Here is a 144,179-nt window from a genome sequence, read left to right on the forward strand (position 1 = left end):
TTCCCCTTTCTCTTAGCCATGGCTTCACTGGGAGCGTTCCACTGTGTAAATGGAAGAAAAAGGTTTTTGCGGATGACCGTATCGGCATCCGCTTCACTCGCTTGAGCACGTTTCTTCCTCTGGATTCAACGCGGTACATCGAACGATAGACAGGCACAGGCAATGATACATCAAGTAAATCTTTGTACCGTCTTTTGCGTTTAACAGATGCAAGGTAATTCAATGAAAAGCGCGTATGTAGGAAGTCAAAGGCTAGTACGACTTCTCTTAGGAAGCCTCTGAGCCTAGGTCCTGTGCTGTAATCGGAGGACACAACGAATTGAGGCAACGCGTTGCTCAAACGTCTTTGAAGGACTGTGCACAAGAATGTATCTTTCTGATCACGTAGGAACAAAAATCTCGACACGACTTGTCTTAAAAAGAGATGAACCAACCCTAGGCCTCCACTTTTCACTGTTCTGAACAAATTAGTGCGACTAGAGCGCTCCCAAACAGAACCCCAAATGAAGATGGCAAACTGCCGGTGTATTCTTTGTATGCTGACTCTTGATGCGCACAATGCTTGTAAGACATACCAAATTTTGGCCACTAAAAACACATTACACACTGTTGCTTTTGTGAATATTGATAGTTCTCTCCCACCCATCCTTGCCGTTTTCGCCTTAATTTCTGCGACCTCTCCTTGCCAATAATCTTTGGTGTCCTGGTGGTGTTGCAGAGGTACCCCAAGGTACTTAGTAGGCATATTCGTCCACTGCATTTTTTCAAAAAGTGAAGGCGTGTCTTCCCATTGTCCATACCATGTCCCAATCGACTTGCCCCAATTAATCGCACTCCCTGTCATTTTACAATACTTTGTCACAACATTAACGGTATTGCTTACACTTTGCTTGTCATCACAAAAAACAGCGACGTCATCCGCGTATGCTAACAATTTTACCTCACTGTAACCGACCCTAACCACTGCACCACGGCAGATTGGTTGACTGGGTAGGAAATTAAGACAGGTTAAGCCACGGAACGCAGGTGCGGCAATGTAAAAGCGACTCGGCATTTTGTGTATGCTGCGCGGGGAGAGTGTGACCCTGAGTGTACTTGAAACCATAAGCGAGTGCGAAAAGAAATCTGCCCGAGTATTTTTAGGGTGCTTTAAACTGAGGCACTACACGATGTAAACGTGTAGCGAGCTCAAACGGGGCACCTAAGACGACAGAGATACACAATTGCTCTGTCGCTTAGTGTGTCCCGTTTGAGCTGCACATCGCTTCAGTTAAGTTCGTAATCTCCTTGGAACGGAAGGAACTTAGGTACTATTGACCAGCGAAATCTGGCAGTCTATCAATGACTTGTGCGTTTAATGTGTATCGCTCACTTATGGGGTGCGCACGAAGGGCATGGCTCTTCACATTCCAACTTTAAATTTCACGCAATTTTCTCACGAAGAGCCAAAGTGCTGCTTTGCATGTAGTTCAATGGACAGTGCATGAACTTCGAACTATTCTCGATTTATAGACAATACAGTTTTTGCCGCATCACTGCACGACACGGACGAAAATAGCGGAGCGCATGGGGAGTAACTGTTGCCGTTCGTCCTCCCGTTGCTCTCTTTCCGACCAGGGACTAAACACTTACTCTCCAAAATTTGCACACGGCACGCACATCCATGCAGTTACTCCCTTGAGGGACGAAAGCGCCCTTTTTGGGACTAACTGCGCAGTTACTCCCGTTTTCCCCGGAATTCTTCTTAGAGTGTAATGGCTGCCTTTGAATCACTATATATTGCCTCTCTGCGACCATCGAGCACAGCCAGCGCGATTGCAACCTGTTCGGCTACCACGGGCCTCGAAGTGCGTACCGTAGCGCAGCAAGTGAGCCTTGAATTGGAGTCTACGATGGAGACGGCGAATGCCTCTTGTTGGACATATGCCGCGGCATCCACGAAGCTTGCTTCAATGTGGTTATTGCGGACATGCTCGAGTAGAGCTGTACCCCTGGCCCGACGTCTGCCGACGTTGTTTGCGGGGTGCATATTGCGGGGAAGGGGCGCGATGTGCAGGTGAGACCTGATGTCGCTGGGAATCCGCACGGCGTCGGGGCACTGGTCGACAGGATTGAGGCCCATTTCGCCGAGTAACGTGCGGCCCGTCGGGGTGCCGGATAGCCTGAGCAGCTGTGAGTGCTCTTGTGCCTCGATAATTTCTTCGAGCGTGTTGTGGACTCCGAGCTTCAACAGGTTTTCGGTTTGGGTGCTTGCAGGTAAGCCGAGGGCGAGCTTAAAGACCTTTCTGATCAGTGAATTGAGCTTGTTCCTCTCTGCAACATGCCAATTAGGCATCGCCGCCGAGTATGAAAGGTGGCAGAGAACAAAAGCATGTATAATGCGGATGAGGTTGTGTTCCTTGATTCCCCGATGCCTGTTGGCGATCCTCCGAATGAGGCCGAGAGCACTCTCCGTCTTGGCGGTGATCTTTCTGAGTGCGGTATAAAGTCGATGTCCCTCACCAAAACACTGCAACATACTCGCACTCTTTCCTGCCCAAAACCAGCCTCGACTGGAACAATCTTCCCGCCTCATTAGTTAACATTACCAACTGTGACCATTTTCGGGAAGCTCTTTCCAGCGGAATCTAACGCATTCCAACATTTCTTTTTCTCTTCTCTATATTGGTTGGAAACTTCATCTTTTAGTGTCTCAATCGGTTGCAATGGTATTTTCTTGCCGTAATCATTGTACAAGCCTTGCATGACAGTGTGAATTTTCGTTGTTATTAGAAATTACATTCGTTCTCATTTTTGAAAATTCTTTAATTGTGTATGTGCAAATAACTGTATTTATGTTGAATGATTGACCCCTCCCCTCCATAATGCTTGTATGCCTTGAGGGTACAATAAATAAATAAATAAATAAAACTTTCCCTACATTGCCAAGATTGTAACTGCACGCCATAGATGAATGCGCGATATTGTACAGGTACAAGAATGAAGATACACGTTATATGGCAGATGCATGGCATATCTATAATGGTGGACGTGAGTCAACCTTCGATTACTACCGCGATTACTATAACAGCTATCCCTCACGTAGACCGGCACAAGTACCCGACTGACACATGGTGATACCATTCCAGAGCTTGCGCAGATGAGTTCTGTGTTTTCTTTCCTTTTTTTCGCCTAAGTGCTCCCTTCAGTCGATAGTTGGCGTTCGTGTTGTCCACTTCTCTTCTCTTGTGTCCTGTCTGCACGCCCCACCTTTTTTTGCATAATGAATCCTTACCGACTAGCTGAGTTTTCTGTCATTCTAAGCTTCATTTCTAGTACTCTGAGCCCTTTTCCATGTTCCCCAACTTATCTGCACAATCCTGCTTCGTTAGCTTCCTTAATTGCCGATATGTATCTTCTGAGCTAGAACCATGTCGTGGTTGACTCGTAATCGTGTAGTCCCATTGTAAGTTCAAATGATGTGCGGCTTCCTTCAACCATCAACTGGACATGCCAGGAGGATTGGAGCTATTCTTCCCGCTGAATCATGGCCCCAAGTTAGGTTCTACCAGGAGTGTTTAAAGGTCCGCTGCGAGGCCCTGGGAGACGGTAGTCATTGGAACCGCCTTTACGCCGATTGGAACAGATTAGCCGAGCAACACGTGGACTTCCTGTGGAGGATGAAACTTCCTGAGCTTTAACAAAGAGGAAACACCTTTCTAATAATTCGGCGCCAAATAGCGTACTGGTACTTGGAGACTCCATCGTAACTGATACCCATAGAAAAGCCCTTGCTTTAGGCCCTAATCACTGTTTTAAGACTAACAGAAAACCCGTTGACGTCTTAAGCACACCGCGCTGCACAACCAGGTTCCTCCCGGAAGAAGAACGCTCGCGCTGTATTTCCGATGGCACTGCAAGCATTAAACCGTCAAATTCTAATTTGAAGACGTCTGAACCTGTTCGACCGTTAATTACCTTGTGGAGCATAAACTTAGACCAGTAATATGTAACAAGGAAAGTTATTTCGTAATTATGCCAGATGACATGTTTTCAAAAAAGCGATTTCAGCCATAGAAAACAATTTACAGCCAGTAAAACTCAAGCCCTCGGCAGTTAAGCAACGTGCGGTTGACCTCCTGTCAAGACATAATCTTGATAGGGTCGTCTCTACTGTGAAGAAAGCAAAATCCCTCACCTTAGAACTATTTTTCTCGGGTAAGGCTCATACGCAAGAAATTCCTTTTCGTGCTATACTGCCAGACAAAGGGACGTGGCAGGTCTGTGTCGCTAGTTACCTACAGAACTGCTTAGCTTCACTAGTTTTTTCAGACCCCTTTTTCTTGCATAATTCTCAGGCACTGGTTCAGTATTTGAAAGAGCAAATCTTGGTGATTGTACAGCTTTTAGTATGGATATCCAAGACCTATATTACCCCTTGCCGCATTACGAGCTGCTCAATTCCGTAAATGAGTGCATTAAATAACAAGTGCAAGAGTCAGCTTTTATTGACAGATGCGGTGTTTCCACAGGAGATTTTCAAAAAATTATTTCAATGTACTTAAAGTCGATGCTGATTGGGTGGTGAGATGGCGTGTTTCTGCAGAAATCAGGCAGTTGTATTGGTTCAAAAGTTGCCCCTGTTCTTAGCGATATTTAGCTGAGTAAGGTTGACAGCTGCTTAGAGAAAGCCTTAGGTGATTGCGTTATCAAGATATTTCGATACGTTGATGATTACCTGATTTTCTGTTATAGGCAAGAATTCGATTCCGCTGCTACCTCAGTAAGTGAGCAATTTCAACTTTATGGAGGAGGATTAAAGTTTACCACGGAACTTCGTCAGTGACGTGTAATTGAGTTTCTAGACATTTCCATGGTCTTCGAACAAAATCCCGTTTGTTCGTAGTACTCTCCAAGATCTTCGAAGCCGTTGTTAAACTTTCAATCCAAGCATTCCAAAGTAGTAAAAAACGGAATTGCCATGTCGTGCCTTAAGTCTTCTCTGACCAGATCCTGCATGCACAAAATTAGCGCCAGTTTTATTGCACAGGTCCGGCGCCTATTAGAAGCAGGTTATCCTAGCGTATCATTGGCCACTGTGGCTGACGCCTAAAGAAGTAGGTTTCGAGGGGGACGGACGGGATTACAGAAAGCAGTAATAGCAACAAAAAAAGAGTAGTGGCTATTTCGTACATTCATTCAGTATGGCACAGGCTTAAAAAAGTTGCAAGTAGATATGATGTTAATGTTGCTTTCACTGCTCCCAATAAGCTAGGTAAGATATGCGCTGCCGTGCAGAGGAAAAAGGAGCAGGTAAAAGGCAAAAAAAAGAAAAGATATTTGTCCTGTGAAGCACAATAAGAACAACAGTTTTACTGACTGCCGTATGTGTGTGGTTTATAAAGTTCCCTTTAGCTATGGCCAGTTCTACGTAGGGCAAACGGGGCAGTGTATCAACAGAGGCTAATGGAACATAAAAGGTCGTTAACCGGTGGATCACCTTCTAATTTTTGCCTATTTTGCCAAGATTATAGCTGCACGCCAGAGTCAGATGAATGCGCGATATTGCAAAGGTACAAGAATGAAGATGCGCGTCTTATGGTAGAGGCATGGCATATCTATAATGGTGGAACTGCGTGCGTGAGTCAGCCTTCAATTACCTTACATAAGGAAGAGATTAAGTGCCTTCTATCTCTCACGTAGACCGTCACATGCAACCGACTGACACGTGGTGATACCATTCCAGAGCTTGCGCAGTTGAGTTTTTTGTCTTCTTTCTTTCTTCCCCTCCGTGCTCCCTTCAGTTGATAGTCGGCGTTCGTGTTGTCCACTTCTCTTGTGTACTGTCTGCACGCCTCACCTTTTTTGCACAATGATCACTTGATAAGCATGTTACCTCCTATCTGTATTCTTGTAAGGTTGTTTTTTTGTATTTAATGTTCTCACTCTCTTCTGCAAGGCCCTACGGGCCCGGAAGATGTCCAAGTAAACTAACAAATACACACTGAGGGGATATGAGTAGGGGGTCTGGCACGATCAACCCGTTTAAAAGCGCGCGCTCCAAGACTGGCATTAGGGGGAAGCTTTTGTCGCGTGCTAAGGGGGTCGTGGTGGGGGGGAGAGGCGTCTATGCTGGTCGTAGCCGTACGGCGTGAAAGGAGGACCAGGATGCACTTGTGCGTGCGCTCGCTACTCTTGGTCTTTTAGAGCGATAGTGTGGCAGGCATTAGCAGACGCCCCCTTGACATCTATATCTACGATTATCTTTGTGCCTGGGAAAACGCATAATACACCAACATCCACTAATGCGGAATAGGCCATGGGAGGCATGGTTAACGGGCAATGGTCGGGAGAGCAAGTTGACTCTTCTGGGCCATGAACGAGAAGATCATGCCAGTGGGGCCTTATAATAGGGAACCCAACCATAGTGCCTTATTTTATTTATTTTCAGTACAGTTTATACTTTTTTTTTATTGCGATAAGGACTTGCCCTTTAGGTATAATTCTTGGTGCGTATATGGGTATTATATGTGTGTTGTTTTTACTCACTTACGTGCTGCGCCGATGCATTTTGGATCTCTATGAGGTCTCCTGGCCCGATTGAGGGAACATGGCGACGTAAGCAAAATGGGGATGGGGGAGGTTAGCGATTCTGGTAGTTTTTGTCGGCATGAGGAATGGAAGCAGGCAGAGAAAAGCCCCTAGGATACGAGCAAAGAAAGCTTAGCGTTAAAACACATACACTAATTCCTCAAGAGAAGAGTGAATAATGCTATGCTGGTTTCATTTCCGTAGCGCATACGTGGATCATTTAGGTCTTCGCATGGGGGTTGAAACACTCTGTATTGATAGCATTTGTCAGAGAAATTCGTTACTACTTACATGGTAATATAAAAGGGTCACAGCTTAGCGCGGCACCCAGCAGAGTCACAGCGTAAGCTGGAAGAGTGACTCCATAGCAGCTCTATTTTTGGAAGCATGGATCAGAGGGCATTCGTGACGGTCTCTTTGCGTCGTTTTCATGCGAACGATCTGAACTTTCCCGCTGATATGGGCCGCGAGCTACGGAACCGTTCGGCTCTCTGCACAGTGGTCTGCTGGGTCCGACGTTGCCTGGTTGTAGCAGCGTGCGTAGCTCTACAGTTCGCTTCTACAGCAACGGTTCGTACCTTCTGAGGTGGCGCCATGACGTGTACCGACGAGCAAACACAGGCATCGACACTACACGGCTCACATGTCACATCCCTTGACCCATGGCACGATACTACGCGGTTGATGATCATGATGGTTTATTGGCATCCCCTTCGAAACGAGGCGGTGACAAATAGCTTGAATTAACAGAGTCCTGCTACATGAAACATGAAACTACTACATGCAACTGCTACATGTCTGGAGACCTGGTGGAGTACAACACCAATGGAATGCAAAGTTTGCACGTATTGAGGCTAGGCAGCGCGCATGTTACATCGCGTGACAAGTGGCACAACTCGATGCTCATGATGCTGCTGCTGATTTATTGGTAACTCGATTGAAACAAGGCGCTGCCAAAGAGTCAGCTAGCCTGCTTGCTAGCCTGCTGTTTATTATTCTAGCATTATTCTGTAAATATATCTATTCTTCTTTTGTTTCCTCAAGAGAATCTATCCATTTCTTGGCCGATTCCCACTAGTGAATAGGTGCCGTATACATGATTGATAGGAAACAAAAACTACCTTGTACCGTTGCCTATGCAACTGCTGCGACGGACACCGGCGGCGGCGTCGGGCAACAACATCGCCAACTGAAACGGCTATTCGAATGAGCGCTTAATAGCTTACGTTGTAAACTTGTGTATATATGAATATATATATATATATATATATATATATATATATATATATAATTGTGTTAAGCTTGCACCAAAACTATAGCACGAATGAAAGTAGAAAGAACAATGGTGGTTGTTATGGCCGCGCAGGCGTTTTAAATTGAACTTGCACGCACAAGCAGCGTGAGAAGGCTTGCGCATGTTAAGCCAGTTTCTTGGCGCGCGCCTTTTAGTACGTGCTGCGTGGATAGTTGGCGTGCGGTTTGTTGGCGACAGAGCCCTTGTGGTGGCGACGTTTTGGCGAGGGCGAAGCGGCGTCGGATTTACTCTGAGTGTTAGCGACCGCACTGCCGCCAGTCGCCATCGGGGCTCCTGGTGTCCCCATACTTCCGGCTGGGTAGGAGCCGTGCCCTTGGGTTCCTGGCTGGGCCATCATGCCGCCGACTGGGTAGATGCCCTGCCCTTGGGCTCCTGGTGGGGCCATCACGCCACCGGCTGGGTAGAAGCCCTGCCCTAGGGCTCCTGGCTGGGCCATCATGCCGCCGGCTGGGTAGAAGCCCTGCCCTTGGGCTCCTGGTGGGGCTATCATGCCGCCGGCTGGGTAGAAGCCCTGCCCTTGGGCTCCTGGTTGGGCCATCATGCCGCCGGCTGGGTACCCAAGGCCTGCTGGTTGGGCCATCATGCCACCGCCTGGGTAGAAGCCCTGCATCGAAGCTCCTGGCGCCACCAAGCCGCCGGTTGGGCACAAGCCCTGCATTGGAGCTCCCGGTGCCATCATGTTGCCGCTTGGCAAGAAGGCTGGCATCCCCTACGAGCCCGCGCCATGATAAGTACTGATCAGATCCTATCGTACTACAGACACTTTAATGGTTTTCTTTGGCTGAGTATTTCCCCTATTAAACACCACAGTCCAAAAATCATGCATACACGCAAGCTTTCCTTTGCGCCTTTATGATAAGGAACTGTCTTTTTTATTCGTTCAAGACACTGTTGGCTCAGCACAAATTCAGAAATCATGCCCTGTACATGACTAACCAGGTCTCTAATATATGAGTATGGTTTCAAAATATTAAGTTTGCTGCGTTAGTTGCCAATATATAGCCTCTAGCACTACGATGCTACATTTGAGGAGACTTAAACTACTGCTTCTTCACCTGTACCGCTTTTGTTTATTTGTTAATTAAAAAAAATTAAGCAATTAAGCGGTAACTGTGAGAGAAATGCGTACACATCGCGTCAAACCTCAAAGAGTTGCGACGTAATGGTGATCCATGACTTAAACCGTGTTCACCACTTTGCAAAGTCTCATTCAAGATCGCTCTGGTCACACGCCCTGCCTATTGTCGTGACTTCAGTGTAGAGGACCAAAGACTGACTCCTTCCGTAGACGAAGAAGAAATGAAAAACTTTATACAGTATTTATAGATAGTGGATGATAGCGTACAGCTAGCAGTAAGAGCGCATCAGACCGACTGGGCGGCTGGAAGCGACTCTCTCTTTTCACAATGGGCCGGTTCTTCCGTAACTCCCTTCGGCGACCCCTCGTCGGCAGCAACCGCTTTGGGCGAGTTTTCGTCGGCAGGAACCAGGCGGGGCAGGGTGATGACCTTGCCCGCGTCGAATTCTTGATTCGCTGCGGAGATGCCTAGGCGCTTCTTAAATCGGCTCCCGTGTCGAATTCTTGATTCGCCGCGGAGAAGTGGCCGCTCCCGTCACCTCGTGGTAACTCCACGAAAACAAGCGCTCTAACTCCCCTCTGTGCTTTCAACAGCACCATTACGGTTGTTGTACTAAACAAGAAACACGCACCCGATAAAGAGCCCGAGATACACACCTCTATAAATAGGGCGCCCAAAGAAGACACATTCAAAGAAAATTAACAGCTAAGGAATAGATTGCAAAGCAATTCTTAAAGAGTCATACGGGCAGGCAAGACACAGCTGAAGCAATCGAAGAAAATTTACATTTTGCCCTGTCTCGCTCCGAGTAAAATTCTGTCACTTGTCATTGGGTTTACCAACTTGCTGGTATGCGTCGCATGACCAAACAAGTGTTTCAACCTCTTCCCAGCATCCTGGCCAATAGAAATCTTGCGCTAGCCTAGCCTTTGTCTTCTGGATACCGAAGTGACCCGCCCAAACATGCCCATGCACTTACTGTGGTCGGTATTTTCTGGCTCGTGTTGTTGGTTGTATGTTAGACCTTGAAATCCTGATATTTCCGGTACTCGAGACCTGACCTAGTGTAAAACGAGATGTTCTTTCGGGCCACTCCTTCATTTACATTAGCCTTCACTATAGTTAGCCAAGGGTCACTTTTCTGTGCCGCGATAAGCGCCTTTCGTCCAACCCTACTAAGCTGCTCCCTGCAAAAGGATGTGGGACTAAGCAGTAAACCTTTCACTTCAGCCCTAGGCACCCCATTTTCCGCATTCTCAAAAGGCTCCTCACCCACTGTCACTGATCCGGTAATTGATCCTTCACAAGTTTAAGTAATCTGCTTTTCATCAGCCGTATCTATCTCCCGGCCTAGACTGCCGCTGTGAGGACGTTACATTGTCAGTAATTTTCTCGTTTGAACATGAGCTTTCAAGTTTCTTTGAGAAGGCGCGTGACCGCGATAGCGTTAATGCCATGCAAGCGAGACTGGTAGTGAACGACCGGCCCTCCTTTTCTAAAAGCTGCTCCGATTTGTTCGAAAAAAAATATGAGAACTGTTCGGTTAAACTTGGACTCCCGGCTGCCTCCGTTTGCAACCTTCCAAAAGCGCCCTCGAGGGTTAGCCTGGCAACTGGCAAGCACGCGCTCTGCTCTTCTGCGACCTCTCTTATCCAAGCGCATTCCCCTGTATAGTATCCGACAGAAACAAATGACGGATGAGTAACATCCATGGTGGCGGCGGAACCGCGAAGTGCCCGGCACATTTTCCCGTTTACCCCGACCTTTTGGATATATGGCTCGAGCAGACTCAGATTTTCATCTGAATCGTTAGTGCTGGCGAACGCGATTTGCTCCTTGCAATATAAGGAAACTTCGCCTTCCTTGTTGCAACGGAAGCAGGTAATTGGTCTCTGGGCCTCGAACGCACGCTCTACGTCTGCCTTAGCTTTAGCGGCCCCAGCCTACTGGGCTGTCTCTGCTAGCCCTTCCCTCGCCACCTCAGCCTTAGTCGATACTCCCTTGCTGAACTCGTCGCTCGTGGATAATTTCTTATTCGGCGAAATTGGGTTGCGAGGGGAAAACCGCTTTCCGGAATAGTCCTTCTTTCTGGCCTATCTTCCTGAATAGGTTTTCCTGGGAAGTTTCGGCGCGTGTAATAATCCTGCGCGAGCTGCGCTGCCTTCTCGAGGTCTACCTCTGGGAGCCTGTCCTGCAGTCAAAGTCTAACTTCTGAAAGAACTCGGTAAGAATGATCTAGTGCTAGGCATTCAAGCACCTTGTCGTGGTTGCCATACACTACTGCACGTTTGAGCCCCTCTTTTAAGTTAGGCTTTAACTCGTACGTGAACTAAGTGTGCGACTCGCTGCTCCTTTTTGCCTGTCTAAACCGCTGTCGAAATGCCTCGGCAGATAGGCGTTATTTACGAAGGAGCGCGGCTTTTACCTTTCCATAGTTCTCGTAGTCTTCTTTGGACAAGTGTGTGAGAAGTTCCGCGGCCTCTCCTAGGACAACCGAAAGAAGATTTTGAGATCAAAGACTTTCGTCCAGCCCTATCTTTTCACACTTACGTTAGAAATTCACGCGTAAAAGTGCGATATAACTGCCTATCCTGTACGGTAGCATCAGGTCCTGTATTCTCAGTTTAGGCGTATTGTCTCCACCAGGAAAGAGGACTTCAACGCGCCGATCTGATACGAATTGCCAGTTCTCACATTTTAAGAGCATAACTTCGCTCTTCGCGCCTTTCTACTTTTCGCGGCTTCTTCTCTCCTCTGCCTTGTCGCCACTTTTCTGCTGCTCTGCCTCCTCGCGCCTTTCTTGCTCCTCTTCGCGCAATTTTTTTCTCGCTTCTCCTCTCAAGAATTTTTCCCCAACCTCTTCGACTTCCTCCTCAGTTACCTCGTGTGCCCTCATAACGTCCAGAATGGCTTTCTTTCGCCTTGCCGCGGCCACCGTAATGCCCATCTGACAAACATCAAGAAGGTCCTGTACCCTGAGCCTCTCCATCCCGATCTGACGGCTCGTCTCCGGTTTTGCCTCCAAATTAGCTTTGTTTCCAAGCGAGAAATCTATGCAAGGCCTGCAGCGAACTAAGACAAAACCACTACAACCCTTTCAGAAAACTCGAGCAATGGCCCTTAGCATTGACGTGTGCGACAAAGGTCTGGCGATGCGAAAGGCAAACGTCGGGCACCCACCCCTTCCAATGTAGCTGAAGCCGGTGGTCCTCGTGGCTGTCGTTAAGCGGTGTAGCGGGCGTTATCTGGCTTCTAATCCCACAGCTTGCCATCCACTGTTGTAACTTCGGGGTGGAGGACGAAAGACGGACTCGTTCCGTAGACGAAGAAGAAACGAAAAACTTTATACATTATTTACAGATAGTGTATGATAGCGTACAGGTAGCCGTAAGAGCGCATCAGAGAGACTGGGCGGCTGGAAGTAGGTCTCGCTTCTCAGAATAGGCCGGTTCTCCCTTAAATCCCTTCGGCGACTCCTCGTCGGCAGCAGCCGCTTTGGGCGAGTTCTCGTCGGCAGGAACCAGGCGGGGCAGGGTGATGACCTCCCCCACGTCGAATTTTTTATTCGTCGCGGAGATGGCTGGGGGCTTCTTGAATCGGCTCCCGTGTCGAATTCTTGATTCGTCGCGGAGAAGTCGGAGCTCCCGTCACCTCGTGGTAGCCACGTTGTGCATGTAGTATGGCAGCTCCCCTCGCCTCATGGTCACCACGTGGTGCTCGTAGTATGGGACAACACTATTCGAGGATCAAATTGCAACTGTCAGTGGTCCGGAGCAGACCACAGTGAGTTTATATATACACATAAATGCATGCTTCTTATGATAAGAGAATTAAGAAACGGACTCTTCTGTTTCTTCTCTCTCTCTCTCTCTCTCTATATATATATATATATATATATATATATATATATATATATATTGGTGGTGTTTAATAGTCACCGGTGTTTTGGACCAATAATTAGAGCAGGGCGCAGACTCCCAGCATGAGCGGTATTCAGGAGCAAAAGCGCTGAAAAGGGCGACCCACTAGAAGGCGCTGGAGAGGACGACCCAATTTATCGTTCCACAACTTCTCTACAATTTCCCCTGGTTCTCAGCTCGTCACTATGAGTGGGTCGTAGTAGTTTCTTGAGGTGGTCGACGTTGACAATGTTTCGTCCACGACGGCGCACGGCCGAAGACTGTTCAACGGGCTCGGTCACGTAGTTCACCTGAGATGTGCTTTGGACGACGCGGTAGGGGACTTCATCCTTGGGCAGTAGCAGTTTCGACGACAGCCCAGGTGCAGTGGAAGGGACCGAGAGCCACACAAGCGCTCCAGCGAAGAACCTGGACACAGGTGTGGTGTCACCACGAATTCTCTCCTGGCGCTCTTGGTCAGTTGAAGTTCAGGCCCGCGAGAGATTGCGATACTGTTCGGCATGTCTGGCTGTGGCAGAAATAGGAGCGCACTGAGATGCATCCGGCTTGTGCAGAAGGAGTGTGTCGATTGAGTACGTCGAGTGCCGTGTGCACAACAAGAAAGAGGGTGAAAAGCCAGTGGCGGTCCGAGTGGCGGTATTGCAGGCGTAGGTTGCGAAGGGGAGAATGGCATCCGAATATGTGTGGTCGGAGGCTACGTACATTGCGAGCATGTCGCCAAGGGTACGGTTCCTTTTTTATTTACAAATACTGCTGTCTCCATACAAGACATGGCCGGGGGTGGGTGAATACAAAACGTAGAATATACAAGATCACGTTCGCAGAGCATAACAGGTTAAATGGTCACAAAAAAGAGGCAAGAGAGGTTTACAGAATGCAGATCAATGTTAAGAACGCTAAGAAATACTAACACGATATATATTTTATCACTTCTGTAGAAGATTGCTCAGTGCGTAGTCGTCTAACGGATCTATCAAGCTTGTTCCGCAATTCAATTGTTGATGGAAGGAAAGAAAATTTAGAGTAGTTCAGCTGCGACCGAAGCGTCACAGTGTTAATTCACCGAATCAATGCGCCTCGTACGGCGTACTGAGCTGGCGAGGAAAGATATAGGCACGCAAACGTGAACAGAAGAATTGACAATATTGTAAAGCATGATAAGACGATCACATGCGCGTGTCAGAGCCTGCGACTGTAGGGATAGCAGCTGAGCATGCGAGGAAGGTGAGAAATGGCGATAGTACGCCTCGAATATTAATCGTATCGCTATTTTTGTACAGCTTCGAGTTTAGCAAGGTCGCACTGATGGATAGAGGACCAAATTATGGAGGCGTATTCAAGGATGGGTTGAACTAGCGGTTTGTAGGCCGTGAGCTTGCACTATTTATTGGAATTTTTCAGCGTGCGGTTGATGTAACCAAGCCTCTGAAGCGCTTTTGAACTGATGAGGTCAACTTGCTTGTGCCATTTTAAGTTAGTCGTGAAAGTACACACATATATATATATATATATATATATATATATATATATATATACAAGGCACCATGTGGCCAGCTTCCCACATGTCACGCACATAGCCTTTCATTACTTTATCACACCTAATGCTAACGTGCTAGCTAAAAGTAAATTTTGGCCTGCGATTACTGCTGCATGCTTTATTTTTTGCACTATTCACGATTTTAAATGCTACGGGTTCAGCATGCTGAAAGCATGTATAGTTGTATGCAGGTAGCCTTACTCCCCCTTATACAAAGTAATAATATTATTGTATTAACGCGTTTCGAAGTGAGTACGCAGATTCAAGGAAAGAGAACTTTTCATTTCAGGCTTACGAAGAGTCGCTGCTAACCTATAGGAGGGTAACCATCTCTCCAGCAAAAACATCTTGGTAAAAATGCGGTGCCCACAAGCGGCACACGCAATACTTAACGCACATGAGCAACTAGGGTACGCATGTCTCTATTTATTATTTTGTATTGGTAAACTGCCACAAGTGCTCCACGCAAAACTTCAGGCAGTACTGCCGACATAATTATTGTTTGACAGCAAATAAAACCAGGCCTGGTTGCTCAGTGGCGATGGTGTTGGGCTGCTGAGCGGGATCGAATCCCGGCCACGGCGGCCGCATTTCGATGGGAGCGAAATGCGAAAACACCTGTGTACTTAGTTTTAGGTACACGTTAAAGAACCCCAGGTGTTCGAAATTTCCGGAGTCCTCCACTACGGCGTGCCTCATAATCAGAAAGTGGTTTTGGCACGTAAAACCCGTAATTTAATTCAATGACTGCAAATTTCGCTAAAAGTTCGCCCAAATGAGTGAATTATTTAGTAAATAAAATTAGCTGCATTGAGTTTGAATCCAGGAATGCATTTTAGGCTGAACCTAAAGCTTTATAAAGAAAAGCAAAGTCGCAGGCTCCTCTCAGTTTATCTTTGCTGATCAACCATGCGCCATAGAAGCAGCAGCAACTACCGGAAGTTCATTGATAGTAACATGAAAAATACTAACTTGAAACCCGTCGTGCGCGAAAAAAGGAAACAACCTTGGAGCACGCTCCCGCTCGAAACCGTCTATCTCACTCTTTCAAACAACTGCCTTACTGAAAACTTCCTGCCGATGTCACGTGACAGCTTCTGGCTGCTGCAGTGTTCAACTCTCGGGCGTAAGGCTATGTGATCCGACTGAAAAGGCGAGCTTTAAGTAGCTTTGCAATGTGTGAACAGCAACCCGTTTGTCCCCCTTCTGTGTCATCCAGTGATGTTTGCCTTTGGGTACTGGCTTCGCCTGCCTTTCTGTGTTGGCTGCTTCTTTATGCCATTCCAACATAGCATGTGCACCCAGTGCCAGCGTTCAAGGCATTAGACTCCTTTTAGGACGTGCAGTCAGCAAGCGCTTGTCTCTGTGTTAATTGGGACACCAAAGGCAAATTATAAGCCGACGTGGCGTGTTATAATACCGTTCTATAAACCTCGCAGCGCTTGCTTTGCGTCATGAAAAGACTTAGTTCACGAGAACTAAGGGGTCAGCACGAGGGTCAGCACATCTTTAGCTTATTGCAAATCACCCGTCCCAGAGTGGGGAGTGGTGACGCTGCATAAGCCAGCATCGCTCTTTACTGCCGTCGGGGCGGAAATGGTGCTCGGCAGACGGCGCTAACATTTGCGGCGCAATATACAAGCGCGCGGTCACGGACAAACTACGCCACGACAGACCATTGGATTCGCGGCTGTGCCTGATCTAGCTCAAATGGGGTGGACAGTTCGGGAATCCTGCGACTTCGCGTGGACGTAGCATGCTCTGCTAATTACAATTTTTGTGAGTTTCGTAAGCCAGAAAAACCGGCGCAGCACTGCGCGATAACGAGTCTACTGAAACACGAAAGAGCCGGCGGCGCCGAGTGAAGAAAGCGAAACCTCTCGACCGCCCACACTGTTGTCAAGTGTAACTTCGATCAGATCTTTGTGCTAAAAAAAAAGTTCCAATAGAACTGGACAAGCCACACTTTAGTGTTATAATGTAATCCAATGACATTTTTATTTCGAGTGGTTGAGTACTACAGAGAGAATTATAATGAGGAGTGCCTCCGTCATAGGGCTAGTTCTTGAATGTCCCGAGTTAATCTCATTTACAGCGTTTCCTCGACTAGGCCATTACTGAAGCTCTGCTCGCGATAATAGTGATGACTCAGGCATTCTCGAGCACTAATCTATTACATTAGTTTGACCTGTCATTTGCCTTCAGTGTCCCTTTAACTCGTTTTTCATGTCGATAGAAAGAGAGAAGGGAGGAAAGAAAGAATTCGCACGCCGCTAATCATATAGTTGTAACTGTATATAGGGGGAAAAGTGTACGTGCGGATTTTGGGCCTGCTTACATAAACAGTGAATCAGTGCTTCCATGTTTAAAGGCAAAACAAGAGAGAATATATGCATTCGCGTGTCCTGAACAAAGCTTTTGATGTGCGTACTCCGGCGAACAAACACCTCTGAATACCAAATATACCATGCAGCACCCAAATACTAATCTATAAAATTCGTATTGGCTATGCCTTGACCCAGGACGGGCTGACAATGTGATGTCATTGCCAGAAGGGCCGTCGACGTGACGCCTTGGACTACGACAATAGCAAATAACTAGACAAATGCAGCATGTAAGCAGACAATCCCGCCGATGCAACGCAGGACTGTGACGATTCAACCTCTAAAACAAAGGGCGCCTACTCAACGCGCCGCAGAGGCGCTCGACCGACGACCGAACACATCTTGCCGGTCGGAGTGCCTTGGCGGCAAGAACATCAGGCATAAGTGGATCCAGCGACCCGCCAAGGCTTTCAACAACTGTGTACAATGACCGACAATGACGTTAGCGCCAATAGCTTGTCAAGGGAAAACGCCGCGGTTTCACCCGAAGGGCAAGCCATTGACAGCGATAGCGAGGTTTAGCGTTGTACTTCTTGTACTCCGAAAATGCTCGGATATTACGCTGGTGCAACACATAGGCGCGAGCCAACGCGCAAGGCAGCTCCTGCTGGGCTGAAGGAACAGCGGGAGTTAAACAACTCCTGTGAGGAGTGCGTAATCGCGGTTCACTGCCAGCAGCAAGAGTATGCTACAACAGACGAGAAACGAATGCTTATTATGACGTCATTGTTCTAAAGAATCATACAATATGCTTCTAATATGGGCGTACATGTCTTTTTGATGGACTCGTGAATGAATATGTAGGCTGGTTTTATTGCTGCTTCTTCTGAAATTACTGCAGAGGAGCTTATCATTTCAGGGAAGATGTCGATAAGTGCTAAGCGTCTTGACAACTGAGTTTGAGGATGGCCAAAACGAACTCTGTTTTTTTCCTATCTAAAAATGTATGCTTTCTAGTTATTACCAGACAATTAGGTTGAACGCAAACCTGTTATTTACCTGAGTGAATGCCTGCCCACGCAGTTGCTGCATGTCTTCATCATTCAGAAGGCCATTGGAGTTCAGTGTTCCTTGCTGCTTAACGCCTTCGTAGAAGTCGTGTATAACGTACAAGATCACCACCTGCACCGAAAACAAAAAGATGAAAATAGAAAAGTAAAAAAAAAACGAAAGCAGGACAAGGCTTAATGTGACGGTTCTCCTAACAAATTTCAGCCAGCCAAAAAATTGTCATAGAAATTAGCGCAAATCTTCAGCACCTACATACCAACGATCCGACGCAGTTGTCATGGCGAGACTTGCAGTGGTGGTGTATTTTGGATTACGTCGACGTCGTAACACTTGGAGCCGAACATGATGATGATGATGATGGATGCATTTTATTGTCGTATGGAACAGATATGGCCAAATAGCGTCAAAGCGCCAAACATCGCAGGTATGAACTGCTATCGACATATGTTGCAGGAGCAATTCTGAAGCCGACGCTAGAGAGAGAGGGATAGAGGATGAAGCATTTAATCAATTTAAGGAACATCGCAGGGTCCTTCTACGGGCCCAGGGCGTGGGTAGAGCCCTCAGTCCAGGAACCCATGAGCCTCGGCCGCCCGGCACGCTCTCACGACAGGATTGAGCCGGTGCTTGAAATTGACTCTACAGACAATGAGGCTTCCCACTGTTGTGCGGCGGGGTGTGGGATTGTGGGGCTGGCGCTCTTGAGCAGCTACGCCTAAGTGGAGCATTAGCGCGTGGCCGCAGCATTACAATCTTGGCCTTCTTGCGGGAACCGTGTGGGCGCACACTGCATGATGTAGCATGCGGTGCGGAAAAATTGTTTGTCTGGAGCTGCCTCCTCGAAAGTGCTTCGGCTCGCGTGTTGATCTCGATCTCGATCTTGCAGAGGGGCATTTGCTGCGCTGTAGTGTATAGTGTTCAAGTGTGGCGTGAAATCGTTTTTGGAATTGGTTCCGAACGGTCCTCGTCACAGTTGCTTCACCGCGAAGCTCCACGAGTGTGCGCTCGAGCCGATGCGTGGGCCTTCAGGTATATCCTGCGAGAGATTCGCGTCCGGGCGTCCGTAATGTTGTGGCCGTTTCAGGAAATGTAGGGGTATTTGAAACGGTGGTTGCCATTCCCGTAATTCTACCGGCAGTGTAGTGAACATGTTCTTCTGGAGACGTGCTTAAAGTTAGGCTAACCTCTTTCGTAAGCAAGCCTCTGGGGTGTTACGTGCCAAAAAATAAGATCGGCGATTGGCTAGACCTGTGTCCTGGAGCGGCAATATCGGCGTACACCGGTGCAGAGCGCATAGATAGGCGGTGGGGTTCGCGATCCGGAAGGCGGTTGTCGCGAATAAATGTGCTAGAACTCGGGGCACGATCTTGACAGTGGTCACGACGGAAGCTTGGTAGGTAATACGGATGATTGCGGCAGTGGCGTGAAATGTGGACGATGTGAGAGCAAGAAAAACACTTCTGCAAGGTGACTCACGAGGTACCTTCATGCAATTCTTTACAAGAAAAACAGATTGGTCGATCGTCTCGCGTCATCCACTCAGATGGGTTTCTGTAGCGGGGTGTGAATTGGGGAGCGGAAGCGGCGGCAGCAACAATTGGGGCGCTGAAGTGTTCAGCGTGAGGACCGCAAGCGCACATGGGCTGAGGTGTGTGACAGGTTGCTTGTGGAATGCTCATATTCGCAAACTCTTGATGGACGACGGCTTGAATGAGATATATTGTCGCCAAATTGTCGTGAGCAGGTGCTTGATAAGTGGCTGGAGCCTTGACTTCGAGTTCCTGGCGAACAATCCTGGTTAGGTTGTTAGGTGTCGAGAACGGATGGGGCGTCACGGCATCTTCGCATGAGGATGTTGCAGCCGTGTTCGGGAGTTTGGTAAAGCGGTGAGTAATGCACCTGCTTTTTGCTTGTTCAAACCGACGGCATTCTGCTATGATGGATTCAACCGTGCTGCAGTGCTTACACATGGGCATGTTGAAGACATCTTCAGCTATGCCTTTCCCCACGTGGACAACCTTGTGCGCCTCTGGCATGTCTTTGCCGATGATGTGGTACAAGGCTAGCACGTCTTGCATCTATGCGACGGATGATTCCGTCGACGTCTGAGCTCTGGCCACGGGTTCATGCCGGGCTGTCATTTGTCGTACGACCAATCGGCCAAACAATTTGCGCATCTTCTCCTTGCATACATCCCAGCTTGTCAGTTCTTCGTGCGTGTTAAACCTACGCGAGCTGTGCCCTGTGGGTAGAAAAAGATGTTGACGAGCAGTAGCGCGTCATCCAACCTGTGGTGCTTGCTGACACGCTCGTACAGTAGTAGCCAATCGTCGACGTCATTGTTGTCCGTACCGCAAAATGTGCTAGAGTCAAGGGGATGCGAACAGACCACGGATGCCGGAGCCGCGGGAGTGGGCTGCGATGACGGCGCAATGTCTTCGGCCATACAGGCGGGAGAAACGTGGCATCAGCTCCGAAGATCGCTGGCCGGGAGAAATAGAGGCCGCAACTTCTGCCCCCAAGAATGTTACGGGGAGTATTCACTCAACAGTAAACGGCTGCCACTTGGCTAGTCAAGACTGTACAAGGCGAGCAGATTTTAGCAGCTCCGTCAGTACGACAGGAGAGGCTCTGACCCAGCCCCAATACAACGCTTTCTTCTTCGCTACCGTTCGTGACAATATTATTATAAGGAGCGAAGTATCGGGGGACTCTTAATTTATATTTGACCACCAGGTATTCAATAACCTATACCGAAAGCTAAGTACAAGAGCATTTCTGCAGTTCGGCCTCCTTGAAAAGCGGCCTACGCGTCTGGAAGTGTGCGCCTGACCTCGAGCTCAGCAGCAGAACTCCTTAGCCACTGGGCTATTACGAAGGGTGTTAATGCGTTTCTTCACATTCATTGCCAGCGTGCTACTTTCATATCGTTTGATCTATGTCATTTCATTTATTGTGGTACCTCAACGGCCCCGGGGAGGGGGTATTACATGATAGATTGGCTGACCTGAAAGGAACAGCGATTCGATAACAGCCTTGAATTGATGTGGGTCGGAGTGGTGCTCGGCGTTGGAACGCAGCCCACTCGATTCCCTTGCGGTTTTCAAATATAAGAAAGTGAGCGTAGATGGGATGTAGTTTGCGCCGGGGGAAGATACACGGCTTTTCTGCGCATTGCGGCTGCACTGGTGACGAGTTGGTAATATAAGCGAAATTTGAAGTCGTGAATGATACACGTTGTTCCTCTTTAAGGCAACTAGTGCACGAGGGCGTAAATCACAACGGCTACCTTATGACCCGTGACCTATAAGGCAAAGGTAGGTACACAGGCACAACATGCTGGTGGCCAGAAGCTATACAGTCTGGGCAAGCGAAGGGGTCATTTTTTCTGGCCAGGAAAAATGAATTGAAGTTATGGGAACAGTCATAGAATACACTGTCGAAGGAGGATTAAGTATAGCGTACAACTTTGACCGCATTCTTTCAGGTATATCCGTAAAAGTATGTAGTTTAGCTCGGGTGACATTATGAACCAAATAACTTGTAAAGGATTACGTCGTAGCGTGTTTGAAAAGCCTGCGCCAAAGAGATAACCTTGTATCATTTTATGTAGTTAAGAATATTAATTCATCACCTTGTCTCCATTTAGGTAGTTACGAATATTGTATGTAACCTTGTCATCTTTCATAAGTAAAATATAACACCGCGATGGCTCGAGTGGCACTGACTAACACTCCCAGGGATGCACACACATAGATACCCTTGAGTGCTGACGTGCGAACAGCCGCCGCCTTATCGCAACTGGTAGTGCAACGGCACGTAATGAGGAGGTTGAGGGTTGAGCTCCCAAAGACGGTAAGTCCTTTTTTTTTCGTCCAGTGTCATTTTTGACTATTTATTTATGCATTTCAGGTTAATCTATTACTAACTTCCCATATGCTCTTCTAGGCTTCACTTTATTTTGGCTTCATGTATTTAAGAACACTCAAATTTCTTTCTGCATTTAGCATCACCCGGGAGCCTAGACAGCAGCGCGATATGTTGGTCGGTTCGATGACAGGTTCCGTTTGGACGCCGAAGTATATTATTTTGTTGAGGCTTACGCAGTGGTCTGCCAGGAGCATTAAATTAACGGTAATGCTGAATATTAGTTGAGCCATAAAGGGCAAAAATAACAGCAGTACGTATAACTGAGGAATGACGCATAGAGGCTGCCTCGACCTTGGCGTCGATGGATGGACCTAACTGACTGCGTTTGCCTGGGCGTCGCCGTGTCTGATCACGTGGTCACGCGTTAATTGCTTGCCCCAGCCTGCCTCTATTGTCTTTGTTTAGGGCGGCAGCGCACGATGCCTGTGCACCACCGTTTCGGCTGCTCTTTAAAGGACCGCTCAGCCGGCCCCATAGCAAATTTTGATTACATGTTGGAAGTTGTTACGTGTCTCTAGGGAGCGTACTGCCGCAAAAGTTTTTCAAATCGGCTCAATAAAAGCCGATATAGAAATATTTCAGTGCCGTGAACCCAGGATTTTAGCACGCGAGCTCCACTACATAGCGACACTATCTCTGCACTCGCCCTGTCTAGTCTACGCAAGCAAAATTCCTTCCTTGCGTCCTCCCATGCCGGACCCCCAGGACTGCGTGGCACATATGTCACGGTCCCCGCCTTCACTTTTTTTTTCTTCTCGCTTTCTATTTCGGCGATGCGCACGTCCGCTGGCGGCGCTGTGCGCGACCTGTTATCGTTTCGCGCAGCGCACAATTTTGCACAAGGACACATGACTAGCGGTATAATTCAGTTACACGAATACTGAGGCAGAACAAGCCGATCGCAGAGCGTGATCACGCGCCGGAACACAGTGGAAAATGACATAGTTTCGGTACCTGCGTACGTGACCGCACGAACATGGGAACAAGCAGATGAAGCGAAAGTACATCTCTCTTGCTTCAGTGCGAAGTAAAACAAAAAAGCACGCAGACGTTCCGTTTCTGTGATTTACTATTTCTCTAAACTTCAATTCGTCAATTCAAGCTACAGATCACACAGATAACAGATGTTGTATTGAATATCTGTGGAAGTCACATGTCACCACGAGCGACGTAACACTGCGGACGCCAGTACGTAGGCGCAGGTACACGAGTACGTCATCATCTGGCTTGGAGCGCGGTGGAAGCGAGGAGAAGGAAAAACAGTGGTCGGTTTGAAATTTTAGATCTTACGACAGCACGTAGCGATGTAATACTTTGCAGACACGATCGTTATCGCGCAATGTATGCTCTGCGCTTGTCAGCTCAATATGGCCAGACCTGTTGAGGGGCCCTTTAAAAAAGTGAACTGAAATTTTTTGATGCAATGCTGTACGATTCCTTATTCTCTACCTCATCCCTCGCGAGTGCGCGCAGTAGCGGTAGACTCGTTTTCCCTGCATTTCTGGCGCAGTACGATCCCGTTTCGAAGTCTGGCATTAGCATGTAGAGAGGATGCAATACGTTTTACAATCGCTTACATTGTTGTTCGTGGCGATACCTTCCGCTTAGCACATCCTTATTAAGATGACGTAGATCACTTATTCTTCGGCATACAGTCTAAAGGCTGCAACTATTTGTTATGCGTAAATGTGAGTGTCAATTATTTGGAGCGAGGCGAGTGTATGTGAGTGGTGACTTGGAAATAAATACAAGCGCGAGTGAGTGTGTACTAAGCCTGCAGCACTATCTCGTAATCTTATTTTTACTTAAACTTTGCCTTCAATAAAATTTATTCATAAACAATTTTATTACAGCTAAACCTTGAATTGAGTCATATGGTGGTCAGACATTTTTTTTTCCAAGGTTGGGGCATAAGAAAGAAATAAAAGGTTAAGAACACCGGGACATAGGACACACAACACCATGGAAGGTATGCCGTCAAGAAGAGCTAGCCAAGAGGCATTCAGGAGTGTTCACGTGTGGAACATACTTCATTTCTTGCTTCTGCATTGTCATCAGAAAACGCTTAGAACTGACAAGCTTTCAACGTAAAAATCTGCGTAAGAAATCTCACAGCTGGCAGTCCACAAGCCAGAATGCCGCTTTACTGAGGAATGTACGCGTTCAACCAACATCTTGATTAAAATGTGTTCAGCATATTTATATTGTGGACGCCATTCGGATCTGCACTAAAATGCAAAGTAGCTGGGCTGCTATCTAGAAGGTCTTTGTGCAGCGTTATCATTTTTTTACACTGCAATAAAGCCATTATTCTGCACGTTAGCTTCTTGTGAGGGGCTATTGTTATAGAATGCATTCTGGTGATAAACTACCTTTTAGTCATAAGAAATTTGCCGAAATAACAAATATGTTGTGCATTATTCCTGCTAGAGTGGCAATGTGTCAGTGCACTATGGCCTGATGGAGGACACTGCGCCCATGATGTTATGAGATTTATCGTCTCACGGGAACCTGCGGACTATGGGAGACACCTTATACTACAGTGTGGACTCTCCGATTTCATTTAGACGGCATATAGTGGACCTCAATATAAAAATGCAGCGCAAGCTGTATGCACGCAAACGGAGCTTACCTACCCTTAAGTTGTGAAAGAGAGCCGAGTCAGCATGGATTCCGCCCTCGGCTAAATTACTTTGTTATGATAATGCAAATGGTAGGCTATTGGCAAATGAAAGCTCCTTATTTCAAGGTAAAATTTTGACAAGCGTACTTGTTTATCTTTATCGGGTGACCGCTTTTCACCGTCTAACAAATGTTATCGCTCAGCACGGCACGTACAGTCGCGGACAGAATAAAATGGACCACGGGATTTCCGAAAACGTTCAGTTCCCGAGCAGCCTATAGCAGTAACCAGTAAAACTGCCCACGACAACGTTGTTAGCATATCCTAGTCCAGGTCCAAAATGCAAATACCAGGTTGCGTTGTGAGGTTGCGGAGATATTCCGCTTTTTCTTAGATTTCATGGTCCGTAATATTCTGTCCGCGACTGTACATCGGAAGTTTCTCGAATGGTATCGGTGGTTCTATCTGCTGTCTCTTGTCATCAAAGCTTATGTAACCTGTTTGAATGTGCGAATCGAATACTGTACAACATTCAGGTAAGCACACGTTCATCAGCCATAACTCTGGAACCTTCGATGACTCATTTATGAAAGTCGACGCGCTTTCAACAGTCGACGATAACCGACCGTGTTCACCGCTATCGCTGTGCTCTGAGTACAACTTGATTTTGTGGGCACAAGTTCGCCCAACAAAAATTAGTTTCATCATCGACAGATTTGCCGCTGTATTATTCTGCGTCACTACTACGTGACATCTGGTCGAGGTGCTGGTGCGTTCATGTACCGAACGCCCCCGCAAAGCCGTGAGTCAAGCCCTAGCCACTATGCCAACACCAACGTCGCCATGGACCAGCGAGCCAACCGTAGGCTGCGAGGACTGCCCCCAGAGCAAGGACTTTTGCCTAAGAAGACCAGGAAGTGCACGGCCACGACAACAGCTACAATGACAACCCCAATGTTGTCAACACCGATCGCTCTGCAGCAGCCCAGGGAGCCACCGACGTTCCGCAGTTCAACATTCGAGGACCCGGAAAGCTGGCTGGAGACGTATGAGATGGTTTCTACATTTAACAGACGGAATAGCGACGACAAGCTGCGACGTGTCTTTTTCGAAATGGAAAATGCCGCCAGGGCTGGTTAGAGAATCTAGAAGCCAATTTAACGACGTGGTTTTGTTAAGGAGCGGCTTGCAGCAGACATTCACAAGCGTCGCACGCAAAGAGTGAGACCAAGCTATACTAGAAGCCCGAGTGCAGCTGCCCAAGGAGACCATCGCGATCTTCAGGGAGGAGATGGGCCCTCTCTCCCGCCGCGCCGACCAAAAAATGCCAGAGGAGAAAAAAAGTTTGCTTCTTGTTGAGGGGTGTCAGGCAAGTGCTCTTCGCCGGGTTGATACGCAACCCGCCCAAGACTGTTGCTGAATTTTTTTCCGAAGCCACAAGCAATCTCAAGACGCTTGATGCGCTGACAATGAAATATAACCACCGAAACTCTAAAGACTCTCAAGTACTCGGCAGCGACGACATGCGAGAGACAATCAGCTAGAGCTGTCGGTTACATGCAACTGCAAAACCCCTTTCCAAGGTCACAGCCTCAAGTAGCCTCAATGAACGACATCGTTAAAGAAGAGGTTAAGCGATCACTTGGGGTTAGCAAAGTGCAACCGCCATCGGCACAGTCCCAGCCGGAAGCGATGACATACGCCGGAGTGGCCCGCCGCCAGACTGCCCCTCCGCGCCAGCGCCAGGGACCCATGATGCCACGACTCCGTCGGCAGACGCTGCCACCGCCGCCGCCGCCAACCCGCTCAGCTGTTGGCCAGCGAAACGCCCCGAGGAAGTCAGACATTTAGCGGGCCCCTGACCACAGCTCGCTCTGCTACCATAGCGGAGAAACCGACAATGTGTGCTGCCGATGCCCATACCACGACTTGGGTCTGCGAAGCTTCGCCGTCCACAGCTTGTGCAGCGCCTTCGTTACGTCGCCAACTACCACGCCACCACTCAGTGGGCTGTTCGAAGACCGTCCTGTTCGCCGTCACCAGGCCGCTACCTGTCACTGCAGCGCCGACGATACACTGACCCAGCCCGGGGCTGGTGCGCAAGTTCATATCCGGAAAGCTAAATGTAGCTACCGATGGAGTTTGGTTGCTGTACGTCGAAAGGCCGAAGATCCTCCGCCCACGACGACAACAGTTCAGGATCTAGCTCGTTGACGTATTAACGAGACGACGCCATCCCAACGAAGCCTGAAATTCAAGAATACGCTGACGAGGGATGACCTGACGACGCGACGTTCCAGCCACAGGTCAATACGACGCAGCCGTGAAACGACGCCAATACCTAACTGCAACGCAAGACAAAGAACCACTGACCTTGGTGCGCTTCTCGACGGTCATGCAGTCACCGCCTTAGTACACCCATGAGCCGACTACTCCGTAATGAGTGGACCCATCGCCGCTCAGCTGAAGAAAGTTAGGACAGGGTAGGAAGGCCCTCATATTCGGACTGCTGGAGGACACCTAATTTTGCCGACTGGTATATGTAGCGCAAGGATCACCGTTCATGACCGGACTGCGTTATCCTCCAGCAGTTTTCACGAAACCTCATTCTCGGCGTGGACTTCCTGGACCAACACGGCGCAGTCATCGACCTCAAGTCGAAGTCAATAACGCTGTCGGACCATCAAGGCATACTGCCGGAGTGCTCTCATATTCACCACGCCTTGAGTGTGCTCGAAAATTAATTGAGCATCCCACCTCATCCAGCGTTATTAGTTCTGAAGCACCCGCATACGTCATTGAGGGTTATCAACGTCTACTGCTCGATTATGAAGTTTGCCTCGCCAGAGGGATCGCTCTACTGCATGGAAGAAAAGTGAAAATGACGTTGACTAACTTCAGCCAGGGGGTCAAGCACGTCAACATGGGCACAACTATCTCATACATCGAGGAAATTGTGGAAGCCAGCAATGTGTTTGTGCTCTCGCATTCCACCACATCTACCCCGAAGACCATAGTTCCCGAACCAGACTTCGACAGAAATCCAAGTCTCCCCGTGATTGAGCAGCAACCGCTCAAAAGTCTTCTCCCACTATACGAATACTGCTTTTCAGCGTCATCGAGGATTCGACAAACACCAGTTGCAAAAGCATCGCACAATAAGCGAAGAGTGCGCTCGACCACTCTACCAAAGCCCTTACCGAGTTTCGACGCGAGAACGAGAGCCTAAAGGCAACAAGTCGACAAAATGCTGCGCGACGACATCATCCAGCCTACGAAATGCCCGTGGTCATCTGTAAACTAGGTGAAAAAAAGAATGGGACCCTACGTTTAATAATAATCATAATAATTATGGGGTTTTACGTGCCAAAACCACTTTCTGATTATGAGGCACGCAGTGGGGGACTCCGGAAATTTCGACCACGTGGGGTTCTTTAACGTGCACCTAAATCTAAGTACACGGGTGTTTTTCGCATTTCGCCCCCATCGAAATGCGGCCGCCATGGCCGGGATTCGATCCCGCGACCTCGTGCTCAGTAGCCTAACACCATAGCCACTGAGCAACCACGACGGGTACCCTGCGTTTCGGCGTCGGTAATCATCGACCGAACAAGGTAAAGAAGAAGGACGTATATCCCCTCCCATGGAAAGACGATGCATTGGACCGGCTCTGCTGCGCCAAATACTTCTCGTCGATGGATCTCAAGTTTGGCTACGGGCAAATAGAAGTCGACGAGAGAGATCGCGTTATGACCGGCTTCATCACACCAGGCGGCCTCTATGAGTTCAATATCATGCGATTTGGACTATGGTCGGCGCCTGCAGCCTTCCAGCGCGTGATGGACAAGGTGTTAGCAGGATTGAAGTGGCAGATCTCTCTTGTTTACTTGGATGACGTCGTCGTCTGCTCCGGAAGTTGCGACGTTCACCTCTGGCGGCTCGCAACAGTACTAGAGGCCATCAAGACATTAGCGCTCACTCTGAAACCGGAAAAGTGCAGCTTCGCTTTCGATGACCTTATTTTCCTTGGCCACATCATTAGCCAACCTTGAGTCCTCGCCCACCTGTGTGTCAGCGACCCATGTGTCAGTGTCAGCAACTCAAGACACCAGCGACAAGGCCACCGGGACTACTACAGCCGATCGAGCCTCCTTGCCGGCAATTTCAGCAAATTGGCATATATTTGTTGGGACCCTTTCCGACGTCAACATCTGGAAATAAGTGGATTGTCGTGGCAATGGACTACGTCACCTGCTGCGCTGAAACAAACGATCCGCCGAAAGTTAGTGCAGCCGAAGTGGCGAAATTCTTCGTCGAGAACATCCTGCTGCCATATGGTAGCGCAGAAATTATCATCCCCGACAGAAGAACGACCTTTACAGCAGAGCTCACCCAAGCCATCCTGCATTACAGCCAGACAAGCAACCGGGGGACAATTGCCTACCACCCGCAGACGAATGGTCTTACGGAGCGCCTGAAAAAGACCCTCGCCGACATATTAGCGAGGTACGTTAACGTCGAGCACAAGACGTGGGGTGCGGTCTCGCCGTACGTAACCTTCGCTTATAACACCGCACTCCAAGATAACGCAGGCGGTCGTATACCCCCTCCCACGGAAGGATGATGCATTGGATCGGATCTGCAGCGCTAAATACTTCTCCTCGATGGGTCTCACGTCTGGCAACTCATATGACGCCGTTCAGGCTGGTTTACGGAAGGAACCAAACGACGATTTTTGACGCCATGCTGCCGCACGTCCCTGTGCGAGAGAATATCGACGTTGCCACCCATCTCCAGCACGTCGAAGAAGCCCGACAGCTTGCCCACCTGCGCATCAGGAATCAGCAGAGGACCGACAGCCGGCACTACAATCTCCGACGACGATACATGGGACCGTATCTGGGTTTGGATCGCGTCACGCCAGCAAGTACTTAGAAGGTTTTATGCCACTAATTCGGACCCTACAAGTGACCTTTAAGTGACCTTTTTCGCGGTCCTGTTATATTTGTAGCATCCGGAGGATGATTTTGAGAGGGGGACATTGACACGTGCACTTGTTTGCCTATTTCTAATGACCGTTCTTCGCAGTCTAACAAGTGTTATCGCTCAGCGCAGGACGCGCCCCCATATGTGGGAAGTTTCTCGGATGTTACCGATGGTTCCATCTGCTGTCTGTTGTCACCGAAGCTTATGTAATCTGAATGCATGTATGCGCGACGCGAATTGTGTAGAACTTTATGGAAGACACGCGGGCATCAGCGATTATTCTGGAACCTTCGATGACTCATGTATAGTCAACGCGCTTGACCAGAAGATCAGATTTCGACAATCGCCAGCCGTATTCGCTGCTGTCGCTGTGCTTTGAGTACAACTTGCTCTTGTGGGCACAAGTTCACCCAATAAGAGTTAGTTTCGTCATTCACAGATTTGTTACTGTATTATTCAATGCCACTACTGACTTCAACATGGACGCGCAGGCCTGCAACCAATTCTGAATCCTTAAGTCGATACCGACTTCAGGATTACCGATAAAATTAGTCAAGACCTTCAGGATTCATACTAAAACGAGTGGCTCAAAGACAGATCCCTATGGAGAAAACAGACGTTCTAAATGCGCAAACCTGCTTGATGTCCGGGAAGTTAGCGAGTGGCTTGTGCATCAATGCCAACTGTGCTTCAACTCGACCACGTACACTTAACCTCTTGATGCTTAAGTTGTCGCATTGTAAAGCGTTCGTTCATGTGAACCTCAAATTAAGTACAGGAGAGTCTTTGCATCAGCCAGTACGGGAACGTGACGGCCGCGTGCAGGGTATCCAACCGCCTCCCTGAGGCAACGCGGCGGTTCTTAAAGCAGGAAATGGCTGGGCCTACCTTAAGCGCCATCCAGTTTTTGCTGAGCAAACTCTTTGGCGAAAAGGATGGCGCGAAATTTCAGTGCTCACTTCCCTGCTCATAATTACACGTATGGTACGTGACATCTGCGGTTTAGAGTGTTCTCCGCTTCTGCCGCTACGGAAGAAGTGGCGCTCGCCGGCACTCCCAGGGCTTACTTGTTTCCAGGACTTACATTGGGACATGTGTCTGCTTGGAGTCAGGGTTAAAACCTAGAATTGGTGGCAACCAAATCTCGGGCACAGTACAAATGATTCTGTGCAGAGTGATATGGTCTGGGCAAGTTTTGAAGTGAGGGCAGCTCACAGCAAAATTGATTATGAAGAGCGATTGAGGAATGTCAAGGAAGGTAAATAGGCTGCGGGACTGTTCAAGTCTTTATGCAGGAAAAGTAGACTGAGAGTGGAAGAAAAGAACTAGGAAGCTTACCAGCAAATATGCGACCGGCATTTAGGGAACATGGCAACAAAGAGTGCTAAACGAAAAGCCGGAGAGGCGAAAGCACTCTCCTGGTTGGCGGCAATAGAAAGAAAACCTGCTATGAGCAACTACATAACAGGAAAAAAAGAACGATCAGGAAAGAAGAAATTCACGATAGCTCTTTTTGAAGCAAGATCAGGATATCATTGACCGCGTGGTTATAAAGCGAGGTACACCAAGGAAGAAGCATGTTTTTGCTACGGTAAAGATGGAAAAACCATCGAAGACGTTTTATTAGAGTGGGGAGATATCAACCCAGCGGTCCGTTTACGCTCCTGTGGCATTTTTGAGACCTCAGGTTGAGGCATAGCTCGGGGAAAGTATACATGTCCGCAGTAGAGATTAGCAAGAGGCGATTGGAGAATATGTGGCAGAAAGGTGGGGGGACCAGAAACGAGTCGTACCAAAACAAACCTTCTTATACTGGTTGAGAAAGTTTGAAGGTGCGAATTTTTTGTAAATTTAAAGTAGACTACAAAAATCTAACATACGTCGGACAGTAGGCAAAATAAGGCTTGGTGGCGCAACCCAATGCACCGTTTCAATGGGGACGCTCATAGCATCCATACATGCAGGTATAATTTTGTATACATGAATAAATGAGGAGGAGATAAAGATTTTGACGAAAATAAAGGAGGAGAGGTCGGCCGAGAAAGCCTCTCTATGCCAAGGCAAAGCGGTAGGTTCAAGGAAAGAGAGAGGTTGATGGTAGGTGACTATGATATATTACAATGAGGATACAAACACGTTGTCCGATACATATATGTGAGCTATGAAGGCACCACGCGCACTCATTCCGTCGACAGCACATTTCTCACAGCATTCACACAAAACAGATGTTCTACGGCGGGCGTCTAAGCCCGTCTCATACAAAAAGTTCAGGAGTGATGTTGCGGCACGTCATGCTTAGTAAACCCGTCTCCACGTAGCCAAAATTTTCTCTTCCGATGCGGGAGAAACGGTCCATAGTAAACTTAGGTGCCCTTTGGCAGCTCATGTAGGCAAATACCCGACATTTACTGGGCCGCAGGAAAGCTGTCACTGTAGCTTATAGGTAAATCGCCGCATGCGTAATGTAAATGGCTCCATCTCTCTCTAGCGGCAATCTGTCTTTTCGCCCGCTTTCATTTATTTTTTACCCGCCGCGGTTGCTCAGTGGCTATGGTGTTAGGCTGCTGAGCACAAGGTCGCCGGATCGAATCCCGGCCACGGCGGCCACATTTCGATGGGGGCGAAATGCGAAAACACCCGTGTACTTAGATTTAGGTGCATGTTAAAGAACCCCAGGTGGTCGAAATTTCCGGAGTCCTCCACTACGGCGTGCCTCATAATCAGAAAGTGGTTTTGGCACGTAAAACCCCATAATTTAATTTAAAATTTATTTTTTCTGTCGATACTCTTTCTGGAGAATAATGTATAATTTTCCCAAGGCGTAAATTGGCTTCATTGTCTATTGACTTCCTGTGCTTTAGATTTTGATAGTAATAGACAATGGTCCAGGAACCCGTTAAGGATATCTCGCGTTGAATGGACTTCGCAGAACCTGGTCTTTCATCACTGCTGGTGAATGCAGCTGGCACACCGGCCACTAAGCTGCCGCAGTTATTATACTCCTGCTTCCTAATATTTTCTTCCGTGCCTAATTTGAACAAGATATGTGTTTTCGCTCCCTGCTGGTGCTTAGGCGCGTCGCAACGTTACGCGTATACGTACACCCAGCGCGGTTCAGCTAAATGCCGTGACACAGCGTTATCTGCTGTCTGCGTTGCACCTGGCGACGAACAATATCGACCGCGCTGAGGACTCACCTTAATGGAGGTGAGAATAGCAGTGACGAACAGAGAGCCCATTAGAAATATTATCTGCAAGAGAAAAACACCGCGCAACGTTGCTTTGTGAGTACTGATCTTGGTCATTTGATTTTCTTATTCGTGGCAGCAATTTTCTTTCTGGAAGCTTCATACCTCCTACGCGGCCTAGTGCTAATATGATAAAACTCTTGTTTTTCTGAGCTACTTGTGGCGCTGATTGCGAGCAAAATTGCAGAAGTGGTTTTGTATCGTGAACCTGGTGCTCTCCCTTTTTAGCTAACTTTCAAGGCTGAGTAAAGAAGAAGTGCTTTAAAGTGCAAGGTGTTTCGTTGAAGCAATGCACGCCACAAGTCACGAACACCTATGCGCAAAAACACAAACAGATCTTTAATTGTCGCAACAATGTATGACGTCATTACGGTGCGAATGGCCAGTCTTGAGTGTTCCAAACGCGGTTGATAATTACGAGGAAGCTTTTGCTCCGACCCAAATCCGATACCGCCTTTTGAAACACATGAAATATGTATAAATCTTTTTCTGAGATATTCATTGAGTCGATTTTAATTAAACGTACTTGTTGCTGTTGATGGACAATTGTGTAATTGTAGCGGCTTTTTGAAGCGCAATGCAATTTATCCTCCGATTTTTTTAGAAACATTACATTAAAATCGGTAACGCAAAAAATAAAGATAGAAGCGCGGAGGTTACAGATCCCGATCGCTGCGCCAAGAAAAGATAGCGCAGTTCTCTAAACTACATCCGCTAGAACAAGCGAGGCGAACTAATATCCTTTCTTTATTTATTTCTTGCGGGATATTGTTACAATGTTTGAAAAGGTTTCCAAAAGTCTGACTCACAAATAGTGGTGCATTTGAGGGCCATGTGTAATACATCCGTTTCGTCCGCATGAGATATGTGCTATGAGATCCAGTGAAGAAAATTGTGACATTATTTTTGATTGCTGAGTTGCAGAGTGTAAGCTCGACAGTATCATTCTTTAGAGTTTTTTATTTTCTGCAGTTTGTATAATACCTTTGACGGCCTAAATAAAAGAAATGACACAAATGTTGGATGTTTAATATTTCAGGACTTTCTTGTAAAGTAAGAGTTTGAAGCCGTGTTAAGAAGGAACTTGGCACATTGAATTCGTTCATAAAGTGTCGCAACAAACGTCAGTACCGTGTAAGTACAAAAGCAAGCCTAAGCTCTGCAGAGTACATAGCACACCTTGGCTATCGCATTGCTATCAGCGGGGTATAGTTTTGAGATATTCAGTATGTTTAGCCCAGTAAAACTAGGTTCTCTAAACTTACCGCGAATAATGCGATGTCTGTTGAAATCTCTTCCTTAAGATACTGTAAAGGCAAGAGGGTGCGGGAGCTCAGAAAATACATTCGAGCAAAGCGCTGCGTCGAAGCTCTCAGTGACTCTCACTCGTAAATAAAAACCCTATAATGTGCTAAAGACATCGATGAATGATGGAGGAAAAATAATTTCTACAACGGAAATGATGCGGCGGCTTTCCATTCTTCTAGTCAATGTAACGGATATTCTAGACGAGCGTGTTAAGACATGGTTTTACTTTCTCAGGAGCTTTTATGCTCGCAGGCAGAAGCTTAGGCTGTAGCTTAAAGGAGGCGTCGTATAAGCGCTTGCCAATCATAGAGCAAGGCCGCCTCCAAGGTCGCATAATTTACGCGCGGCTGAGAACCATTGTTTGGCGGCCCGTCTCGCCACTGAGAATTTGCCTTTGAGCGAAAGTGTCTGTCAATGCATCCTCCTCACATCCGACGTCTGAGCCTTGCGCGGCGCATCAGTATCAGTTCCCTCCCATTCGGAAAGACTTCTCCGACGAGCGAGACGGGCAGCCGAGAGCGTGGTGTACCTCCCTCGAGACGCGACTAGTGAATTCGCGCTAAGCGCTGAAAGCTTTTTCATTTCTAATTTTCTTTTTTTATCCGCACTGCTTTTAAGTGCTGTTCAGTTCCACCGAAAACATATCGCGTATCTAGCCGCGTCCTTAGCCGCTTGCGTACAGCGGACTCCGAAACCACGATGCTAGAACCATTGACAAATTCTATGCCGTGCCACCTGCCGCGATCATCAAAATACGTATACCGCGGATAATTCAAGCATGTTTTCAGACATTTCAGATATACTAAATGGACTTAAACTGACTCTACGGACATGCCTCGCGCAGACTTTCCAGTGGGATCCTCTGGCCCCCCTCCCCCCCTATCCAAGAAAGCAAATTGCAGCGCTAAAGGAAGAGAAAAAGTGGTGAGAAGGTTTGAAGTAGCACGCAAACAATTAGAAATGAATAACGCAACGTAAACATTTGCAAAGTTGACATACACATTTTCATCAAGTAGAAATAGAAAAAGAAACTAGTTGTTTGTGTCCAGTTATTTCTTCTACACTTGCATGTGTTTTCGCGGGTTTTCGTTTGTACTCCTATAGATCACGGGCATGTATTCGCGACTGTGAATGGCTGTCGGTACGCCTGTAGGATTTGCCTAGTCGAGTTCACGGCTGCCTGCGCATGTGTGATTCCGGAGCTACGAGGCCAGGACCGTTTAGAAATCGTTCTATATTGAGTTACCCATGGTGATCAGGAAAACCCATCTATCGCGGATAAATCAAAGAAGTTTTTGGGCATGTAGTGCCCTCTAGGCGGCACTTGGAGGCGATAAGGTAGCCTCGCCGCCTGTGGGATTATCTGACTGAGCTACGTCTAACGCTCGGTTGCAATAGTCGGAAGTTCCAATCCCTCTATAAGGGTCTTTTTGAGGGTGGTGAGCTTCAAACTCACCTTCTCCAGTGCACAACATCTGCAGGCTTGAAGTGACGCCTGTCACCAGCGAAAGATGCCGAGAGCGAGTGGGGCTACAGTAATCCAAGTACTACCAAATTAGCAAGGCCGAAAAAGCTTCAACAGGACACTCCCTCACCATACCAGAATATTTGACTCGCTGGTGCAGTATTCAGCCACACCCTCCCAAATGACTCATTCAATTACCCAATGGCCCTCAGTCCCCAGCAGCTGCGGAGCACCTGACCAAGGGGGTGGTCAGACCTGCAAAGCAGCATAGGGTGCTAAGAATCTCTGGGTCCGGACAGGCCACCAATGGAAACTGACCCTTGCAACGTTTAACAACCGAACCCTCTCGAGTGAGGCTAGCTTAGCAGGCCTCTTTGAAGAACTCTCAGACATTGTTTTTTGATATCATCGACCTTAGTGAGATTAGAAGAACTGGTGAGGCATATACATTGCTGAATAACGGACTATGTCCTCTGCTATAGAGGCCACCTAGATAAGAAGCAATATGGGGTAGAATTCCTAATCGATGAGGACACAGCGGGCAACATTGAGCAATTCTACAGCATTAATGAGAGGGTAGCTGTAGTCGCTCTCAAACTTAAGAAGAGCTATAGATTCATACACTCCAACATCCAGTCACGATGATGAGGAAGTAGATCAATTTTATGAAAATGTTGAATTAGCGATGAGAAAAGTGCAAACACAGTATAATGTAGTAATGGGCGACTTCAATGCAAAAGTGGGGAAAAAGCAGGCTGGAGAAGAAGCCAATGGCAATTACGGCGTCGATTCTAGGAACGCTAGAGGAGAGATGCTTTTAGATTTCGCGGAAAGGTATAAGCTCGGAATAATGAACACCTTCTTCGGGAAGCGTAGCAACAGAAAATGGACCTGGAAAAGCCCTAATGGTGAAACAATAAATGAAATTGACTTATACTTTCTGCTGATCCCAGCATAGTGCGGGATGTAGAAAGGATAGGTAAGGTAAAGTGCAGTGATCACAGTTTAGTGAGGGCTGGAATTCATCTCAATTTGAAGAGAGAAAGAGCGAAACTAGTCAAGAAGAAACAGGTCAACCTAGAGGCAGTAAGGATAAAACCAGCAAAATTCAGGCTGGTACTTGCCAACAAATATGTAGCCTTAGAACGGAGAGGTGATGATGACATAGAGCTAATGAAGGAAACCGTAACTAGGTTGGCTTCAGAGGTCGCAATTGAAGTGGAAGACAAGGCACCAAGGCAACCAGTAGGCAAGCTCTCCCAAGTAACAAAGGACCTAATAAAGAAACGACAAAGAATGAAAGTGTCTAACTCAGGAGATAAGGTAGAATTCACGGAATTGTCAAAACTGATCAACAAGGCGAAAATAAGGGATATCCGGAACTATAGCCTGAGAAAGACTGAAGAAGCCGTAAAAAAATAGACGCAGCCTTAAATAAGGGAGAAATAAATATGGCATACGACAAACCAAGATGTATGCACTGAAAGAGACGCAGAGTAATATCATCAGCAATCTCGAAGATATAGCAAAAGAAGTGGAAGAATTCTATACTCACCTGTACAATACCCAGAGGAGTCAGGATACCTCCATTAGAAACAGTAATGAACAGGATACAGACACTCCTCCTATAACAAGCGATGAGGTCAGATGGGCCTTGCAAGAGATGATAAGAGGAAGAGTGGCAGGAGGTGAAGGAAAAACAGTGGATTTAATCAAAGATGGAGGAGACATAATGCTTGCAAAACTGGCGGCTGTTTACACGAAGTGTCAATCGACCGCAAGGGTCCCAGAAAACGGAAAGTATGCAAACATTATACTAATCCACAAAAAGGGAGACGTTAAACAACTGCAAAATAAGAGGCCCATTAGCTTACTCCCGGTATTATATAAAATATTTACCAAAACAATCTCCAATACAAAAACGGCAACACTGGACTTTAGTCAACCAAGGGAACAGACTGGTTTCCGGAAGGGATACTCTACAATGGATCACATCCATGATATCAATCAGCTTATCGAGAAATCCGCAGAGTACAATATACTTCTTTATATGACTTTCATAGATTATGAAAAGGCATTTCATTCAGTAGAGATTCCAGCAGTCATAGAGGCATCACATAATCAATGAGTACAGAACGCTTACGTAAATACCTTGAAAAATATCTAGAGAGGTTCTACAGCTACCTTAATTGTACACACCAAAAGCAGGAAGATACCAATAAAGAAAGAGGCCAGACCGGTAGACACAATCTCTCCAATGCTATTCACTGCCTGCTTGGAAGAAGTATTCAAGCTATTAAACTGGGAAGGCCTACGAGTAAATATCGGCGGCAAATATCTCAGCAACCTTCGGTTTGCCAATTAACTCGTTCGATTCAGCAACAATGCACACGAGTTACAACAAATGATTGAGGATCTTAACAGAGAGAGTGTAAGAGTGGGGTTGAAGGTAAATATGGAGAAGACAAAAATAATGATGAATAGCCGGGCAAAGGAAGAAGAGTTCAGGATCGTCAGTCAGCCTCCAGAGTCTGTGAAGGAGTACGTTTACCTTGGTCAGTTTATCACAAGGAACGCTGTGAGAAGGAAATTCATAGAAGAATAACAATGGGTTGGATTGCATACGGCAGACATTGTCAGCTCCTGACTGGAAGCTTACATTTTCATGCAGAGACTTCTTGACTGACAAAGAAGCTTGAGAAGAAGTTAAGGACTGCGCAAAGAGCGTTAGAACGAAGTGTTCTAGACACAACGTTAAGAGACAGAAAGAAAGTGGTTTGGATCAGAGAGCAAATGGCTATGTACGATATTCTAATTGACATCAAGATAAAAAAGTGGAGCCGGGCAGGTCATGTAATGCGCCGGTTAGATAACCACTGGGGCATTAGGGTTACAGAATTGGTACCAAGAGAAGGGAGACGCAATCGAGGACGGCAGAAGATTAGGTGGAGCGATGAAATTAGGAAAGTCTCGAGCGCTAGTTCGAGTCGGTAGGCGCAGGACAGGGGTAATTGGAGATCGCAGGGAGAGGCCTTCGTTCTGCAGTGGACATGAGTAGGGGGATGATGATGATGATGAGCTTTTATGCTGTAAATGCATATGATAAGCTGTCGACCATTGGGAGTAATGAACGAGAGCGAAGCGATGCGCTTGCACCGTTGTTTCGGAAGACGAGTGAGGAAAGACAGCCATGCAAGTTCAGCAAGAAGAACCAGCTGAAGAAACATTGAAGGCAACAACATTGCTCGCAGTTTGCGCCTCAGCGTCTAAAAAAATGCCGGTTCATCAGTGAATTCCCATTTTCACTTCAAAAGAGTAGAAAGGGCCATGTATTTCTTTCGTGTGCGAGTAGACAGCACCATACAGGATTGGCATTGTTCGAACTCAATGAAAATTTAGCAAATATTGTTCAGATTAAGATGCAATTTCCGCATCTGCTCAAAGCCATCGACTCTGTAAAATATTCTATACTATATCTAAAGCACAGCAAGATTGGTTGGTATAAGGGGCGCGTCGTTATAGTTATTTGATAGCGACATCCAAGATATGGTTCACTCATCAATGTTTAATTCTGCCTCTTCAGCTGCTGGCCACGAGATTACAGGTGTGCTTCAATGGTACATTTCAGGGCCTGTACAGATTCTGTTTGATATAAGCGATAGAGTTAACATGCCCATCACTAAGGACATATTTGCAAATGATACTAACGTCTTCTCTACAGGAAATAGCCTTTGAGATATAATTAGAGATTCAGATAGTAAGCTTAGCGAACATGCGACACGACTATAGCCAAACGACTTTGAATAATCCTTCAACTAAATACCTCATTTTTACAGAGCCAATCCAAATTGTGATTTTAGAACTAACTATAATGGTGGTGAGCCCCTTTCCTAAGGAAAAATAAATTAGGTATTAGACATAATCTTCAGAAGCACTCCTTCTCGTTACAGCACGACGATTATAGTCGCGTGAAGGCTGCACGCTCCTTGGCACCAGATTAGGAAACGTCTTACCTGTGGCTGTGAAATTGCCATCTATACTTTTCCCTCGTGCATTCCTTTAAGCATTATAGCTGGGTCGCTTGAAGAATTGCCACCCACAGTCACCTGGCTAAACCACTAATCGCACATAAAGAAAAACCTGTCCGAACGATTAAATATTTATGCCCATATTATGATCCTCCCAAAATTTCCCCTCCAGTTCTAACAAACAACGGTAAAACAACTGTACAAAAAAGGTTGGGTACCAATCAATGCCTTTATTTCAATAAACATACAATTTATGGGGGATTTAAGGAAAAAGTTGCTCGCAGAAAAAGGTGCTCGCAGCAATATGACGGGCCTTAAACCCGGTCTGAGGGCAGAAGGAGCAGGCACAGGCACTGATACAGGGCCGACAAAAACAATACATGAGCAGAAAAAAAATGACACGTTGGCTTATACATTATGCCAGCAAACAGAAATGCAATAAAAAAAAAAATGAATGAACTACGCAATCCACAGTGTACACTAGAGCAACAAAAGCAGTGATATAACCATTAACCAAGTAAGCATTGTAAGGGAAGAATATGACATGATTCAGCCGTTGATAAAGGCTAATATCAAACGGAGATGTGTAACGACAGTCTACCTCCGAAACAGTCGCAGACAACAATTTAAGTCGTGCTCAAAAATCACTGAAATACTCATATAAACGCGCCATAGGACAAGAAGTGACATTTATGTTATAACGTTTAAGCGTGTTTAATAGTCGAGGTAAGCGATGGTGTAACATTTCAAGAGCATAGATAGTGCGAGGATGCGGCACATACCAGTGTTCAGGTGACCGTGTACTGTATTCTGTTGTGTTTCTAATTAATTTCGCTGATGAGATGATGTATGACTGACTTTGTTTTACTTCTTTAGGATAGGCTAGTAACAGCCTGAACTCTAACTGAGAATGAAGTGTGAGTAATTTCAACTGTTTGAATAGAGGTGCAGTGTGAGCGTCTACTGGAGCATTGCAGATGCTACGTATTACTTTTTTTTGAACCAAGAGTAACCGGTTCATGTTTGCAGCAGACATCGTACTCCACACGAGGCAGCAGTAGTTTACGTGACTCAGGAAGAGAGCGTTGTACACAATAAGTTTGACCTTACGTGGCAGTGGTCTGAAACTGAAGAGCGCCCCAGCGACTTGCGCAAGTTTTCCTTCAAGGACGTCGATGCGATCAGTTCATAACATATGGCTGTCAGAAAACACACCTAGCGTCTTCGCAGACCGAACAAGCTCAATTCTTGAAGAACCTATTATAATGTCGGTCTCTAAGTTCACACCTTTATTTTTTGGTTGAAATGAAATAGCATTTGTTCTGTCAGCGTTAATCTTTAAGCCATTATCCTGTGACCATCTCTGTATTTTTGCAAGAACAGAGTTTGCGGTTGAAACCAGGCTTGCGATGTTGTTCGATGAAAAAAGCACCGTAGTATCATCTGCAGAGATTATGTATTTAGGTTCACTATCGACAAGAACAAGGTCATTTACGTATATATTGAAAAGAAGGGGGCCCTATATGCTCCCTTGGGGAACACCAAGTGTTACTTGCTTGAAGTGGGAACCGGTTGTATGCCAAACCGACTCATTTCCTGACGCACCATCTTTCTCGCGCATTCTTCCATGATCGGCAGGTTGCGTGCTTCAGTGCGCGGGAAAAGTGCGTAACATAGTACCCCCACTGGCGAGAGCGTCGTCTCGGCGCTTAAGTAGGATCGTGTCCTGCAAAATAAGGCTTAAGTGGGGAGACGTGCACGATATCAGTGGCGGACGCGGCAGATGACCGACTGTCCTATGAAGTGATATCGTACGTGACGTCAGTGATCTGGCGTAGGACCTTGTAAGGCCCGGAGTAGCGGGAAAGAATCTTGGACGACCAGCCAACCTGGCGGCAAGGCGTCCAGAGGAGGACCAAATAGCCCGGAGAGTAATTAACGACTCTGTCATGGCGATCGTAGCGGGCCTTCTAGGACAGCTGGGAGGCAGAAAGACGATCCCTTGCAATCTGGCGAGCCGTTGTGGCCTGAGATGCTGCATCGCAGGCGTAGTCTGGAACAGGGTGCACAGGTAATGGTAAAAGAGTCTCGAAGGGCAATGTGGGATGGCGGCGAAACAAGAGATAAAAGGGGGAAAGCCAGCGGTCTCATGGCGGGACGAGTTGTAGGCAAATGTCACATAAGGCAAGGTACCGTCACAATCACGGTGGTCTGAAGAAATGTACATGGAGAGCATTGTGGTCAGCGTGCGGTTGAAGCGTTAGGTAAGCCCATTGGTTTGCGGATGGTAGGCAGTGGTTAGCTTGTGACCTATGGAACACGAACGAAGAATGTCGCCGACGACTTCAGACAAATGAGCGACCATGGTCGGTCAGCAGCTGTCGAGGAGCGCCGTGGTGAAGAATAGCGTCGTAAAGGAGAAAGTCCGCAACGTCAGTGGCACAGCTTGTCGGCAGTGCCCGCGTGATAGCGTATCGTGTCGCGTAGTCCGTAGCTATGTTAATCCACTTGTTCCCAGTCAGAGATGTTGGGAATGGCCCGATGAGATCAAGGACGACGCGGTAGAACAGGTCACCGGGAATGTCTACAGGCTACAGAGGACCAACTGGTGACAAGGGTGGATGCTTGTGGCGCTGGCAGGACTCACACGCAGCACGTACCGGCGCACAGAGCGGTGGAGGCCTGGCCACAAGAAACGACGCCGAACGTGATCGTATGTGCGAGTTGCTCCGATATGTCTAGCGGTTCGGGCGTCACGAAGCTGTTCGAGAACAGGGGAGCGTAGTGTTTCAGGAACAACCAGGAGAATCTCTGGGCCATCCGAGCTGGTGTTGCGTCTGTGTAAGACTCCGTCACGAGGCACAAATAATTGCAGGGACGGGGCAGATGGATGCGAGCGGACACGGTGGATGATGGACCGCAAATTGGCATCGCGGAGCTGTTCGCTGCGTATGTCTGTTAAATTGGATATCGCGATGACACAGGCATCCGAACCGTGCGCTTAAAAGTCGAAGGATCCATTGGATGATGAGATAGGCAGTGCGCATCTTGGTGCAGTCTGCCAGACATGTAAGCGAGGTCAAAGCTGCATTCTTGCAGTTTCAGTGCTCAGCGACCAAGTCGTTCCGTCGGATCTTTGAGTGAAAACAACCAGCAAAGCGTATGGTGGTCTGTGATGACCGAAAAGGTGTGGCCGAACAAGTGTCGTCGAAACTTGCCAACAGCCCGAACTAGTGCGAGGCACTCGCGCTCAGTGATCGAAAATTTCCACTCTGAAGAGCAAATAAGGCGACTGGCCGAGGACGCGGTCTCGTCCTTGTTGCTGCTGGGCGAGAACAGCGCCGATGCCATGTCCGCTGGCCTCGGTTCGAAGTTCAGTGGGGGCTCACGGGTCAAAACGGGCCAAAATGGGTGGTGACGTAAGTTGTGAGTGCGTGAAACACAGTGCCCTTTTAAGGTCCCGAAGAAAATGACGTTTCCTTCTTCAAGAGTTGCGTGAGTGGACGGGCAACGTCGGCGAAGTTCTGGACAAAATGTCGGAAATACGAGCACAAGCCGACAAAGCTCCGCACGTCTTTAGTGGAACGTGGCATAGGGAAGTCTTTCAGAACACAAATTTTTTCTGGGTCAGGTTGCACGCGTTCCGCACTCACAAGTTGGCCAAGCACAGTGATTTCGCGGCGGCCAGAATGTCATCTGGGAGAGTTGAGTTGAAGGCCTGCTTCAACTTCAAGAACTGCCGAGAAACGGCTAAGGTGGCTTTCAAATGTCGGTGAGAAGACGATGATGTCGTCAAGGTAACAGAGACATGGTCACCATTTGTATCCACGGGGGAGGGAGTCCATTATCCTTTCTAGTGTAGCTGGGGCATTACACAGTCGAACGGGCATAACCTTAAACTGGTAAAGCCCATCTGGTGCACCAATAAGGCTTTTTCATGGTCTTGATCATCGACGGATATCTGCCAGTATCCTGACCTCAGGTCGATAGAAGAGAAGTAGGCAGAGCCCTGTAGACAATCGAGAGCGTCATCGACCCGTGGCGCAGGGTAGACATCCTTGCGCGTTATCTTGTTTAACTTAAGGTAGTCTATGCAGAAGCGCCAACTGCCATCTTTCTTTTTGACTAAGACGACCGGTGATGCCCATGGACTGCATGAAAGTTTAATGACGTCCTTGGTGAGAATCTTGTCTACTGCACCTTGTATTACTTCTTTCTCGGCATAGGATACGCGATAAGGACGTCGTCTGAGTGTGCTGGCGTCCCCAGTATTGATCTTATGAGTCATGCATGTCCCCAGGGACGGTCAATAAAGTCAAAGATATCGCGGTAGGACTTCAATATGCACCGCACATTGGCTGTCTGAGTAGGAAAGAGGTCACATGCTGTCAACTTGTCATTATCACCGTCGACGAGATTGTGCGAGGAAGGGGAAGGGGTAAAAAACAAAGAGGCGTCGGTGACGAAAGCAGAAACGGCACGCTCATCGATAGAAGAGATGTGGGCTAGTCATGCCGCCTGGGATAAGTTGCGTGCACCTGCTAAACTTCAATATGGGTAGAGACGTTCCATTATCCGTAACTCTAACAAGGGCGTGAGGAAGAGCAACATTTTTGGCGAATAAGACGTCAACGATCGGGATCAATATGTAATCGCCATCGGGAATGGGAGAAAAAGACCGCAAGTTCACATATATAACGGCTTGAGGAGGTAGATGAACGTAATCTACTGATCACAAGAGCGGCTGCTGTGCAGTAGGAGCGTCATGGTAGCACGGTAGGTCTAGCTGACGCAAGCCGGTTCCACAGTCAATAGGGCAGAATGGGCAGACAGGACATTCATACCGAGGTTTCATGGGAGCATTTCTCAAGCACAGCAAGTAGTACGCTTGTGGATCGGTCGGTAACACTTATTCAAGCGGAGCACATCCCTAGCACGGGAAATGTTCCGCCAACGGCGGCACGAATGAACGGTACAGTGGGAGGTAATAGGCCCTTCTTAAGGCGGTGACAAAGCTCCAAATTCATCGCTAATATCTGAGCCCCAGTATCCACTAGAGCAACAACATGTGCGTCATTCAGTTTAACGTCTATCAGGTTCGTTCTTGTCTGCAGTGTGGTCAGAGCATTTGACAGGCGAGTTGTCGATGCAGAATCACCTCTGGGAGGTGTATCGTCTAGTTTTCCCGAGGGAGTCGTTCAGTCGGCGACGTAGGGCGGCGGAATTGGGGCGAGCGAGATGATTTATGACGAGACAACGGCAGACGGGACTGGTGACCACGTGGGGATGGTGAACGACGATACCATATGGAGGGAGCGTCGTCGCCGGTGGTTTGGGGAGGCTCGCGGTAGGGCTGAAATCGGCCGAGATCAATGTCGGGGCGATGTTTGTATCCATGGGGCGCCTGATACCAATACCTTCGGCTGTTACGGTGGTGGTCACGTGTCCAATAGTACGGCATTTGAAGCAAATGGGATGGTCATCAGCACTCCTCCACTTGGCTGGATTGCGAGTACGGAACGGCGCCTTTGAGGAACGGCGGTCGATCGGCTGGTAAGGAGCTGCGGCGCGCACAGTCTAGGCTAGCATTGGAGAGTTCGTGATGAACGACAACTTGGACTGGTAACAACATCTCGGAGCTATGGTCACAGGTACGGCCACAAGTATAAGCAGGGGACCCAGCCTCAAGTTTACGTCGGATGACCTTCTTCACGTGTTCTACGATGGGCGGCGCTGACGGTTCAGGTATGTCTTCGCATGACCACGTTGCTGCCTTTTTCGGAAGTCGAGCGAAATGATGGCCAATGCGTCGACTTTTGGCGGCCTCAAAGCGTTTGCACTCTTGGATGATGGCATCGACGGTGTAGCAGTCTTTGCAGATTAGCAAATTGAAGGCATCATCTGCTATGCCCTTTAACACTTGGCCCGCTTTCTCGGACTCCATTATGCCATCGTCGGCTCTTCGGCAAAGGGCAAGCACGTCCTGTGTATAAGGCAGGCATGACTCTGTCGCTGTCTGCGCACGAGATGCCAGCTGCTTCTTTGCTGCTGCCTTTCTATCTGCAGAAATGCCGAACAGGGAACGCATCTTTTCTTTGCATGCATCCCAGCTCCCAATTTCGTCTTTGTTTTTCTCAAAACACGCTTTCGCTGTTCCTTTGAGGTAAAATATTATGCTTGCCAACGTGACCGTCTAATCCCAGTGATTGCTCTTACTTGCAGGCTCGTACAGGGGTAGCCAGTCCTCGATGTCGACGTTGTCAGCCCCACAGAATGTGCCTGGGTCATTTAGTTCAGCCAGGAGGACTGTTGTCGTTGCAGTCGCCTCGGTGGGCGCCGACCCCTCTTCCGCCATCGTGGAGAAAGCCAAACGTCCGCTGCTGCGGAGCTCCATTGAACCGTGTGGGTATCCCACACCTACCAGCAAAAAGCCACGGGGATGTGAGAGTAACGAAAAGGGATAGGAAATTGTATTTACAAAATAGATACGGAGAGAGACTGCTGCAGGCTAGATGGCAGAACAACAACACGAGCGCTACTCCGATCGTCGTCTGCACCGCCTTTCTGGCGCATTCTGCATGCTCGGCAGGTTGCGTGCTTCAGTGCGCAGGAATAGCGCGTGACAATATATATATATATATATATATTTATAACCATGAAAACGCAGGCGCAAGGTGTTTAGAACGACAGAAAGCTGAGCTAGTTGGTAAGGATGTATTATGCAAAAACAGAGGTGAGGCGTGTAGACAGGACACAAGAGTAGAGAAGTGGACAACACGAACGCCGAGTGTTGTCCACTTGTCTACTCTTGTGTCCTGTCTGCACGCCTCACCTCTCTTTTTTGCATAACAAAAGGTGTTATTGAGATCTGAGCAAGCCGTGCCCACCAAAAGGGAATGGAAAACACACATTGGCAGTGGAGAGACGCTAACAGGTATTAACAGACGAAAGCAAGAACGTAATTACGGTATATATATGTATATTATATACATATATATATATATATATATATATATGTATATGTATATATACCGAAATACCTAAATTTCTGAACTTGGAACCTGAAATACATGATCTTGCTGAATAAAACACGTAGAAGCCGCTGTTTGAGCGAGCCATCGAAGCACTCACAACAACATGAGTACTATATATGTGAATCCGTCTAAGTCATCTAACTGTTTCATTTACTTCTGCAGATTTTATTCTTGCTTGTTCTTGTGCTCATTGCCTCAATAAATGCTCAGTTTTTCTGAATTTTCTCGATGTAGTGTAACCCTGCCTTATGTTAATCCTGCCTTATGTTGTGTACAACTGCAGGTACTTATGTTTTGTTAGATGTACCGTAATTACGCATTTGCTTTAGTCTGTTAATACCTGTTAGCGTCTCTACACGGCCAATGTATGTTTTCCATTCCCTTTTGGTGGGCCATAGTCATACGCCATAGTCAGATCTCAGTAACACCTTTCGTTATGCAAAACATAGAGGGGAGGCGTGCCGACAGGACACAAGAGTTGAGAAGTGGACAACACTCGGCGTTCGTGTTGTCCACTTCTCTACTCTTGTCTCCTGTCGGCACGCCTCACCTCTATTTTTTGCATAATGAATGCTTACCAACTAGCTCGGCTTTCTCTCGTTCTAAACACCTCTAGCCTGCGTTTTCGTGGTTTCTTTCTTATAAATGGACCAAAACAATAAATACCGACGAAGGATATTGAATCAAAGTAAATTGAAGTATTTCACGCCAAGCTACTATGTACGCCTGCTACAACTGTACATTCAAAGCCCACCAGCCTCTCCACCACTGGCGAGAGGGATATTAGTCTGAAGTACTATAAAACACTAACAACACAATTGCTTCCACGTTGCAATAGTGATAGCTTAAATCACTATTATCACCGGATCATTTGGTTTTCCGTCATTGTGAGAGGTAGGTAATACGCATTATCTGTTTAGTATATAACTGTTTTGCCAGTATACGCAGGGTGAGCTACTTAAGTGCTGCTTCCGGCGTAAGACATAACGGTGTGTAATGTGGTTAGCTATTGGTATACAGCATAATGTATCTTGAAAATATGAGAAATGAACCCTGGGCGATGTAGACCTAAAACGTCGCAGTGGTCGCAGGAGTGTCGCTACAGCCAACGTTTCCACAAGTGGGCTTATCTTCGTAAGGGTCCGTAACACGCGACAAAGACAAGCCCGTTTGTTAAAACATTGGCTCCAACGACATCCGTTGTTTTAACACTGGTGAATGTGGCCTATAAGAAAAACCAAAACATAACCTAAAGCATCCCTTACGTCTTGCCATGTCTTCTCTTTCCATATAGGTAGTCTCCTCATGCACTGGAAAAGGTAAAATGTACATGGTTGTTAGCAACGCAATATCAACTAATGTGAGGTATGACAGTTATTGCAATAAAGTGGCACAACCACCAAGCGACAAATAACCATGTTAGCTACTACTAACGTAAAAGGTGTAGGTCACTCCAATGTTCTGCTATTATCAGTATACCTCCAAGCTGCAAAACGCATTACAACACAACCGATCACTCCATGCTGGAAAGTTTCGCTCTGTTGCTTAATTCTCATTCATCCTTCTATAGCGTCATGGTATAGATAACGCTCTCGGTCGAGAAAGTGTACCTCAAAGGGAGTGGTACCGATTGGTGCCGACTCCGGCTGCATACTTGCATGTGAATGTGAGGTTCCGCATTTCTTTTATAAAAATAGTTTAGGCAGGTGCTCCACCGTGCCGTAACCATCAAAGCTTGTTGCATGGAAGGAACACGGCATGGCATATTATTTTCTCAAAATGCCGTATTTGGTTACACAATTAGTGACATCTAATTTGCAAGTCATAGGAGTTTCAGCTTTCATTTTGTTTACGAATACCTGAAAGGTGGAGCCACCATTCACACATTTTTGGATTGAGTTGCTGCTAACCAACGCTATGTCATCAAGAGTAATCTCAGGGTTGTTCAATACTTTGCGTCTGGCCGTGTAACATCGCCGAAAGTTTCATAGAGCGACAGAAGCTGGCACCAGAGACGCTGGCGTAAGTAGAAGGTTTTCGCGCCATGTAGCTTGGCGCAATGGAAAAGAAACCTGCTATGAGTAACTACTTAGGAGGAAAAAGCAAAAACAGGAAAGAAACAATTTATGATAACTCAAGGGGAAGCTGATTATTTTTCGAAACAAGATCACGATGCATCAGAACACGCGTTTATAAAGCGACATGTAAGAAGGAACAAGTAGCATGTGCTTGCTGTGGTAAAGGTGGGGAAACGATGTGCCATGTTTTATTAGAATGTGAATATTCCCAGTGGTGGATTTAGGCACCTCTGGCCTCCTTGAAGGTCTCGGGTTCAGGGAAAGCCGGGGGAAAGTAAACAAGTCCGCAGTAGAGATTAGTAAGGGGCGATAGGAAGATTAGTGGAAGAAAAGTAGGGAAACGACAAGAATGGAGGCGTACAAAAACAAAGTTCACAATAGGCGATCAGAAAGTTTGCGTATAGGAATTGTTCGTGGGTTCTTTTTTTCAATTTCTTTTTTTTTTAAACATACGCAGGTCATTAGGCAATATAATAACTGGAAGTTGTTGGCGCGAACCACCGCCCCGTCCCAAAGGAGAAGCTTATAACGTCCGTCCGTCCGTCCGTCCATCCGTCCATCCAACCCCATCCATCCGTCCGTCCATCCGTCCGTCCATCCAACCGTTCATCCGTCCATCCATCCATCCGTCCATCCAACCGTCCGTCCGTCCATCCAACCCCATCCATCCGTCCGTCCATCCGTCCATCCGTCCGTCCATCAGACCGTTCATCCGTCCATCCATCCATCCATCCATCCATCCATCCATCCATCCATCCATCCATGCATCCATGCATCCATGCATCCATGCATCCATCCATCCATCCATCCATCCATCCATCCATCCATCCATCCATCCATCCATCCATCTTCTGAACAATCTCCCGCGCCAAATGGCCGGGCTGCGCGATCATGCAAATCTCTCACGAGAAAAGCCGCCTCTCCCAAATTTATTTCAAAATGTTTTAGAGGGACCATGCAACTGGAACTTTCGGCTAATTATTTTAATGTGCTATGCGCTTGTGTTTAAAATACACACGACACCGTTTGATGATTCACGTCGTCCTCCTTCCCACTAGTAGCCTTCCTTGCACGAACTGTTTCGTTCGGCTGTGGCTATTCGCACTTTGCCCAGTTAGTTACTTGGAAAAGTCAGGTATATTTGGTTAGCTAGTTCAGTGTGTCAGGTATTAGTTGATTACTAAGTAAAATATCTAAATTTGCTTAGTTGTCATAGGTAGGTTATTAGCGAATAATTTTGTTATTTCCTTTAGACAACTTAGTTAAGCTGCTAGCTTTCTTAGTTTGATTAGTTAATTGGTTTTGTTAGTTACCTTATTTATTTAGTTACCGCATTACGTATATTACTTATTTATTGTGTAATTACTTTATAGTGGAGTTGGTCTTGTTAGTGCAGTTTGTTACGTTACACATAGAGTTTGGTGAGTTAATGTAGTTGTTAGATTACTTACTAAATTATGTTGTTCAGATATTAGTTAGATAATGAGTTAATAATTACCTATCTAGTTAGTTAATCAGTTCGTTAACTGTGTCAGTTTATTTATTACTATTATTGGTTAGTAAATATTCTGGTAATTATTAGTGATGATTTAGTTATCAAATAATTTAGTAATGAGTAATAAATTTAGTAATTTGGTAATTTGTTGAGTGATTATTTGGTAAACTTTTGGCTACGTTTCTTGCTTTAGCAATTACCTATTTGAATGATTTGTTAAATAGTTCGTTATATTTGGAAGTTTGAAACGCAGGTTTCTAACGCGCAATTACATAAAACTGCGACCTGAGCTTGCTCTGTAGTCGATTTCTAACAAGCCGCTGTTGAGAACGCAGATGAACCTGGAAATCAAGCAAGGCTTTGTGGTTGCTTGGAAATGGTTGGCGTTTATGTTCCTCAACGCCATACAGAAGGAGGGCGGCGATTTGCACGTTGTGTCGACAATATTCGGACGCCGATACAGGGAGGAGATTACCCTTGCGAAATAGCGAGCGTACGCACAGAACACTTGTGGCGTCTGTTCGGTGTCCGCTCCAGCCCAACTTCTACTCGCGCCACCGCGCTGCGTCCACTGCGGGCGCTATACGAAGCTCTCGCGCAGCATTGTACGGAAGTTTCGTGACCAGATAGAATGTATTGAAGGACCCTATATAGAAATCGGTAGCCCTCCACTAAGGCGTTCTCCCTAATCTACCGTTACTACCGTTACTAGTTAACTTTGTTGTCTTAAATTTAACAAAGCGAATGCGATTGCGTTGGCCTAGATCTGGAAAGCTGGGAAAAACATTTAATAGCAGCGAGCACGGAACGTATTTCGCAAAGTGCAGCTAAAATTACGTGCTGCCAAGAAAAAAAAGGTTACGTATGTCGAAAATATGACAAGCACTACATACATCACACGCTGTGCTTGACACAAGCATTGCTGATTCCTGTAGATTTTATACCATTAAACGATACCATTCACCTTCGAAAAGCAAAAGTATTGCTTTTATATTTCTGTTTACGTTTATGTTACGCGATAAACCATGTGCGGCACGCGCAGATGCCGCAGTTGTCGTGCCACGCATAATAGAATCGGGGCTAAATATACTGCTTTAATCAGCGTAGAATGAGGCGCGTTTTTCAGCTGGACGTTTGCGGAGCCTAGCCGAATTGGTCGCTCATGACAGAGTGCCTCAGTAGGTAGAATTATAATCCGTGAAACTCAAATCTGTGCTCGTAAGGTGTAATAGGGCCTTCGAATGTGCAAGTTTTAGCTGAAATTTCATGCTTGCTTGGCTACATCGTCCTAGCGTTCGGCACGAAGGGTCCACAAATGGCTTGAAGATGCTCAGGCAGCAAGACAGAGGGATGCAAATTTTGCGCCTGCCAGCTTAATGACCATGGTGCGCCCACTACGAATCGGAAGCGAGCATGATTGCGAGATTACATCATATGACGCCGCACTTGCTGGTTCGTTAGTTAAGCGCGAAAGCTTTCTAATACGTGAATAGTTGTCGTAGGCCTTAAGTTTGGTATGGTTGTGTAGAGGAAAGAAGCGATTTGTAGTAGAGGAAATGCAGTTCAGCGAACAAGGCTTACGTGCGGAGGCCGAAACGTCTAACCACTTCGAGAACAGCGTTTTGGTTGGCGTTCTGCGAACTATGTTTCTAATGAGAACCTGTATTTTCCGACCAGATGGGATGGTGTGCAAATATTGATTTCAATGGAGCCGTTATGCAGTCACGCATGTGTTCCGTGTGTACTGGGCGCTGTTGTCGATCTGCGCAGAGCTAAATTAGTTTTCAAGAAAGACTCTCAAATATCAATGAAGATAAATGGACGGGCAAGGGCACAAATATATGTACAGCGAAAGCGTCGACACAATGGAGGACGATGTCAAGAAAATTTCAGACAAGTAGATGGCGTTTGAAAGTGTAGTTAGTCAACCAGGAGTCATCAAAAAGAAAGTGAAAGTAACAGACACAGTAAATTGTATGCAAACGCCGGAAACGAAGGAGACCATGGAGATTTACAAGAGTAACCAGAAATAAATTAGAAAGGAGAATCTGTACGATAACTCCAACGGCAGTGGCTTGCTAGATAAGTCTCGAGCTGGTTGCCTAAAGACAAAACCATACCCGCGCAACCGAATGACACGCGTATCTGCTACGGCAGATACTCAGACAACTCAGTACATTCTATTGTAATGCAACAGTATTCATTCTGCAAGACCATAGGTGAAACAGCTTCGAGAAGCGCTCGTTTAAAGTGGATAGAAGCCATACCAGGTCAGCAGAAAATTTACAAACAATTACAGTATTTCTGTAAAATAAAAAGAAAATGAACCATTTCATCCTTTGAAGGTGGATGACCGGCGAGGCTGTTGAAAACCACCCCTCCAACTGCTGAGGGTGGTATGCAAGGCTTTATGGGTTCAGAGTAGTGGTAGTAGCGCTATGTTAAAGTAATCGTAGGAATGCGAGTAATCCTAATTCTGACAGCCCGCCGCCACCCATAGTGGTGCTGCAACAACACTGAAATCAGTTGCTTGGCCGGTTATATTATGTGCGAAAGGCTAGTTACGTCATAGCCCATGTAGAAAGCTGGCGTCGTCGCATCATCTTACGCAACACGAATCTTTACCGCGAATCGTTTGCGGGGAGGGCCACATACTTCGAATAGCTATTGCGAGCACCTTTTCATCAATTATGTGGATCGGATGCTTTATTTAGCTTGTTACTTATTGAAACGTGTGCTGTTCTGTATGATGTACGCTTGATTTTCTATGTTTCCGGCCCCTCCTTTCTGAAGAGTAGGCCGGCCTTGTGCCCCTTACGTTGGCAGTTGCAAGCCCACTCCTCGCTTCCCCTTTCCTGTCAAGTATATAAATGTTATCAAAACAAAACAAATAATATGCACTGTTCGCTGCACTGTGCTTAGTGATTGTAGCCTCTGCCTTAGGGGGGTATGAGCCATTGCATTTTTGTTTGCTTACGAGGGTATGAGCCATTGAAGATGACAGTTTTCGACACGTTCTTCTGCATGTTATGTGCGTGATTCCAAAGAATGTAAGCACTGTTCGCTTTCTATTGCTGCGTGCTTGTAGCCTCTGCCTTAGGGGACTATGAGCGATAACAGTTTTTGCATGCTTAAGGAGGTATGAGCCATTGATGATGATAATTTTTCTTCACGGAGAATAAAAATACACAGAATCTTAGCCATTCACCGCTTCGCTGCATAAAACAAATTCAGCAAGAGATTGACAGGACCGGATACGTTGCATGCATAGGCAACGGTACACGGGAATATCGAAGTTTCGAGCAAGAAAAAGAAAGGAAGAAAGAGATGCAGGCAAAATACTCGACTGAAAAGCATATATACCATAGGTAACTATATCAAGGAGTTTAGGTGAGGGTTTGTCGCAGCCTTGCTTCGAAGTGGATGGCAAAAAATCATCATAAAAAGCATGTTGCAGACCTAGGTTTAGCTTCGCTCGCGGCGTTCGAATAAAAACAGGTTAACAGTGTGTTTGTCGACCTGAAGGTCGCATTTGAGAGAGCTTGCTAAGTCACAGTAAGTAAAATTTATTGAAAGCAAACCAATCCACATCAGAGGATACAAAACCGGAAAGTGTGCAATTTGTTGGAAGAAACTTCAAGCCCGCTTGGCTATGGCGCTCCCGCGTTCGACACGTGTTGTTTAGAAAGGATATGAACAGACTCCTGCAGCAAGACAAATTGAGATCCAACACATTTTACCGCGGCGGAAGATGTTCGTATCTATAGGAAGCGCAAGTAACCATTTGTGGAGGGCTGTAGCTGCACTGGGAAGTGTCAGGTGCCACAAGCAGCGGACTCATTTCTGTTCCTGCAGTGCCGGAACAAGCTCGCTAAAAAAGCACGCCCGCTACGGAAAGGCAGTGTACAGGACTGCGAAATGACCGTACGATTGTCACAAGCTGTAAGATAAGCAAGAGAGGTAACATTTTTTTAATGCGCGAATGAATCTAACTAGCGTATGCGGTTACCCGGTTGCTGTACCTGAGTGCCCATGCGCCGTCTTTCTATAGTCTGCCCGATTACACTGCGCCTGGTCATCCTTTCGCCTATACTGAGTATCAGGCCACAGTATACTCTAGCCTAGATGAATTATTCGTGTTGTTACCGCCGGATACGCAGCGGTGGCGTAGAGGTAGAACACCCACCTCGCGTGCAAGAGGTCCGTGGTTCGAATCCCGGTGCCGGCAATTTTCCACCGGATTAAAAAAAAATCCGCGTGTTGATAAAATTTCATAAACAGGCCTGGAGTGTGGCCTGATCCCGGTGACCAGAACCGGTAACGCACTCCCTCACCAGAGCAGCATTAGCCTCCCAGGTGCAGTACTTGGCCACAACCTCCTATATGAACAACACAATCAAACCCCGGCCCTCAGTCCCCAGCAGCTGTGAAGCAACTGACCACGGCGGCGGTCAGACCTGCGACGCAGCACAGGGTGCTAAGAATGACTGGCTCCGGACAGGCCGCCATTGGAATATGAACCTGGCAACGTTTAACGCTAGAACATTACCTAGTGAGGCGAGTCTAGCAGTGCTTTTGGAGGAATTAGAGGGCAGTGAATGGGATATAATAGGACTCAGTGAAGCTAGGAGGCCAAAAGAAGCACATACAGTGCTAAAAAGCGGGCACGTCCTGTGCTACCGGGACTTAGCGGAGAGAAGAGAACTAGGAGTCGGATTCCTCATTAATAAGAACATAGCTGGTAACATACAGTAACTCTATAGCATTAACGAGATGGTGGCATGACTTGTTGTGAAACTTAATAAGAGGTACAAAATGAAGGTTATACAGGAATACGCCCCTACATCCAGTCATGATGACGAGGAAGTCGAAAGCTTCTATGAAGACGTGGAATCGGCGATGGGTAGAGTGAAAACTAAATACACTATACTAATGGGCGACTTTAATGCCAAGGTAGGCAAGAAGCAGGCTGGAGACAAGGCAGTGGGGGAATATGGCATAGGCACTAGGAATATCAGGGAGCAGTTATTAGTAGAGTTTGCAGAACAGAATAATATGAGGATAATGAATACCTTCTTCCGCAAGCGGGATAGCCGAAAGTGGACGTGGAGGAGCCCGAACGGCGAGAGTAGAAATGAAGTAGACCTCATACTCTGCGCTAATCCTGGCATCATACAAGATGTGGACGTGCTCGGCAAGGTGCGCTGCAGTGACCACATGGTGGTAAGAACTCGAATTAGTATAGACCTGAGAAGGGAACGGAAGAAACTGGTACATAAGAAGCCCATCAATGAGTTAGTGGTAAGAGGGAAAATAGAGGAATTCCAGATCAAGCTACAGAACAAGTATTCGGCTTTAACACAGGAAGAGGACCTTAGTGTGGAAGTAATGAACGACAATCTTGTGGGCATCATTAAGGAGTGTGCAATGGAAGTCGGTGGTAACTCCGTTAGGCATGATACCAGTAAACTATCGCAGGAGACGAAAGATCTGATCAAGAAACGCCAATGTATGAAAGTCTCTAACCCTACAGCTAGAATAGAGCTGGCAGTACTTTCGAAGTTAATCAACAAGCGTAAGACAGCTGACATAAGGAACTATAATATGGATAGAATTGAACATGCTCTCAGGAACGGAGGAAGCCTAAAAACAGTGAAGAAGAAACTAGGAATTGGCAAGAATCAGATTAAGAGACAAAGCTGGCAATATCATTACTAATATGGATGAGATAGTACAAGTGGCTGAGGAGCTCTATAGAGACTTATACAGTACCAGTGGCACCCACGACGATAATGGAAGAGAAAATAGTCTAGAGGAATTTGAAATCCCACAGGTAACGCCGGAAGAAATAAAGAAAGCCTTGGGAGATATGGAAAGGGGGAAGGCAGCTGGGGAGGATCAGGTAACAGCAGATTTGTTGAAGGATGGTGGGCAGATTGTTCTAGAGAAACTGGCCACCCTGTATACGCAATGCCTCATAACGTCGAGCGTACCGGAATCTTGGAAAAACGCTAACATAATCCTAATCCATAAGAAAGGGAACGCCAATGACTTGAAAAATTATAGACCGATCAGCTTACTGTCCGTTGCCTACAAACTATTTACTAAGGTAATCGCAAATAGAATCAGGAACACCTTAGACTTCTGTCAAGCAAAGGACCAGGCAGGATTCCGTAAAGGCTACTCAACAATAGATCACATTCACACTATCAATCAGGTGATAGAGAAATGTGCGGAGTATAACCAACCCTTATATATAGCCTTCATTGATTACGAAAAAGCATTTGATTCAGTCGAAACCTCAGCAGTCATGAAGGCACTACGGAATCAGGGTGTAGACGAGCCGTATGTAAAAATACTGAAGGATATCTATAGCGGCTCCACAGCCACCGTAGTCCTCCATAAAGAAAGCAACAAAATCCCAATAAAGAAAGGCGTCAGGCAGGGAGATACGATCTCTCCAATGCTATTCACAGCCTGTTTACAGGAGGTATTCAGAGACCTGGATTGGGAAGAAATGGGGATAAAAGTTAATGGAGAATACCTTAGTAACTTGCGATTCGCTGATTATATTGCCTTGCTTAGTAACTCAGGGGACCAACTGCAATGCATGCTCACTGACCTGGAGAGGCAAAGGAGAAGAGTGGGTCTAAAAATTAATCTGCAGAAAACTAAAGTAATGTTTAACAGTCTCGGAAGAGAACAGCAATTTACAATAGGCAGCGAGGCACTGGAAGTCGTAAAGTAATACATCTACTTAGCGTAGGTAGTGACTGCGGATCCGAATCATGAGACGGAAATAATCAGAAGAATAAGAATGGGCTGGGGTGCGTTTAGCAGGCATTCTCAGATCATGAACAGCAGATTGCCATTATCCCTCAAGAGAAAAGTGTATAATAGTTGTCTCTTACCAGTACTCACCTACGGGGCAGAAACCTGGAGGCTTACGAAAAGGATTCTACTCAAATTGAGGACGACGCAACGAGCTATCGAAAGAAGAATGATAGGTGTAACGTTAAGGGGTAAGAAAAGAGCAGATTGGGTGAGGCAACAAACGCGAGTTAATTACATCTTAGTTGAAATCAAGAAAAAGAAATGGGCATGGGCAGGACATGTGATGAGGAGGGAAGATAACCGATGGTCATTAAGGGTTACGGACGGGATTCCAAGGGAAGGGAAGCGTAGCAGGGGACGGCAGAAAGTTAGGTGGGCGGATGAGATTAAGAAGTTTGCAGGGACGGCATGGCCACAATTAGAACATGACCGGGGTTGTTGGAGAAATATGGGAGAGGCCTTTGCCCTGCAGTGGGCGTAACCAGGCTGATGATGATGACGCTTTTCTCGAAGTATTCCGGTGGCTTCCGTTTCACGAAAACTATAAGTCATTGCTCGACACGGCCTAACAGGATAGAACACATAAAAAGTCATGAGGCATTCCACTATGTGAAGACGGTTGACCAGCGAAGCTGTTTAGCACACGTCACAAAGGTCACACATAATTTAGAACAAAGGTGGGAACTCATTTCTTGTCTTTATGGGTGGTCATCGTAACGAAAGGCACGCACACTCATTTATTGTCTTGATCAGTGGTCATTATTTCACTCGCAAGGGCAATCGCATTCTTTGATAATGTCAAATGGATTGACGTACGCCGCTGGGTGTTCAGTTGGACCGGATCAGTGTGGCGTCACAGGGGATATGTCTGCAACATGGAACGCATAAACCGCTCCTCTTTCGGTACTGACACATCCCCATTCAAATCACCGACAACGACAACAGGGGCAGTGTCATCGCAGCTAACTCACGCAAAGTGAGTAGCCATGAACCTTACGGCATTCTGAGTCATTGAATTCTTTGCTTGCTCACGGGGGTATGAGCCTATGATGATGACAGTTTTAGACGTGCTGTTCTCTACGTCGTATGCGTCATTATAGTCATTAAAAGCACTGTTCGCTACACTTTGCAGAGTGCTCGTAGCCTCTGCCTTACGGGCCTATGAGCCGTTGCATATTTTGCTTGCTAACGGGAGCATGAATGTTAACGGGGGTATGAGCCATTAATGATAATAGTCTTCATTCACGGAGAACTAAAACTGCACGCAACCCCAGCCATATACAGTTTCACTTTAAAACCAGTTGGCGCAGGCGTGGCGTACACACAGTGGAAGAGAGACGTTAACCAACGCTACAGATCAGTTGGTTGCCACTTCTTTTCTATGCGACACTATCCAACGAAAGTACAAACGCTGCCTAAAGAATATTTTCACTGCGACAAATACAAGCTTTCCAGGGAATCATTCCTGTTGACCAACCTGCTGTCGTACGCGTGTCCTCTACACCATCGGAAGCAAGCCGCCATAATCAACTGTTTACTCCATCGACCATCAGTGACAGATCCGTGACGTCACCTACCTATGCCGATATGAGAGGGCATCTTCATAATTTCACCTTCAATTGGCACGGCGGACATGGCGGAAGCATTGTTCTAACAAAGTCGTTCTTTTACCTTGCACAGCTTAGTTTTGATTATTACTCCATTCGTAGTGACTGCCGTTTTTTAGTTGTACTGCTGTGCCCACACATGTTTTTGATGGCAGTACCAGAGCGTTTTCATGCTCTTAAAATACCTTTGTGTGGGAATGTTGAACTTAACACCGGTCCTACATACCCTGATCTGCTGCGAAAAGTTCTTGATGACGAAAAGGCGCGCTAAGGGATCAAATAGCTGAACTTACCGCCAAAACAGATGCAATGATCACTGATTTTTCACGCTCACTTAGAAGTTTGGATGATGCTGTTAAACATTCTAAACTTCCATGCCTTATCAGGCTCGTAAGCTGAATGATTTCAAAAATAAAAGCAGACGCTCGAACCTTATAACTTATGGGCTACCTCAGGAGTCAGGGGAAACAAAGGATGACCTCAGGCATAAGGTAATCACTGAAACACTTGAGGGAAAGATTGAGGTGAAGTGTTCATCTGATGGCCGCCTTAACAGACTTGGAAAGACGGCTTCGAAAAGAGCTGTCATGGTCTTTCTTCAATATTTCAATGAAAACGCAATAGGAGTTCATGTGTGACATAATGCAAAATTAGTTTTAGCATTACTTTTGCGCATGTATATAGTTGTGGCGATTTCGCAAATAAAGATCAGTTGAAGTCCGCGCCTATGTTGTGTTCGTCCTTCAGTCCTCGTCTTTTGCGCTTTGCAAACATGTCGAAAAGGTATTCGTTTTTATGAATGATGGCAAATTTAGAGGAACACATATTTTTGTACAGAATGACTATTCGCGTAATACCTTTAGGAAAAGGAGCCTGCTTTGCGAGAATGCTGAATCGGACAAACGGCAAGGCAAGAAAGTGTCACGGATGCACGGTAAATTCCGGATCAATGGATCAATGGCGACTCGTTTTTCTGGGACGAGACAAAGAATGAGCGTAAGAGTGTTTCGAATGGTCATGCAATATCATGGTCTTCGTCAAATTCTTCTCTTAATAATATCAGGAATATAAATGTGAACGCACGTAGCCTTATTAATAAAACAGACCAGCTTGAGGCGGTCCTTTTCGCTCTCCATCCACACGTCACCCTCGTCGCGGAGACTTGGCTGCACAAGGATATTTGTGATGATGTCTTGATTTCGCCTTCACACAAAATATACCGCCATGACAGACCATCTAGAGGTGGCGGAGTTGCTGCAGTTGGGAAATATAGTATTGGGTGTATTGGAATACACGTAATTGCTGATGCTGAATGCTTACGCCTTAAGTTGAATCTCTCTGGTACTGTTTTTGTCTCTTGTGCTGCGTAGAGACCCTGTGATTCATTGCCTGGTGTATTAATTGCCTGACAAAATTATTTACTTCTACATAATAAACACAGAACTATATTTGTCGGCGACTTTACCTTCCAACAATAAACTGGAACCGCTTGCCTTACAATAAAAAATCTGCATGTAATGCAGATGTTATGTTTGATATTATCATTGATGACAACCTTGCGCAGATTGTCGAAGAATCCACATGAATTGCCAATATGTCATGTTCCGTTCTGTACGTAGATTCATTTGAAACGCAGGGCCAAACGTTTCAGAAACCAGTGGTCTGTTTCACATGCATTGCAAGAAGTTCCAACAACACTCTCAGGCCCTTCAAAGCGCAAAAACACTTTTACTTCACCACTACTTTGCCAAATTTTATTAAGTATAGTCCTGAGAAGTTCTGAAGGTATATTAAGGCGCGCAAGTAACCAGTACATAATATTTCGCATAAAAATGAAACGCAGGAAAATTCGCACATTGTTGCTGATGATTTAAATGTTCAATTTCATAGTGTGTTTTCTGTCGCATCTATAAATAACTCCGCTGGTCTCTCATCAAATCCTTTCGATGTTAATCTTGTGTCTTTCGAAGGCGCCTTGAACATGCTGTTGAAACTAAAGCCAAAGTCGTCACTCGGAGCGGATAGTATACCCAACGCCTTCCTTCCCCTCTACGCTGAACCATTAACGAAATTTCTCGTATTTATATTGAAATCTTCCTTAAAAACCTCTCACGTCCCTCATAATTGGACTTTTCAAACGTCCCTCTCTCACGTCTCTCACGTGTAGTTCCCATTCTAAGGAAAGGAGATCCGTTGTCAGTTTTAATTACCGTCCCATATACATACCGTCTTCTCGCTGTAAGCTTCTCGAGCATATTGTGGCCACTAGCACAACAAAATTTTTAGGCGGCGATAACATATTATCATCACATCAACAAGGTTTTAGAAAAGGCTTTTCAACCTCTACTGAGCTGGCTTCTTTTGTTAATTTTTTTGGCTCACAATATAGGAAGGACGGGTCAAGGTGTAATCTTAGAATACCGCAAGCTATTCGATTGCGTTTCCGGATTTCCTTTTTGCTGGGTTTCCGCCTACTTAAATGATCGCAGGCACTATCTTGAAATCAATGAAAAATCAATTAAGGGCCCTTCCACTCGGTGAAGAAGGATGACAAGCGAAGCACTGTGTGTTAGCCCCTTGATGGCGAACTGCACCTACGCGGCGGGTCGGCCCAGCATTGCACAATCTTCGGGTTCGGCACATGTATGGGGAGTGCTTAACGCCTGCTACACCTCCGCCGTGGGTTGGCCCGGCATTTCACCGTCTTCGGGATCGGCCCACGTAGGGGAGTGTTTAACGCGTGCTTCACTTCTGCCCCGAGTAGGGCCGGCATTGCAGAATCTTCGGGATTGGGCCACCTATGGGCAGTGTTAGACGCCTGCTCCACCTCCGCCGCGGGTCGGGCCGGTATTGCACTATCTCCGGGATCGGCCCACATATGGGGAATTTTTTGTTTACAACGACACAAAAATTTCAATGGATGGTAGAGGTACGCAACTTCGCTGTAAAAAATCAGGCAATCTCCCGGTATTTTAAGGGGTGTCTCAGGGCCATGTCCAGGGGCCACTTTTGTTGTTTATTTACGTGAACTATTTATTCACCGTTGTTATTGAGCCCATAAAGATCTGCTCAGTCACATATGATCGTGTTCTTTATATTGATATTGGTGTCGCCGGTGATCAAGTTGCCCTTAACATGGCCTTCTATAATGTCCTTACCCTGTGTGACGAATGCGGTATTATACTGAATAATAACAAAAGTGTGCTCCTTTGCGTCACAAAGCGACTTAACCCCCTCAAATTATCTTATTTCATAGGTTCTAAACCCTTAACGGAGGTACGTGAGTATAATGACGTAGGTGTCACACTGACAAGCTCCTTAAGCTGGAACAGCCATAAAGCTAAGACACACTCTCCTGATCTTCGCATACTATGCTTTTTACGTCGCAATGTTAAAAATGCACCACCATATATAAAATGTCTGGTGTATAAGCATTTGATTCGGGCTAACCTAGAGTATGCTTGCATTATATCGGATTCGCAGACTAATGTAAGATTACTGCACTTGAAACAAATCCAGCGAAAGGCTGTGCGATTTATTTTCTCTTTATAAGGCCACCAGGATTGCGTCTCGTCAGTTATGGGGTGTGATCAGGTTCCCTCATTACAATCCTGGTGCAAAGATCAGCGTTTAAAGTTTTTGTATTCATTATTTAATCGGAAGCTCGGGCTCTACCCAGCCCCGTACTTATCCCAACTTGCTACCCAGCGTCATATGCACCCACTTTCTCTAACTCCTTATGCCAGAAAAATTGTATTGAAATTCTCATTCTTTCTGCAAACAATGACTGAACTAATCTGTCACCTGGCTGCCTATTAGCTATGTCTAATTAGAATCCCTTGTCTTTGCCAAATTTTCCACTTGATGATGTTACTATTTTGTACCACATTTTCTCAGTATTTCTTAGCTCCTGTGATAAACTGTTAGTTTAAATGTTGCAATTTATTTTGCCACTGGGACACGCGGTCTGCTGTATTTATGTGAATAAAATAAAATTAATTAACGGAATTGATTGATTTGGCTAATTTCAACCATTTTTATTTCTCGGGCTTCCTCAAACACGGCTGATTGCGGGGCACGTTCGGCACCCCACAGAAGCCCTCTGTGCGTCGTTTGTCGAGATGCGCGGTGATGTATATTTCAGCGCTATTTATTTGGAAACACATATCATCGACTACTTTCACTGTTCTTATGGCATTCAGACGGCCGGGCATTCTGAGGTAACACAGTTTATTTTATGAATCAAATAGCCCTAGTTTTTTTTTTTTTTAAATACTCAATTCGCTATGCTCTCTCAACAAGTACGGGCCAACATTTCGTTTTTAAAATTTTCATGAACTTGGCATCTTTGAAACTCTGTGGCAAAGGTAGCAGACGAAAAATGAGGAGCAACTGCTCCCAAGCGCATATGCTATTGGGTCTGGAGGAGAATCCCATCGCTGTCCCCCAGTTATTGGATCTTGCCGTTGAGTGCGGGAGTTGGCCGATGTTGAAGAGGATTTAGAGATGAAACGGAAGGTTTATTTACATTATTTACAGAAAAACATGAACTAATTAACAGTCCTAAAATCATTGATGGCCGGCAGCATGTCAGACGCTGCGGCCCTTGGCCAGAAGCCCGAAAGAGATGAATGAATGAAGGAATCTTAGCCCTGCTCCCTGTCTCTGGCATTTAATCCCTCCAGTTCTCGTGGTCACGTCACTTTCGGCGAATCGTCGAACCCGCTCAGGTGTCGTCATTTTCGGCCAATGGTAGGCGCCCGTGCAAGTGCAGTCACATTCGGCTCAGGGGGTCGCTCCGAGTGCTCCCCTGTTTGAGGGATGACTTGCCACCTTTATTGTCTCCAGGTCTGCAACTGCCATCACAATGGGCAGATGGTGTGGCTCCGAGGGCTTCACGGTGACTTGCACCCGCGTTGTCTTGGTGTTGCATCCCCGTGTGAAAGCGCGCAGCTGGAGGAGACCGGTTGTTTTCCAACGAGCTTTCAGTGCTGCAAAGCAGCTTTGCTCGGGTGCAGGATCAACTACCTGGAACCGTGCAGGCTCCCGTTGCACTTTCGGGAAGAGTCAAGCAGTGTGACAATAACTCCACGTGCGGCGCGTGACGCGGGGGTCGCCAGCTTGTCTGGACATGCGACGCCTCGGGTAGGGGCCTCCCACTTGTCTGACAGGTCCGGGAACGTGTTAGAGGCGCTTCTGTGCACCTTTAATTGGGTGCGACGGCAATTCGATGTGGTCTGGTGAACTCGAAGGATGCCAGGGAAAGGGTGCGTATCGGCCCACATATGGGGAGTTTTTTGTTTACAACGACACAAAAATTTCAATGGATGGTAGTGGTACGCAACTTCGCTGTAAAAAATCAGGCAATCTTCCGGTATTGTAAGGGGTGTCTCAGGGCCATGTCCTGGGGCCACTTTTGTTGTTTATTTACGTGAACTATTTATTCGCGGTTGTTATTGAGTCCATAAAGATCTGCTTAGTCGCAGATGATCGTGTTCTTTATATTGATATTGGTGTCGCCGGCGATCAAGTTGCCCTTAACATGGCCTTCTATAATGTCCTTACCCTGTGTGACGAATGCGGTATTATAACAATGGCTTACTAGTCCTTTGAACTTTGACATATGTCTTTGTTTTTGCAACAAAGCTGTGATAAGTTATGGCTGTACGCCTTATTTAGTGCACGCGGAAACTTTAATTCTTTCTCTTTTTTTTTCTTTCTTTTTTGTTTTCAACTATGACGGTGTGGCTTGGCTTTCATTCGCGCTTTCGGGTTTGAAAGAAAAGTGTCAGTTCTGTAGCAGGACGGCAAGTGGACACGTGTTTTGGCCATCATGAAATCACTACATTCGCGCAAATTCATGTTAGGGCTACCACAGGGGAATCTTGAAGCTGCAATGCTTGAGCCATCACTCGAACTAGGGTAGCAGATATATTGTTTTATGAGGTGGCAAACGATTAACCAAAAAAACGCGTTGAAGTCATTTTGTTGCAGGTTTATTTCCGTAGAAATATAGTCGAAAATATGGAAGAGCACCACTTCAATACATTTAATTTAAGTGGAGGAGAGAAGAACGACACTTTTTGAATACGCCTGCGCCTATATCTACAATATGCTTTCCAAGCAACAATGGCTAATTTGTTATAGCTTTATATCTTGAAAAGGAAAAAAACAACCTATTTCTCTTCAATAATCTCAAACAGTGCATTGGTGGAAGGTAGAGACTAAATTAGGCTTACGCATGTTATACACAAATGCTGGGACATAAAACGCGCTTTATGAACGTTAATGTAAGGCTAGACAGCACAGTGGGAAGCCAGAAGGACGAAGTCAGAAAATGTGTTTAGTTCTCATTATCAATCTTTTTCATGAGCAGCCCTACTGGCGGTACACAGATACTTGCACAAAATGTTTCTGCAGTTCTTCTAGGACGAAGCATTTTGGGAACTTAATTGTCAACATGCCATTTTGCCAGCTTAACAGGTTTATTCCACTGAATGAAATGAGCCAAGCACCAGTCCGTGCTGGCATGAACGAGAACGAAAAATCTACTTACCAGCTTCTGAAATTGGGTAAAGAAGGATATTCGACAAAATCAATATATTATTTAGCCGTATTCTCGAGTGCTAAAAGCAAATTCATGTAATTCATTTCAATGATGGCACAAATGTTTGGCCTTGCGACTCAGGCCGAAGACAACTTAGAGACGGTCAAAAATTCTCTCGAACCATGCTATGTTACAAAGAGCTAGTTGGCAGAAACAGAGCGCGGAGAGGCGCACTGTGTTTTCGTGTATTCAAGGCATGGATAAAGAAATTAATTTTGTTAAACTAAAAAAAATGTGCGTTTGACGAACCTTTTCACGAACAGTTAAACAAGTGAGTATGAGTTAATTAATCGCCACAATTTAAATCCACTGCAGCAATAACGCCAAAAGCCTGTACACTTGTTGGATAGTGACTCCCTCGCGCCGCTACAATATAGAAAGAACGAAAGAAAGAAAGCCTGCAGAGATTTCTCTTTCGCAACACGATTAGGCACGCATGAAGACGCCGAGACAAGCCACGTTAACCTCGCATAGACTATCGCTGCCTAACGGCCGCAGGGTAAACCTTATGGAACCTCAGTTTTATTAGAATATCCTTATAATTTATTCATTCAACAGGAGCTCTAATATTCCCTGATACATATGTGTTACTGTGCTGCTTTTACTGCGCATGCTGCATTTGCGGAGTGGAATAATTATAGCTGAATCTGAAAATTCCTGTTTTATTCTTTGGTTCCCAACACCACTACTGTATTTCAAGGACTGATGTTGGCACATCGGCGCCGAGTGGCCTCAGCGTCTTCTTTCGAAGCACATTGCCGGTGAACTCATTTTACACTGTAATGCCCGATGTATCATATATAGGCATACCATGCTGATTTCGGTACCTCGAGAGTGTGACTTAGGCACGGGAAACCTAACGCATACCCTGTCGTAGCGACTTTAAAGTGATGGAGCAACTTTTAAGTCAGGCATAGTTCCGGAAGCCACTGATGTATCGCCAACTTCATCGTCATCTCCATCGTGCCTTCATCGGCACTGCCATGGTCATCATGACACGTGAGCAGCGGAACACACGGACGCAGGCTGCAATAAAGCAGCGGTGCTTGCGGCGTTATGTCTGACTGATGTCAGTGTTTTTAAGCCTAGTGCGACATATCAGTGGCGACGAGGCCTAGCGTCGCTAGGTGAGAAGACCCGCGTCAGCATGAGTGCTGGACGGCCACCGGAATTTGCCGATGCAGAAGGTACGTGGCCTACGTATCGCGTTCGCCTGGAGGCGTTCTTTGAGGCTCATAGCATCGTGGACCCAACGAAGAAGCGAGCGCTGCTCGTCGCTTCGCTCACCGACAGTGCTGTGCGTGTGGTGCAGGGCCGGTGTCAACCAAAGAAGGTGAATGAACTGAGCTATGAGGAGGTCGTCGGGTATCTGGAAGATCACTATGCTCCGGAGGTCAACGAGATCGCTGCAAGTTATGCTTTCTTCTTGCGTTCGCAACAAGACGGGGTAGCTGCTCAGGACTTCATTGCGGACATTCGACGCCTAGCTGAGAAGTGTAACTTCGGCACGTCATTGGAGCGCATGCTGAGGGATCGAATCGTTTGCGGAGTGCTGGATGAAGACGTTCGGCGCCATTTACTGACGCGACGGAAGCTCACCTTTGAAGAGGCTGAAGACTTTGCTGTCTCGGCACAGAGAGCTGTTGAAAATGCCAGGAGCATGAACTCGGCGCACTCAGAAGTACATTTTGCCCGACAAAAGAGCCAGTCCTCGAAGCGACGTCCCAAGCCGGAACAACGCGACGGGTGTGGAAGGTGTGGAGAATCGCATGCTGAGGACGAGTGCAAACGCCTTCGCGCGGTGTGCCACCGGTGTGGAAAACGAGGACATCTACGTCGGATGGGCCTGTCTAGCACAAATAGTGACCATCGGCAGGGATCTTATCCAGCAAGACAACGGCGCCAGGGTTCGTACGCCATGGCAGCCGGAGAGGACACAAGCTCGGACGACAACGACGCCTTGCACACGATTACAGCGGTTCTCCATCACGCAGCCAGTATCCGCAAGGTTAGGCCTATTTACAAGGACATCGGTTGGGATAACGTTCGGCTCACTATGTTGGTGGACACGGGGTCACCGGCAAGCGTCATTCCCGTAACGGTGTTCCGCAAGTACAAGCAGCTCTGGCCTCCGTTGGAGAGTTCACAGCTCAAGCTCTCTTGTCTCTTGGGAGAACTTCCAGTTCTCGGCCAGCTTAGCATGACCGCTACGTGCGACGGGAAAGATATTCCTGGTACTGTCATAGTGGTCGACAGCTCCGGACCATCTTTGTGCGGCAGAGACACCATCAAGGCATTTAATGAAGTTGGAGTGGCAATGTTGTCGAATGTGGTAGCGAATCTGCAACCGGCTGGAATACAGGCTGTCAGCACAGGTCTGCAACAGCTGCTTGACGAATATGCCGACGTGTTTGCTCCGGGACTCGGCCTGTGCAAAGGACCACCGGTCACATTTGAATTGAAAGAAAACGCGTGTCCACGGTTCTTTAAGGCCCGTACTGTACGCTACGCTCTCAGAGATACGATGTCTGAATCGTTGGATCAGCTGGTCGCGGAAGGCGTTTTGACGCCGGTAAAAACCGCTGAATGGGCAACCCCTGTGGTACCCGTTTTGAAGGGCGATGGGTCCCTCCGACTGTGTGGAGACTTCCGTATGACTGTGAATGCGGCCACTGTGGTAGAACAATACCCGTTGCCTCGAGTGGACGACATTTTTGCTAGGTTAAACGGTGGCGAAGTATTCACGACCTTGGATTTGCGTCAAGCCTACAACCAGTTGCCATTGGATGAGGAAGCAAAGAAGATAACAGTCCTCAACACCCAGAAGGGTCTCTTTTGTTTTAACAGATTACCGTTTGGCGTAAGTTCTGCTCCAGCCATATTCCAAAGGCGAATGGACGGACTGCTGGGGGATATTCCTGGAGTGCAGGTGTACCTGGATGACATTATCATCGCCGAGAAAAAACATGATTCATCTAGGCTCAAAACCGTGCTGCAGCGGCTGCGGGAGTATGGTCTCCGACTGAACAAGGGAAAGTGCAAGTTTCGGCAAGACGAAGTCACATTTGTCGGTCATCGTATCGACGCGAAGGGTCTGCGACCGAAGGACGACAATATCAAAGCCGTTGTCGAAGCCCCAAAGCCCACCTCGGTGAGTGAGCTGAAAGCTTTTCTCGGCCTCATAAATTACTATGGCAAGTTCCTGCCCAATCTGGCCACCATGCTTGCTCCGCTACATGCTCTCTTATCCAAAGGAGTCAAGTGGCAATGGAGCCAGGAACAGGAGAAAGCATTTCAGCAAGTTAAGCAGGCAATCGTGGCTTCCAAGTTTCTGGCTCACTTCGACCCGGATAAGCCACTGCGGCTAGAGTGCGATGCATCATCAGTAGGCATTGGGGCCGTTTTGTCGCACCGCGAGAATGGTGTTGACTACCCCATCGGATTCCGGTCCAGGACACTTACCAAGAGAGAGCGCAATTACTCGCAGTTAGAAAAAGAAGCTTTGGCACTGGTATTCGGCGTCGCCCGGTTTAAAGACTACCTGTACGGACATCAGTTCGTCTTAGTAACAGACCACAAGCCTCTTACTGGTTTATTCAATCCAGGTAAAGCCATACCGCCGATGGCGGCCGCAAGAATACAGCGTTGGGCCTTGTTTCTTGGCAACTAAAACTACACATTGCAGTACCGGAAGGGCAGTGACCATTCCAATGCTGATGCCCTCAGTCGTTTGCCCTTGCCAGTAATGGAGGAGCCGCGGGACTTTGCTGCCGACGAGTACGTTTTGTATGCCCACTCTCTGGAGGAAACAGCGCTTTGCGCCCGCGAGGTTGAACATCTGACTAATCGAGAAACCAGCCTTCTGCAGGTTAAAAAATGGATTTCCCAGGGATGGCCGTCATATCTTCCGCAGGGCCATGAGCATCTCCGGCCGTACTTCAACAGAAGAATAGAGCTTACAGTCAGCCATAATTTGGTGTACTGGGGACATCGCATTGTTCTACCCCTGGCGGCGGCAAGGCGTGTGTTGCGTCTTTTGCACGAGACAGACCCCGGCATGACAGCCATGAAAACCACAGCGAGAACGTTGTTTTGGTATCCGGGACTGGATTCCGACATAGAGCGACTGGTGAACTCATGTTCCACATGTGCGCAGGCTTGAGCGATACCACCAGCACAGATACCTTTGGCCTGGCCAGTCACCGGGGAAAGGTGGAGCCGGCTGCACGCAGATTTCGCAGGCCCGTTGGACGGACAAATGGTCTTAGTCGTCGTCGACTCGGAAACGAAATGGATGGAAGCCATTCCAATGAAAACTGCCACTTCGCAAACCACGGCCAACGCGCTAAGATCAATATTTGCACGGTTCGGCCTTCCAAAAACCTTTGTTTCTGATAACGGACCACAATTTGTGGGCAAAGTTTTTCGTGAGTTTCTGGCACGGAACAATGTGCAACAACTCACAACAGCCCCTTATCATCCACAGTCGAATGGGTTAGCCGAACGAGCTGTGCGTACGCTCAAGGAAGGACTAAAGAAGAACCCCGGAATAGACCTCAAAATACGCATAGCGCGGGTTTATGTCGATATCGCCGAACGCCCGTCAAGGATGGAAAGTCGCCGGCGGAACTCTTATTGGGGTACCAAATGAGAACAAAGCTGGACTGTATCGCTCCCGATGAAAGGTCACCAGAAATCCAACCACGAGTTGGAGGGTCTCCAGTTCAGGCAGGTGACCCAGTCTGGATGCGCGATTTCCGAACAAGTCGTCGCAGGTGGATACCAGGAGTAGTGCGAGATCAACTGGGGTCCAGAATGGTCACTGTTGATTCCGGGAAAGTAATTCAGCGGCGTCACTTGGACCAGGTGAGACGTCGAACTGTCTCACTCTTTCTCGACACAGAGGGTAGCTGTAAACCCTGCAGATAGCACTCCAATCACGTCGCGACATAGTCCGGAAGTGGCCCAGACGGATAGCCCGCCACCGTTACGAAGATCGACCCGACAGCGACGGCCTCCTGAACGCTTGGACCTGTAAGAGGGGAAGAAGTGATGTATCGCCAACTTCATCGTCATCTTCATCGTGCCTTCATCGGCACTGCCATGGTCATCATGACACGTGAGCAGCGGAACACACGGACGCAGGCTGCAATAAAGCTGCGGTGCTTGCGGCGTTATGTCTGACTGATGTCAGTGTTTTTAAGCCTAGTGCGACATATCAGCCACAACTTAATAAATATGTTGCTGTACAAATTAGACTTTAGCGCTCATTAACACATCGTTGTCTTTATACGAATGTGCTCTCCGTTGCCACTTAAAAGGGTGAACAAGTCCTTTTGATTTTCCTTCATGTGGAACTGGCTTTCGCAAGTACACTTTTTGGCCTCTTTTGCCATTTTTCATGGTGCGTGGTCGGCGGCCATAATTCAAGCGTGTTCCCACGCAACGCACTTTCGGGGCGCGTTTGACGCCTAACGTTTGTGCGAGTGCTATGAGACGTCGGTTCAGCTGCCGGGATCAAGCGCTCATGGAGGCATATCAGGCCTTTCTTCGGCATATTTAGTAGACAAAATGGTGTCTGCAATAACTACATATTCGCTTTCATGCTTCCAGAACACGCCTTAGTTCAACCTTGAAGTTCCAGACGCCAACGTGTACTTACTATCCTTTTATTAGTTGGAATTTTTAAGCTATGAGCGCGAAACCCAACACATAGTCCGCGTATAGTCTAGCGCATTTGATACGCATTAGAGATATTTCAGGAGCCCATAGATGCACAAACCATTAACAAGGAATATTTCCTGCACTAACTAGGTTACAGCTATACTAACATTTCGTTTGATGGTTTTGTGAAAATGTACTTTCCATGACCATCATGTACCGCAATTGCACTATTCTAACGCGCACCTTTTTTGATCAAGAGGTGCGTTCAAATTTCCATGCGCGTTACAAACGTAACTAATCCTACTCAAAATAAAAACTAAATCGACAGTGACTAAAAAAAAGCTCAATGCAAGCCACGCTGAAGAAAGCGACGCTGCGAAACATCACAAGGTGGGTCCGTGGAGAGTGAAAGGCACTCCCGCAGACAATGGTTGCCCGCGCCTTCAAAAAGTGTGGCATTTCTAATGCATTAAGCGGAACTGAAGATGACTTTATGTGGTCGGTACACAGCGAAGAGGAGGCGTCGTAGGAATCCGATAGCGACTAGCCGCTTAGATTCAGCTGCGTGCTTGTCTGTCTGCCTTTGTAGGTTCCATAAAATCGTTGAAACGCGGTACGCGTCGACTCAGGTTTCCTTACTTCATGTGTGCGGTAGAATCGACACCAAGTTTTTTTATTTTATATTGGGCTGGTAATGTAACTGCGCGTTACAATCGGTGGCGTAGTAGAATCGTGCAAATAGTAGCTGAGTGTGAAATTCGAATTCTCAATTACGATGAGCCCACTGAAAAAGTTAGTTGAAAAGTTATTTTATAGGATTTTCGTAATTAGTAACTAATTAAGCTCTATCACCCTTCGCGGCGTGGTCACCACCACTGACGGCATATTTCCGAAGCAACTGACATTTTATTTCAATATGGCTATTCTTAAATGTCACTTCATGTCTTCGTAGAAACACTCTCTATATAAGCTGCTTGTGTTGTCTCATGCGCCTTGTAGGTCAATGTTGTTCTGCCTAAGCTGAAATAAATTCGAAGTAGTAGGTCCGGCATAACGCAAGACTATTCCACTATGTTCTTATTCCAAATCCGCCATCAGCCCTGTTTGAGGGGTCAAAATGGCTCGGGTCGTGCCCGTTTCGGCGTGGCGCCCGCCCCTTATGGACTCGACTCGATCTATTCTGACTTATCGCGGAGGGCTAACGGCGATTTTGAAATCAAAATAGACTGGAATAGTTTTACGCTATACTGGTCCAGATATATATTTCTGTCGGTGCGCACATGTCTTTGCCGAGCACTGCCATCAGCCATTCTCGTCTCCAACAGCGCTTCTTCTGACAGGCCGTCATTGAATGGGTCTTTCCAGATATTGTACGCGATATGTCTTTCCCGAAAAGAACGTCCGAAATTGAAATTCATTAGACACTTACGTCTAGGTAGCAATTGTAAAGGTACAGAGGCGCCGTGAAGAAGTCGTAGGTGACGACGAACATCTTGATGCAAAGTCCCCATAGCATATTATTTAGGGATTTCTGTAGGAAGGAGAGCAAACGCATAAACATAAGATTTGGCTCTGAATATACAAGGTTCAACGTAGATACACATGAAATAACAGAAGTTAGCCATAAGGAAATACACATGCGAATGGCTGGCAGCATGGATGTCGGTCTCTATGTGTGTGAGCATCTGTGTGTGCGCGTGTGTGTGTGTGTGCCGGGACCTTGTGCTATTAACCAGTACCATTTGTTGTAGGAGAGGGATTTCTGCGCTCCGCTGCAGAAACACCGCACCGAAAGACAATACCATGGCGACTACGCGTGGGAAAACGATGGCACAGGATGGCGCCGTGAGCATAGCGATATTACAATTCGTTACAGCAAGCAAGGCTGTATAACCTGAGGCTTTAGAATACAGCTGCTGCTGTGCAGCAGTCTGTGCTATAGGAGCAGCAGAAGCTTGATGTGGGCGAGTTGGTTTAGCATACTTGATGAAAAGAGCGCTACGAAGACGAGGACTAAAAGAACAACATGTACGACGGACAAGGTGCTATAGCGCCTTGTCCGTCTATAGCGCCTTGTCCGTCTATAGGTGCTATGGCGCCTATATATAACTGGCCACCCTGCATACGCACTGCTTTATGAGCTCGAGCGTACCGGAATTATGGAAGAACGCCAACATCATCGTAATTCATAAGAATAAGAAGCGGACGCCGAAGACGTGAAAAATTATAGACCGATCAGATTAGCGTCCGTTGCCTACGAAGTATTTACTAAGGTAATCGCTAATAGAATCAGAAACACCTTAGACTTCCGTCAACCAAAGGACCAGGCAGGATTCCGTAAAGGTTACTCCACAATAGACCATATTCACAATATCAATCAGGTGATAGAGAAATGTGCGCAATATAAGCAACCCTTATGTATAGCTTTCATTGACTACGAGAAAGCGTTCGATTCAGTGGAAACCTCCGCAGTCATGCAGGCATTACGGAATCAGAGTGTAAACGAGCCATATGTATAAATACTGAAATACTATATAGCGGCTCCACAGCCACCGTAGTCCTTCATAAAGGCTGCAAAAAAATATCCCAATAAAGAAGGGCGTCAGGCAGGGAGATACGATCTCTCCAATGCTATTGACAGCATGTTTACAGGAGCTACTCAGAGACCTGTATTGGGAAGATTTGGTGATAAGAGTTAATGGAGAATACCTTAGTAACTTGCGATTAGCTGATGATATTGCCTTGCTTAGTAACTCAGGGGATCAATTGCAAAGCATGCTCACTGACCTGGAGAGGCAAAGCAGAAGGTGGGTCTAAGAATTATTCTGCAGAAAACTAAAGTAATGTTTAACAGTCTCAGAAGTGAACAGCAGTTTACGAGAGGTAGCGAGGCACCGGAAATGGTAAGGGCAGGTAGTGACCGCGGATACGGATCATGAGACTGAAATAATCAGAAAAATAAGAATGGGATGGGGTGCGTTTGGCAAGCATTCTAAGATCATGAAGAGCAGTTTGCCACTATCCCTCAAAAGAAAAGTGTATAACAGCTGTGTCTTACCAGTATTCACCTACGGAGCAGAAACCTGGAGGCTTACGAAAAGGATTCTACTTAAATTGAGGACGACGCAACGAGCTATGGAAAGAAGAATGATGGGTGTAACGTGAAGGGCTAAGAAAAGAGCAGATTGGGTGAGGGAACAAACGCGAGTTAATGACATCTTAGGTGAAATCAAGAAATATCAATGGGCATGGGCAGGACACGTAATGAGGAGAGATGATAACCGATAGTCGTTAAAGTTACAGGCTGGATTCCAAGAGAAGGGAAGCGTAGCAGGGGGCGGAATAAAGTGAGGTGGGCGGATGAGATTAAGAAGTTGGCAAGGACAACATGGCCACAATTAGCATGTAAATGGGGTAGTTCGAGAAGTATGAAAGAGGCCTTTGCCCTGCCGTGGGCGTAGCCAGGCTGATGATATATATATGTAAACGGGCAGAGACATAAGGCTAAATGGCACTGTGTTTAGTCTAAAGAAGATAGGGCCGGTACAACCAGTGTGGCCGAACCTAAGGATAGCCTCACTACATTGTCTCTTTTGTCTTGTTAGCGATCGTCGTCTTTGCCGCTCTCATGGCACCGTGACAATATATATGTATATATATATATATATATATATATGTGTGTGTGTGGGGGGGGGGTTTGTGTGTGTGTGTGTTCGAAACATCATGGCGAGCAATGGTCCTGATGGCACATGTCGGCCCACATTTTTAGGCTGCAAAATCTCCGGGATCGTCCCACAGGAAGAAGCTCAATTTTGCCTTTAAAATGTGGTAGTACCACCCGATGGACGAAGCAGTGACGTTGATTGGAAGCTGGGACTCCGCGAGCAGTGTTCCAACTTCACGTGGATGCACGGTGGTTCTTCTCCACTCCTTCTGAGTGGAGAATACAGCGTCCTAGCACCAATAGCCACCTCAAAGTGCTTCTCTGATGCGTAGCGTCGCCGTTGGAGGGGTCGCACCCTTAGGGTGTAGGAGCTGCGACCACTGGGAGATTGTCGGCGTTGGATTAGAGCCCGATGAAGTATTAAGCCTTCTCAGGTGCGTGAAATCAGTATTTATACATATGGCTCGTTTTTGCTACACATTTTCCCAAATGAACTGTGATTTGTGTCGCTTGATTGCAGTGCAGGAAGCGACATACGGGGTGAGTAATGGCTGTGAAAAAAAAAATTAGATCGCCGCTGCCGTGTCACTTTCATTCATGTGTGGCACGGCAGAATTCTCTTTCATCGTGCCATGTAAGCGCGTAATGACATCTGAATGTTCAGATTTCGCTGGCTTTCTTTATGACGCGGTAAAATGTTTTTCATAATTGCGAATTTCAATGCTCCTGAATGGGATAGTTTCCAGAACGCTGTACGATCTCCTCATTGGAAGTTTGCCTGGAAATGTTGCGACCATTTATATTATGGACGGTAGCTTCTTCATTTGCACATAACCATCACCATCGCTTCGTGTCATCTTCGGGTTGCTACCTGGTGATTTTACATTGAAGCTGTTTATGCGGACCCTGTGGCGTCGTTGTAGGACTTCGCTAAAAAGGGGCCACGTGACCTAGCGGGGGAGAAAAACAAGATCTCAACAGGGAGAAAGGGCTTGAAGTGACCCCTTTCTCCTTGTGAGAATGCAAACTTATACACAACTCTTATACAGCTGTGACATGGTGCATTTTCGGCGATTAAGCCAGGTGGACATAGACTTTTTCAACGATTGATTCGACCCTGCTGCGAAAGAAACAAATATTGTGCTGGCGGTTTGCGGTCAACGAACAGCGCCCAGCGATTTGAACGCGATACAAGGAGCGTGTGGCTGCCGGCACTTCTTGCGCTACCAAGAAGTGCCGGTAGCCACGTCAATCGTCAAACTAATCCAACCAATCGTCAAAACGATTGCCGCGACCGCATTTCCAGTGGTGGGCCTCGCGCGCAATATACGTAGCTTTGGATTAGTGGTAGGTACGTAGGTACCACTGAGGGAAGACACCAACTAGTGCGTACTCCCGAGGAAGAAGCTGCCTACCGCCTTGGCGAAAATTAGGCGAAATAATGGTGCAACAAAATATTTAAAGTATAGACTGCTTACGAAGTTTGACTTGCATGGTGTAACACTCGGTGCAACTAACAGACCCTCGATGTTCTACCATCTTCACGGACTGCAAGGGGCTGTAATTTTTTTTAATAAACGTTGCTTCAACCGTACTTTTGCTCAAAAGGGGGATGGGGGGGGGGGTAAGTTGAGCACTGCAGAAATCCGCATCGGGATGCGTGCCTCGTTTGTTAATAACTTGGCTCAGAAATTTATTCTTTGCGACAGTGAATCGGCAGTAATCGTTCTTTAATTGAAGACCACCATTTGATGGCACGGAAGCACATCCTTGAGACACTGCAAATGCTCAGTGAAAATAGAAGAATAGACGATAGTGTCGTCAATAAAATATGGGCAGGTTATCCACTTGAGGCCACGAAGAAGAAGGTAAATTATTTTTTCAAGCGTGGCGGAACCATCATATAAGCCAAAAGGCATTACGTTGAACTCGTGAAGGCCATCCAGAGTAGAAAAGGCGGTCTTTTCTTTGTCAGCTTCGGGCATTGGAATCTGCCGATAGCCACAACGAAGGTTTAGGCTGCAAAAGTATTGAGCCCCTTGCAATATAGGATTCTGAAGGTGAATAATAAGATTTGGATATCTATGCAAATAACGAGAGTGCAGAAATTTCGTAATGTATTTCTTACGAGTGCCTGTCAAGGTGCTTTTCTTGTCGCGTCTTCCTACATTGCCCCTCGAATATCTATTTTTCAAACATTGACTGGCTGAGACGACATTTGTGCAACAGGGTGTTATAATTCCGAAAGCATTATGTGTCCCAGGAGGCAGAAAATCTGACGTTGTCCGCACCAAGTGGTAACAAACATCATCATCATCAGATACGTCATTATAGTCTTGTATGAGGTCAGTAGTAATTCAGAATGAACATTAGAACAAGTTAGAATAAGGTGGAGCAAAGTGAATTAAGGTGAAGTAAGGTGGATGAAGGTGAATTAAAGTGGGTTAAGAGTCGTTCAAACTAGAGCATGGTTGATTGCGACGTATTAAAGTGTATTAAGTTTAGTACGAATTAGAGCAAGGTTGATTCACGTGGATTAACATGAAATATGGTAGGTACAATGTAAAGCAAAGTGGATTAAGGTGAGTTAAAATGAAACACGGTCGGTAAAAATTAAACCAAGGTCGATTAAGATGGCGAATTAAGGTAATGTCGTGAAGGACACGTGAGAATGTATGACGTCGCGTATAATGGCAGTAACCAGTCAATCAGAGAAATCATCATGCGTACGCATGCAAATCATGTATGAATAATTAAGTAACTCGTTTTTTTTTTCGACTGTGTCATGAAAAGAGCAAACTTGATACATTTTCGTGGTTTGGAAAGGCTATGGTGCAACGTGATGAGAGCGGTGTGACTGAACTATGTGAACGTCATGAAACATTCCAATCAACACCCATATACTTCCTGCATGAATCATTTTGCTATGCGAAAAATGTATCAAACCTTCGACAATAAGGTTTATGTCAACTCTTGGTCTCGAACTGTTGGCAAGAAAACTCAAAGGAAAAAAAAAATGAATTAAGAATACAAGAAGTGACAGCTGTTCCGCTCACGCGCCGCCTGCAGACAGGAACTTAATTCGAGGAATTATTATGTTTCCAAAATTGTCATGTTATTCTCATTGCGCCTGATTAATCTCTCAGGCTCTAGCATCGCTAGGTGCTGATGTCCTTTAATGTCCCTCTTTCCTAAAATCACCCTATTTCTACATCATGACTTTCAAATTTGAAGAACAGAAGAAATCCCTGAAAGCGAATGCTAGCGAAGCTAATCAGTTCACATCAAGTCGATTTTGTGCACGCGTACATAGCTCTCTTGAGAGGAGCTCATCTCATGCTTCTCCTGAGGTGACATGAATGGCTGAATGGCTCTCAATAAAACTTAGAGCAAGTCGCATTGTTAACTCGAGAAAGGCGACCTGGCGAATGAAATAGACTGGAAAAAAGTGTAACTTACATTCAATGAGCCGCCAGTGCCCATCGGGTTTATTTGAGGGCCCTGCGCAAAATGAGAATATACATCGAATTACACTGCGCTGCTTGTACACCGTGAACGTGTGCAGCACACCAGCCATCTTATACAATTCAACAAGTGACAGCAGCGCCGTGCCACGGAGCTAACGGCAAAGGTCGTGCCGGTGCAAGAAAGGTCACCCGCTGACAATGGATGTGTTGACTTCGCATATTATATATATATATATATATATATATATATATATATATATATATATATATATATATATACATATATATATATATATTACTCATATCATAAGAAGCCAACAAACTAATAATATGACTAATAAAAAATCGGGACCCTCGGTTAACCCCCTATCTTCACGTTTATATATATATATATATATATATATATATATATATATATATGCATATATATATGTGTGTGTGTGTGTGTGTGTGTGTGTGTGTGTGTGTGTGTGTGTGTGTGTGTGTGTGTGTGTGTAGGTGTTGTGAGCGCGACTCCTGACTGACCCTTCTTCATCTCCACACATCATCATCCCTTGTACAAATTCCTCATCTGTAATTATCATCATCAGCCGCACAGCTTGTTGTTCGTCGTAGTGCGAACTCGGCTGGATTAAGCAGTTCTTCATTAGTGGTGGAAGGTGCTTTTCGTTCCTAGCGACCTTTCGCCCTTCTCACTGCAGCTCCGCTCGGCTCGCCGCTTACCACCTATTGCCATGCTTGCTCAAGACAATCCGAGCACGTCGACTACTTCCACCCCAGACAGCCTTCGCCATCCGTCATGGCCATCCACAACCTTCACCGTGACCCACCAGTCTTCGCTGGCCTGCGGGGAGATGACGTCGAGAAATGACTCTAAACCTCCAACCTGGAAAGCGACTTCAGTTAGTGGGAGAACTCACAGAAATTGCACAATCTCCCCTTCTACCCCACCGATGTCGCGAAAACCTGGTTTTGGAAGCATCAACCTCATCTTTTCGACTGGGAAACGTTCACACAGCAACTTCATCAGATTTTCGGCCTTTCCGTTGTCCGCACTGAACTCGCGAAGAAGAAGCTCGGTGAGCGCGTCCAGTTCCTCGGCGAATCGTACAGATCCTACATTGAGGATGCGCTAGCTTTGTGAAAACGTGTCAATGCGACCATGTCCCAAACCGACCCCATACGGCATATTCTTGACGGCATAAACACCGTCGCCTTTAGCGCACACGTCACACAATATCCTACCACCATCCAAGATCTAATAGCCGCTTGCCAGCACCTAGAGGAACTTCAATCTCTACAGCTATACACGGACAGCACAGACCATCGTTTGCCTTCAGCAGTAAAATTTCGCACGATCATACATGTTATTGTTCGGGAGCAACTTCACGGGTGGTGCTCTTCCTGTGCGCCAGAACCTTGCGTCGCCACTTCTCCGACCGGGTTACGCGAGATAACATGGCAAGAGATCACCTCTGCGGCGCGTCTAACGTGCTCCGACGGCCCCTGCACTCAACAGGTGGCTACATATGCCAATGTCGCGCCACTCCCTCCGGTCACCGCGGCGCCTCTACAAACAGGCCACAATGTCCCTGTGGCTTCATTGTCGCCGCCAGTGCGTGTACAGCCTTACCGCTCCGCTCAGTTTCCTGCTCAATCAATTTGCTATTACTGTGGCTACCACGGGCATATGTCCCGGTTCTGTCAACGGCGTCAACAGGATGAGCAACGTGGTTAAATATCCGAAGAGCGAACACGCGTCCGTCGTGCAACGGGCTACAAGAGAACCTCCTACTGCTCTTCGTTTCGCTGATCAGCCTTTCCTCAGTACCCTACCAACACGCCTCTGAATTCTTGAGAATTTCGCCGCAGGTCGCCTTCTCCACGTCGTGGTTCCGTATCACCTTTCCGACCTGCTCCTGATCTGTCCGACGCTCACTCGGAAAACCCTCCGATGCAGTTTTAGGAGGGGAAGCTGCATCCACCGGATAGCCTACAATTCCTCCAGAGCGACCGTCCAACCTGATGTCAATGGTTGCGGAAGGTGTGCCCGTCGAAGCTCTAATGGACACAGGTGCCGCCATTTCGATAATTCTGGCAGACTTTTGTTTCCGCCTCCGTAAAGTGATGACACCTTACTGCGGCCCGTCTCTTCGTGCAGCGGCCAACGCCGTTCTTTGTCCCACTGCACAATGTGCAGTTCGAATATTCACTGACGGAATACATCATCACATTGTTTTTGCTGTGTTTCCCGATTGTTCCCAGGAAGTTGTTTTAGGATGGGATTTCCTTTCTTTTGCGTCCACTGCGATCTCTTGTTGTGAGCGACTCACTGACCTGAATACCACTGGTTACTTCCTTCCTGATTTCAAGGACGCATGCGCCTCGTCACCTCCTCCGATTATGTTCTTCGGCCTTCATGGAAGGAAATTATGTGTCAATCCCAGTGACATTCGGAATGGCGACGCTTCATTCTTCCCTATGGTCATACGCTATCTAGAGGAATTCTTATTACAACTGGCCTTGTGTTCGCTGCTCTCATCGCTCTGCATTCCTCACCGTGTTAAACCAAACTACATAACCTCGACTGCTACCCCGTGGATCAAGTGTCACTTGCGCTGTGACAGCGTAATGCAGTTGTTGCCCTTTCGACTGTGATACCAGAGTCAGGTTCGTCGCCACTCACTGCCTCTTCTACACCGCTATCGGCAACCATAAGCGCTGACGTGACCCCTGCCCAGAGTGGCGAGCTGCTCGAACTATTATAAAAACACTTGGTTCCTTGGTCGGCATCAATTCACCAGCCCTGGGTATGACGGCTGCTGCGACTCATCGCCTACACACTGACGGATCCCGCATTGTTCACCGGCTGCCATATCGCGTGTCTCATAAGGAGCGCGAAATCATCGACGAAAATGTATTGGACATGCTTCGTCAGTATAGAACACGACCTTCCTCGAGCCCCTGGTCCTCTCCAGTTATAGCGCAGAAGAAAGACGGTTCAGTGCGTTTTTGTGTCGATTACCATGCCCTGGTAGGAAGGTTTCGCATACTGATGAAACGGCGCTGGCATTTGTGCGCACGGAATGACCGGTACGGTTACAAGTCCATACATATATGTTATTTACAAAGTTGCTTGTTCGCTGATTGCGATAAAACAAACTTCTATAGATTTCGAAATCTAAACGTGTTTATCTTTCATATCAGTCAGCTACCTTTCTTTTATATCGAAGCACTCCTAATTGGAAAGCGATAAAAAGACGTTTAACCCGTTATTTATGCATCAATACATGCCTTTGTTTGCCTAACCGGTAGCTATTTAGCTAGTTAGCACTGATAATTGAGCGGACGCGTAAGCTTAATATCAACTGTAACTTATATAGTATTATTGCTCACCAATAGCCAATACTTTGTATAAGTTTGTTTCCTTTTTAAAGCTAAGGTTTCTGTATTTACTGCAACGTGAAAATAAATCTTAAGACGTTTCTGTCAGGTCTTAAGAAAGAACGTACCTGAGACGCGGCAGACGTGAGAAGCAAGAGGTCACCACAAAGGCTCAGTCCGGTAACAGCGATGTCGGCGAACGTGAGGAGACCTGACAGAGCTGCACAGGAAAAAGAAGATGCAACCCAATTTAGAGTGTTTCATATTCGGATCATGAAGATACCGTTAGTGCATCGTTTCTTGCGCCAGAGTGTAATTTCACGAAATTTCAAAAGGAGTGGAGCACATTCCTTCAATCGTTTGAATAGACGTTGCGTTTCGGACTTCTTATATATAGCGCACAGAACACGAGCGCCAAAATAAAAAGAAATAGTGACATACCACGCGCTGACTTTCAACAGTAATTTATTTGACGACAAAGCTTGTGCGTGCGCACGCGCAAACATACATATGCACGCAATCACACACACACACGCACATACATACATACATACATACATACATACATACATACATACATACATACATACATACATACATACATACATACATACATACATACATACATACAGACAGACAGACAGACAGACAGACAGACAGACAGACACACACACAGACACACAGACAGACAGACAGACAGACAGGATAGATAGATAGATAGATAGATAGATAGATAGATAGATAGATAGATAGATAGATAGATAGATAGATAGATAGATAGATAGATAGATAGATAGATAGATAGATAGATAGATAGATAGATAGATAGATAGATAGATAGATAGATAGATTTAGCCGCCTATGATTACCGTATTCAGAGCTTCAAAAAAGCTATCTTTTCTGATTGTGCGATTGATGGATTTGACACACGTCTATAATCTGTCTGATCACCTGGTTACGGTTGCTCTCGACAATGATCCCCCCCATTTAAATATGGTCGGGAGCCACAAACTATGTATTGAAGGTAAAGAAACCCTGAATTTGTCTTGCTGAGGCGTTCATCATGTTCAATAAGCCGATCTTAAACGCATGTAGCTGTTTTGTCCACATAAACCAAACCACATGACAAACGTACGGGATAAATGACCGGCTCTGCTCAACCAATTAATTTGTTCTTGTGAGCTTCTTCACAAATGTGAATAAGGGGAAAAAGAAGACGTAGTGTAGCGGGCATTACCCCTGTAGCTTATTGGGCGCTGAGAACACGATCTTCGATGAAAGCGCACTGCAAGATTTTTACTTTGCCTGACATGAGGTGAATAAGAATATCACGGCGTATTCTTTGGTTTTTCTGTAGCTGTAGGCGGATCATAATTAAGTTTCCCACAATATATCTCCAAAAGAACTTGTGATACGAGATCTGGGACGTGATCATAATAGCTTGCACTAAATAAGAGTGCCATTTTTCTTCGAAAGAAACACGAAGGAGAGGTGAATATAATTTTTGAAAAGCATTCACGAAACTCAACCTAACGACGGCTCCTTTTTTTTTTTTTTGCTTCGATTGGGCTGCCTCGTAATGCAACAATGGCTTATTCGAACCTTGCCAATGGCTTGGAACCTATGTAGCATATATATTCATCTTTTGAAATTAGTATTGCAGTTCCGCAAAAACAAATCGCCATGCACATAAATCAAACTTTGATTCCATTTGCCTGGTCCAAGAACGCAGAAATGTCTGTTTTAGTTTCAGCTAAAATGAACTTGTTGCGGACGGGTGCCAAGATAGCAACAACAGACACTCCTTGTTTTTGAAGGTATGTCCTGCCGTCCTTCCGAATAAAAGTTGTCAACAGCTAAAAACCTTAATAGTTGTAGAATGTTCGCATTTGAAATCCATACTGTTCTAGTAACGCGCAAGCAGACAAATATGCCAAGACCTGCTTCAACATGTCTCGGCAACCCAGAGTAAGTTAACCAGTAGTTAAACTAGGCCACATCAAGCAGAAGCGTATGTAAGTCGCTGTTGTTCTGCGTTCTCAGTAAGTCTAGAACTTCAAAAATCCTTACTTGAAGAATGGATAATGCTAAGTTGGCCCACTTTCTCGCAGATAAAGCGCAGAAAATTTTTGGATGTGTGGTTCACCGATATACTGTCCTTTAGCCGAATATCGACTTTTTGTGTTTTTGCACTGAAGAAAACGTCGAGCCGATCACGACGGATGTTCTCTATGTCACAGACAATTCCATATGGTTTTATAATCCTGCAAAGCTCCTTCCGCAAAAACTATGAATTTCGAATTCTTTAAATTGGTGTTTATCAGTTGATTCTGCGTGGTGTCCTTCCACCGTGGACGAAATCTCAACCACGGATTTGTGTCCAGAACCCCAAGGTTTCTTTATGTGCTGGCAGAATATACATTGAAAAGAGCACATAGGGACCTCGTTTTTGATGCACTACTATATGACGTCAAGAAGTACCAACTTGGCCAAACCACCTGACTTGTGAGGCACTTAAATTAAGTCAACTAATCAGTGTTTACTGACATTTGCTTCAAGGACGCGACTTTTCTTGCCCTAGGCTAACCCGCCCAAAAATGAAAAAAAGTGCCTTTGCATTGTCATCATTCTCGCCACGTAACTTCTTGAAATGTCAGTCAGTCAGAGCCTTATATATAAAGCGAATTCTTAATGCACCAATTTTAAGACCTATACTTCCACTTGGTTTTCGTTGGGAAAGTGTGCGTTGCAGAAGAAGTCGCAGTTTCGCAAGGCGAAACACCGATTGCGATAGAAAATTAGCAGACAATCATACGAAGCACCTTAGTTGGCCGCATGAGCTGGCATAACATTCGCTTGCTAACAGAAAACGTAAACATACAACACTCGGTGACCGCAGACACTCGCTGTTGAAACGCTGGCGTGAGCAAGCACGGCAGCAGCTGCCAGCGAAGCGACCTTCGTGCTGTCTAGCGCTTCAACGCAAGCTGAGCGCGGAGAACACTGAGCACGCACAAAGCTACGAGCCGTCGACGCACCTAAGCTCTGCCCCCGACGCAGATCGCTCTCAACATACCGCAGCGCGCAGTCGCCACATAAGCAGTTGGAGACGGAGTCGAACGGCTCCAACCTAGCTGCCCTCACCTGGTGCCTCGCAAAGTTGGGTGGTTGCGCGAGGCATGTCTAACTGATAGAAGACGGCACTACTGTAGGTTAAATGAGGCATAGCATTCCTGACTTCCTAGAGCATAGGCCAGCAGCGTTCCCGGGAAACTACGGGGCCAGTTCCCCCCTCCCCGATTTCTCCCTTCTCATTAGCTGTAGTATAAACGCTGTACAAAGATGCAGAAAGCCCGAAGTCACCTAGAAATTGTCAAGGTCGTCTGCTTTGCGCGAGGGTTAGAGCCGTATTGTTCTGCGCGGCCCGTCTCGCCGCTCTTAGTATTTACACGGGAGTGCAAGTTTCGGACGGCAAGAGCAAAGCAGACACGACAACAAGCGGACGATACGCGGCTCGGGGTTTCTCGGTAAGCACTGAAAACTTTTTTTCCTTTTTCTCATTTTTTTCACACAAGCTTTAAGCGCTGTCCAAATTCGCCGCAAGTATATCGTGTACCTAGGTGCGTTCAAGGCCGCATGCGTACTTGAGATTCGGGCAACACGATTTTAGGACCACTGAGAATTGACACTGTATCTTGCAATCTATGACGCAGAGGGCGGACACCGCAGAGGGAGGACGAATCGACGGATCTCTTAGGCATGTAGGGCCCTCTGGGTAGTACTTCGCGGCGAGGAAGAGAAAAAACTATGTGAATCATTGCAGTATCACGCAAACAATAATAAATAAATAACGTAACCTCAACAGTTGCAAAGTTCACATACAGGTTTTGATCAAGTAAAAAAAAAAAAAAGAAAGAAACTTGTAGTTCGCGTCGAGTTACTACTTCTACATTTTCAACTTATAAGCGTTTTCGCGGGTTCCCGTTTGTACACCTGTAGATCACGAGCATGTATTCGTAACTGTCAATGGTTGTCGGTACGCCTCTAGGGTTTGCCTAGGCGAGTTCACGGCCGTATGCGCACAAGCCATTCCGGAGCTACGAGGCCAGGACCCTTTAGAAATCCTTCTATATTGAGTTACTCATCGCGATCAGGAAAACACACCTATCGCGGATAAATCAAAGAAGTTTTTGGGCATGTAAGGCCCTCTGGGCTGCACTTGTGGGCGATAAGGTAGCCTCACTGCCTGCGCTATTATCTGACTGAGCTATGTCTAGTGCTCGGTTGCCATAGTCGGAAGTTCCAATCCGTCTATAAGGATTTTGTTTGACGATGCTGAATTTGAAATTCACCTCCTCCAGTTCACAACATCTACAGGCTTGTAGTGACGCCTGTCACCGGGAAAAGATGCCGAGAGCGGGTGGGGCAATACTAATCCAGGTACAACCAAGTTAGCAAGGCCCACAAAGCTTCAACAAGACACTACCTCGCCATGACAGGAATTGGCCTCCCTGGTGCACTATTCGACCGCTCTCTCCCTCCTGATTCCTACAATTAACCCATGGCCCTGAGCTCGCAGCAGCTGCGGAGCAGCTGACCAAGGCGGCGGTCAGACCTGTGACGCAGCAGAGGGTCCTATGAATCTCGGTACTCGAACAGGCCGCCAATGGAAACTTACCCTGGCAAACTTTAACAGCCGAACTCTGTCGAGTGAGGCTAGCTTACGAAGACTCTTTCAGGAACTATCAAATATTGTTTGGGATATTATTGACCTTCGCCACAAATGAAGAACTGGTGAGGCTTATACAGTGCTGACATACGGCCATGTCCTGTGCTATAGGCGTCTCGCAGATAAAAATCAATACAGGGTAGGATTCCTTATCCATGAGGACATAGCAGGCAACATTGACGAATTATACAGCATAAATGAGTGGGTAGCAGTAGTCGTAATCAGACTTAATAAGAAGTATAGACTAAAGGTAGTACAAGCCTGCGCTCCAACATCCAGTCACAATGATAATAACGTACACCAGTTTTATGAAGATCAATTAGCGATGAGAAAAGTGTAAACTCAGTATACTGTAGCAATGGGCCACTTCAAAGCAAAAGTGGGGGAAAAGCAAGCTAGTGAACAAGCAATTGGCAACTACGGCGTCGAATCTAGGAACGCTGGAGGAGAGGTGCCGGTAGAATTCACATAACGGAACAAGCTTCGAATAATGAATACCTTTTCCAGGAAGCGTAGCAACAGCAAGTGGACCTTGAAAATTCCTAATGCTGAAACACGAAATGTAATTGATTTCATACTTTCTGCCAATTCCAGCACACTGCAGGATGCAGAAGGGAGAGGAAGGGTAGAGTGCAGTGATCATAGGTTAGTGAAATCTGGTAGTGAAAACTGGTCCAGAAGAAACAAATCAACCTCGAGGCAGTAAGAATGAAAGCAGTCAAATTCACGCTGGCACTTGCAAGTAAATATACAGCTTTAGAACAGCGCGATGAAGATAACATAGCGGTAATGAATGGAACCGTAACTAGGGTGGCTTCAGAGGCAAGAATTGAAGTTGGAGGCAAGGCAACAAGGCAACCAGTAGGCAAGCTCTCCCAAGTAACAAAGAACCTAATAAAGAAACGACAAAGATTGAAAGTGACCAACTCAAGATAGAATTCGCGGAACTGTCAAAACTGATCAACAAGGCGAAAATAGGTGATATTCAATAAGTGATATTCGAAATTGTAACGTGAGTAATACTGAAAGCCGTAAGAAATGGACGCAGCCTGAAATCATTGAGAAGGAAACTTGGCACAGCACAAACCAAAATGTATACACTGAAAGATAAGCGGGGTAACATCATCAGCGATCTCGAAAGTATAGTAAAAGGAGTGGATGAACTCTATACTGATTTGTACAGTACCCAGAGGATTCAGGATAACTCCATTCGAAACAGTAATAAACAGGATGCACAAACTCTTCCTATAACTAGCGATGAGGTCAGAAGGGCCTTGCAAGACATGAAACGGCGAACAGTGGCAGAAGAAGGTGGAATATCAATCGATTTATTCACAGATCGAGGAGACATAACGCTTGAAAAACTGGTGGCTCTCTATACGAAGTGTCCATCGACAGCAAGGGTACCAGAAAACTGGAAGAATGCAAACATTATACTAATGCAGAAAAAAGGGAGACGTTAAAGAATTGAAACGTTTATAAGCCCATTAGCTTACTCCTAGTATTATATAAAATATTCTCCAAGGTAATCTCCAACAGAATAAGGGCAACAGTGGAGTTTAGCCAACCAAGGGAACAGGGAGGTTTCAGGAAGGAATACTCAACTATGGATCCCATCCATGTCACCACTCAGGTAATCAAGAAATCCACCAGAGTACAATCAGCCTCTCTATATGGCGTTTCATAGATTTCGAAAAAACATTTATTCAGTAGAGATACTAGCAGATATAGAGGCATTACGTAATCAAGGAGTGCTGACCACTTACGTAAATATCTACAGAGATCTACAAAGATTCCACAGCTACCTTAATTCTACACAAGAAAAGTAGGAAGATACCTATAAAGAAAGGGGTCGGACAAGGGGCCCTATAACATAAAACTATTGCAATATGTTTCTATTCCAATCTCTTGACGTCAAATTTGCGTAACCACCGACGCAAGCACCGGGCGGTCACCCGCAGGGTTGTCTGAACAGACCAATCATACGCTCTCCTCGTTCATAGGAGGTCACTTTTGTTTGCTTGAAAAACGAATAACATTGCCTACACTGAGCGGCTTGTCGTATCTAATTGGCTGACAAGAGGCGAGGAGAACGCTCAAGTGGAGAGGGATTCACTGGGGCAGAGCCAGTGCACTGAAAATCGATAACCGGATGAAGAGGGTGGTGCCGGCGTCTGCGATTGGTCGGCTTTCCCTTACTTAGCTTGTGGTGGCCGGTCGAAAATTACGGCGGCATGCAACGGAAGCTTAAGAATGACGCTAAAACTGACCCTCAGCAAAGAAGAGTTGGCAGAATGAGGTGATAAACGTGCCGAAGGGGCTCGAAAACGTTACACGGCCACGCAAGAAGTTTTATTATACGCAAATACACCCATGCTCTCCGGCAGGTGCGAGTAGCCAGCGTCTCAGCGATCGGCGGCAGCCATCTTTTATTCCTTTCGGAACGGGGTAGCCTGCGGTTATTCCGAAGAAAATTCAGTTTTGTTCGACATATTAATGCATCTTTATCGCGTACACGTCACTTTGACGCGGTCAGATTGTGCGGTTTTTTGACGTCGCGTTACAGGCAGGTGAAGTGGGTGAAGCCCGAAAACATTTTACCAATAGCCGAGGGCTAATGCCGAAAAGGGGTCGAATCAGAAATAACTTTTCCTTTTTTCTGTCAAATCATGCATAATCAGTGTGTACACATCATATCAGATTGGGAGGTATCGCAGTTTTCGTGACGTCGCGTGACAGACAGGTGAAGTGGACGTGGTCGAAAAAAAGTTTTCGACCAATCGTGGAGGGCTGATAGCCGAATTGGAATAGAAAAGTTTGGAATAGTTTTACGTTATAGCGCCCTAGGAGACACAATTTCGTCAATGCTATTCGCTGCGTGGTAGGAAGAAGTATTCAAGCTATTAAACTGGGAAGGCTTAGGAGTCTGGATCGACGGCGAATACCTCAGCAACCTTCGGTTTGCCGATGACATTGTTCTATCCAGCAACACTGCAGACGAGTTACAACAAATGATTGAGGACCTTAACCGAGAGAGTGTAAGAGTGGGCTTGAATAATAATATGCAGAAGACGAAGGTTATAATGGATAACCGGGCAACGGTACAAGAGTTCAGGCTCCCCAGTCAGCCTCTAGAGTCTGTGAAGGAGTACGTTTACCTAGGTCAATTAACCACAGGGACCCCTGATGATGAGAAGGAACTTCATAGAATAAAAATGGGTTGGATGACATACGGCCGACATTGTCACCTCCTGACTGGAAGCTTACCATTTTTATTGAAAAGGAAGGTCCACAATCACTGCATTTTACCGGTGCTGACATATGGGGCAGAGACTTGGAGACAACAAAGAAGCTTGTGGAGAAGTTGACGACTGCGCAAAGAGCGATGGAATGAAGAATGCTAGGCATAACTTGAGATACAGAAAGAGAGCGGTTTGGATCAGAGAGCAAACGGGCTTAGCCGATATTCTTATTGACATTAAGAGAAAAAAATGGCGCTGGGCCGGTCATGTAATGCACAGGTTAGATAACCGTTGGAAATTAGGGTTACAGGATGGTTACCAAGAGTAGAGAAGCGCAGTAGAGGATGGCAGATGACTTGATGGTGCAATGAAATTAGGAAATTCGAGAGTCCTAGTTGGAAACGGTTGGCGCAGGGCAGGGGCAATAGTCGGTCACAGGGAGAGGCCTTCGTCGCACAGTGGAGAGAAAATAGGTGGATGATGATGATGATGATGCGCGGGAAGGAAGACGGCGTGCTTCCTTCCCGTTCTCCTCTCTTTCGCGCGAAGGAGACTGAGTGAGCCAGGATCATTGGCTCCCCTCGCACGCTTTCACTCGCCCATACAGCGTAGGGAGCGCGGTGACGGTGTTATTGCTCGGACTTTATACGGAACGGCAGAAATGCAGCTCGAGTGGCCATATAACTGCTGTCTCAATAGAAAGTGGCGAACCTGCAACAAGCACTACGTTCACTTAGTGTCATTCTCTTCCACAGTGCACAATGGCCATCACTGAAGCCAAGCTTCGGGTTTGACGTTATATCACGGATACAAAAGGTAAATTTTATCCGAAATCAGTCTTTCGTAAATATGACTCTAGGCGACGGCTGCTGGCAGGCAACTACATGGTGCCTAAAGCCTTGGAAATTATAAAAACAAACCGCAGTTTCGCCCCAAACGCGAAGCGCTGATAGCGATATTAAATTATTTAGCTATAAAATGTGAGGTTCGTAGTTTTATCGGCCGCAGATATACTTCAGTAAACATTCGTCTACTATATAGGTCTACAAGCACGTTGTGACAGGCACATCGCCGGACATGAACACATCTCCCTCGATGACCATCGACTCTCGCTGTCAAAGTGTTAGCGCGGTAAAGAGCGAACTTCAACGCGAACTCGGCGTCCGATAACACAGTGCAAAAGAAGCCATCAGGCATCTCCGCTTGCCTAGTTTATGAGCCCACCACAGATTACCTTCAAGGGGGCCGCGGCCGGAAAAAAGAGGAGTTGCTTGCTGACCAGCGCTGCATTATTGGAGATATTCCTTGCTTGAAGGTGTTGTACAAAGCCGCACTTACGCCGTCAAAGTCAGGTGACTTCCCGGCATTTAGGTCATCGATCGCCTTCTCTACCTCCCCTATCGAGATTGAGAGTTTTGATCTAACCTTTGTGTCGCCATCTTATTGTGGCATGAATGACAATACTTCCCTTTTGAAATGGTCGCTATCTACCATACGTAACGAAAACAAAGCACTATAGTACTCGCAAAAGGCTTGCTCAGTCTCACCTTTCGCTCTTGTCACGACACGGTTATATACGATTTATGATATTGCATTACATTGCGTGTAACTTTTTTCCGCGCCTAGTGTGCACTTTGTAGGCCTTTCTGTTATTATCGTTTTCTCTGCTTTCGCTCTTGCAAGTGCACCTCGAAATCTTTCAATGTCTAATAACTCCAAAAATTCTTTCACCACACGGATATACGAGGCGTTAGACTCTCTTCTTTGACAAGAGTTTGCAAGTTCGTAGGTAACAGTTTCTCATGAATTAATTCTCTTGTTTCAGTATGCTGCTTCTTTCTACAGCTTTCATTTTAATATTTTGCTTACATGTTTCCCAATTCCACCCAATGTCTGAGGGATTAGCTTGGTACAGTTCTTCAATGAATCCCAGTTAAATATTCCTTGTCTTTCTTTTTTACTGCAAATGATCAACATCACGATGTAATGGTCAGTGAAGGAGAGAGCGGTTACGCAATAATCTTTACACAGAGGCAAAATATCCATCGACACATATGCGCGGTTTCAGCGTGCGTGATTAGAACCTTGATAATGTGTGAATTGTTTGTTATGCCCACTGGTATTACAGTCTCCGACATCTTCGAGAACGAAGCCGTTGATGACATCTATTAACGTTACCTTTCTAGTATCACAATGTTGCGTACTACTCATTTTGTCTCGTGATGAGCATACACAATTAAAATCGCCGAAAAGGATAAATACGCCATCAGTGTTACAATACTCACTAATGTTGCAGAAGAAACCTAAATGTTGTGCAACGTCAGTTGAAGAATACAGACAAACCACGCGCCACTCATTGCAGGCAAAACCAAAATCACCGACTACAAAGTGGCCCATTGGACAGCTTGTAACCCAATGTATGACGATCCCTAAGGAACGCCGTGCAAACAGAATACACCCTCCTGACTTCCCAACCGCATGACTGACGCACATATAGTAATGCACCCAGAAAGGGCGCAACGTACCACCGGTCTGGTCTTCGCCTTGAACTTTTGTTTCCTGCATTGCGACTATATCTAATCCTTGTTTTGTCGCAATACGATACAGCTGATTTTTCCTCTTTTAAGTCGTTAATCCGCGGACATTCATTGCTCCTACGTGCAGGGACCTTTCCAAGGAGACATTTTTCTTGCTGGACGAGAACGCCGGCAAGACACGCGCATCACCCATTTGAACCTTTGTGCACACGCCGTAGTGGCGTCGAAAGGCTGGCCTCTTTTGCCGCCCCTTGTAAGGGATGATGCGCGAGTCCGAACGGCTCTGCGAGGTTTATTCTTCACCCCATTCGCATCCAGCGATGCTTCAACCGGTCTCAGACGCTGCTCCAGCGACACCGCCACCACATAATCATGGCGACGCTTTGCCGGGGTTGACTCCGTGTGCCTCCGCGTTGACTCCGTGTATTTCCACTGCATTTTCGTCGACTACTGGCTTTGTGCTTGCTACCTGCTGTGTCTGAGAGACGCTAGTCGTGTCCGTGGACTTTCTCGTTGGTTCCTCATCCTGGAGCACCGGAACGACGCCGGCCAGGTTCCCTGTAGCGGTCTCTTGGTGCTCACCACCGCCGAGCCCGGTCGTGGCCGACGTTTGCAGCCCGGAGGCGCTGCCTTCCTTGTCTGCCCTTGATCGGTTCCGCTCATGTGAGTTGTACTAGGTGCTGCAGCTTTCTCTGGCTCTTCCCTCGTCCTTGAGAAGCCCACTTTGACCTACAAGCGCAGATCTGCCGACAGCTTTGGCGTAGCTGCGAGTGCATGCCTCCTCACCGTGGCGAAACGCGTGACATTCGACGCACTTCGGAACCCTACAATCTCGCCGTGTATGACCCGTGTGCTTGCAACGAAGGCACAGAGGGGCTCGACCTGGTGCCACAATAGACACTGCACTGCTGTCAAGACGCATTGGGTGCAGTATGTGGTCCAGTGTGATAGCCTCCTTCAAAAACAGCACATTCGAAGCGCTCCGCTTTCCACCTATTATTGGTCACCTCCTTCACTCCACGATATTCACTGAATGCCCTCCGAACGTTATCGTTCGTGACATCCAAAGCCACCCAATGCAACTCCAGACGCACCTCTTGCCTGTTAGTGTTCATGACGATGCAAACATGGTACTTGACGACCAAGTGTCATGCTTCTATAGGCTTCTTTTCAGCTCCATCCGCCGGTAAGTTAACGAGCCAGACGTGGTAAATCTGGTAGGCACCTATCCCAGCAACATCCTTGATGACGCCGACGTCTTGCAGGGGCTTTAGGAAGTCTTCAATGCGATACGGACGACCTGACATGTCGCAGTGCAGCATGACTGCACGCTTCATAGCTTCACCTGATGAAACAATAGGCAGGATAATCGTTTTGTCCTTGTGCACGGAAAAAAGTGGGCGACCACGGCCATTGACGAGCGCTGTCGCAGCTCACTCGGAGTCAATCATCCTGCAACCATACGCGTCGGTGACCGCATGAACACGGCCGCTGTGTGGCATGAAGAATGATTTCGCCCCAGACGCATGCATCGGCAAGCCACAGGAAACGCCTTTATGAATTATTCGCAGGCAAGCCAGGGCCTTGAGGCGCTTGGCGCGTTTCGGTTTGGTCGCCTCGAGACGCTGAGCCGTTCCAATTTGTAGCGATTGTGCGTGTTCGCAGCGTCTTCTGCACTTCGAAAAATGTTGGCTCCTCTGAAATTTACGACAATGGATGCATATAACGCGCAATAAAACAAGCCGCATGAACATCTAAACCCACAAGCATGGAGATCAGACAACTGGAAGTACTTGCCATCATTTCCACGTTGGTTGAATGATTGCAGCGCCAGAATTCCCTCTAGCCATTATTGTAATAAATTGTATGGCCCGGAGTGCCCATGTCATTGCTAGCGCAATAGAAAAAGAGTGATGCGCTAATTGCGATAGCAATTGGTTTAAGGCGGCACTTTAACACCTCGGATAGTGTTTTAACTATATCTTGGATGTCTTTCCTTTTGCACGTCAAATCACTTTACTGAAGCAGATAAGGTCAAGGTTCGAACTTGTATTGCGGCGAGCCGCCAGACGGGTGCGCTGCAAGCCGATTGGAACGGTTTGCGAAGCTCCTGGCGAAAAATGGTCCAGAACCAATTGTCAGCCACCCCAACAAGGGCCGTTATGGGAGGAGTGAATGACGCCCAACTATTGATCCTTTTCACGAAGCAGTTTGCTTTACAGAAACGGGATGGCGCTTTCGGCGGCGCGGCGCACGCTGCTTCGGCGAAAGCGCTGGAATACGAAATTATTACGTCTTCTGCCCTGCTTCTGTGCGATCAGGGGCGGGAAATGCAGCTGGATTTTCGCTAAGGCACTGCTCCACACCTGCTACAAAATATAGAGCGATGGAGTGACGACGTGGGCAGTAGCGGGCTGCAAAAATTGTCATTGGCATATTAGGGAATGGAATGAATCTGTGTGTCCAAATTCACGGACATCTGCTACATAAGGACTGCCTTTGTTGCTGGCTCTTCGCGATGCACAGCTTCAGCCTCGAGGATAAAATAGTTCACTCATCCGTCAACGTTGTAGCCTTAACCTCCAACGAAAGGACTGCAACATGAGAACGTCTGGATGAGTGATTACCGGTCGTTTTACGTCAAAAAAAGTGATAGTGTAGCTTCTTGGCAGCACGAACTAGGCGCAAGTTTCTCGCACGTTTTCTACGCATATCCACCCCAACTCACAATCAAACGTACGCCTACCCTATGGCGAGGTTATTAAGAACAAGTGAACGGGCGCACGCTTGCTTTAGTGTTCCGAAGCATGGGTGGCGGTGACTACACCGGCCGTACACTAGTGTTCGAAGCTGAACGTTTCGTAACGGTACACACATTAAGCGGTTCACACAGTAAGCAAAATACTAGCGATAATATGTATTTGATACAAGCTATTACGATGCACAAGACATCTACGTTACAAACCTTGTGTCCACCAAGAACAATTCTATCGCAACTCAGCACACCCACGTGCGTTAGGGGGAAAGTAGGCAATCTGAGAGTGACCGCACAGAGGAACGTTACTGAATCAGGAAGATGACACCCTGCTGCTTCGAAGTGTTTGCAAATAAAGAATGATTGATAGTCATTCAATTCATAAACGGAAAGCTAGGATAGCTTCGGTTACATTTTGGCCCCGCTTTAATTACAAGCATCGTAAAAGCTGCGCGCGCCGTTTGGATAAAGCGTGCCCTTAACGTGTCCTTTGAAACTAGTCAAAGCTTCGCGTGGCGTCCAGCTAGTCACCGCCTACGATATCGGCCGAAACAGAAGTTTCCATAGCCGCACTGGCATCCTGTGCATCCACTGTAAACACAGAAGTAACGGCGGCAGTTGAGGCAAACAGTAGACGCGTCGCCATGTGATCAAACATTGCAGCGCCCACGGGATCGCCGTGAAAAGGGTTGTTAGGTGAGGTAGGAACAAACATTAGTGCAGAAAAACTTATTTTTATTAAAGAACAATGCACAGCTTGAACTTAATTAAATAAACAATATGCCTAGTGAACTTCATATGGAAAGGTGACAAGGAAATTAAAAAAAAAATTGTAAATGTTTTAGTTACGAATGGATACCTGTTTTAACCACCCTCCCCAAGAAAGGGTGTTTGCGCCGCCATCAGTTGCAATTCCATGTAGCTTGTGTAATTTGGAGAAAGACACGCTCCTAAAGCTTTGCGCTTTAAGCTAAATGTATTCCAAACTGCTTCTATTTAATTTCTCAATCAGACCTCGATGATTGTACAAAAACTGTTCTGGATCTTCCCGCTTTGCATCTGCGTCACGCGACGTCATGAAAACTGTGAGAACCCCCTTAAGATATGTGTTCGCGCTGCTTATGCATTATTAGACCGAACAAAAGAAGAATTATTGCTTCCGATTCCAGAGGAATTTCACCTTTAGCCCTCCACGATGGGCCACAAGGTTTCGGGATGCGCTCCCTTCGCCTTTCTGCTTCACGACATCACAAAACCGCGAATCAGCCCTCGATGATTGTTCAAAAACTGTTCTGGATCTTCCCGCTTTGCATCTGCGTCACGCGACGTCATGAAAACTGTGAGAACCCCCTTAAGATATGTGTCCGCGCTGCTTATGCATTATTAGACCGAACAAAAGAAGAATTATTGCTTCCGATTCCAGACGAATTTCACCTTTAGCCCTCCGCAATGGGCCACAAGGTTTCGGGATGCGCTCCGTTCGCCTTTCTGCTTCGCGACATCACAAAACCGCGAATCAGCCCTCGATGATTGTTCAAAAACTGTTCTGGATCTTCCCGCTTTGAATCTGCGTCACGCGACGTCATGAAAACTGTGAGAACCCCCTTAAGATATGTGTCCGCGCTGCTTATGCATTATTAGACCGAACAAAAGAAGAATTATTGCTTCCGATTCCAGACGAATTTCACCTTTAGCCCTCCGCAATGGGCCACAAGGTTTCGGGATGCGCTCCCTTCGCCTTTCTGCTTCGCGACATCACAAAACCGCGAATCAGCCCTCGATGATTGTACAAAAACTGTTCTGGATCTTCCCGCTTTGCATCTGCGTCACGCGACGTCATGAAAACTGTGAGAACCCCCTTAAGATATGTGTCCGCGCTGCTTATGCATTATTAGACCGAACAAAAGAAGAATTATTGCTTCCGATTCCAGACGAATTTCACCTTTAGCCCTCCGCAATGGGCCACAAGGTTTCGGGATGCGCTCCCTTCGCCTTTCTGCTTCGCGACATCACAAAACCGCGAATCAGCCCTCGATGATTGTTCAAAAACTGTTCTGGATCTTCCCGCTTTGCATCTGCGTCACGCGACGTCATGAAAACTGTGAGAACCCCCTTAAGATATGTGTCCGCGCTGCTTATGCATTATTAGACCGAACAAAAGAAGAATTATTGCTTCCGATTCCAGACGAATTTCACCTTTAGCCCTCCGCAATGGGCCACAAGGTTTCGGGATGCGCTCCCTTCGCATTTCTGCTTCGCGACATCACAAAACCGCGAATCAGCCCTCGATGATTGTACAAAAACTGTTCTGGATCTTCCCGCTTTGCATCTGCGTCACGCGACGTCATGAAAACTGTGAGAACCCCCTTAAGATATGTGTCCGCGCTGCTTATGCATTATTAGACCGAAGAAAAGAAGAATTATTGCTTCCGATTCCAGACGAATTTCACCTTTAGCTCTCCGCAATGGGCCACAAGGTTTCGGGATGCGCTCCCTTCGCCTTTCTGCTTCGCGACATCACAAAACCGCGAATCAGCCCTCGATGATTGTTCAAAAACTGTTCTGGATCTTCCCGCTTTGCATCTGCGTCACGCGACGTCATGAAAACTGTGAGAACCCCCTTAAGATATGTGTCCGCGCTGCTTATGCATTATTAGACCGAAGAAAAGAAGAATTATTGCTTCCGATTCCAGACGAATTTCACCTTTAGCCCTCCGCAATGGGCCACAAGGTTTCGGGATGCGCTCCCTTCGCCTTTCTGCTTCGCGACATCACAAAACCGCGAATCAGCCCTCGATGATTGTACAAAAACTGTTCATGATCTTCCCGCTTTGCATCTGCGTCACGCGACGTCATGAAAACTGTGAGAACCCCCTTAAGATATGTGTCCGCGCTGCTTATGCATTATTAGACCGAACAAAAGAAGAATTATTGCTTCCGATTCCAGACGAATTTCACCTTTAGCCCTCCGCAATGGGCCACAAGGTTTCGGGATGCGCTCCCTTCGCCTTTCTGCTTCGCGACATCACAAAACCGCGAATCAGCCCTCGATGATTGTTCAAAAACTGTTCTGGATCTTCCCGCTTTGCATCTGCGTCACGCGACGTCATGAAAACTGTGAGAACCCCCTTAAGATATGTGTCCGCGCTGCTTATGCATTATTAGACCGAACAAAAGAAGAATTATTGCTTCCGATTCCAGACGAATTTCACCTTTAGCCCTCCGCAATGGGCCACAAGGTTTCGGGATGCGCTCCCTTCGCCTTTCTGCTTCGCGACATCACAAAACCGCGAATCAGCCCTCGATGATTGTACAAAAACTGTTCTGGATCTTCCCGCTTTGCATCTGCGTCACGCGACGTCATGAAAACTGTGAGAACCCCCTTAAGATATGTGTCCGCGCTGCTTATGCATTATTAGACCAAACAAAAGAAGAATTATTGCTTCCGATTCCAGACGAATTTCACCTTTAGCCCTCCGCGATGGGCCACAAGGTTTCGGGATGCGCTCCCTTCGCCTTTCTGCCTCGCGACGTCACAAAACCGCGAAAGCTTATCACTTCGAAGTTACGTGTACACATTAAAGATGCATTAAAGATGCATTATTCTATTCCTCTAGAAACGGTGCAGCCTCCAGCTGTCCCAAAAGAACAGATGGAGGCTGCCCCGTTTCTAGTGGAATAGAAGTCTGCCCACCAATCGCTTTGGCACTGGCTGCTTGAAGCTACGGGGCAGAACGGACTTATTTACGCATATTTAACTTTTTTTTACGTGGCGATGAAACGTTGCCAAGCCCTTTCGGCACGCATATAATGTGGCTCTGCCAATTATTCTCCGGTGAGGATCCGTATTAGCGGCACTTTTGACCTTCAGTTACACACGGCCGCGATTTTTTCGAGCAGCCACCGCAAGCTAAGCAAAGGGAAGCGTACCAATCTTAGACGCCACTCCTTCTTCCTGAACGGCCCTCCTGCTCATCCCTCATCTTTAATAGGTTGTCAACTTTCACGCTCTAGTCAACCTCACTGAAACACTCGCCACCTTTGCGCGCTCCTGGCGTCTTGTCAGCCAATTAGATAAGAAAAAAGGTGTAGTGACGTTTGACTTAGCGAACGCGGGTGACACGCAAGCGTATGGATGCAATGGCGCACACCAAGCTATCGGCCATCGATGCGCCTAAGTGCCTAGACTGTCGGCATCGCAGAACAACTTCAATATAAGGCTCGCGCCGCCGCGTCATACGCCGCAGCCTCTGGAGTAGAACGCCCCTCCCCCACACCCCAGCGGGCTCAGGCACACATGAACACATACTCGATGACCGCGGTCACTCGCTGTCAAAACCCTAGCGTGAGGAAGCGAGCCAGCAGCAGGGAGCGAAGTGACCTTCGTGGTGTCATCGCTTCAACGCAAACTGAGCGGCGAGAGCATAGCACGGACAACATTATGAGCCGTCGGCGCACCTATACTCTGCCCCCAACGCAGATCAATTTCAAGATTAGGCGCGCACGACCGCGTGGCCTCGCAATGCGCATTTGCTGCCAAAGTGCAACACCGCGACCCCGTTGAGAAGACTGCGCGCTTTCTCCCTGCTTTCTTCACTTCTGCGCGCGAGATTGAGCCGCCATCGTCGGGTCCCCCGCCGTATCCCTTCACTCCCACTATATAGCATATATCGTGCTTGTACGATGTTATCAATCGACGAACCCGGTATGTTCTTCCCGCAGACGGCACCCGTAGCAACTGCAAAAGGAGGTCTACCCAACACGCAGCTGCCTACCCTCCTCCTCCGCGATGCTTCGCGTCTTTTCTCCTACCCAGCTTCGCTCAACGCCACCTGGACTTTTTTGCTGGACTTTCCTCTAAGTGGCGTTGCTTTCCCGCGCGCGTGCTCTAGCGCGCTGGGATTCGCGCCTGTTGTAACGAATGTGGTGTAGAACAGTCCATCGCGTCACTTCGAAAGTTTGCCCTTTTATGTTTTCCAATTCGATGGGTTCTGAATCCTTAGCTGAACTAGGTGGGAGAAGATAATTACCTAGTTGTTACTTGTACAACAAATTAAGCTGGAACAGCCACATCGCTAATAGATGTAATTGATGCATTCGCAATCCTCCGTGGTTGCTCAGTGGCTATGGTGTTGGTCTGCTGAGCACGCGATCGCGGGATCGAAGAGAAAGCGTCTCAGATAAAAGAACAACCGCATCTGCGAAATGCATGGAGTGATTTTTATAAGACGGCACTATTTCCGTAGCGTCTGCAGGTATTTCCCGCGAAGTATGAAGCGTAGTAGAAACCACGCACGAGCTCGGGGTTTTCGCAACAGAGTTCTGTAGTTTGTGAGGAGCTGTAGTACGGGCGACCACTTACGCTTATGGAGCCAGCGCGTGCTCGAAGTCTACAAATACGTAAGCCAGGGACATATCAGAAAGTGATTTTTTTTTGATACCACATCCCCCCCCCCATTTCAGGATATTGCTTTCAACTGAAGAGTTTTCTCGGCCGCATGTTGTAGTATTAGCGCGCCTAGAGGCTGCATAAGAAACGTGACAACACGACAGGTGCCTCTTGCGCCAAGAGACATATCGATGACAGTGATACGATGAGGTGGCTGACGGCCACTGTCAAAAAGTAAAACAATGCATGCGTGATAACATCGTGCACTGATGTCTTCGCTGGCTGCTCAGGCATGGCACAGACACCACGGGCAAAAGCTGCGTGGGTGACGTCGCTTGAAAACTATTTCCATCGTCCTCGCACTACGTGCAAACCAAGTTTAATAATGGGCTCTGGCGTTTCAGAGTGAACGTAGTGCCAGGGCGATCAGGGCAATGGACAAGAACGAGAGAACGTTGAAGGAATACGACACTGCAACATGTTTGAAGTCAAGGGTCTGACGGAATCCCGTCTGCTCGGTATGGTACATGACGAAAATTAGATAGCACCGACAAAAAACCGAATGACGTTTCGGCTCCCCTACGGGAGCCTTGTTCACAATGAGCTGGCACCGACCAAAAAAAAAAAAAAGTAAAGATGGAGTGACGTTGCGTTAATACATTTTTCCTTATTTTGGTTGCTGCACTCTAAAAACAAAGAGTTCCAGGCACTCTCTTTGAGGGAGTATCTGCTTGTCCCATATTTCACTCTCTTTTCGAAAGTAGATTGACCCTCTATGAGAGAGAGTAGGTCAACTCCTCCCGACAGAGTATAGTTACTCCACCGGAAGGGAGTGCTAGTACTCTTCGGCAGAGTGCTAATACTCTCCCCACATGGGTAATAGCACTCCCCGAGACCGAGTACTTCTACTCCTCCAAACCGAGTACTTCTCCTCCAAGCCGAGTTTTTATACTCCGCCTATTAGAGTGCTAGTAATCTTCCCAATAGTGTGAAATCGCGATGTAGATCCATGGTCCCGTTAGAAGGGAATCGCAATAGTTACATGAGGGGAATACTTGATTCCTTCAAAAGCAGCTCCTTCACTTGTGCTTGGTGAATGGGATGTAATCTCTAGTCGCCGAGTAACTCAAATGAAAAGTTTTCTCTCTTTAAAGGTCAAAATATTTATTGATCAGTCACAAGACAAACTGTATATTATTTTAAGAAACGCACTGACAAACATATAAAATCATATTACAATGATGTCCATGAACTTTAGAACATATCTTGTAAAAAACATAAGTAAGTTCTCTAAAGTTTCAGCAGAATTACAGTGTAGAAATGTAGAAGAACAGTGTAGAAGTGTACAATGGAAAGTTAAACAGAACAAACGTGTGCAAACTCACAAGGAGTTGACACTGTGATCGAAGAGAAATATGCACCACAATTACTGGTCAGCAAACGCATTCCTGGCACAAAACGCATGCACGTATATGGCAGATGTTACCAGATGAGCTGCTAATCATGGGGCTGGTAATGTAGATAAATTCTAAAGAAACGTTTTGCGTGCCATATTCTAAGACGGCAGCTCATTTGATAACGTCCTGTACAGCGTGTGGATGTTCCTGAGAGTATAGTGCATTGAGAAATGTTTTGTATATTCTCATGTAAGGCCGCATGTCTAGCTAGCTTGGTGTGACATACTGTATATTGAAAGTTTTCTTGACATTTAGTGATATATGGCATACCCATTATACCTACATTCTAGTTTTCTCATCCAAATTGCATGGCAGTGTATTTTGATTCTTTGGTGTGCGCTCCTCTCCACTACGTGCAGTCGCGCTGGGCTGGCTCTTTGACATCCTTGTGTCCTTGCAACTGCCTTGTTGCGTTATAGAAAGCGGGTGCCTGAAAAATATAATGTGCAGAAGTGAACACGAGGACGAGGTGTAAAATGTTAAGGCAGTCAAGAAGTAAGGTCATTGCACTAAACGAAAGTCTTAGCTCTTAGTCGCCCTACTCAAATGCATGGAGACATCTAAATGGCTGCGACACTCAACTGCTAAACTTCAATCTTAAATTTGATCAAAATAGAAATAACCGACAGATCGTCCTCGTTCAGCACCAATGTTAAAATACTACTACTAATAAATAGAATATTGGTCATTGTTAGATGTCATAAGTCTGTCATTAGTCTGGTGTGTCACAAATACCACTTGTGGCACATCCTAAGCACGTGCCCAGTGTGCCCCCGCACCATCTCTCGTTTCACTGCCCAAGCCATAATATGAGGATCATATCTGCAAACATGATGCTCAGTAGGGATGAAAATATGGTCTTCAGTTCAATGGATATGACTGGCTGTGCCTGTAAGAAAGGGCAACAAGGCTTGTTATGGCAAGCTTACCCAGATTTCAATACCAACAAGAAAGTTCACTGCGGCGTGAATCTAAGCTACTAAAATTCATGAGCTTATTTTCATTTATGAGGTGCCCAATGAAGTTCATTTTTGACAGACTCGACTACTGCTGCAGTTTGAAATCTAGTATTTTACATTCTTGATGGCATGTAAAAGTTGCAGTTAGACCACAGTTAGTCTATTAGACCAATCTTTGTGTTTGTACGACAGACGACTGGTTATACAGAACTAAAGCAACGTTTTATTTTTATACTTTATTTCTCCACTACATTAAAGCGATAAATACATTTTAATCTGCCATGCGCATTAGCACGATGCACACATTACGCTTGTAACCCCAGAGGAAGGCTGATTTAGCGGTTCATATGATATAACTCTGAAAGAGCAACTCATATTGGCAAATGCACAGGCATGTCCAAAACAATAAGCGTATGCAATGCGGCACTGCAATTGTAATTCCACACAGCAGCCGTTATATTCGATGCCGATGCATAACTCGCTGCTTAACAATTCACAGAGTTCGTAGACATAATCACACTTTCAGATTCGCACCGTGCTTGAAAACCGCAACAGGAGACAAAATCAGACGCATAATCACACCATTTCAATACATGAGCAAACACAGTTCCGTCTTGGAGTTCAACCCCATGAGGGAGATTTAGTACGCGACGGCGCCGAGCGACGGCTTCGAGCGACGGCTTCGAGCGACAAAACGGGCCGTCGCTCGAACAGATCGCTCGGTTCTGGAAATCTCGAATTCGTCACGCGTTGCCCGGAGGTGCTATGAGCGACCAGCCCATAGCGCGAAGCCGGAATTGGATGTACATAGCTTAAATACTACCAAGTGTCGCGCCGAACAAGCAAACAATAGAATTATTATGCGTGTCAAGGATAAGAACCTACTGCGAGTACTTCGGAAATATTTTATGCTACTTTTTATAGTAAAATACGCCAACTTAAATTACTAAAGCACGTGTCGCGTACGCTAGTTTTGACGCATATTTGCAGCCTTCATACCGGCAACACCGGCGAGACGTCGCTTAAAATCATCGCTCGCAAGGAGTACGGCTTCTTGGCGACGAGCGAACACGACAGTCATCTCCATGGCATCGCTTGTAAATGTCACGAGCAAGATCGCTTATATCGGATTTACACTTTATTCAGCATAAAACATGGTTTCCGCATGCGTTTTCAGTAAGTTCAAGATAACGCGCCCAACTGACCTCTTGCAGCATGCAGCTGAATGCTTGTGGCAAAGTTTCTAACACTGGCGCTGCACGTAACTTCAGAGGTCGCAGATAACCCATGGGCGAGACACCGTCAAGCGCGCAGCTTATTTATAACTAAAGCATGCCGCCAGCAAAATGACGCCTTCTGTTATGTGACTCCTTAATTCAACACCTTTGTGTACAGGGTAGACTGCCAAATTGAATAAATTGAAACACACAAAACGCACGCCAAGCACGCTCTGCATAGGCTCTGAATCATGGGCTGGTGAACAAACCATTTTAAGTGTCCTCTCGCCTCACGTCTTCTTGAACATACCATGGTTCTGGCAGCGATTGCGATTTTCAAAGCTCTTACCGATGGCGGCAAATGATAAAATCACGTGCAGTTATCGCGACGATTGGCCTTTTCGATTTACATCGAGAGAAATAGCGCTTGCCTAGTCCGTTGTCAATCGCGTCGGCTAAGAGCCGCTACGACTTCCTAGCGATAGCCTGTCATATAGGCAGGATGTGCACTTAAGTTAGAATTCACTTACCGTGGAGCATTTGTTATATCCAACGAATGACGAACGACTGTCGTATTTTCGCGACGACGCGAGGTGGCTGACACATGATCTCCCTTGGATGGCTTTCGTTGCTGCTTGGACGGATCACCTTTCTCCGGTGCTGTGCTATTCCGCGATGTTGAGCGCTCACTCGGTGGAGAACTCCGATTGTAAAAGTAGAGCGCTCGCTCCGCGTTCCTTTGAACTGTGGCTGCCAGTCCTCTTAGAAGCAAAACGGTGTGTTCTTTGCTCAGCGTGCGTGAGTGATACATCGCTATGTTTGGGGCCAGCCAACTACAGTGGAAGCAGAAGCTTACGCTACGTTTTGTTCTCTATTGCCGCAAGAACAGGCATTCTACTCTCTCTCAGAAGGGCGGAGTGAAAAGCACATTTCACTCTCTCCTTGCTGGCGAAGTCAGCAATGCATTTCACTCCATGCGACATTTTGCGAGAGTGAAACAACACTTTGAAGAGTAAATCGGCCGCTTTACTCCTGCGATACCCTCCCTAGTTTTTAGAGTGTGCTACCTAATTTTTATCACACTGGAACATAATATTATGGTACTGCTCTTTGCTTCTGAAAACACTTTGGCGACAAATCAGATATGACGTCGACATGTGCAGGTATAGATACTTACGGAAGTCATTAGCAGCAATACTTGGCAGAGATTTCAATATACTAAGTGCGTTCATTACCTGAAACGACAATAATAAAAATTGTTCAAAAATTTTGCAGGAATCGCTGACGATCAAAGTAAGCCAATGACAAACGGTTGCATACGGCTATTTACTTTATTAGAGGATTGACGCGGTTTATGGGGCACATTTGCTGCAGTCAGAAATATATTCAGGAAGTATTTTTAATTCCACCGCGTAATTCCGTAGAACACAGTCTCATTTGAAGTGGCGGTACAGGTGGCTTTACATAAAGCCAATTTGTCATGTGTGCGATGTGTCAAGCGGCGAACCTACCCATCCTACCCGCATGTTTTTGTGTCTTTAGAAGAGCCGGTCAGGCGGTCAGTGCGCGAGTAACTAAGAAGACCCAAAAAGCATCAGTTGAAAAAATGACTTGAGGGGCGTAGCATCAATGCGTCGGGTAATATCGCATCAGGTAACATGGCGACAACGAGTCTGGGTGAAATGCGTTGGGTAGCTAGAAGGCAGCGGTATGATCTTTCAAGGGACGTTAGCGCGAGTAGCTCAACGTAGGTGTCGTCACGGCGGTATACAGATGTGGCGATACCCTGTGTGCATAGAGAAAGAAATTCAACGAGAGGGGACACTCGGCGAAAACTGGCAACAGGAAACACGTCACGCCTAGTGTTAATCCAATCCATTAGTTGACGCGAGCATCGGGAAAAAAAATGTGAAATGAACTTATAGAGAACGTTTCATATTTTTGATTCTTTCCCGCTAAAACTAAACAGTTTTGCACATAAATGAACTTATATTTCTCGACCTATTTTTGTTGTGTTACCTAGCAACAAGCTAGCGGCGCGCCAGACGCGCCACATGATGCGTCATGCGCAGCAAGACGTGCCACTGAAGCGAGCGATGCCGGCTGCGCATGTGAAGTTCGTCTGTTCGGCGACCCGTCCATTTTGGATGTAGCCCGTTTCATTTCATTTTATTACCTTAAACACCCCATTCGGGGTATTACATACGGGGTGGTTAACATGTGGACACAAGAAAAGGCAGGTGTTACAATGAAATACAAGTTTGAACACTTTCGAGAAATTGTGAATGACATGTGACGGCTGCAACATTGAAGGGTAGGTCGTTCCAGTCCTTGCAGCTCGAGGAAAAAATGATTTAAAGGTGACAGTTCGTGTTCGAGGACGAGAAACTTGGAGTTGATGGCTGGTGCGCTGTGACATGCGTGAAGATGATGGGATGACGTAAGGTGAGCGGCTTAGTGAGCTGTAAAAAGTTGTGATAAAAAGAGAGCGTGGCGATGCGATGACTAAAAGCAAGAGATGTCAAGCTAGATTGTGCTTTTAAATGTGAAATGCTGATCTTATATGAATAAGAAGAATGGATGAATCTAGTCGCACGATTCTGAACTGACTCGAATGCATTGATGATATATGTTTGATCAGGGTTCCCGATGGCGGCGGCATATTCCAGTTGTGGTCTGAAAATGATTTGTATGCGAGTAGTTTGACGTGCTGTGGAGCATGACGAAGGTGACGCCTCATGAACCCAAGGATCTTGTTCGCTGACGAAATTACGTTAGTCGCATGCGCATTCCAGGAAAGGTTGTGAGACAGGGTTACGCCTAAGTACTTATGGGCACGTTGCAAGTGCTAGGCGGCGCCCTGTCTTTCGGATCCCTAGCGCTATCTGACGAATAGTTGCTCGAATGTGGTAGGATTGCTCACGGCGTAAGCAGCTCGCGCTGCGTGTTTGGAGCCCTGTTTGACGATAGTGATGGCGCGAAATAGAGTGCCGAAATTAATTTTAGCCGGGTTTCGGGAATTGAAAGATCTTGACAACCTTTTTCGTGAAAAAAATTCAGAGAAAGGAAGTCGTCTATTCGACGTGAGGGAAGTGTTGAACTCGCACTTATCGGAAGTGACTACTAGGTGTATTCCGCAAACGAAAAATAACGCACCAGCGAGATGCGTGAAGCTCAGCGTAAGTTACTTCGTTACCTACGGTGCGGACGCATGAAATTATACGTGACATTGATTCTTGAAGATCGGCGATAGCAGACAAATCCTAGCGGGGAGCTGCGATTGCCGTGCTGGCATCGCAGGGAAGTGCAAGCACGCCGCGGTAGTTTCCCTGTACATACACGACGGCAAATGCGAATCCAACACATCGCATCCAAGAACGTCGGGCGTACGAACGGCTCGTAAGACCTACCTGAGGTAAACTATGTTGCTCTCGCCAAGCACAAATAAAGGTGAGGAACTTACCAGTTGTGAAAGACTACGCTGGGAAAATATTTCCGTGCAAGTTACTGGGAGTTCGATATTTTTATGTTGTTGTGATTTTTCAGTGCGTGCAAAGGAGGTTCCAATAAACCACGCCGTCAAATATTTTGGTGATCTCAACTGCCCCTTAGTTGATATGCTGGGCGCAGAAGGGTGCATGCCAGCTGAGCCAGCTGTAACCCCTCCTCGTAGCTCTCAGCAAGAACTGGCGCTGTTTGAATGGGAGACGATTGAGAAAGAGTTCCCCAGCTTCGCTGCAGTACAGTGAGGAAACAAACTACTTTGTTTGCTACATATCCTGGTGCGCACTGCAGGTGTCCCGTTGCGTCCATCATTGCTGTAAAAGCAACGAATTCAGCGTTAGCGCACTTGGCATAATGCCGGAACATTAAACAGCCGTCGGACGAGCGCGATCCAGTGTTGACGCCGTTCTGCTTCATACGTTCGCCTCGGAAACCTGTAAATTTTGTTCCGCCTGAGTTGGTGTACGGGCTGTTGCAGCTCACTACGCAACAGCTCGGGTTGCACTTCGGCATATTGCTCAGAAAAGGCAACAGCTACGCGCGAAATAGTGCACAGACAGGCTTTCCGAACGCAAGCGGGCCAGTCGTATCCTGCCGAGTGCGTACTCGCCACCGCGAGGGGTGCCCCAGTAGGCGCGGAAACTACGTTCGCAACCTGCCTATAGGCTAGAACTGATTCTACTGCGACGTTTGGAATTGTGTAAATAGAGAGATAAGGATTACGACGGCGGGAAATCGAAATAAATTTGTACTTATTAGGGTTCAAGGCCACTTGCCAACGGTTGCACCAGTCCTTCACGTTATGAGGTCATTCTGGAGATATGCTGGGTCAGAGATGTTAGTCACAGACCGATGAATCACACAGTCGTCAGCGAACATGCGAATAGGTCAGAAACCATGCGGTGGAAGTTCGTTAATGTATATTAGGAAAAGAAGCGGTCCTAAGACTGAGCCTTGAGAGAAACCTGAAGTGACAGGGAAGGGTTCGGAGGAGACGTTATTGACAAGGACGAACTGGGGGCGATTAGTAAGGAATTCTTTTCCCCATTGTACTACGTGAGGATCCAAGTTCCATCTGGATAATTTTAGTAGCAAGTGGTTATGAGGCACTGTGTCAAAATCTTTAGAGTAGCTTAGAAAGATGGCGTCGGTTTTAACGTTATCAAGATTAACGTGGATATAGCTAGTTGCGTTTCGCATGAAAGCCCTTTACGAAAACGATGTTGAGAAGGGTGAAATAAGTTTCCCGAGTCTGAAAAGTTCATGATATGTGAGTATATGACATGTTCCACGATTTTGCAAGGAACACTAGTTAACGAAATGCGGTGGTAGTTTAAGGGGGATCTTTGCTACCTGCTTTGAATACTGGAACGACCTTTCCCACTTTCCAATCATCCGGTAAAGCACCTGTAGACAATGATTGCGAGAACAACAGAATAAAACAAAGAGTGAGGCATTGTTCAATGTTATTTGCCGGTTTGCACGATGGTGTGTTGGAAGTGTTCTTATAGCTAGTACAGCCTTCAGTATTAGACCTTTAGGGATTGTATTGTTCCCCTTACAGACTGTGTAGGTTTTCAGAAGGGAGGTGTAGCTCGCACGATTTTTGGTAAGTGTTCTAGCCTGTAAGAATTCGGTGCTACGTGGCAGAGAAGAGTTATTGACTTGCGATGGCTGTCACTTATTTGCCTTTTCGCGGATAGATCTGCGTGGGGTGTGTTTCTGTTTCGAAGGTTTCTTGCCGAATGCGTCGCTTAATTCCAGCTCGGTTTCTGTTTGACTTTGTGCGTGTACAGGTGGGCGTGTGGGTGTCTGTGTGAACACTTCGGTAGTGGATTTTCTGTTGACTGTTAGAGTTGTGTTTAATTGCACTGCAGTTTGTGTCGTTTTCGCTGTAGTGTGTGTCTTGCGGCTTCTTTCACATTCCGCTTTCTGTGTTTCGAGGGTTCCTGAGGTGACTGTCGCACTTGTGTTGTTCGGGGCGGCCCGGTCGGCAGAGGCGGCGGGGGTGGTATCTGTGGTAGATTTAAAGAATGCTTTTTCTGTACTTCCCTGTTTATAACCTTTATACCAAAGAAACAACGAAGGAACTCAAAAGTGTGTTGAAATGTATTGAAACGGCATTGAAATGTATGTTGCCCATGGAAGACGAGTGTATTCTAGATCGTTCAGACAAGAGACTCGCAGTGTATTTGAAGGCTACCGCTACCGTTAGCCTAGGGGTCGCCGCAATGTGATACAGCCCCACAAATCTCAACTTTCAGACGCAAGGAAGCTTGAGAGCAGCAGCACTCAGTCCTCAATGTATACAAGGTGTCCCACGCAACTTGCGCCAAACTTTTAACATAAGCAAATGCCACGCAGCTGGACAGAACCAAAGTAATGTTGTTTGCCGTCGCTTGAAGATACTCAGATTATTTCTCAATTCTACATAAATAGTTAGAATTACTTCATCAACTTCTCAAATATTATAATTAGATCAATAGTGTTAATGAGAAAATTATAGAGCAACATGAAACACTCCCGATACAGCTTTCTTTGCTCAATACGTGCTACGTAAGTGTTTTTCCGAGCGTGAAAGGAGCCCGCGAATACATGCAACGTGCCGCGTGTGGCCATTCGCTCGGCAATTTTGCGTGCATTTGCGGGCTTATTTCACGCAAGGAAAACACTTTTATGCAGCACGTATTGCGTAACAGAAACCTGTGTAGGGAGTTTCTCATGTTGCTCTTCCAATTTCTCATCTACACTTTTCATCTAATCATAATACTTGAGAAGGTGAAGAATTAATTTAGACTAATTATCGAATTAGGCCCAATGAAAAAAAATATAATCTGAGTATCTCCAAGCGACGACAAACATTACGCTGGTTCTGTCCAGGCACGTGTCATTGGCATATGTTTAATACTTGGCTAACATTACGTGGGACACGCTGTATAGTTGGCGTTCGGCTACAAATGTGCTTCGCCATTTTGCAGTGCGAGACCAAGTGTCCCTATCGTAACAAGTCCGAGTATGAAAATGCGAGGGAAAGAGCGATACAAGCCAAAGATACCAACTCGACTCGATAAAATAACGATGCACTTCCCTACGTATGTATAGCGACAATATTTAGGTTGCGTTTCTCTCATTGCAGTATGCTGTAGAGGTCAGAGCCCGTGACTGACTGGTCTGCAGCTGTAGCACACGTGGCTATAGGTGTACGCCGAATCAGTATATGTCTGCTGTTCTGTGTTGAGCAATCTCATGCAATGACGTTGTTTTCGTGAAATGAAAGGCTGCGAGAGACTACGTGAAAAACAACTCCTGGGTAAAACAAGCAAGAGCATCAAGTGCTGATGCATCTTTCACGCATGCAGAGTGTTCGAAATTTAATAGCACAAAAACTAAAGAATAGGTTAAGAAGCTGATGAAGTAGGATCATGAATTTGTTACTGGAAGACAAACAGCGGCATAGCCTTTTTTTATCTTTTTTTTTTTTTGCAAAGCTTATTGCACAGAAGGGTACGCTATGGAAATGGTCGAGGGACTTGTAGAGTAGTTTTTCCATACAAAGCTTGGGAGGACAAACAAATTCAGGGGCACCTCCCTGAACAGGAACTCTCCCAGATATGTGTAGCATTATATGGCGGTCGGTATGGCGCATAATGTGTTATGCGTGTTAATATGTGGGGGGGTTATACTGGTGTAGTATGGGTTATTTTCTCATTGATGCGTGACTAGTAACACCATACAGATGTAGAGAGAAACGTTGTGGCTGTTGCTAGTCCTGCTTGAAGTGTGCTCGTAGTCCAGCCTGGCCATTACACATAACTCGCGCTGCTTCTAAGGCGTCTTTGTCGTTCATATTGCTGTTTTGTCATTTGTCGTCGTCTTGCCTTGCTCTGTCGGTGTTAGTTGGTCTTCAGTGTGTATCAGGTTTTTTAGGGTGACCCACTCTGAGTGATGCTCCGGTTGAGCACACTTTTTCTTCGCATTGGTTCGACGCATCCCCTCGCTTTCGGTCTCTTTAGTCACCTCTCAACCTCAATGGTCGTATGTTCACCAGGGCGTCCCATAGTGCTTGCTATCCCCCTTTTAGTATCGGCTTAAGGATTTATGAAGTTGGTGTAACGCTTCTTTTCTACTGGCGGCATACGAAGAACGGCGCATACGGACGTTTTCGTGGAATGTTCTGCGCCGGCGCCTCTATTGCTATGAAGGACAGTGGTTTGTCTGTCAATGTACTCCGGATGGCAGCTATCAACCGTGCACAAGAATGGGCTTAACCTGCGCAATCTCGCCCTGTTTTGGGAAAGTGAACTTTGTGGCTTTAGATGGAGTGTTCTGACCAGCTGGCCGTATAATGCTACGCATTAAACGTTCCAGATTTGAGTGACCTGGCATATTCTGACTGCCCAATTTAAGACCCCGCCGTTTCTTTTCAGCAGTTGCACGAAAGCTTCAGTTGCTGAAAATGGAATTCAATACTCTATAACCATGTCTGCATTCGTTTCGCCGTTTGAAACCTTAACTACATGTCACGCTTTCAAAGACCTTCATAAGTTTTTTTTCTTTTATTACAGAAGGTTGTTTTTGATCCACACATAATTGAAGTCGCATACAAATCTGCTATAGCATTCTGTCGGGATTTTTGATCTCGGAGATATTTATTGCTTTGCTAGGGAAAAACACGAAGCTATGCATCTTTCGTAAAACACTAATAACGCCCAGGATTGCTTTCTTATATTGACACGTGTACTTCAACTTTCTCGGGTGACTGCTTTTCAACGCCTAACAATTGTTATCGCACAGTGCAGGACGCGCCTGCATGTATCTGAAATTTCACGAATGTTATCGATCGTTCTATCCGCTGTCTGTTGTCACCGAATCTTGTATAATCTGATTTCATGTAGGCACTACGCGAATGTTGTAGAACTTTCTGGAAGACACGCGAGCACCATCGATTACTCTGGAGCGTTCGATGACTGGTGTATGAAAGCTGATGCGTTTGACCCGCGGATCAGATTTCCACGGTCGCCGAATGTGTTCACTGCTATCGTTGTGCTTTGAGCATAGCCTGTTTTTGTGGGCACAGGGTCACCCAATAAAAAGTTATATTCATCATTCACAGTTTCGTCATTGCTACTGTGTTCTTCACCGTCACTACCACGTAAGAATATGAAATTTACTTCTAAAGCCGTAGCTTATCCACATAATTTGAACTTCGCCCACACGGATTCCATAACGTGGCTCAAATTTTCATGCAAAGTAAGCAAAGTGCTTGAATAGTTTAGCCAAGACGCCGGGCATAACGGAACACGCCATATTTACGCAGTATATGAAGTAATGTAGGAAAAGTACTATAATTATTAAAGGAGAATCAGACATCCAACAGTTTGTAGCAATTGCTTCAAAGGAAACCCACACCAGTTGCTCGAAAGACTTCAGTAAATATTCACGAATTTGTCCCGCACCAGGACGAATTTTTTGTCAGCTGTGAGGCTTTTCTTTGGAGGAACCCGTATAGGTTTCCTTTGTAGCAATTGCTACGAATGGGTGGATGTGTGATTCTCCTTCATTAATTACTTTTCTCCACCTTTCGGGTTTCCGCAGAACTATCACGTCAAACGCTTGCCTTTGCTTCGAGTTGTTCACAAATTCGACTTCGCCCTGCCATCTGCTAGCCGCTCTACAATCTGCTAGATGATAGAGCGGCTGCCCCGGAAAGAGGGTGGTCCCGGTTTCTTTTCCCGCACCAGGACGCATTTTTCTTCAACTGTAAGGCTTTTAACCCGTATGGGTTTCCTTTGCCCCAATTGTTACGAATGGGTGGATTCCTGATTCCCCTTTATTAATTACTTCTCTCCACCTTGCGAGTTTCCGCAGAACGATTAGTAGGTCGGAAAATACTGTAATAACTTAGGTTCAATAAATATTTACTGTGCTCCTAATTATTGCACTAGCATTAAAGTTTCGCTATACATTACACCAATAATGATTCCCGTTTCAACCAAATATAAACTTGGCGTAACGTAGAGCCCGCTTGGGATGCATTTTTCAATTCCATATTCCAATTTATCAAATTTCAATTGTCCGAACTCGGGGGAATTTGTATTTGGTCCAAGGCCGCAGCGTAAATCTCGTGCAGCTCATGAAATAACTTCAAAACGCTCCGGAGTGCTTGAACCCATTTAATACTGCTAATACCCCCCCATTCACACACTACATACTTTGCCTTCTTTGTATTTCGTTAACAATTAAAAAGACGCTCCAAGTGATCTTTTTGCCGATGCCGCCGCCGTCGTTGGCGGCGTCGCCGTAAGGTTCCGCATATATTTAGGCAAATCTATGCGACATGCCATGCCATGCTATATGACAGGCGTTGTATGCCGGTTATATTGGCACACCATCCTATTGTTAAGTTGCTCATACTAGGTCTCAAAACTTTGTCAAAATTATTTCTCAGAATTTAGAGATTATTAGCCCACGAAGAAATGTGAGGAAACAAAACACCGAAATCGCATGCCTTTTATCTAAAATCTTCTCAAGCATAAAACATTAAAAGTATGAAACAATAACAGAGCTCAAACGGAAAAATTATGTAATTTTATAGGTTCAGCTGTGTACTACGTCGGGGATCGGCCCAGCAAAAAGTTTGAAACATACCCGATGCCGAAAAGTGGTGGTAAGGTCGCTTATAAAGACATTGCCTTTAAATAATATACCTAAACGAAATTACCTGATGGTAGGAATACAGCAGAGGACCACTAGCACAACAGATCGCTTTTACTCGGTCAGCTTACGTCTACTTCAATTCATATCGCCACTGCAGCCGCGAGTCTTACACTTATTGTAATACTCAAGCACGTAGCTATCGCATTCATTGATGCATCCTTGCGGCGAAACTGTGACATTTTGTCCATAACATGACCCTTATTTTCAACAATTATGAAGAAGCTGCCTCAATTTGTTAGCCAAAAACACTGGGGAAATCAATTCCGAAGCTTTCTTAACGCATGAGAATACGCAAAATGCGAGGCTTCGGCAAATATTCACGAAGCTTCCGTTCAAGGCAGGAAGGTTAGAGTTTTTCTATATATTAAACAAATACACGCCCCGTTTTTCGCGTTGACAGTTTCGCCGCGAAGCAACTACGTTGTAAAAGGCCCGGAGCTAGGCTTTACTGACAACAGATCCTAGGACGATGGCTCTAGGTGGTGTCGAAGGACCACACTATTTTCGTCGCCTCAACAGCGTCGCCAGCAAGGTTTGCAAACGGTGTGCACTGGCCAGATGCACGTCCGAAATGTTGTAGGGTACACTCAACTCATAACGCTGCCGTTTCCCGGATGATCAGTGATCCCACGAACGTGACGAAGGACGGGTTCCTTTCTTTTAAACATGTTTGTCACGGTCAGAAAAGAACTCAGCTACAGGACACTCTTATCGCTGTCGATCGCAGTTTCTCCCACAGCTCTCCTCCTCGTCTCCTGGTAACTTTATCTATTGACTTGTTAAAAACCGTCCTGGTCCCCGAAGTTGATGGATATTGTGGGGGCGGGAATATTGCTTGAGAGCAGTTGATGAGAGCTAGACATAATGAAGAAGAGCTCAAACTTCGTACAATAAAATTAGTAGCAGGAAATGAACACATTTCAATGGCAGGTGGCATAAGTCTCACGCACCTTATACATTCCAAAGGGCCGTATTTCAACATCGGCGTAATTACCATGCAACCCTAAAGATATATCGGAGTACAAACACAATATCAAGAAAATAAATAACGAGCTACTTAAAAAGCCTAAATAGTAATTGGTATTCGTGTTACTGTAACGTTCAAACAAAACGCCCAAAGAAAAAAAAAGGAAGTAGTACAAATGTTGTCTCATATTTGCCTCTTCACTAGAACATATCTATGCCCAAATATGTTGCCGCCGCGCAGACAATGAAGGAAGCACAAGCGAGTAGTACACCGTAAGAAGAATGAGCAGCCGTAATCTATTCCTGGTAGAAAGAAGACCTCGACACGGCTAAACGCGGCAGCCCAGTGCACGCGACAAGACGTTATGAAATTGAGTTCCTCGCTGGTCGATGCTTGCTAAAGTGAGCAGCGAGCGGCTCATATTTCTATGAGTGAAAGGCCACGGACTCGCCGAAAGAACCCAGATGCCGCGCTGCAAGGCTACTTTTACTCCTCAGCGCTTACCGCGGTCAGTGTTGAATTTGATTGTTTATTCAGTACTCTGCCATGAATTTACAATCGGGAGGTCAGTAAAGGGATGTACTGTACATGACAAAAGGGTACTCTTGTCTGTTTTGTTCCATGCTCGCGAATGAAACCAGGTAGAAAAGCTGCCAAGTCGTGAGGGATAGTGGAGCCACTCATATGCGCTCATGAATCAACAGAATATGAAAAAAACTTGGTTCACAGCCGCTGAAGCGATGCGCAAGTTTACAGCGAAGCTGTTAAGGACTGGTTCCCCCAGTATCGTGTCCGTGTGCCGACACAAAACTCGAGCGTTCTCCTCCTGCGTCCGCGTGAGACACCACCAGCGTTCGTGTCGTTGAGTATGCACCGTGATTGACGCGGTCCTATTAGAATGAGACATTATTGCTTTGGCCGATCCCGAAGACAGTGCGGCGGAGGTGAAGCCGGAGTTAAGCATTCCCCATACGTGGGCCGTTCCCGAATATTGTGAAACGCCGGGCTGACTCACGGCGGAGGTGAAGCCGGAGTTAAGCATTCCCCATGCGTGGGCCGATCCCGGAGATAGCGTATTGCCGGGCAGACCTGTGCCTGAGGTGGAGCAGGCCTTAAGCAATCCCCGTACATTCGCCGATCCGGAACATAGTGCAATACCGGGCCGAGCCGCGGCTAGGGTGGAGTTTGCCATTAAGGGGCCCACATACATAGCTTCGCTGGCCATCCTTCTTCGCAGAGCGGAAGGGCACTGAGTTTTTTTTTTTATTAACCTGATGCCGCGTGTCATTGGTCTTGCCTGGTATTAGTGGCTTAATAAGTAGCTGTAACTTTCACACCGATTATTTGTCCTCGCTGAGCACTTCTGCGGGACATTTTATTAAGCCGTTACACCGAGCCTTCCAGGTGATCCACACGTTAACGTTCATATACTTGGAGGAGCTATGCAAATCTAAAAACTCGCAGGTTTCCTTGCAGGCTGTAGTATTGATTCTTGTTGGCAGCGAATGAGAACTCATCGATACCGAATGAATAAGTACGATAAGCTTACCGCACAAAAGCCGGATATTCCCGTCACAAACGAAGAGCCGGCCATGTTGCTTCTCTCCCTGGGCCTTCGTTTTCCTCTTCGTCTTTGTCGTCTTTGCTGTCCTGCAATTCGTTCAGAATAAACTGTCATCTTCATAATTCGGATAGAGTTTGAGGATTTCGTGAATATGAGCGAAAACGTGAAGCAAAAGCTGTTTGAGATTTTTTATGTCAGGACGTTCGGTATAAGCATCTGTTACTTGCTGATACGACCTATGTTATTGATTACAACCGGTTGTGCTTTTCAAACTATGATAGACGCAGACAGTTCGTATATGCTGTTTTGATGGGCATGGGCATGGATTTCTTTACAAAGCCTAAACGGCGACCAACAGCGCACGATTCTCAACCTCTTATTTTTTAGCTCCCCCGCTTGATGCTGCATGCGAAATTTTCCCAAGCGGCAGATGAAAGTCGCGGAATTCGTTAAAAGGGCCCATCTTTGTAGTGCCTGAAACACTATTTTATGCCTATTTCTATGACCACTGCAAAACGAAGGCCTCTCCCTACGATATCCTATTACCCCTCTCTTGCGCTAGCTGATTGCACTTGCGCCTGAAAAATTCCTTATTTTATCAACTCACCTACTTTTCTGCCGTTTTCGACTGCGCTTTCTTTCCCTTGGCCCTCATTTTGTGACTTTCTGGTCCATCGGTTATCTACCCTAGACTCTCTGGTCCATCGGTTATCTACCCTCCGAGACAAGAACTTGGCAAAGCTTTACAAAAACTGGACGATCGGCCGCTTTCTGTGCCGGTACTGCTGGAACACCCCCCACATTGCCCGTCGGCCCATAAAGCGGTGAAGGCGCTTTTTTGCTTCTTAAAGACGACGGGCTTGTGCGACCCTCTGTGACTATTAATGCCATTTCTGCAAGGCCACACACGTCAGCGAACTCACCGCAACTTCCTTCTTTCCTTCCCTCCTCTCTCTCCCTGTGACCTTTGTTTTCCCCTTTCCCATTCCCCCGGTGTAAGGCAGCCAACCGGAAGTTATTTTGGTTAACCTCGCTGCCGTCTGCTTTTCTTTTTCGTCCTCCCTACAATACACATAACATGGCTTGCCTAGCTACATCTTTTGTCTATTAATGCCAACTGGAATATCAGCTGTCCCAGTTTGCTCGTTGATCCACACACCTCTCTTTGTGTTGGATTATGGGAGCAAGAAAAATACAGAGGATAGAGTTTACTCCGTGTGTCGTAACATCATAAAATTTAGATATAACAGAATTATTTCCCTTGAATATTCTGCTCGTAGCGTGTGGACATGTGCAGAAATATCTTTTAAAGCTCCGTTTTACAAAGGCAACGCTTTCACTTTTTACAGCAAGGGATTTAGTAATTTCTCTATTCGAAGTTGTTCTTATTTTTGGCACTGAAGTTACGAGCAGCCTTGCGCAAGTTTCTGTAGCCCAGACTACCACAGCCCTGCAGGCATCTGGCGCTTTGCTGTGGCGGCCTCCTTCATTGCCTCTTCGGTAGTTATTGTAGATGGACATCCATATAAATAAATAATTTACCGAGACAAGGGATGTACATGCACGCTAATATAGGTGCCATTCTGCATTCTGGCAGTCATTTAAGGAGCTTTCCGTGTAAGCACAACTAATTTTCAACGAAAGGAATTTATTAAGACGCCATTATAATTATTATTATTATTATTATTATTTCACTTTAACAGCAAACAGATAAGCAATTTCGGCGTTGAATTTAGTTCTACTTCGTGGCATTGAAGATGAGCGCTGCCGCCGTCAGTCGTAGCTGTCTCGCCGTCGCCGACGAAACCGACCAACCCAGTTCAATTATATGAATATCATTTTCGACGTAATTGTTCTGCTGAGACTTGCCATGTGGAAAGAAGTAATCAATAAAAGGAAAATGAAACGTCCACCCAAAGGTAGCGAAGGCTACAAAGGAAACCCATACGGTTTCCTCGAAAGAAAAGCTTCGCAGTTGAAGAAAAATTCGTCCTGGTCCGGGACAACTTCCCTCCACCTTGCGGGTTGCCGCAGAACTATTGCGTCAAACGCTTGCCTTTGCTTCAGAGTTATTGATGAGTTCGACTTCGCCCTATCTTCTGCTAGCCGCCTGGTTAGCTCAGATTGTAGAGCAGCTGCCCCGGAAAAGCGTTGGTCCCGGGTTCGCGTCCCGTACAAGGACGAATTCTCCTTCAGCTCCCCTTGTGCAGAGTAGCAGGCTGGAGCGCGTTAGCTCAGGCCGACATCAATGCCTCCTTTGAAATAAATTATCTCTCTCTCTCCCACAGCTACGTTTGGGTGGATGTCTCATTTTCCCTTTGATAATGTCGTTTTCGTTTCTTTCACGTAGTAATAAAAGTTGTTTTATATTTTAATTGTACTAGCTATAAAGACACCGCAACAGCAAGAACAATAGACACATCTTTGTTTATGCAATTTCTGCATTTATGCTTTATTTAACAGTCGTTCGCGGTGAGGGTGACTCGGAATGCGAAAACAAAACTAGTGGTAGCTTTCCCCCGGTTGCTCCTGAGCTGACAGGGCAGTGAGGTGCCAGAACGCAGGAGCGCACGCGCTCCCTACAACTCGCGTTGTCATGCATCATCATCATCATCATCGCCCTACCCATGTCCACTGCAGGACGAAGGCCCTGCGATCTCCAATTACCCCTGTGCTGCGCCAACCGATACCAAGTAGCACCCGCAAATTTCCTAATTTCGTCATACCATATAGCCGTCTGCCGTCCTCTACTGCGCTTCCTTTCTCTTGGTACCCATTCTGTTACCCTAATGGGCCAACGGTTGTCTAGTCTGCGCATTACATGACCTGCCCAGCGCCATTTTTTTCTCCTAATGTCTATTAGAATATCGTCTATGCCCGTTTGCTTTCTGATCCAAACTTCTCTCTTTCTGTCTCCTAAAGTTATGTCTAGCATTCTTCGCTCCATCGCTCTTTGCGCGGTCCTTAGCTTGTTCTCAAGCTTTTTTGTCAGCCTCCAAGTCTCTTCGCCGTATGCCAGCACCGGTAAAATGCACTGATTGAATACTTTTCTTTTCAATGATAACCGTAATCTCCCATTCAGGAGCATACCATGAGCTAAACTTCGATGAAGCATCGGGTGAAAGCGAACGTTGATGCAGGCCTGGATTTGTTATTGCTCGAAACGTGCCGTTCTTGTGGACTGCCTACCGGACGGTGTCTACGTATTTCAGTTGCACAGTTAAACTACCGTACCAATTTTTGGCCAGCGGTGGTTCCTTCACACCCAGAAAATTGATGCTCAGGAGGGTTGTACATGTACTACAAAATAAGCAAGATTTAGTTAATGAAATAAATTCTGGGGTTACATGTCCCAAAACCACGGTCTGATCATGAGGAACGCCGTAGCGGGCTACTCCGATTTAATTTGAACCACCTGGTGTTCTTTAATGTGCACTCAGTGCATGGCTATGTGCCAGGCCACAAAGGCGCTGGTGCGTTTCTTGAAATGCACCAGCCTGTATGATCAAATGTGACTAACTCAGCGTCGCTTTTGTGTGTAACAGTGCAAACGGTGAACTTCTTGCTTCCTTTTCCTCGTTCAATCCCGTTTCCCCTTTCCCCATTGCAAGGTAGCCTACTGAGCTCAGCCCTCCCTACCTTTCCCTTATGACCTCTCTCTCTCTCTCTCTCTCTCTATATATATATATATATATATATATATATGCTGGAGACGGCTTGCTGGAGTGGGCACGGCGGACGCAGCCTGGCAATGTCACTGACCAGAAATCTGCTCTGTATTCTGCAGCTCGTCGCATCTACGGAAGCAAGTGGCTACACGTGTCCGGAAGCTGGTGGCATCATCGACACCTATCGACTACGTCCTGATTATTCCGCCTACAAGATTCCAACGACGACATTACCTGACAACGTGACTCTGCTAGCCACGCCACCTGGCAGTCATGGCGTGACGTCACCTCACTGTACAGCTATAAAGCAAGCACCTCACGAGTTCATCTTCAGTGGGCACGGCGGACGCAGCCTGGCAATGTCACTGACCAGAAATCTGCTCTGTATTCTGCAGCTCGTCGCATCTACGGAAGCAAGTGGCTACACGTGTCCGCAAGCTGGTGGCATCATCGACACCTATCGACTATGTCCTGATTATTCCGCCTACAAGATTCCAACGACGGCATTACCTGACAACGTGACTCTGCTAGCCACGCCACCTGGCAGTCATGGCATGACGTCACCTCACTGTACAGCTATAAAGCAAGCACCTCACGAGTTCATCTTCAGTGGGCACGGCGGACGCAGCCTGGCAATGTCACTGACCAGAAATCTGCTCTGTATTCTGCAGGTCAGTAGTCCTTACGGCAATTCATTGCGCAGCGATTGTCGTAGCATTATTGTCCTGCCGTGCCCACGGAAATGTCTCGATCTAGCCTATGAGTGTGTTCATGTTTGTAAGCTACTTCTTTGTGGCGACATTGAGAGCAACCCTGGTCCAACACAGAAAGAGCTGTTTGAACAATTACTAGAGGGTCAAACTACTATTCGTAATGATATTTCCGCAATGAAAGCTCAACTAGTCAACGCCGAAAAAATTATTGGTAACCTTCAACAAATACTCGCTAAAATTGAAGAAAAACTTTCAGAAGCTTCTCCTGCTCATGATGATCAGGTTGAAACCACCCTTAAATCACTGGAGCATGTTATTGATTTCCAGACAAAAAAATTAACAGATCTGGAAGACCGAAACAGGCGGTCAAATATAATTATTCATGGCATAACTGACATCCCCGATGAAACTGAAGCGCTGCTTAAGGAAAAGATAATCACTGAGGTAATTAAAGATAAGTTGAAAGTGGAGTGCCATTCCATTGGCCGCATTCACAGACTTGGCCGAAAAGGTACTGACCGTCCAGTTATCATATATCTCCAGGATTTCAATGAAAAGAAACTGATATTTGATAACTGTAAAAAACTTAAAGGAACGAGCATAAGCATTAGGAACGATTACTCACAAGCTACACTAAAAAAAAGGAAGCTTTTGTGGGACAGCGCGCAAGCTGAGAAACTTGGGGGTAAAAAAGTGTACCTGATTCATGATAAACTTAAGATTGATAAAGATATTTTTTTCTGGGATGAGACAAAGAACATGCGCGTAAAAATAATGAATGAACGCTCTTCGCAGCAAGAAACCTGACGCTCCTCCCAAGAATGCGGCAAACACTTGCGTATTATTAACCTAAACGCTCGCAGCGTCCTAAACAAAACAGAAAATCTTGAAATTACTTTATTAGAGCACAGCCCACACATTGCAGTTATAACGGAGACGTGGCTGCGGTCCGAAATAAGTGACGAGGATGTGTTCCCACCTTGTTATCAAGTATTCCGCAAGGATAGGAATTCTAGGGGAGGCGGTGTTGCAGTCCTTATTAAACACCATATAGAAGCTGTTCTACTAGAAGACGATAAAAGTCTTGAATGCTTGTGCATAAAAATCACGTGTTGGGGTCACAAATTCCTTTTGTACGCAATTTACAGACCTCCCGATGCATCACCTGAATATCTAGTCAAGCTACAAGAAAGCATGTCCCAATTCCAGTCAAACAAATTGTTACTTGTGGGTGACCTGAACTTACCTGACGTCATTTGGGAGCGTTTGCAAGCACTTTCACGGAACAATAAACATTTAAACAGCATGCTTAACATAATGCTAACGCATGACCTAATTCAGGTCGTTCAGGAACCCACACGTGTGCAAGGACCTTGCCAATCTTTGCTTGATCTGGTATTTTTGCCCAGAATGTTAACTGAATATACCGTTGCAGTTGTAGAAGGTATATCTGATCATCTACTTGTCAGTATCGATATATCCATAGTCTCTTCCACCCCATCTGAAAAACCTGTGAAGCGTTCCTTCAAGGACTACTCACGCGCAAATGATGCAGCCATAATAGAACATATGGAAACATGTCTCACCGACTTTAACGACAGTGATGTGACAGCACTCTGGCACCGTTTTAAGAACATGTGTAAGTTCTGTATTGATAAACTTGTGCCTGAGAAATACAAACTAGTCCGCAAACAAACACCGTGGATGACACGTGATATTATCCATATGACCCGCAAGATAAAAAGGTTAAAGAAAACACGATTACAACCTGATCGAGTTAAAGAAATGAAAGAAAACCTTGCGCGTGCAGTATGCACCTCGAAGGAACACTATTTCAATATAGTACTACCAAACTTTATTGTTGAACAGCCCGAAAAGTTCTGGAATTACTTGAGCGAAAAAAAGAAGCCAGTAGCACAAATCTGCATCGATGGTTCAATCATTACCGATCACAGGGAAATTGCGAGTCACTTCAATTATTGTTTTCATAGTGTATTTTCTAACTCTGGCATTAGTTCATCTACAGACAAAACGTTTCACCCATCCGAAGCTAATTTTATTTCATACCCTGGCTTAGTTTCGATGCTAGTTAACTTAAAAACTAAATCTTCTTGCGGTCCTGACAACCTTCCGAACATTTTTTTGAAACGTTATGCTGAAACGATTGCAAGGTTCCTTCTTATCATATTTCATGCTTCGTTGCTTGCTGGAAAATTACCGGATGACTGGAGGGTAGCCAGAGTTGTACCCGTATTCAAGAAGGGCGACTGTTCATTGTTAGAAAATTACCGGCCAATATCATTGACATCCTCATGTTGCAAACTGATTGAACATATTATTGGCAATCAGATTAACGAATTTCTAGATAAACATTCAATACTGTCTAATTTTCAACACGGATTTAGAAAAGGCTATTCAACAGTTACACAACTTGTCACCGTAATTCATTCACTCGCCTCATGCCTCGATAAAAATGGTCAAATTGACGCCGTATACAGTTCCACATGACAAATTAATACTAAAACTTAGACATTTTGAGCTCCCTGAAATATTAATCGCATGGATAACAAACTACCTAACAAATCGCCGCCAGTTCCTGGAAATTAATCAGAAACAGTCTGGCTGTCTTCCGGTCACCTCGGGAGTTCCTCAAGGAAGTGTCCTAGGGCCGCTGCTCTTTTTACTCTATATAAATGATATTACTACTTCAATCCATCCTAGCGTGCAAATTAGGTTGTTTGCTGACGACTGTGTGCTTTTTAGGGAAATCACTTCAACCAATGATCAAACTGATTTAAATGCTTCTCTAGCTGGCATTACTGATTGGTGCAAAACATGGGGAATGCGGCTTAACGCTGAAAAGACGGTCTTTCTTCGCTTCACTCGTCAGAAAGCTCCACTAACCTTTAGTTACACGTTAGGTTCGTTGGCCTTGCAGGAAGTAACAAAATATAAGTATTTGGGCGTCACAATTACTAACAACTTATCGTGGAATTTACACATTGATAATATCTGTTCTTCAGCCTTGCGTAAATTATACTTTTTGCGACATAAACTTAGAAATTCCCCACCTAATGTAAAACTGCTTGCTTATTATTCATTAATTAGACCTAAACTTGAATATGCATGTGTTGTTTGGGACCCGTTTACTAAACAAAATATTAAATGTCTCGAAAGGGTACAGAAAAAAGCCGTACGATTCATATATTCTAAATTCTCTCGCTATGATTCCCCCTCACGAATAATGCATGATAATGGCATCGAAGTCCTTCAGCAGAGAAGGCAACACTTAAGAATTCGATTTCTTACCATGCTTATTAATGGAGACTTATCAATTAATCCTGCATCGTATCTGTTCAGTACAACGTCTAGGCTTACTCGACACCGTCATCCGAATTCACTAACACCTTATTTTGCACGGACGGATGTATTCAAGTATTCTTTTTTCCACGAACTATAACAGACTGGAATAACTCGTTGTTGCCTGTTTCAATTCTTTGACTCATTGTATTACTGTTGTGTCTTACCACCTTACTTGATTGAATAATGCATTGTAATATTGTTGTGTTTAACCATCCTGCTTGGACCTGTTTTAGGTCTGCAGTATGAAATAAATAAATAAATAAATATATATATATATATATATATATATATATATATATATATATATATATATATATATATATATATATCAAAACACGGATACAAGGGTCTTTTTGCATTTCACCCCCATCGAAATGCGGCCGCCGCGGCCAGGTTTTGATCCCGAGACCTCGTGGTCAGCAGCGCAATGCCAAAGCCATTAAGCAACCACGAAGGGTAACAGGCAAAACTTCGTCACAGTTCGCGTGGTCAACGGCAACACACACTTGACATTTATCTAAGCGTTTACAGATCGATCTGGTTAGACTGGTGCAACCTTAACCACTCTAACTTTACCTCACAGCAGCTACTCATTTTATTGCTATAACACTTGTATGGCCACTCCAGGCTTATTCTCGCCGTAGCTATGACATTCCCTATAAAATCCAAGTGCGATAACATCGCGGTCACACGCCGTATCCTGTAAGTGCGAGAGAATACTTGCAAAGGGGAACCGAGGTGTACGCCGCTTGAAGCGGCGGTGTCTTCTAACGCTCGCAATGGGGGAAGGCTGGAAGGGTGCGCGCCGTCTGAAACCCCTTAAACTTCGTACAGTAGCGACTCTCTCGTCCTCCACCTTCACTCCTCCTCAGTTCTCCTCTCTTTCGCGCACCCTCCCTGACCGCGGCGCCGCCTACACCGCTCGAGCGTCACAGATGACCTTTTGCACACTGACTGCACGCATAGCAAGGCCTATTCAAATACATGTAAAACGCAAAAACGTTTTTCTGAGACAACCCCTGGACTGATTTTAATAAAATTTGTTGCATTTGAGCGAAAACGTTAAATTCCAGTGACTGTTGGAAGCGGAATTTCGATTTAGGGCCTGAATTTTGTTAAAAAGATTTTCAAGTATTCGACCATTTGAAAAAAATAGAAGCACTAAGTTTACAAATTCATAACTCTGTATCAAGAACAGATATCGCGGTTCTGTAAACGGTATCCATTAGATCATTTAAAGCGGACAAGTTCGTTATGTCATTTTACATCTTACGTGAATTTGTTACGTTTGCTACAAGGGTTCTGCAAAAGCTGTATTTCCATATTCCATATTCATGTGTAACATATAAATTTTGTCTGCTTTAGATGTAATATTTGATGCAGTTCACAGAATTGTATTGTCTTTATTCGTTGTTGAGTTGCAGAGTTGTAAACTTGATAGTTTCGTTTTTTGAAGATTTTCGATATTTGCCAAAATTTAATAGAACATTGACGACCTAAATCAAGAATTCGAAACGAGCAGTCACTAGATTTTAAGCTTTTCTTTTAAATGCACCAAACCTCGTCAAATTCGGTGCAGTGGTCGCCGCAAAAAATCAATTCTACTTTTACATGTATTTAGATAAGAGCACCCGAGCTAAAGCTTCTTCTTAAGCGTTAGCATTGGCTTTCTAACTCCGAGCAACTTCGTGTACAGCATAGAATTTGTATATGGACGGTAGTACAAATTCAGCGTTGGCAGGTTTTTCTTCCTGTTTTGGTAACTATCTTTTAAAGGTATTTGAACGACCGCTAACGCTGTGCCATGACGACTTCAAATGTATTGCGTGCGCTACAGTGAGGTACGCAACTTTTTTCAAGCACGTGTCGGAAGATCTTCTTACCAATGGTTGTAAATAACACATTTACGATCGAATGCCAATATCCTGACCTCCAGCAAGCCCTTTGTAGCCTAAATAATCCGCGCCGTCCTTGCAATGTTAATTCGAGGCGCGTATCACCTATGACGCACAAAGGCTTGCAGAAGGCACGAATAATCACTGCTCTGAAGGTTCGAAAGAGTATTAAAAGCTACAGTGCTGCCAACGTAAGTACTTGCCAATCTTCTAAGCACGCGAAAAGGCTCAGAGGTGGGCGCTGGTGCTATTACGTTTCTCGTGCCCCGAAGTCCACAGAAATACGCACAGCCGATCATCGAGTCGGGATTCGGTGCATACAGAAAATGAAATCACGTTTTAGTATTCGCTCGCGAAGCGGGAGCCCGGTAACAGCTTAAACAAGTGCATTATTTTTTTTTTAGGTTAGTTACTCATCACGAATAACATTTCACTGTGCGTGAGCTCGTCCGTCCCCGAAGTAATTGTCGCGAACCGAGTTGCACTAAGGTGCGTGCATTGAAGACGATTCCGCTCGCTGCGAAATAACATTTGCGAAATAAGACCACTGGAGTGATGGCCTCGAAAAGAATTGCCGCGCTATGACGTGGCTGAAACTGCGGTAAGTAGAATGATGCAGTCGTTCATATTGAGACACCATATGTTGTCTCATTACGTATGTCTCAGTACATAGTGGTCGAACGAGCTAATAGTTGAACGAACGAGTGCACGAACGACTAAACGAACGAGCGAAGGACGACTAAACCAGCCAATGAACGAGCACGCTACCGCAGGTTTTCTTTGTGAGTGTTCCACCACTGCATCTTAACCTACAGAAACTTTAAAGCTGGCAAGAATTAACACGTACCTTTCAAAGACTTATAATGCTGTAGTTTGGCGACAAACGTGGTTTCGGGAGCGCACGCGCACTTTTCCTTTGTATCGCAAATCCACCGGGCGACCGCCAATGAAGAACACTAACAAAAAAGGCCGATAAAGCTATTCACTCCAAACAAGGCTAGTTAGCAACTACAAAATGCAGAGAGTTGCTTTCCTAAGATGAGTTTTCACGATCAAGGCTCAAATTTTGTCAAAAGGAATGCACTGAATCTTAAAGGTTTCGTAATCACGTTTTCGCACGCAGCCTCACGTACCCGCGAATTCAAGCCTGTTGGCGTAGAATACGATAAGGCGCACCAAATACGACCACGTACTGCTTATATAAACAAAGTACACGACGCGTAGGAATCGTGTTGAAGCATGCAGACAAATGGCACTGTCCTCAGTGAACTGTGCAATATTTACTACCTTATGGCCCGCAACAAATTACGCAAACCTGACCCATACTACACGATTTTAGTATGACAGACTCGCAACTACCTCGTATAGTCGTCTGGAGAATGTTAATCTGAAGTTCTCCCTATCAATGCGATGAATCTATGTCTTTCTTCTGAGGCCGTAGCGCTTAGCGGACGGTATTGAGAAGAGCTTCTTGTCTTTGCTGAAGCTATCTTGGCATATGAAGGCGCAGCAACGATAGAAAATGCCGTGAAGCGACGTCGCAAACGCCAGAAAACTTAGTTCAAGGCGTTCGCAAACCAAAACAACAGAGAAGAGCAACGGCGCCAACATGCGCTCCTCGCCACTGCGCAGATTTTTCTCAAGCGAAAATGGCGCTGAAGCGCGACTGTAAACAAACAAAGCCGGCCCAAGGGCCCACGTGGTGCCATTAGGCCAATAGCGCCGTGGCGTCGGCCTCGGCCAAAGCATGCGAGGAGGAGGCGGCATTCTTCAAAGCGCGGCGCTACTTTACGAAGTCTAAGGGACTTTAGCACTGTCTTCTCACGCGCGCAGGATGAGGAGCGGAGATGTGCGTGCGCTAGGTTGGGGGGGGGGGGGGGGAGGGGTAAGAGGCCAACATATTGCACATGTCCTCCTCTACTCCAGCTGCGGCGGTTGTGCGCGGCCGCGGGCCTACTATCTTGATGGCAAACTGCGCTGGGTTCAAAGGCTAGACGACCGGATATATATGATGGATTCGTGTACGCTGTGTTCTCACGCCCCTAGTTCGCGTTGAAGGGAGAGGCGGTATGAAGGGGAATCCACTCGCCGCTGCTGCCACTCTTCATCACGCCAGGTCGTGGAGTGAAATGCGTTCACGTTTGCCTGTACTCGCGTGACAACGTGCGTATTATCTTGTTTCGCCAGAGAATGTTTACACAAGATTATGCAGCTGATAAAACGAGTAACCTTACCTCGCAGTCTAATAATTTCTACCGCAATGCATGCTTCGCCTGTCGGGCGAGAATACAACTTTTTAAACTTTCAACACATGAGCCAACGTTTCGACATGGGTCATAAGTACACTGAAACGTATGCATCTCGAAACGCTGGCTCCATAAACAACTCCTTTTCTACTGGTGTTGGTCACTTCGGGTATCCGTCGACCTCTAAACGTCTGTACAGAGGGGACCTGGAGGACACACAATGCCGATGCTTGTCCATTGGTGCCCATGTGCACGACAAAATTTTGCCGCAATCTAGCGGATTTCTTGATAACTAATTGCCACCCGTACACTCACACGACCAGCTGAGCAATATAGATTGGAATAATGATTAAAGCGTGCTTGCTAATGGCACTAGAAAGCAGCTGAAAGCCCTTGGTTTTGTACTCCTACATAGCGTCGTAAATTTATAACACGAAGCTAGAATCCACGCGCCTGCTATGTAGAGATACTGAAAGGAGAGCCTGTGCGATTTCGGGTTGAATGAAATGTGTTACAAGGAAAATAACTCCATGCTCGCGGAATATACCGAATAGATCAAAATGTGTATGTGTGTGCGTATGAGCAAGCGACACTGTTAAATAGGAAGGGTCTTTAGGAAGTAACGAAACTACACACTTGTTCAGCAGGTCTACTGGATGTGGTGTTTTCAGTGCAGTTTACTACCAAACAGCGGTAAAAAAAAAAGGAATAGGATTGGGACAAAGCTCAAGGAAAAGAAAGACGGAGGCGAGCACTGGGCGCTGCACTTTGTGAAATATGTCCAACCTTTATGGCAAGTCCTGGGGCCCTATACCATAAAATGATTCCAATATGTTTTAATTCCAATCTCGTGACGTCAAATTTGCGTAACCGCCGATGCAACCATCGGGTGGTGACCCGCAGGGTTGTCTAAAGAGACCAATCAAACGCTCTCCTCGTTTATAGGCGGTAACTATTGTTTGCTTTAAAAACTAATATCATTTGCTAAACTGAACGGCTTGTCTTGTCTTATTGGCTGATAAGAGGCGAGGAGCACGCTCAAGTGGAGAGAGATACGATGGGGCCGAGTCAGTGCGTTGAAAATCGATAACCGTATGAAGAGGGTGGTGCCGGCGTGTGTGATTGGTTCGTTTTTCCCTACTGAGCTTGTGGTAGCTTGCCGAAAATCGTGGTGGCATGCAGCGGAATGTTAAGATTGCCGCTAAAGAGGATCCTCAGCAAAGAAAAATAGGCTGAACGTGGTCGTAAACAGGCCGAAAGTGCTCGAAAACGTTACATGGCCTCGCAATAAGTTTTATTGTACGCAAATAAACCGATGCTCTACGGCATGTGCGAGTAGCTAGCTAGCGCCTGAGCTACCGACGGCAGCCATCTTTTATTCCTTTCGCAACGGGGCAGCCTGCGGCTATTCAGAGAAAAATTCAGTTTTGTTCGGCATATTAATGCATCTTTAACGCGTACGCGTCACTTTGAAGCGATGAGTTTTTGCGGTTTTTGACCGGCAGGAGAAGTGGATGCAGCCCGAAAACTTTAATCCAATAGCAGAGGACTAATGGCGAGAAGGCGTCGAATCAGAAATAGCTACTTTTCTTTTGTTCAGTCCAATGATGCACAATCAAAATCAGAGTGTACACGTCATATCAGATGGGGAGCTATCGAGCTTTGCGCGGCGTCGCGTGACTGCACAGGTGAAGGGAGGGGGGCGAAAAAGTTTTTGACCTATGGCGGAGGGCCGATCACAGAATTCGAATAGAAACGTTTGCAATACTTTTACTTTATAACGCCCTTGTTTCGCGTCTTGCATTAGTTTTATTTCTTTAACTCTGCGATCTCACCTCTTTAACGTTGCGATTGGCATGTGCGTATCGGCGTGACATGGCATTCATTCCGCACTGAAAGGCAGCGGTACAGAGTATTAAATAACGCAACTGCACGCAAGACTGGTGAGAATTATTTCTGCAGATTCAAATAAACCCCAAAAGCAGTGAAATTTTTTTAATGTCTACCTCAAACGAGCGTTAATTTCTATTGCGCATTTAATATTGAATAATCGTTTTTTAATTAATGGGGAATAGATTAGGTACGTACATGGAATAGACGAGGACAAGCACTTGGCCTCGTCTGTTGCACCTTCGCTTTAAAAGAACGAGAAAGATCGCCTTCGCGCATCCACGGTGGCATTGGATCAACGTCTCTACAATGCCTGAATAAGGCTTTCCATGTCACTTTGTGCGGACATGTCCGTTTGTAATGTATTCGCGCGTAGTTTTCAAATGAGGATGTCAGACGAAGTAGCCCAACAGATAGTGCTTAATAATGTTTCACATAAGGAATTCTAGAGGAGCACCTGTCCCGGCAATTTTCTCACCAGCCATCGCATTGGTGCGTACGGTTCATTTTAATACCATATTGCATGTATTCACTGTGGCATAGCGCTGCTATCCCTTCACTGTTATAGAACAGTTCTGGCCGAGATATTGATAGACTGGACTTAAAATACGGCCCATAAAACATGCGCTTGACGTTCTTGTATATATATTAAACTACCTATCTAACATCTCGTTCTACAAGTGCTTTTCTAGAAAAATGCTGTATGCGAAAGTAACGCTCTTGTGAAAGAGCGTCAATAACTTTTTTTTTTATTTGCCGACATGTTTCTGTTCGCGCATGTTTTTTTTTAGAGAGTCTCGTCACAAGAGTCGTCTTCTTCAGCAAACAAGACTCCTTTATTAAATGCGATATTTCGCCTTTTGCCACAACATACACACAAATCTTGCTATGCTGATGCGGATAAAATAACACCACAATTAAGGCTTTCATTTAAAGAAATTATGCCAAACATTGTTGTACATTTCTCCATGGTGTTCGATAGAACTGAATAGATATTTGAAAATTATTTGGCAGACTGTAACCTGATGGCTTCAGTGGTCCGCTTCTTTCCCTCCTGTCGTCATATTAAAACATTGAGAACAGGCAGTAGCAATCACAAATGAACGTACTCTCTGCTAGATAATATAAAAGCGCCTTTCAAAGGCGATTTCTATAAATCATATTTCTTGCATGTACATAAGTATATTGTAAAGACTCCAGTGTGCGCATTGTTGCTCTTGCTGATGGCTCGAATTCGTACACGCGTATGATGTTAATGAACTCTATTGCTTAGCAAACACTTCGAAGCTTCACGCGTGGACTATCGGAAATTCGCTATAAACTAATACCATAAAGAAACAACGTTTTAATCAAGCCATTTCAATGTCCAATGAACAAAATAATTTATTAGTATCTCGAAACTAAACAATATCCGATCCTTGTAATCGGGCTAATACGCTAAGAACGCTTTTCACCGACCACCTAAGCTCAGCGTCTCCAACGACCTTGTCGTACATTTCTCGGGCTGCGTCAACCTCTGCAGATCAATATTAAATTACCGTTCTGTAAAAATCTCATAGATCTTGCATTAGCAATTGTACAATGTGGTATTGTGTTGTATTTCACTGTACAAGGGCAACTACATTATGCATATAGGGACATCCAATACATGTATTTCGTTGAAGATGAAAGGGCCAAGTGTCATAGATCTGATTTACTACGATTACAATTCAAAGGACGTACTCTTATAATACACTTATTTTACATGCATTATAAACGTCTATTTTATTTTTATGATATCGCATCTGTTTCAAGCAGGACGGGGAACTATTTTTTGAATCATGTACTTTAGCATCTCTTTTGAAACCTTTTTAAAATCTTGTTGCAGGTATGGGTGGCGTTAGGGCAAAGTGATCCACTGAGCGCATCGACGAATACGTCCAAAAGTACGAATGAAGGAAAAAGGGTTTATTTGACATTAGTTGCACGGCTCTAGTTAACGAGTCCCACTCCATGCAGGAGCATGTTAAACATCTGAATTCACATCAGGACATGTCGGCCCCTCTGCACGAAGTCTGCTTTTAATACCGCCGTCTCCCCTAAGCGTCTTGAATAGGGAATCTGATTGTATCTCGGCCAATCACAATCGTCGAATCGGTGGCAATACCATGCTATGATATCGCATCGTTGCACATAGTCCTCACCTCCAAAGCATCCTCACCCCCGAAGCATCCCCCACTTCCGATGGTATGGAATATGTTTCACTCACGTTTCCCCGTAACATTTGCAGTGCTGGGCATTGAAGAAAGAGCGGGAGCACCTCGAAGGGCATCAAACGCGATCTTCGGTTGCCAATAACTGCGCTTCTCCTCCACGCGTTTAAGTACTTTTTGCTGGAAATTATTTCTGAAATTATCTATTTTATCTTCAAGTGCATTTCAGGACGTCGATAATAAGCGTTTCAGTGTCCCTTCGAATTGAAGGAAAACGAATTGCGTGAATACGTGTTGACCTTCTAGGTAGTCTTGAAACCAACTGAGCGCAACATGTTTAACTAATTTTACCAGGCCCCACCTAAGGGAAATGGAGTGGCGATTCGCGAAGTTATTTTCTTCCTGCTTGGGGAATGTAAGGATGCTGAGATCAACATCGGGCAAGAGGCAATGAAAGCTCACTTTTAAAAACGCCTAGATTTATTCAAAGGGAGGGTGAACCATACTAACTTGGTTCCATTTTGGTATCGCACAGGCGGAGTTTTGAGGGCTTGAAGCAAGTAAGCTGACATGCTACATATGCATAGCGTTTGTCAGGGAAACTATTTTTCTCTGGCATTGCCATACAAAAAAAGAAAAGTGGGGGTCTATTGAATTGTGTTTTGTTTGCGCCAATACTACGTAGTGTGAATGAATGTACGACGAGGAATTACTGTTATTTACGACCGCAGAAATACATTCCCCTCCCCCCCCCCCCCCCAAAAAAAAAAAAGAATTCCCGTGGCTGAGCACACTGTCTTATGTCGCGCGTGCACAGATGCGACAGCACGACGACGCTTCCTCTTCTCCTTTACGCCCGGTTTTTCGCGCGCCCCTCTTGGTCCGTGGCGCGCGTACAGGCGGCATCAACGCTGCGCAGTCGCGGCCGCAGGTCCTCCCATCGGCATCGGGGCTCCCGGTGCGACCACTCCGCCGGCTGGGTAGTAGAAGCCCGGCACCGGCTACAAGCGCGCGCCATGATAATTATGGGTCAGGATGCATTGCAGCATTGTATTAAAGCGGCAGTTTTTGTGGTTGTTCGGTCGAGTATGTCACCTTCCAAACGCCGGCGCCGCGGCCACACACACACACACAAAAAAGAAAGAACAAGTTACCGCCTAATATTTGCCTTGTGCTGTTAAGAGAATGAATATTCTTCTTTATTTAATCAAGACATAGCTACCTCTGCGCACGTTCAAGAAATCGTTACCTACACTGCGACTAGCAAGGTTTCCTATACACTGTAAACACAAATGAGCCCATATGGGCGTTTTAACAGTTGATATGCCATTTTTCCCCCCTAGCTTAAAATGAGTACTCCCACGAGAAGAAGTAAAATAAGCTAGAACCATTATTGTACCCCCGACCCCATTTGAAGGGGCATTGTGGTTGTAAAAGGGGGGTTTTCAAGGAATAACGGTGGCGTAGGGGAAATTGAGACGAGCCAAACAGAGAAAAGAATAACTCAGCCATGACCAACAAGGCAGTCAGCCGCAGCGACAATTTCAGTAGGATTATTTCTGCAGTCAGATTCGAAATATCCCGCGCAATGTGTGTCGGCGCTCTTTTTCTGTTCGGAGTAGCTGCGCCTTGGTGCTGCAGAGGACGCCGAAGTCGGAACTACGCGCGGAGGAACACCAGCCTTCGGAGCGCGCGCGCGCGCGTTGAAGGCTGCGGTCGAGCAGCCATTTGCCAGCGACGGGACATTCTTCTACCGTGGTTGATGTTTCTAACTGCTTTGAACCCCCAAGACTCCACGGTAAGTGACTTTGAACGATTATTACATGTTCTATGAGTGTGCATGTGTTATAAGTGAGGAGACGCGCTGATATGACTTATTGAAGGTCTCGGTACAACATGGCGCGACAGTTGGCCGTCCAGAACCATTTTGCACGATCACTGTGTTTCTTCGAGCTTTGTCGTAATCGAGGCGACTTGAGTGCTCAGAGTCAAGCGAGTGTACTTAAAAATTAGGATTTTATATAATGAGGGACTTTGCCGCGTCTTTAATTGGGCGGATGTGAGCATTCGACATGATCCCCGAAGCGCAAGCCACTAGCATAATAGTTACGTGCAGTGCGAGGTGAGCTAAGCTTCGCCGCCTAGCCGCGGCTTGAAAATGTGGCGGCTCGTTAAGGGTTTACTGCGGTGCGCGTGTGTGAGTGTTTGTACAGCGATCATTTGAGCGAGAACCGGCGGCGCTTCTTTGTGCGCGGTATCTGCTAGCTGGCGCGTACGTGGCGCCAATCCCCTAGCTCGTGTGATTGTGTGCAGTAGGTCGCCCACTTAGCGCGCATTGTGCAGATTTGCCAGTACGCTCCTTTCTATCGTCTGTGTCTCTTCGCGCCCACGTCGTTGATTGTGCAGGCAGTGCGCGACTGCGGCACGTAGCATGTAGAGCCTGCGCCCGTCGACTTTGATCTACGGGCGTGAAATGTCGGCGGCGCGTTTGTGGTATTAAAAGCGTGTGGTGAGCTTCCAACGGCACCACGGGTCAACGCCGCATGAGCTGCCGGTCATAGTATAAGAACCTCTTTATTGTTAGCGTACTGCTTGGCGGTAACAGGTGTCCTGCTTGGGTTCAGATTACTGGATACGCCGTCACTTGAACCTCGGCGGCCGGAGCAGGTGAGTACCAGTGGCGGCGGCACCTTGGCGGGCAGAAAACGGTGCCCGTGCCGTGACGAGATATATCAATTTACGCGGTAGCATTGCCGGTGATAGGTCATACGGGCGCGTCGCTCCATGCCTGTGTTCTTTGCTGAGGCCGCCACTACGCCTGCGGTGCACTTACTACGCTATATCTACATAGTCGATGCTTGTGCAATGTTGTTATTCAACAGCTGCAGCTGGGCTCTGGATACCTGAACTTGTTTAATGTGTAATTACTTTGCTGCTGTGCCATTGCGTATTGAGTACAGATATATAGTATTCAATTCTAGGTGCCAAATTCACACAAAGAAGTTGCGCTTTTCAACTCAGGGTCATATCACACATCACAGCGTCATCCTATATTGCACGAGTATTAATAACAAAATTTCTGTTGCTGGTGAGAAAAAAAAAAGGCAGACCGATCAACCTGTAACCTGTATCTGTGAGAAAAATGTGCTTCAAGTCCGCCATTGTGTATAAAAAAAGTACTACCTTGGTATTCAATGTCAGTAACACTCATAAGTTATGCATCCTTTTGTGTGAAATAATTTGTCTTAGAAGCCATTCATTGTAAGGGATCAGTAAACATCTCATAGCTTAAGTAGTGCATATGTGCATGAGTTGGGCAAAGGTATTGGTTTGTAAAGAGCAAAGCTATTAAGATATAAAATATTGGCAAGCTTAGTTTAACAATAAGCTGACGAATATACAAAACCTAATGTAGCAGCAGATGTTCTCCAAGATAAGCTTGTGACCAGCTTTTTTGTGTTCTGTGTGATCATTGTAGTGTCAAATTTTTCATTTTTATTTCAGGACTGCGGCTGCGGTCGTTTCATTGCCAACTATGAGGATGAAGCAGCTTCATGGCCGGAGATCGGGCGCCTCCCATCAGTTTCCCTTTTCAGCAATAGAGGCCTTGGTATGCTCTTACCTAGAGTTTGCTTTTTTACCCTGTATGTTTTGAGTGCAATGGCTAGTTTAGCGGCATTACTTAGAGTGATTGGTGTGACACCTGTTCCATAGGAGGTATGCAGGTTATCCCACGTAACTTTAGCAAACTTTTAAAAATATGGATATGGCACCTAGCTGCACAGAACCTATGTAATGTTGTTTCCTGTCTCTTGGAAATACTTGGATTTGCTGCATTTTGCCTAATTACCTAATTAGTCTTAATCAATTAATCAACTTCTCAAATGTAATTAGATAAAAAGTCTCAATTATAAAATTGTAGAGCATCGTGAAAATTTCCCAGTACAGCTATCTGTGGCTCAATATGTGCTACATTATGTGTTTTTAGAGCATGAAAGAAGCCTGAGAATCTCGCAAAGTGCCTTGAGTATGTTTCTGTGTGACAGTGCCTGTGTTGTGTTCTTCTTTCAGTCCTCGTCTTTTGCGCTGTACTAACAGTCGACCTCGAGTGGCCATTCCCGTGGCAGTCTTGCATGTATTGAGTGCTTGCCCTGTATAGGCATGTGTGTTTCCAGTAAGAAAAAAAATACTGAAGGAGCCCAACGTGATGTATTTCAGGACAAGTGTATGGTGTAAATTACTATTTGAGAATGAAATAAACTGAAACAAGACTTCACAGTAGAGGTATGCAGGTGTGTGCATCAGCATAATGACGAAAACCTCATGCAAGTTTAGAAAAATATTCATTAAGTTAGTTTCTGTCATTCTTCTCTGTCACATTATTATTGCAAAAATGTGCTCTCTAGTATTGCACGATTAAAAACAGTTCAAGTACATCATTTGCTGGAACCTTGACATTCATAGCAACATAGAGAGGAATGGTTAAAAATTTGCTTTGCTTCTCTGACCTTCATTTTAGGTCCTTCTCATGTTTGCTAAGCTTCTTAAACTATCATAGACCCCTTCCAGGGTTTACAGGCAGCTTGAGCACATTGTGCCAGATTGTGGAGAAGCTGCAGAGGTCGCAGTGTGTATAGTGGTGTCCGGTAAATGCAAGTTTATTGCAAGATGCATTATGCTCAGTACCAATTATATTCAGTTATAATTTTAGCAAAAATCTGTTTTCCAGATATATATCAATGTGTATCCAAAGAACTGCACTTTTTAAAAGAGTTGCTCATTCTCTGTCTACTGTCCGGTGTTGTTAAATGCATGTATGTTGGACAGCATAGTGCTTGGCCTTCAGCTGAAGGTAGTAGTGTAGAAAGTGGTAGCAGTAGTAGCTTTATGCATGTGCATAAAGCTGCAGTAAGCCAAATGTGAAAAGATAAGGGCTAATATGATACAGCCATGTAGCAATATTTACGCAAGCAAACTGTTTGATGCAATGCCTAGGAAAGTAAGCAAAAATATAAGAATGTGCTTATATGATAAACAGTACCTATGTTTCAGGCGCATGGCCTTCTACCGCCATATTCCATAACAGTTCATTATTTAACACTTTAAAACTACTTGCCCTGTTTATGTCTAACTGCTCTAAATTCGAAAATTTTCATTGATTGCACTATGAAGGTTTTGGCCGTGGCTTAAGTTACTGCCAGAATTAAATATATAGTTCTGGCCGTCCTATGTGTGATAACAAAAAGCCATTTTGGAATCAGGTGACTGTTATGCAGTATGCTAAGTGTGCGTATTAGAACAGCCACTTATATTTTCATTGTAACCATGTATAAATTATGTATGTACACATCACGAAGCCATAGACTGTGTACTCTTAATTGGAGGTGTTATTGTGTGGAGTAGGTTTTTTTGTAAGCATTGTCTAGAATTTGCACTACATTAAAATGTAGTGAAGCCAAGCGAAAAATATTGACAAAATGGCTAAAGTACATTCTTAAGAGTATTAAGCGAACTTAGATGACTTTACAGCATGTAGTAAAACAAGAATGGGAACTGAAGTGCTTAATTTTTGTTCATTATTACCATATGGCACCAACATGCAAGGAAGACAAAAGAGGAAGAGAAGTGAAGTGCACTAAAGGGCAACTCGCTCCTGATGGGAGCTGCATTCACATCTACATGATGCATGCAATCTTTGAGTTATAGCAGCAGCTAACCACCTGTTCACTTTGTTGCACATTTGTATTTTTTACATACTAAGTCTGGCCCTGGAAGTGTTAAGCAGTGCCACTTGTGGCATTGGTGCTGCATGCAAGACATCCTTCTAACCACAGGTGTTATGTATTATGTAAACCTAAGTTCTTTTAAATTCATGTAGCCCACAAAAGTTCCATTTGAAAGGATGTGCCATATTTGCCACCACTGCCATGAGTAGCATTGGCTGACAGTCACAGGGCGAGACATTAACCTTGCTCAGCTATTATGCAAAACTATTTTACATACAAATGTGGCAATTAGTATACATGCCGAAAGCCTCACAGAATAAAATTTTTTATTCGCATCTTACAACGATTGTTATTTTGCTTTAACTCAGGAGGCCTTTCTACCTGCGTTGCATCCTGTGGCTGGACCACTCCAACGATCTCGGCAGAATCGTTACACAGGTGTGTTCTTTTGTGATTCTCAGTACTGATATTTTCTAGTTTACGTTCAATGTAAATGCACAGATCAAATGAAAAACAGGTTAAAAGATAAGCTCACAGGCACTCTATCCAAATGTTTGTTAGGAAGGAAAATCTTTTTTACAAGTTGTCGTTATAGCAACACAAGAGAGTGTGCACATCACACCACCAGTACCTAGCAAGCAACAGCATTATACCTTAGAAGAAGCCAAAACATCAGGCGAAAACCTGTACTAAACTAGGGACTGTATTAAGACCTTTTCGAGGCTTAAACTACTTCTTGGGTTACTCTGTCTAATTGCTTGAACTGAACTGACGTGTCCTGCAAAACGGTTTGCATTCGCATTTGATACAATTTGCAGCAAAATATGAACAAAGGGCTGCAATACTCTAAGGGCCTACTATTGAAGTTGCAACCAGTCTTCCCAGTGTACTGCAGCCTCAGGAACATGAAATGTGGTACACTGTACCACATGCACACACAACAAATTTTAATCCATGGGCATCTGTACACTGTGCTTGTGCAGGACTGCGCAACTGGCTGTTTATTCGTGACTGAAACAGCTACGTACATCAAGACTGTATTGGGAAGCCACCATTTTTTTCAGTCAGTGTAACAGTCCATAAACATATGGATTTCCATGAGCATTTTGTCTGCCACACTTTTCTTTGTCGTTTTTTTTTTTTGCACTCCAGCTTTGATGGCTGCAAGACACATCAGGCTGGCTGAAGAGACAGTGGTAGCCTAGTAGGTGGCCTCACAAAGTTGTTATTTTGATTTTTAAGAGCCGACTTGCTTTGGACAATGCTGAATAACACATCAAAAGGCACGGGATTATTGACAAGGTTAGAATGACTTTGAAAGAAGTTTAAGGCTTCTTTTTAACTCTGATCTGTCTGCTGAGACCAAATCATGTCAGCTTTTAATGAAGCAGTGTTCAGGTTGGAAAGCTGCAAGGCTGTGTGGGTACTCAAACACCATCATTGCCTCATATAGCTGAAGTTGCTGTGACATCAAGGCAGAAGCAAATGACATGGCAAAGGAAAGGTTGGTCGGCAAAGGACTCATTAGCAATTATGTAGGTTCAAGGGCTATTGCACTGAGTAAGAAAATGTGTTCCTGATACAGCGTGAACAGTGTTAATGCTGAAGAACAAACTGGCACCATCTCCCCAGTCCTACACAAGCACGTGCATAGAAAGGGATGCCTGTTGGCCTTGAGGGCCACCACTGGAGGGATCACCTGCTATCGCTATGACATAGAATGTGACATCAGATGACTATAGTTCACACCTTTGCTGCAGCTCGCTGGCTGGGCAATTGAAGCCTTGATTGTAAGGATGAAAAGTTTCAATCACAAGGTGGCAATTTAGTTGCCAACTCATGGTTCACTGCTCAGTGCTGCAGTGCTGGACGTATTTGACCAAGCCTGGTGCGAGTTCTCATGAGTACCCATGTTGAAGCTGCCGCTAGATACTTAGTTGATAAAGTCACTGAAAATGAAATTCGGTCATCGAAAGAGTCATGAAAACGATGCACACAAGGCTTGTAGCGTGCTTACTTGGTATGGCCTCAGTCAAGACACCCTGTGTAGAGATGCTGGCAAAAATGCAGCAGAAGTGTGGATTGAGGAGAAAAAAATATAAGCTGTTCAAGTTCCACATATAACAAACTGATAATAAATCGCCGTTCAGCAAGAACTCCGGCAAAAGGGGCAAGCCGCACTCTCCACAACGAATGCTATAAAAACAGTACTGTTATTGCAGCAAAATTGCCTATAGCTCTTTTGATAGCTTGATAGCTGGTAGCTACTTGATGGTAGCACTTGATAGCTGGTATCACACAATGTTTTCTATACCACGAAAATATTCCAGCACGTGGGGGCCACAATTCTCCTAGAGGCCAATACAGACACAGGTTGCCAGCAAGCATGGACTAAAGATTTTTCCGTTTGCATTGATGTAGTCTACCACATTTTGTTTTCTTGGGTGCACAGTCACACTAGGGTAACAATTTTCTGCCTGAATATTCATCGCAGGGAGCACTGCAGCCAGCTAAAGCGAGTTTTTTGTTCACACCTTGCCACAGATGCGGCAAGATGTAGACTTGACCCATTTTTCTAGGCACATTTGTTAAGTTCAAGAAAGAACACAGAGTAGCTTAAGAACTTTATTCCTTCTAGATTTAAGGCGTGGGGCCAGGTATTAACCATTGTTTTAAGAATTTTACCAAACCGGGAAAGATTCTTTCTTGAAAGTCTTCTCATATCAGCTTGATACAGTCCCTGGCTTAGTATGGGTGCATGTGCTGTGGCTTTGTTTTAGTCTGTTTAAAAGGTCGTTTTCCTTTTGAGTGTTCCAGTCGCAAAGAAATCACAAATATATTTTGATTTCAGGAACCCTTGTGACATTACACAATTCCTTTACATGTTGCAACCAAGCTTATTTTTCAAACACATGCCTTTCTTTCAGCATGAAAAAAACATTTTAGATGAAACAAGGCAAAAATGGCTGCTTATGCATTTGTACGATATTCCAACTGAGAGGGGTGAAAAGTAATAAAATGTTCTACTTTCATAATTTTTCTACCATGTGTACAACATTTCTTAATAGGCATGAAGCAAATTCACTTTTATCACTAGCCTATTACAGAAACAAAAAATGACAAACTGAGCTTTTAAGGGGGCCCTCAGAAGGGCCCAGTTCGTGCGTCTTCTTTTCTAGCGCCATGGCTGTGAGCGCAGCTGAGCACATCTGCAGCCTGCACACCCTGTTCTAGAGGTGACCTGCTGCGTGTGGAAAGACTAGACGTGCTGATATGGCGTGGTACTGTGTGCAGTCTTCCCACGTGTTTAGTACACGGGGTTGCATAATCTGTAGTTTCAGAGATGCATTGAAGTTTGAGACAGACAAAGCATTCGCCTCCACTGCCAGCACTTTTCATGATAGTGTCATTCCACTGTGTGTGGCAGTATCAAAGAGGACAGGGTGGATGCGAAAGCAAGGCTGGGTTTGCTTCATGCTACCTATGTGAAGGTATCGTTAACACACCGTGAAACCGTATCTTTGGTCGCTGACTCTCAAATTCAAAATTTTTTTCTCACTCAGATTTGTGTTTTCTGACTGCAGCCCTTTCCGTGGGAAAACAATCCATTTGCAAATGTACTTATTTGACTAAACGGGCGAATCTGAGTACAACAAACCAAATTGCTGATTTTAATGCATTTGTTATGTGGGGGTTCCTTTGTATATGACTCCAGAAAAAGCCAACCATTGTCTGCTCACACTCCGCCGCGCCCACCCACATAGGAATAAACTTAATTTTGGTTGGCCACGATGCTTATCGGTGTAGTAGCTGTCGTGTGTCCACCCATACACATTTTGTTGGCTTCCCGAAAACCTCAAAGAACAGCTGTATTTTGCTTATGTGCATTCACTAATCAAATAAGTACATGTTTGCTAGAATCCCCATAATATTGAGTCAGCTGGTCTGCTTGAAAATGTTCAAAATATGGCAGTTAGATTTGTAATAGGAAGTCATACTAAAAGGCTTTGTATTACTGAGAGTAAGGGTAAGCTGCAATGGCAGGATTTAAAAGACTGGGAAATCTCTTCAGTTAAAATTATTTCAAGCATATACTGTTCCAAACATCTAGAGATAGAGAAATTCATATCAGGCTATCGTCATACCTCACAAGAAAGAGATTACACTAAAAAGGTTTATTAATTTCCTTTTACTTATAGGTGATGCCTCACATTGTTTTTTCCTTGGACCAAAGGGACTGCAAGGTTTTTCAGCCTGCAATTGTTTGCATAGTTTTCAAAGATAATTCCCTCCCTGCTTTGTGTGCTTGATTTGAATGTAAGTTACATTACACAGAATGCATACCCCCCCTGCAATGCCAGTACAGGCGAAGCAGGCACTAAATGAATAACCACGAAAGGATTTTGGAGCGAGCAAAAATGGCATGTGCAATAGATATGCGTAGATGTCCCGTTGGTGTTGCTGTCAAACAAGAAATTGGGATATCGAGGAACTGAGCAAAGTAACTACATGTGTGCTTGCCAAACTATAGCTGTCATTTACACCTTGCTTGTGACTTAGCTACCAAAAGAAGTTTTTTTGTCTTGTTCTTTTTCTGTTAAAATGTACTTTTTTCTTTGTCTACTTTCGTTTGGGTTTTTGTAGCTATATCGTGCACATGGGACCAATAATGCCGTGTGGAAGTTAGTGGTTGTTGGTATTTCTCACTGCCTGTCGTTTGTTCAATGTGTGTACTAAAGTCAATAGAGCACCAACCAGTATAAACCAGTGTGTTGAATTTGTTTTCTTGTTTTAGTACAAATTATCTGACTGGTTATGTGCCCAAATAAACAATTAGATTATAAAAAAGTTCATCAGAACATGTCATGCATTTTACTTATAATTACCCTATTTCAACTGCAGAACCCACATATTAAGGCATGTAGATTTAAGTAGAACAAGCCTTTTTGCAATCCTTAGTTCTGAATAGGTGAGAGCAGTGCTAAGGACACAAAGTGAGTCCACATGGATAAATGGCATGGTGCACTGTGCACTGACTAATAATTGATGTGTTTTCACAACAGACAAGCAAATAAATATCCAGTAATGCCTTGTCAAAGGCACGAAAGCTCATAAAGAGGCAGGGGGTGGTCAGATACAAATGTGCCGTGGTTTCAGGTTTGTTAATAAGCATACCACTTTTCTGTAACTTCTGAGAACAGGTGCTGCGCTGACACATTATTCTTTTTTTTTCTTGTTGTTATTTTGTGGGATTTGATTAGTTTCTGGTTTAATGGTTGCTGCTTTCGCTAACATGTTGCACTTATGAAATTTGGGCTGTCATCTGCACTGTTTACAGTGTATGTACTCTTGTGGTCACATTATAGTGGTGCTTAATTGTCAAGGCTCTCATTCAAATATAAGCTTGTCTGGTCTACATATGCTGTCCTTCATGCCAAAGGAAAAAGATATACTATGTTTGTGTCAGAAGGAAAGAAACTGAGACTGGTGTCTATTATTGCACATAAATCTATGCTTAGTTGCGTTAACATTTTTGCATAATTTCAACAACTTATTTAGTGCATTTCTGTAACATTCACACTCTTTCTTATCCACTTAGGTGTAAGGAATAAAGGCAAAAAAGTAAAGCATTGCAGTGGATTTAACTTAATGCTCTTGATTCTTCTTACCTTCTTGATAGCTTTTCTATTTGGAAGAGCATATGTACAAAAGCATGTTTTGACCAAATAGGCTGCTGTTTGGGAGGCTTTGCAAGCACCACTATAACGTGACAAAAGCAGTGTGTGGCCATTTGGTTATATAAATTCTGGTGTAATGACACCACAAAAAGTAAACAAAGATATGTACGCACATGACACAAGCACCGGATCTCACTTCAAGCTTTAAAATAAGGAAACAGGCAATATTTAATAACAGGTGGAGACATGATGTGATGATATCTGTTAAAAGAAATTCTTTATGCAGTGCAACTAATGGATCACTGATACATTCGTCATTCTTTTTAAATATTGCAAGCCACAATTACCTTGCATGTTGTCAGGTCGTAATACCCGGCTACAACGCAGTTTTGTGGAACACAGGACCGCAGTCACATTCTTTGCAGTATTTAACATTGTCTGATGGAGGATTGTTTCACACGGATGACTCATACTCCCTCAATTTCCCTGATTTCGCATTAATAGAGCATCCCATCTGTCCAATGTAGGCACGG

At 45.9% G+C, this 144,179-nt stretch overlaps 1 protein-coding gene and 1 long non-coding RNA gene across 5 annotated transcripts in view; one reads left to right on the forward strand and one right to left on the reverse strand.

Annotated features, from left to right (window-relative positions):
- Positions 1 to 7,876: 7,876 nt before the first annotated feature.
- Positions 7,877 to 116,357, reverse strand: LOC126524971 (uncharacterized). 4 transcript variants are annotated; one of them, XM_072286727.1, is made up of 10 exons: positions 116,261 to 116,357; positions 104,701 to 104,758; positions 81,367 to 81,458; positions 77,847 to 77,888; positions 72,153 to 72,254; positions 47,704 to 47,748; positions 33,869 to 33,910; positions 32,553 to 32,606; positions 17,805 to 17,927; positions 7,877 to 8,594 (listed from the first exon to the last, which is right to left on the reverse strand). In XM_072286727.1, the coding sequence occupies exons 1-10, from the start codon at positions 116,303 to 116,305 to the stop codon at positions 8,016 to 8,018; spliced, it is 1,182 nt and encodes a 393-aa protein (XP_072142828.1). In that variant the 5' UTR covers positions 116,306 to 116,357; the 3' UTR covers positions 7,877 to 8,015. The 4 variants fall into 4 exon arrangements, with proteins under 4 accessions (XP_072142828.1, XP_054923473.1, XP_072142829.1 ...); XM_055067498.2 differs by lacking the exon at positions 104,701 to 104,758 and adding an exon at positions 101,631 to 101,777 and having other exon boundaries at positions 116,261 to 116,319; XM_072286728.1 differs by lacking the exons at positions 32,553 to 32,606; positions 33,869 to 33,910.
- A 17,514-nt stretch (positions 116,358 to 133,871) lies between these two features.
- LOC126525056 (uncharacterized) overlaps positions 133,872 to 144,179 on the forward strand; it is a 15,074-nt gene continuing 4,766 nt past the window's right edge. The window contains exons 1-3 of the long non-coding RNA XR_007598110.3: positions 133,872 to 134,040; positions 135,747 to 135,852; positions 138,337 to 138,406. This is a non-coding gene — a long non-coding RNA (uncharacterized lncRNA). The remainder of the gene's footprint in view (positions 134,041 to 135,746; positions 135,853 to 138,336; positions 138,407 to 144,179) is intronic.

Source organism: Dermacentor andersoni, chromosome 3, assembly GCF_023375885.2.
Source record: "Dermacentor andersoni chromosome 3, qqDerAnde1_hic_scaffold, whole genome shotgun sequence".
Taxonomy (NCBI): Eukaryota; Metazoa; Arthropoda; class Arachnida; order Ixodida; family Ixodidae; genus Dermacentor; species Dermacentor andersoni.

Excerpts from the sequence above, each read along its gene's own strand:
- LOC126524971 (XM_072286727.1), bottom strand. The coding sequence starts at position 116,305 with ATGGCCGGCTCTTCGTTTGTGACGGGAATATCCGGCTTTTGTGCG. Across the intron at positions 72,255-77,846 it reads GCACTGGCGGCTCATTGAAT|AAATCCCTAAATAATATGCT; the intron begins GTAAGTTACACT and ends TCCTTCCTACAG. Across the intron at positions 8,595-17,804 it reads GTGGGCAGGCATTCACTCAG|GGGATGCCAGCCTTCTTGCC; the intron begins GTAAATAACAGG and ends GCGGGCTCGTAG.